The 113,123-nt window shown below is 40.3% G+C and overlaps 9 protein-coding genes and 1 long non-coding RNA gene across 14 annotated transcripts; 5 read left to right on the top strand and 5 right to left on the bottom strand.

Moving 5' to 3' along the window:
• Positions 1-423: 423 nt before the first annotated feature.
• Positions 424-4,272, top strand: tbx6 (T-box transcription factor 6). The gene is made up of 8 exons (XM_004574616.2): positions 424-493; positions 984-1,203; positions 1,513-1,780; positions 1,872-2,015; positions 2,180-2,250; positions 2,335-2,393; positions 2,495-2,774; positions 3,024-4,272. Exons 1-8 carry the CDS (start codon positions 424-426, stop codon positions 4,270-4,272), a joined length of 2,361 nt encoding a protein of 786 aa, XP_004574673.2.
• Positions 4,273-7,859: 3,587 nt separating this feature from the next.
• On the top strand, positions 7,860-13,277 carry prodh2 (proline dehydrogenase 2). The gene is made up of 11 exons (XM_004574617.4): positions 7,860-7,953; positions 8,088-8,453; positions 8,547-8,737; positions 9,694-9,820; positions 10,154-10,225; positions 10,318-10,398; positions 10,924-11,067; positions 11,201-11,367; positions 11,468-11,578; positions 12,126-12,214; positions 12,403-13,277. Exons 2-11 carry the CDS (start codon positions 8,226-8,228, stop codon positions 12,582-12,584), a joined length of 1,392 nt encoding a protein of 463 aa, XP_004574674.3. The 5' UTR covers positions 7,860-7,953; positions 8,088-8,225; the 3' UTR covers positions 12,585-13,277.
• Positions 13,278-13,403: 126 nt separating this feature from the next.
• On the bottom strand, positions 13,404-29,741 carry LOC101478869 (eukaryotic translation initiation factor 3 subunit C). The gene is made up of 23 exons (XM_024803431.2): positions 29,578-29,741; positions 25,382-25,499; positions 25,225-25,290; positions 24,938-25,127; positions 24,720-24,845; positions 24,441-24,495; positions 23,748-23,857; positions 23,499-23,638; positions 23,185-23,338; positions 22,797-22,900; positions 20,195-20,336; positions 19,873-19,998; positions 19,622-19,715; positions 19,235-19,422; positions 18,871-19,095; positions 18,573-18,764; positions 18,007-18,178; positions 17,767-17,926; positions 16,352-16,417; positions 14,517-14,604; positions 14,210-14,375; positions 14,037-14,078; positions 13,404-13,788 (listed from the first exon to the last, which is right to left on the bottom strand). Exons 2-23 carry the CDS (start codon positions 25,477-25,479, stop codon positions 13,712-13,714), a joined length of 2,781 nt encoding a protein of 926 aa, XP_024659199.1. The 5' UTR covers positions 25,480-25,499; positions 29,578-29,741; the 3' UTR covers positions 13,404-13,711.
• On the top strand, positions 28,326-36,452 carry LOC106676664 (uncharacterized). 3 transcript variants are annotated; one of them, XR_013099863.1, is made up of 4 exons: positions 28,326-28,452; positions 30,480-30,650; positions 30,744-30,876; positions 36,347-36,452. It is a non-coding gene; the product is annotated as an uncharacterized LOC106676664 (long non-coding RNA). The 3 variants fall into 3 exon arrangements; XR_013099862.1 differs by lacking the exon at positions 36,347-36,452 and adding an exon at positions 32,427-32,552; XR_001342389.3 differs by lacking the exon at positions 36,347-36,452 and having other exon boundaries at positions 30,744-31,247.
• LOC101463631 (eukaryotic translation initiation factor 3 subunit C) lies at positions 31,438-43,060 on the bottom strand. 2 transcript variants are annotated; one of them, XM_014413681.4, is made up of 23 exons: positions 42,910-43,060; positions 39,595-39,709; positions 39,438-39,503; positions 39,151-39,340; positions 38,933-39,058; positions 38,648-38,702; positions 37,955-38,064; positions 37,678-37,835; positions 37,426-37,561; positions 37,036-37,139; positions 36,697-36,838; positions 36,375-36,500; positions 36,124-36,217; positions 35,736-35,923; positions 35,336-35,596; positions 33,623-33,814; positions 33,071-33,242; positions 32,831-32,990; positions 32,675-32,740; positions 32,448-32,535; positions 32,138-32,303; positions 31,970-32,011; positions 31,438-31,766 (listed from the first exon to the last, which is right to left on the bottom strand). In XM_014413681.4, exons 2-23 carry the CDS (start codon positions 39,687-39,689, stop codon positions 31,690-31,692), a joined length of 2,814 nt encoding a protein of 937 aa, XP_014269167.1. In that variant the 5' UTR covers positions 39,690-39,709; positions 42,910-43,060; the 3' UTR covers positions 31,438-31,689. The 2 variants fall into 2 exon arrangements, with proteins under 2 accessions (XP_014269167.1, XP_014269166.1); XM_014413680.3 differs by having other exon boundaries at positions 43,009-43,047.
• A 643-nt stretch (positions 43,061-43,703) lies between these two features.
• On the bottom strand, positions 43,704-49,900 carry LOC101464131 (uncharacterized). Its single transcript, XM_004574620.5, has 8 exons — positions 49,701-49,900; positions 46,360-49,213; positions 46,143-46,188; positions 45,830-45,979; positions 45,255-45,344; positions 44,995-45,114; positions 44,165-44,236; positions 43,704-43,927 (listed from the first exon to the last, which is right to left on the bottom strand). The coding sequence occupies exons 2-8, from the start codon at positions 49,102-49,104 to the stop codon at positions 43,878-43,880; spliced, it is 3,273 nt and encodes a 1,090-aa protein (XP_004574677.3). The 5' UTR covers positions 49,105-49,213; positions 49,701-49,900; the 3' UTR covers positions 43,704-43,877.
• Positions 49,901-50,793: 893 nt separating this feature from the next.
• si:ch211-180a12.2 (uncharacterized) lies at positions 50,794-68,925 on the bottom strand. The gene is made up of 18 exons (XM_076887865.1): positions 68,683-68,925; positions 66,846-67,166; positions 66,439-66,732; positions 65,936-66,241; positions 65,683-65,793; positions 64,914-65,075; positions 64,325-64,555; positions 64,194-64,244; positions 63,855-64,109; positions 63,435-63,776; positions 63,064-63,336; positions 62,058-62,321; positions 59,859-59,959; positions 51,892-57,687; positions 51,606-51,813; positions 51,401-51,480; positions 51,213-51,310; positions 50,794-51,108 (listed from the first exon to the last, which is right to left on the bottom strand). Exons 1-18 carry the CDS (start codon positions 68,732-68,734, stop codon positions 51,045-51,047), a joined length of 9,009 nt encoding a protein of 3,002 aa, XP_076743980.1. The 5' UTR covers positions 68,735-68,925; the 3' UTR covers positions 50,794-51,044.
• A 4,057-nt stretch (positions 68,926-72,982) lies between these two features.
• LOC101464982 (chymotrypsin-like protease CTRL-1) lies at positions 72,983-81,434 on the top strand. The gene is made up of 6 exons (XM_004574623.4): positions 72,983-73,051; positions 73,616-73,630; positions 73,766-73,928; positions 78,430-78,698; positions 79,322-79,470; positions 79,659-81,434. The coding sequence occupies exons 1-6, from the start codon at positions 73,006-73,008 to the stop codon at positions 79,989-79,991; spliced, it is 975 nt and encodes a 324-aa protein (XP_004574680.2). The 5' UTR covers positions 72,983-73,005; the 3' UTR covers positions 79,992-81,434.
• Positions 81,435-82,694: 1,260 nt separating this feature from the next.
• On the bottom strand, positions 82,695-86,528 carry aldoab (aldolase a, fructose-bisphosphate, b). Its single transcript, XM_024803457.2, has 7 exons — positions 86,383-86,528; positions 84,979-85,097; positions 84,468-84,734; positions 84,212-84,372; positions 83,609-83,867; positions 83,287-83,486; positions 82,695-83,154 (listed from the first exon to the last, which is right to left on the bottom strand). The coding sequence occupies exons 2-7, from the start codon at positions 85,088-85,090 to the stop codon at positions 83,062-83,064; spliced, it is 1,092 nt and encodes a 363-aa protein (XP_024659225.1). The 5' UTR covers positions 85,091-85,097; positions 86,383-86,528; the 3' UTR covers positions 82,695-83,061.
• LOC101466436 (integrin alpha-M) lies at positions 86,394-110,318 on the top strand. Of its 2 annotated transcripts, XM_012915848.4 has the most exons (30): positions 86,394-88,228; positions 90,971-91,073; positions 91,667-91,758; positions 92,106-92,176; positions 92,960-93,074; positions 94,886-95,013; positions 95,141-95,283; positions 95,568-95,718; positions 95,994-96,144; positions 96,368-96,435; positions 96,603-96,723; positions 96,881-97,020; positions 97,716-97,862; positions 97,955-98,167; positions 98,275-98,408; positions 99,336-99,484; positions 99,589-99,740; positions 99,862-99,987; positions 101,377-101,450; positions 104,661-104,802; positions 104,890-104,988; positions 105,100-105,179; positions 105,264-105,350; positions 105,456-105,525; positions 105,625-105,726; positions 106,131-106,211; positions 106,296-106,406; positions 106,565-106,678; positions 106,805-106,915; positions 107,060-110,318. In XM_012915848.4, exons 1-30 carry the CDS (start codon positions 88,168-88,170, stop codon positions 107,123-107,125), a joined length of 3,402 nt encoding a protein of 1,133 aa, XP_012771302.3. In that variant the 5' UTR covers positions 86,394-88,167; the 3' UTR covers positions 107,126-110,318. The 2 variants fall into 2 exon arrangements, with proteins under 2 accessions (XP_012771302.3, XP_076743583.1); XM_076887468.1 differs by lacking the exon at positions 90,971-91,073 and having other exon boundaries at positions 86,394-86,741.
• Positions 110,319-113,123: the final 2,805 nt, after the last annotated feature.

Raw genomic sequence — 113,123 nt, 5'->3', positions numbered from 1 at the left:
AAGTAAATCACAATCAGTGTTTTCAGATATTGAGATAAACCCTGATTTCCTCCAATGTGATGAGTGTTGTTTGTTTTCTTTGTTGGAACAGAAATGAGAATTGAGGGTAAAGGGAGGAGAGACAGGGAGGCAAATAAAACTCTATGTGAAAATGGGCCCATTTGGCCATAGGTGTGAAGTCCCACTCACCTATTTAAGAGAGCTCGTCAGCCCTGTGGGCTCTGACGGAAAAAGGACAGCCGATGGTTAAGAGCGCGAGTCAGAAGTTGAGTGAAAAACTCTCTAGTTGCAGCTACTTTTTTGTTATAGAAAGCAGAGAAAAATCTGTACGAGGAACAGGAGAGAGCAAAAGGAGCTGAAGAAATGTTAATTTGGATCCGGTGAAGAGGACGAATAAAGAGACAAAGACAGACAAGAAGGACTATGCTGAGCATGGAGATGTTCCCTGGTTTGACTCTGGGACCACAAAGGATTGGAGACTGCTTTTACAGAGGTGAGAGGGACTGAATGCATTCATGTTTAAGCAATAAACATAAACAGATGTCTTATTTTATACTGTTGATTGTACATTAAGGAATAAATGTTTTCATAAATCAGAACCTTTTTAATTTCTCACTTTTTAGGTCCTTAGAAAATGACAAAACAAATATATTAATGCCCTACAGCAAAGACAAAGGCATGATGGGGCCTTTAATGCAGCAGCCAAACCAGAAATACTACATTAAAAAACGTTTGCACTGAAAGTTCCAGTTAAGTGCTGAAGACACAATTTACTCTTTAAACCTTTTTTTGTACACCTGAAAATACATGAAAGTGGTTTTTAGATCAGATGGAAAAGACTGAATGAAACTTAGTGATTCAGTAGTTTGTACAAGTAATTAAATATATTTAATTTAAGTATACATTTAAAATATGGCTCCATATTTGCTTCACTTTCACCAGTTAAATAAAGTTTTTTTCCTTGGATTTGTTCTTTCCCACAGAGCGGGAGGCACCTGTGCATATACCGCTGTTCCCTCCGGCATGCGAAGCAGCCGCCAAAGCTCTGCCTCCAAGGCTGCTGGCTCCTCCTCCTGCTCCCGTCTCCAATGAGGCTGCAACCACAACCCCGAAAGATGAGGTGAAGATGGAGCTGGAGAACTCGTCTTTATGGAAGCAATTCAGCTCGGTGGGGACAGAGATGATCATCACAAAGAAGGGCAGGTGAGAGATTACATCTGTATTACTCCCCTTATCCCCTAGCCCTTATTTGTGGGGTGTAGCAATTTATCCCAGACAAACCCCAAAGTCATATCATGACCCATCTTGGGGAAATAAATTTACTTTTCATTAAGTCGTGGCCTCCTAAATGGGTCGTAGCAGTCTACCATCTCTTCTAACTTTATACTCCTCTGTTTTTAATGTTTTCATCCCATCTTGCCTTCATCAGTTTTAGTTCTTCCCTAATTCCTTCTCATTTACTGTTTTCTGTGACCTTTGGTGTCCTGAACCTATTTCATTTTGTTTTTTTAGACGGATGTTTCCTGGTTTGAAGTTGAAGCTGTCGGGCCTGAATCCATCACTCCGTTATATCCTCCTCCTGGATATTGTTCCCGTTGACAACTCCCGTTATCGTTTCCAAGGTGGCGGGTGGCAAGCTGTTGGAGCTGCAGAGGCGAGGCTACCAGACCGGGTGTTCATCCACCCAGATTCTCCTGCCACAGGTGCCCACTGGCAGAGCCGCACCATGTCATTTCACTACGCCAAGCTCACAAACAACACCCTGGACACACAGGGACATGTACGTACTGCACATGAACAGGCCTAGTGGAGATACAGCACATAACCTTCAGTGGTGCATGTTGAGTTAAGCCTTTTTCTTCTATTCAAAGATCATCCTACACTCTCTGCATCGATACCAGCCCAGAATTCATGTGATAGAAGCCCGGGATGTACTGAGGTGGGGTGGAGGGCAGCACTCCTTTGTTTTCCCCGAGACCCAGTTTATCACCGTCACCGCCTACCAGAACAGCAAGGTACCGTTATTTTCTGCTCTGACTGCGAGTTTTGTGTTACCAAGCAACAGACTCACAGAGACACTCATTCATTTGATATATAAGAGATTCTTTGCAACATTAAGAACATGATTTCAAACAACAGATGTAATGTAATATTAAATGTGTTTTGTGTTTATTTTCAGATCACTGAGCTTAAGATCAACTCCAACCCTTTTGCTAAAGGCTTCCGTGAAGACGGCATGAACAGCAAAAAGTAATTCCCAACACAAGCAGCAAAAACTCACAGTCTACATTCATCTGTTGTTGTGCAGGATCTAAATGCCTTTTTTCTTTATAGACAAAGAGATGCGAGACAGAAACGCAAAATTGCCGTCTTGACAGAAACTTTAGATATAGGTAAGGGGGAAAACCAGATTTATGGCACGTTAAGTAACTTAATTTAAAAATGAATGTAATGTATTTCTCATTTTGAAACATTTCCACTTGTCTGCCATCAGTGAACTGTGATCCATGCGACTCCACTGAGCTCCTGCAGCAGGCCCCAGTAACCGGTGCAGACCTGCAGGCCCTCGCTCTGGCCTCTCTGCCTGCACTGCCCGAAACCTCCTGTGGGTTCAGACCAGGGGACACCTCCTATCAGGACACTTTGGTCCCGGAGCAGTCACTGGACCTCGGCCAGGAGTTTATGGCATCCCAGATGTCTGACATCAGCATCACATTGGCCAGTGGCATACAAGAGCTGCCAGGAAGCGAGAGGGCAAATAGTATGATTGAAAGGTAGGAGGCAGAGGAATGTAATTGATATTAGCATGATTCACATTGATAGACTATACAAAGAATAATGTTTTATATTTTTAGTTTATATTCTTCTTTACATAACCTAACCTAGCAATGTCAAAATTTCTGGTTCAGTCTTACTGCTAGGAGATGTGTGGTTTACACACATCTCTAATGGCTGATTATTATTATTTTCAGAAATTACGACACTAAATTGATTCAAGCTCTCATTTCCTTTCTCCTCCACAGATCAGACACAATGGCTGAGGCAGCCTACACCTCCAGCTTCCCTGCTGCTCAAGCCAGCTCCTCCTCTTTCCCCTCTGCTCCGCTCCCTCAGTCATCCTCCTCCTTCCCCTCCCATCCTGCCTCTGACCCCTCGGACAGATCTGATCCTCAGCCCTCCATCCCTCCTATCACCTATCCCTCCCTTCTGTCATCTTCCCCCGCACTCTCTTCCACCTCCAACACTCCCTCGCTGCAGCAGACCTCCTTCACCTTCCCCACTCCGCCCCCTTCCAGCTCCACCTCCCCACAACCACTCCTTTCGTCATCATCCTCCCCTTCCTCTTCCTCAAACAACTACCATGCAGTCCCAGACACCATCAGCCCCCACACTTCTACTGATGCCTCTTTTCATGCCCCGTCGTCCACCACATGTCCGTCAGATCTCCAGGACCAAGTAGCTGTTCATTCTCTGCTCACCCAGCCTGGCCAGCAGCTACAGGCCGGACCTCTCGCCACTGATTCACCCAGTGATCAAAGCTCTGCAGCGTTTATGTATCAAAATATTGTGCCAACAAATCCCAGCCCCACTCTGAGCACTGCTCAGCCTTTCCCCTGTCAAAACCAACCACCAGCTCCAGTTCTGTCTTGCTCCTTACCCATGCATGCTTCTTCCACATCTTTTGCTCCTCCATCTATTCCCCCACAGATGCAAAATCTGCCTTTTTCCCATGTATCTCCCAGCCCGGCCCACCCTGCCCTCCACCTCCCAAATCTGACCCACCAAGCTCAAGCTCCTTCACTTGCTCCAGCTACTGCATTTCCTCCCTCTTCTTTCCCTTACCCACCATCCACCCTTCCTCATCCTCCTTTTCAACCCTCCTCTTGCTTGGCTGTTGCTTCTTCTTTCCAGCAGTCCGTCACCCCTGCTGCCACACTGCCGCCACTAGCACACAATCCTTGTACATCATCTTCTACGCCCTCATATCCTGCTGTTGAAATTGGTGCAGTGCCTCCCTTCAATCCTGCACCACCTTATCGTCCAGAGATGGTACGGCACCACCCATCTCTTCTCCCACAGCTGGATCCATCACTTCCCCCTTCTGCCCCTAACCCAGCCCTCTACCCCACCTTTAAATCCTACCCTCTCCGGCTATGTCAGGACCCTCACCCCTCCCTCTCAATCCCATTCAGGCACTTGTACAGGCAACAACATGGCCACTCACTCTCACAGGGGTCCTACCTGGAAATGAGCACAAGACCAATGTTTTGAAATATGGTATTTTTATATGGATGAACTTTTAAGGGGAGTCAATGATGTGTAGAATTAGCTTAAGCCCAGTGTTTGTGTGTCTGTGTCTTCTCAGCAGTTCAGCTGACAGACTGATGAAACTGGGCCTCGTTTGTATATACTTGTTGAAGATTTTCTTTTCTATATTCATTCCAGTGTGAAAAATAAAATATTGTTTTTTCAAGCTTTTGTGACTCAATCCTTTTCAACTGAAATATTTTGCTGACAAAGACTGTAATATTTGTATGTAGCTTGAAGGATTTGTCAGATATCCAGCTGAGACTTTGGGGAGTTACTGAGAAGATATGACTAGTTTAAGTAAAGACTGGAAACTAGAGATACAATGTAAAAAATAAAAAATCGAGCACTCTTGAGTGAATTTCTGCCTTAAATCATCTTCTTAAATTTGACTGTTGGACTGGTTGGAAAATCTATGCATATTAGCCCCAAACAATCAGTGTAACCTACCACTCTCATTAACATTGAATGAAAACATAGACTGTATAAAAAGGATGGACGCTGCCACCATGATGTCACTTATGGTGTGTTCCTCAAAAAGTCAAAAATTCCGACTTCCTAGTCAGAAATGTCTTTTGTGGAATCCTGCCTCAACTCAGAAAGTCGGAGCACGCTGACATACCCCGAGTTAGCAATCGAAGATGTCAGCACTGTTGCCAGGTTTTGTACCGTATTTTCACAACCATAAGGCGCACTTAAAAGTCTTAGATTTTCTTCAAAAAGTGCGGCGCGCCCTATAGCGCGGTGCGCCCTATGTGTTGTAAGGAGGACGTAGTAGAGAACACCATGAGAACGTTAAAGGGTGAAGTGTGGGCGTTGATCGTATATACCGGGACAATCGCACATACCTGTATAAAAGAACAGGTATGTGCATTATGCAGGACATCGTTGTTTTAACAACCCTGAAAATGGCAAAGAGACACGCTTACGAAGCACAGTTTAAACTGAAGGCCATCAGGTACGCGGAGGAACATGGAAATCGAGCAGCGGCGAGAGAATTTAAGATTAACGAATCGATGGTTCGCAAATGGAGGAAGCTGGAAAACAAGCTCCGGCAGGTCAAGAAAACGCAGCTGAGTTTCCGCGGACATAAGGCGAGGTGGCCCGAGTTGGAGGAAAGACTCGAGCGGTGGATCATCGAGCAAAGAGCAAGCGGGAGAAGCGTTTTGACGGTCACCATTCGGCTAAAAGCAGTTTCACTAGCTGAAGAGATGAACATTGAATATTTCCAAGGAGGTCCGTCTTGGTGCTTTCGTTTTATGAAACGGTGCCATTTTTCCATCCGGACCAGGACTACGGTAGCGCAGCAACTTCCAGCAGATTATAAGGAAAAGCTGGCCATCTTCCGCTCCTACTGCAGCAAACACATCGGCGACAAAAACATCCAGCCCAGCCACATCACAAACATGGATGAGGTCCCGCTCACTTTTGACATCCCGGTGAGTCACACTGTGGAGAAGAAGGGGACCAGCACGGTAGCGATACGCACAACGGGGTATGAAAAGTCTTCTTTTACTGTTGTGCTTGGCTGCCATGCTAATGGACAGAAACTGCCGCCTATGGTGATTTTTAAGCGAAAGACTTTGCCTAAAGAGAAGTTTCCAGCAGAAATCATCATTAAGGCAAATGAAAAGGGCTGGATGGATGAGGAAATGATGAAAGAGTGGCTGAGGGAGGTGTATGTAAGGAGACCAGGTGGTTTTTTCCACGCAGTTTCACTAAGAGTGGAAGGCAGCGCCGGGGGTGTTACGCCACAATTTGCCAATGGATTGTAGATGCTTGGGCTAACATGTCTGCTGGCACTGTTGTTCGAGCTTTCGCAAAAGCCGGCATCGTTTCCGAGGAGCCGCACGGCACGGAAAGTGACTCTGACAGTGAAGACAGTGAACCTGGCATGTTTGATGGAGATTTAGCGCAGCTGTTCAATTCAGGCACAGAGGATGAGGACTTCCATGGGCTTGATTGATGATAAAAATGTGAGTACCAAACTTTGTTTTGCTCCTGCTTTATTTTTAAATATGCACACTTGTATGCTTGTGTGTTGTTGATGATGACGATTACCGGCAATAGAAATGTGAGTAAGGTACCGAATTCAGGTTTGCTCCCGCTTTATTTTTAAATACGCATACGGTACTTGCATGCGCCCTATGGTCCAGTGCGCCTTATGTGTGTGTTAAATACAGTAAGGGCACACATAACTGAGACTGCGCCTTTTAGCACAGTGCGCCTTATGGTCGTGAAAATACGGTAGTTGCAAAACAAGCCCAAATCATCACCCCTCCACCACTGTGTTTGACAGTTGGTAGGAGGTGTTTGTGCTGATATGCCTGCGCTTGGATTTCTCTAAACATTGCCAGATATCTCCACTTTGGTCTTATCCACAAGAAGTCTTGTCGTTTGTTCAGATGCAACTTTGCAAACCTAAGCCATGTTCATTTTAGAGAACCTGGAAACCCGTCCAAACAAGCCATACTTTTTCAGTCTTTTGCTGAGTGTACTGTCATGAACTTTCCAGACTGATGGGCACTAACAATCGTATCATTGTATTGTGTTAACACACACTTGAATATCCCAGAACTAAACTATCAAACCTTCTGCGTTTACAGAGTTGCTCACACTTGCCGACAACCAGCTTCAGAACTGCACTGAAAGCTTTATTTTTCTCACATAAGTGTACCTCCTAATTGCTGTTACGCAAATTACAAGGAAGACTAAACAGGAAACATCTGATTTTCCATATTCAGACATGGGTCAGGATTGAATGTCTAATAAGCTCCACCCCATTCATTCAATCAAATGTGAAATACTATTTTGTAAATAGATGGTTTATATTTTAAAGCTTTTAGAATTTAATTTTACTTCTTTCCATTGAGTTTTACTCAGAAAATGACTCTATCTTATAATTTGTTATGCAAAAGTTTTAGCTTTGATGATGAGTTTGACACCCCTGATCTAGAAGATTAGAAGCAGTTAAAGCTCTGTCACTGATCTCTGCCACAGTGCAGACAAAGACAGCATCAGTCATTTTGTGGACAGCTATGAGTACATTTATGGCTGGGAGAGCAGAGATTGTGGGGGATTAACAGGATTTTTAGACTAACAAGTCAAAGGTACTTGACGAGGACGTCAGCAGGCAGCAGTTAATCATTTCCTCTCTCGGCTGCTTTTCGTGGCTTTTGGGGAAACAGATGTTTGAGCTCAACCCTTCTCTAGATATAATGGAGCTTTCAGCATTTGTTAAGTGTACAATTTTCTCTCCTGTTCATTACTGTAACATCACATGGGCCACAAACTACACAGCTCATTTGATCAACTATTTGACTGAATTTGATCCACATTAATGGGACTCTTCAGACAAATCTATTTTAAAACTTCTAGGAAACAAAAAAGTCTACAATACAAAAAGACTAGATTCAACATGATTATATATCTTATACATGATATCTATACACAGGTGAGCTTTTCTTGTCCATTCGTTTGATTTCATTCTAAGGGTCAACCTGATGTTTACTCAAATTTCCAAGTTGTCATTTATTAACCAGCGAGTTAACCAAATATGATAAATTCTACCGGCTCACACTTGGACTGTCAAAGCTTTGGCTTTTCATTGTTTAGCTCTTCCGAGTGCCACTGTTAGGATGGACGGTAAGGTGTTTGTTTATACAGTTTTATTACTGCAATGGATAGTAACAGACGCTGCTTCTGATTCATCATGATTGTGACTGACCGTTCTTGGAGTAAGGCCGACTAACTGTACAGACACTTTCTTCTTTCAACAGGGAATAACTCTTCCTGAGACGATCACTGAGAGTCTGTATTTTATTTAACACACTGCTGCATTTGAGAGGAAACAAAGAAAAGAAAAAGCTTTATCTACAAGCTGCATCAGTCACGCACTGCACACTTCTCCCGGGACCATGCTGTGCTCCTATTTACGTCCCTCTCTCCCTCACATTTTGCCGCTGAGGCTCCTGAGTTCTGCGGCCTCCAGGGTGGCAGCGGTGAAACAGCATGAACTGCTCTCAGACACTCTGGCCTTTGAGGACCCCCGTGCCTTCAAGGTGAAGAGTCTGGGTGAGCTGCTTCGTGCTCTGGGCGTTTTCCGCCTCTGCTCCTTCCCAGCGCTGGTTAATAACTGTGGAAAGGTGAGACTGCGGTTTGTCAGAAAAGCTTCAAAATATACAAATTGACATCTGGCATTCAATCCATTCACTACTTTCCTCTTCTGCTAATTTCAGTTGATGTCGGTGGCACGCACGCTCCTGGGGAAAAGGGGGTTTTCCTTGCTGCTGAGGCCCACTGTGTATGCCCAGTTTGTGGCTGGAGAAAATGAGGCTGAAATCTCACAGTCCATGCAGAAGATGAGCCTGCAGGGAATGAGACCCATGCTGGCCGTGCCGATCGAGGAGGACCTCGGAGAAAGCACCGGGTATGACTGAGTCTAAGAAGTCGCTGAAAGGCTGCTTCAAAAGACACTTTTTAATTTTCACTCAATGTTCCTAGTACTTGGAAGTTTCGCAGCTGCTGGGCAGATTTTAGCCTTCACTACACTTTAGATCAATGCATGTGGACGTTTAGGTTTTTGGGACACTTATTAACTTAACTTAATTGAACAATGATGTGATTTTGAAATACAAGAACAAATAAATACATTTCTAATTTTGCTAGAGACAGAAACGCTCATTTAACTGCACACAACCATGAAAGAAACACATCACAAATCACAAATGTGAGAAAAATCTGATGCAGATGTTTTTTGCTTAAAGAGCAGTTGAGTGGGAGAGATTGCTCCCCTCAAAGCCAGCCTTACAAACTCAATAGCTCACTTGTGCAGCTACAAACAATGTCTTTAATATTTGTCTTGCACCTATCAAATATTAAAGACATGAAATAAAATAAAATGTTTGTGGTATTTATTTATTTTGATAAAAAATAGGCAAAGAAAAGAGTGTCAAATATTCATATATGTTCTGAATTTGGTCAACAGGAATCCAATACACACTGAGAGTCTGATAGAAGCTGTGTTTCCTCTGTGGAAGCTGAGACTGCTCGTAGATTGATGGATTTTTATCTTGAAATCTTGAAATTTCTTAAAATCTCTTCTCAACAGGTTTGCATTAATTTGTACATAATTTCAGACATTTCATACGTTTTTTTGTTTATGTATGTTTCTATGAATTGTGGCTTGTAGACTGTCTGAAGTCTGCAGTATAGGTCCCAGCCCACCTCCTGCCTCTGCATCTCAAGCGTATGAGGACAAAAGTTAAAGGACCTCACACTCAGCTCCAACCCACGACACACACAACTGTGCACAGCTGTTACACCTGAGTGTGAAGTCCACTCTTCGCGGTTCTCATGTTACGGTTTATGGTTTATCGCCTGCAGTGAGAAAAGATACGACAACAACATGGACACCATGCTGGAGTGTGTGCGAATGTCCCACAGCAACGCTTGGAGCAAAGACCCGATGATGCAGCTGAAGATCACAGCGCTGCTCAGCCCAGAGCTGTGTGTAAGGCTTCCAAATCAGAGTCCCCAGTCCTTAATATTATTATTTTTTAGAACAGATGCTCGAGGAGACTTTAAACTTTTTTTTTTTGAGTGGGTGGGTAGGTGGAGGCATTTCTGAGTATTCTGGATGTATGGGAACTGGGGTGTTAACATCAGAGGCTTCAAATGTGTGGGAAAAAAGATAAGGACACACATTTCAGAGTTTGGTGTATCCACAGCTGTTCCAGGTTGTTCTTGAATGTGCAAACCCAGCTCCCCCTACCTATCTGCCTTACCTGTTTTTATTCAGTTTTGACACTGTTTATTTCCTGAAAATGTACGTGTTGTATTAAAGGTAAAACTCACAAACATCATCAGGCAACAGCCATACGATCTGAATCTCCTCATCAGATCAATGGATGGTGAGGTGAGTCCACAATTCAACAAGTGATCCAGTTTCTTAGGTGTCACCTTTCAGTTCCCATATAAAGAAGTTTTGCCTAAAATCGTCTCTTTCAGCCAATCAGCTTCCCCGGTTTAGATGAAAAGGAAGCTGCCCACTTACGATCTGGCCTACTGAGACTCAACAAGATAGCCGAGGTAGGGGAGAGACAATCGAACACTTAACAAATGCTCCCATAGATGGGACCTGTTATGCTCACACACTTTTATTCTGAGATTTACCAAGAGTATTCACAGTTTTAACAAATAAAAACAATTTTAAATATGTAATTCATGCAAATATTGGCATTTAGACGGTCTATTAATGCTTGTCTCTGTAATGCCCTCTGCCTAGAAGCCCACTTTGTTCCGATTGGCTGCCCCTCTCCTGACTTAACCAGAACTTGCTGGTTGTAAACTCCACCTCCTCAGTCAGGGCCAAAACTGTAGCTCTGACTGTGCCTGAAGTGATTATAAATGGGAGACCATTTCAAAGTGATGTCAGTTCGGCACAAGTATACAAAAAATAGTTGGGGATTATATTATTTTAAAATCATGCACGACTGTAATTGAATATTTATTAAAGAAAACAGAGAGAAGCACAATACGCCCACTTTGACACATGAAGCAAATTTAATAAGTGTAGATGCAAATTTTGAATGAAATGAATAAAACTTTTTTTAGGCAAGTGTGAACAAAGTCAGAGTCCTGGTTGATGCTGAGTACACCTACATGAACCCCGCCCTCTCTCTTGTCGCCATGGCAATGATGAAGAAATTTAACAAAGATGGTACCTGGATCTGGAACACATATCAATGTTACCTGAAGGTAACTATCTTTATCTTTATTTCTCTTCTCATATTATCATCAAATATCAGACACTTTATGTCACTTGCACTGAGACAGTTAATGGTTTTAATTATAATTCTTTGTGTCTGTGGTTAAATTCTGTGGTTATCAGGACTCCAGGTCTCTCCTCTTAGATGCGCTGTCTCTATCCAAGAATGAGGGTTTCTGTTTGGGTGTCAAGCTGGTGAGAGGAGCCTACATGGACAAAGAGAGAAAACTAGCGATGAAAGAGGGTCACCAGGACCCCATCCATCAGAGCTGGGAGGACACCAATGACAGGTTGGTTAGACAGAAGGAAAATGTCCTGAGTGCAACAGTCAACTATCATTTTTGTTTATCTTGATTCGACTCTTGATACATTTCACGTCTTCTTGAACAGTTATAACGGATGCCTTGATTTGATGCTGGACGTCATATCCCAGGAACCTGAGCGGTACAGGATCATAGTGGCCACTCACAACGAGGAGTCAGTGAGACGAGCCGTGAAACGGTGAGAATCCACAACGACGTAATCGAGGTGGTATGTGTGCAACATATGCATAATGGAAGTGCAGTTATAGGTGAGCCAATGTAAAATCCATACTAGAATGATAAAGTTGACAAATCAGCAAATGTTTTCATAACTACTTTAAATATAAAAATACAACAAACTGTTAATGTTACTGGATTGTTGTTTAGCTTTGACAGGCAATATCTGGCAAGTTTTTCACGGGCTTAACTCAGATACTCAACTCTGCTGCTCAACCACCAAATGCTTTCCAACAATAAGATTGTTTTTCCAAGTAGCATTGTTACATCCAAGAAATAATCACAAACAATTACTTTTTTTGCAGAATTTATGATACTTTCAACTGTCTTGCAGAGCAAATACAATAAGGATAAAATGAAGCTTAGGGGTGTTCCTTTGGTCTTATGTGATAGAGGTTTATAGATGTTTATTGGTGAGAAAGGTACAACCCTCAAATGTATTTATGACCCCTAAAGGTTGGGAATCACTGCCATTTAATATATATAAATGTTGTGCACATGCTCATCAGAATGGAGGAGTTGGGGATAGACAGAGATGGAGGCTCAGTGTGTTTCGGTCAGCTGCTGGGCATGTGTGACCACGTCTCCCTTACACTGGGTGAGCTGATTTTCGTCACATCACAGCTTGACTGATGCACTTAACATAACTATTAAATGACTGTCCACGCTTTCATCACCAAAACTGATAAACCTATGCACAATCACTGCCTGAGTGGGTTGAGAAAGGAAGCTATGGTTTTGACTTGTCTGACAATCACACCATCCCATCTCTCCTCTCCCTTCCAGCTAAGGAGGGTTACTCAGTGTACAAGTCAGTGCCCTATGGCTCAGTGGATGAAACGCTGCCCTACCTGGTGCGCAGAGCTCAGGAGAACCGCACGGTGTTGCAGGGAATCCGGAAAGAAAGAGACCTACTGAGGAAAGAGCTCAATCGGAGACTCCGGCTGAGTTTAAAGGGAGCCAGCTAACAATCAACCAACACTGAACTCTGCAGTTTCATATTAACGTTTGCAACCAGGAGGTGGTGTGGAAAAGATCTTAGTGGGGAGCACTGTTGTTTAATACACTTTCATAGGTGTAATATCCAGAAAGCTCCTGAAAACTACTACTGGGCCTGTTATTTAGCAACAGAAGGTAAACTGAATTAAGCATAAAACATTTAATTAACAATGATGATTAAGGGAGTGGCACTCCAATTTCGTTGTACTCTGTACAATGACAATAAAGTCTATTCTATCATGTTAATGTGTGTGGGCGAACTGAATAAAGATCGGATCATGAGAGAACACTGTATTTGATGGACAGGGTATCAAAAGATTGCTTTTGTGTACTTTAATGTATGAAATGCTTATGAAATGTAATTAAACAAAAGAACATGATGCTCAGAAATGAGGATTTATAAAACTAGACCGAAGAAACGGATTCAAACTTCTCTACAGAGTAAGCTGCTATTGCAAGATTATTGGGGAATTTAATAAACAACTTTCCACTGCTTCGCCAGAATGTGATTCAAGTTGCTGTGAAGCATCGACTAATCAGTAATAAATGTCAGTGGTAGTGACACAGTGACTGTCCCATGGTTTGTATTTACCCAAAATTACCGAAGCACTAAGGCTTGTATGTATGCCACAAAAGAAGTAACACTTTGTAATTAACCCTCGACCCTGATAAACATAGACGTTAATGATTTTGAATGTGTGGGGAGGACTCAGTTTTCCACACATTTTTTAAAAATTTTGTTCCACGCTTTAGTGTCTTTGTGCTGAATTAAAAAACAAAAAACCAAGCACCAAAACACACTTTATTTATTTGATAAATATTAGTCAATAACACATTTTTATCCCTTAACTGTACTGCCACACTGTAACGTCAGTAATTTCTGTTAGAAATAATAAAACTTCATATTTATTGGAAGTGGAATATTACATTCTGCAGTTGCTGAGACAAAGCAGCACTAGCAGACATTGGAGTAGCAGCAAAACAGTTTTATTGAGGGAGCACGGCCAAGAGCCAAGCACACAAACATGGGGTGTTGATCTTGTTTTGAAATGAAGACCAGCTCTACTGGAAAAACTGAAATCCACAAACTTCAAGCTCAATAATTTCCTTGATTTTGATTCCTGTAACCGCCTCTCTGGTAACCCGACTGCTTCTGCTGGTAAGATTTCTGATCTGCGGTTGTACAAAGACAACAATCATCTCATTAGTGTTCACACAAATTCATTAAATCACAACAAAAGAAGAAAAAAAACAAACAAACCTCAAAATAAATCAAAACACAAAGGTGTTACACTGAAGGACTTTGCATGTTTTCTAGCAATTGCAATTGGACGAATTTAAAATAGCATCTATTGCTGAAAACATAACCCAACCTCATTAACATATGAAACAGGAAACAACCTCAGTGAAATTTAACATACCTCTCTGGTAGGATTGCTTCTGTTGGTAGCCACCTTTCTGATCTGTAATACAAATAAAAGCTCATTATCATCTAATAGCAAGATTAGCCTATGATAACAAAAGTACACAAAGAAATGGTTCAGAAAGGTTAAAAATAAGTTCCCAAAGTACTGTGAGAACAAGATGAACTTACCCCTGTTGAAGTAACCTCCATAGACGCCCTGTTTGAGGTCAAAGACGCGCTCGTTGTTCTCCACCAAGTTGCCCAGTTTCTCTGCCAACTGCAGAGCCATGTTCTGCAGAGACGTTGGCTCAGTGCGGTGCATCACTACCGTCTGTGTGGGCTGGTCGAGTGACGCCTATTTTGAAGAGAAAAGAGGGGGACCCACGTTAAGGGCAGATAGAAAGTAATCACAAATATAAACACTCAAATATAAAAGCCCCCATGAGACTGCTGTGTCTATATTTTCAGTCCACAGAACAGAAACGTCGAGTCCTACCATCAGCTCCTCGTTGATGATCATCTTGCTGATTATGCTGTGGACTGTGGGCATCTCCAATTCAAACATCTCAGACAGCGTAGCCATGCTGAAGGACAGACAAGCGTAGTAAAATTAAGGTTTGGCAGAACAGTGACCGATCATCTTTGGTCTGTGGGGAAGCTGCAGTGGTCTACAGAAATCTGTGGTTTAGTAAAGACTGATGAAACTAATACAGTGGGGCAAAAAAGTATTTAGTCAGCCACCGATTGTGCAAGTTCCCCCACCTAAAATGATGACAGAGGTCAGTAATTTGCACCAGAGGTACACTTCAACTGTGAGAGACAGAATGTGAAGAAAAAAAAAAATCCATGAATCCACATGGTAGGATTTGTAAAGAATTTATTCGTAAATTAGGGTGGAAAATAAGTATTTGGTCACCTCAAACAAGGAAAATCTCTGGCTCTCACAGACCTGTAACGTCTTCTGTAAGAAGCTTTTCTGTCCCCCACTCGTTACCTGTATGAATGGCACCTGTTTGAACTCATCATCTGTATAAAAGACACCTGTCCACAGCCTCAAACAGTCAGACTCCAAACTCCGCCATGGCCAAGACCAAAGAGCTTTCGAAGGACACCAGGAAAAGTATTGTAGACCTGCACCAGACTGGGAAGAGTGAATCTACAATAGGCAAGCAGCTTGGTGTGAAAAAATCAACTGTGGGAGCAATCATCAGAAAATGGAAGACATACAAGACCACTGATAATCTCCCTCGATCTGGGGCTCCACGCAAGATCTCATCCCGTGGGGTCAAAATGATCATGAGAACGGTGAGCAAAGATCCCAGAACCACACGGGGGGACCTGGTGAATGACCTGCAGAGAGCTGGGACCAAAGTAACAAAGGTCACCATCAGTAACACACTACAACGGCAGGGAATCAAATCCCGCAGTGCCAGACGTGTTCCGCTGCTGAAGCCAGTGCATGTCCAGGCCCGTCTGAAGTTTGCCAGAGAGCACATGGATGATACAGCAGAGGATTGGGAGAATGTCATGTGGTCAGATGAAACCAAAGTAGAACTTTTTGGTATAAACTCAACTCGTGGTGTTTGGAGGAAGAAGAATACTGAGTTGCATCCCAAGAACACCATACCTACTGTGAAGCATGGGGGTGGAAACATCATGCTATGGGGCTGTTTTTCTGCCAAGGGGACAGGACGACTGATCCGTGTTAAGGACAGAATGAATGGGGCCATGTATCGTGAGATTTTGAGCCAAAACCTCCTTCCATCAGTGAGAACTTTGAAGATGAAACGAGGCTGGGTCTTCCAACATGACAATGATCCAAAACACACCGCCCGGGCAACAAAGGAGTGGCTCCGTAAGAAGCATTTGAAAGTCCTGGAGTGGCCTAGCCAGTCTCCAGACCTCAACCCCATAGAAAATCTGTGGCGGGAGTTGAAAGTCCGTGTTGCTCGGCGACAGCCCCAAAACATCACTGCTCTCGAGAAGATCTGCATGGAGGAATGGGCCAAAATACCAGCTGTGTGTGCAAACCTGGTAAAGACCTATAGTAAACGTTTGACCTCTGTTATTGCCAACAAAGGTTATGTTACAAAGTATTGAGTTGTATTTTTGTTATTGACCAAATACTTATTTTCCACCCTGATTTACGAATAAATTCTTTACAAATCCTACCATGTGAATTCATGGATTTTTTTTTCACATTCTGTCTCTCACAGTTGAAGTGTACCTCTGGTGCAAATTACTGACCTCTGTCATCATTTTAGGTGGGGGAACTTGCACAATCGGTGGCTGACTAAATACTTTTTTGCCCCACTGTACATCTGTGCTCACCTGATGGAGTCGTATACACTGCTGTAGGTGAACAGATAGGTCCTCAGTGACTCTTCTTGGATTTTCCTATAGAGATTGAAAATGTGATGTCACTCAGGGGTAAAACCGCAAAGAATTCTGGGAACTCGTGGCAAGAGGTACTAGCGCACGCAGGCTTTCAATTGAAATCAGTTACACAGCGATAAAAAGAAACACAAAAAATGTCAAGAAGCTGTTATATTATTAACTGCAATAGCCGGTCGCATGACAGCCACGGGAAGCCGACGGGTAAAGAGATCGGTTGTTATCGGATTATGTCGTTGAAGAGAAATTGTTCGAGTCCTGTTTCCGAAGTAACAAAGAGGCAACGGGTGGCCTGGATTGCAGCCATTCAAAGACAAAATATAACGTCCCAGAACCCTCCAGCTCACAGGTTAGTCTGCTCCAAGCATTTCCACAAAGGTCAGTCTGCTGTTGTAGTTAATGCGTCATTTTTCTTAACATAATTGGTGATATAGGTTACAAGAAGGTCTGGTGCTGAACAGAAATTGTCGCGCTATGCTCCTTTATTTATTGTGCATAAATAGTGAATTGTCCTGACACAATATTGTGTTTCTCTTCTGTTATTACCATGGTACATTGACAAAAACATATACTTTTATTCACAGGATAAAACAGTTGTTTTGTATCACTAATTGCCCAGTGCGATTACAGCATACAGTATTATTGTCACTGCTACATTTCTGTGATGGGTACCAGAAATTATTTCTACTACTAATTAATTACCATTGAGCTCAAAGGTCCTATTAATAAACGGTTAACGAATGTGTATCTATGAGGACGATTTGTGAGACTGGTAAACTTATATGTACGATGGTCTTTACTTTCTACACGGTGCATTTCAAGGTCCTGTACCCATCCGTCGGTAAACTGTACCTGGGCTTGTTGCAGTGACCTGAAGTTACTAAACTTCACGAGTGTATGCACTCACTCAAAGAACCGTATAATTATAAATATGAGCGTGGTGAAGTTGGGCAGCACGCTAACGTATTTTGTCCCTCTGTGTGCTCGTAAGGATCTAACACTTTCACTGGTTTGATTTTTTTCCTCGTATCTTTTCTTTGACTTTTCATTAAGTCTGTCTTTGTACGGACCGGCATTGTTCTCCTTCGTTTTGTACATACCTTTTTGTGGGGCAAAGAAAAAGCAAGAATTTATTGGAACCGAAGAATGAACGTTTTGCGGTGCTGCAAATGCTTGCATTTGATGCAGGTACTTGGATTGTTTTGCCACGAGTTACCGGCATGCAATGCGCGAAAGTCACGTGGTCTGTCAATCTCTATTAAAAAAACAAAAAACAAAACATAAGGACGTCTAAGTGGGATTATCACACTGGTGAATGAACCAAGTGATGAACAGGGGCAGTGTATGCTAACCTGACGAGCATCTCGCGTACTCTCTGTGCCTCGGGGAACAGGTCCCAAACCTTACTGTTCATCTTCTCATTGATGATGAAAGAGTGGCAGGTACGCCAGTCTCCCATCTTCATGGCTTTGCTGGCTGCCACCACGTGCTCCCTCATGCTCTCTGGGGGTCCTGGAGGACAAATAAAGCTGTGGTTATCCTCTGTGGATGAAACTTCCTGCTACAACGAGCTCTCGTGATGCGTTTCGTACCTAGCAGGGGCTGTCTCTCCCCGACCCTGAGCTGGTGGTGGAACTGCTTGCTGATCATCCGGCGGCGGGCATCAAACTCATGGGCGGCCATGTAGGGTATTTCCAGCAGCATGGCTGACACCAGGTACACACACTCCAGCAGCTCCAGGTTGATGTGCATGTGGAACGGCACCTATTAGGGAGGATAAACGTCACGATGCATGTGTGTATCATCTAATGGATGTCTGACACATCAGTGTTTTAAAAATAAAGACCCAAACATTTGTCGTTTCATTACAGCCTTGATTTCACACTATTGTGGACACAGGCAGCTGGAGACGCCATGGAATAGTTGGCACATTAATGTGAGGTCAAGGCCCATTTAGGGAAAAAACAAAAAAGTAACTAGTCACCAAGTGCACATGAACAATTGTATGAAATCTTCTGGAAATCTGTCCTGCAGCTGTGAGAGAGGGGCCCAAAAATTCACTCACTCACAGAGTAAATCCAGGTTACAAGCAGGTCAACACTGACAGAGAAACCAACATGTTAGTTAGAGTTAACTGCTCTGGTCAGACAGCACTTACTTGTCTTCGCTTTTCAATCTTCTCCTGCTCTGCATTCCTCTCCTGCATGTTCCTCATGAGCAGACCTTGACCCAGCAGCTCCTTGGCACGGCCAGAGGACTGAATGTCCAGCAGTGCATTGTGGGCATCTTTAATCATGCCCTGCCTAAATGCACAAATGCCAAGTTGGACCATTGTTCTGTTGTACAGGATCTGGTAGGAGGAGGGGAAAACGGTTAAAACAGGCGATCTGTATATACAACTAATAGTTAGAGTCAGAACACGTTCATATGAAGAAATAATGATTACGAGTGCCTACCTGTACAGGTGGGTCAGCGTGTTGGATGTTGTCCTGCAGGTGACTCATCAGCATCAGGTCACGTGCCTGGTACCAGCGTGAGTGCAGAGCATGGTGATATATGTGGCAGAGGATAGCACAGGTACGGATACGGTCGGTGCGATCCTTGGCGTAGATGAACTTGCAGAGGCGGTCCATGATCACAGCGCTGTCCTCTCCCTCGCTCTCCTCCTGGTCCTGCTCGGACTACACAACAGAAAATCACTTCAGCACACCATTTTACACCTTATGCATAACATTTCATTAAACATCATAAAAATAGCATCATGATGCAGATGTTTGTCAAGAAAAGAAAGTTCTGATTCTGCACAGTGCCGTCTCTCACCTTGGTCTCTCCCTGCAGGCCCAGGCTGCGTCTGTGAGCTTTGTAGTCAAACTTGTAGTAGGTGTGCATGATTCTGCGCAGGTAGACACGGCAAATTTCTTCTGTGGAGCCTTTGTTCTCCATGTAGGTGAGCAGCCGGTCAACGATGCCACAAACCCTGCCCTCATCTTTGAGATTGTCAACGTATTCTGAAGGAAGATTTTAAAAAAAAGAGAGGAAAGAATAAGCAAAATACATCCATGTGAGCAGCAAATACAGCAATACAAATTTCAAGGGTGATGTAAATCCCACATTTTAGATTGCAACCCGTTAATCCACATTTACAGTCCTAACACATTCACCCTCACAGCAGTTAATAATCGTCACTCAGGTTTTGGCACCACTCACCCTGAGAGTGGGGATCAGTGTTCTGCATGATCTTTGTAAATTCTTCATCCATCCTTTCTACCAGGGTTAAGATGCATCCGCGCACCCTGAAAGGCTAACAAATACACACAAAGAAATGAATACCAGCCCATAGTTCACAAGACAGTTGATACAAATGCAGACAGTTCAACAGCTATGTGAGTGTTTTATTAGTCTAAACTGCTTTCTTTCTTTAAGTCCACAGATTGCTTGGGGTGGATGAGTGGGATCACCTGATCGGAGACGGCCAGATTCTCGCTGTCCTCTGCGATGTTCTCTCCAATGAAGATGTTGTTGTGCTCAAAGAGAATGTCCAGCAGCTCATCTATACAATCCAGACACTTTTTCCACATGTCAGGCTAAAAAAGGAGACAAGCCAGAAGAACCATAACTCAGGAACTCATTCTTTTCAATCCAAAATGTTAAACAGCACAAATAATTTTTGTGATGACTTGCAATTTTAAGATATTTCATGTAACATGAAACACTACAGTAAATCACAGGAACCCTTTTGGTTTTGTTGATACTGTAAGAATTAAAAGCAGTGTCACTCACTTTCATGAAGGCTGCCAGGTTGGGGTTGTAGTCGTACAAGGAGGCAATAATGTTGAACTTGATCTTGACCAGGATACCTTGGCCCAAGTTATTCTCTGCAGCGATGGCTGCCAGAGCATGAAATAGCTCAATTTGAGCCGCCCTGTCAGTGAGGGAGGAGAAAAAAGAAAAAAAGGAGTCAGGATTTGTTCAGGAGAAGAATTTCTCTGAAATTCATATACTGGACATACTTCCACATGACACGCCTGGTTTTATCAACAGTCGTGTGAATACGTAACTTTTTTAAAATATATATTTTTAAGCTTTAGGCTACGTTCACACTGCAGGCGAAAGCGCATCAAATCCGATTTTTTTGACCCTATGCGACCCATATCCGATCATGGTATGACAGTGTGAACGGCACAAATCCGATATTTTCAAATCCGATCTGGGTCACTTTCGTATGTGGTACTGAATCCGATACATATCCGATGTTTCAGAAAGCGACTGCTGTGTGAACGGTCAAGTCGCATTAAATCCGTCTTTTACGTCACTGACACAAGACAGACGCCAATTATCAGCACCGGAGAAGACATCGCGAACGCTTCCTGGCCATCCGGTGAAACTGCTGGGAAGACAACGTTGGAGAAACGTTAACATTTTATTTGTACTGTATAACCTGCAGATTCTGACAGAAATCTGTAACTATCCTTTGAAGCACCGCTCCTCTAAAACAGCAATAAGGATAACTATTACGTTATCTACATTATTATGTAAATAACAAAATAACTTAAAGCAAAAATTGGTTAACATGAAGTCCGAAGTCTTTATATTAAGGCCATCAGTCAAACAATACTGTTTTCTCTGGGTCTAAACAGAGCGCGTTGTGTGTGACGTCTTCTTTTGCGCATGCGGGCCGCTTTGAGCGTTCACACTAGAGTGCGTTTGCTGTCGCATTTTATTTGTAGTGTGAACGAGCAGACAAAAAAATTGGATTTGATCAAAAAATCGGAACTGAGCATTAAGACCTGCAGTGTGAACGTAGTCTTAGTGATAAATGCAGTCGTACCTGTCTGTAGGGCTGGGCCATATTATACCGTTCACGGTAATACCAGTATAATGTTAGGCAACGATAGGAAAATGAAATATCGCGATAGAATATGAGTAAAACGCGCATGCGCAGTGCCTTTGTTTTCATACGCACATGGCCGATTGTTGAGTGAAACAGATGAACCAGAATTGGTTTGTAAAAATGGTGAAACTTCCGTGATGTGGAACTGGTTTGGTGTTTGTCCGTCAGATACACGACAAAGCACATTTTTTTGCAGAACATGCAAGCGGCCGTCGTTATTGTTGTATTTGTTGGACTAAGATGCTCTTAAATCTGGGAGTAATCTGGGTCCTAAACTCCGTGGACTTCAGTTCAAACGAACACTGCAGCATCACTGAGCGTTAAAAACTGTCTAAATTCTTTCATCCTTAATAAAACGATCAGCATTGCTGCTTTACCAGGTGTAACTATGAAGTTTAACTTCCAGGCATCCATGAAAACAAAATGTATTACATTTAACAGAGTTAGAAGTTAGCAGGAAGCTAGCGGAAGTTAGCTCGCTAGTTTCGCTAGTTACCTAAGCATGATATAGCATGTTCTGACTGAGAGATTTCTGAAAAAATTCAAACGTACAGCTCTGCTATCACTTCCAACATAAATGAAGACAGGAAACTAAACAGCAGTGACGTTTGTAGGGTTACTGAAGTTGGGCTAGCTGGTATATAATGATGTGCTACGTAATCGCTAGCGACACAGCTATGTTAGCATAACATAAACAGTGAAGCTGGAGGAGGAACACTAACACTTTTCCACCTATAAAAGTTAACGTTAAAGTTCCTGATAGTTAGAGACAAATGCAATCGCATGGCAGGGTGCTGTAAACGGACCAAACTTCAGTCAGGAGAACAACTGAGATAATCCATCCACAATACGAGGTTAGTCATTAATGTGTATGAATGTGAGAGTGAATGAATAGTGGTATTGTAAAGCGCTTTGGGTGCCTTGAAAAGCGCTATATAAATCTAATCCATTATTATTATTATTATTAATATACTGCAACAACATGGGAATAGAGCAGCTGCCAGAGAATTCAACATTAATGAATCAATGGTACAGAAGTGGAGTAAGCAAGAAGAATGAGTTTAATAAAGTTTGATTTATCTGACTGCTTTGTTTCGCTTAATGTGCCTTATAATCCCGTGCACCTTATGGTCCGAAAAATACGTACTGCATACTGCAGTTTAATGTTGCAAAGCACCTCTTTTTAACTTCAGTGGATATTATATATGGTTATGCTCAGGATATGTCAGCCCATTTCTACTGGAAATGCCTTTTGGTTAAACTTTCAGCAAGGAATTTGCATTTGCACTGTTACATTTTTATAAAGCTTTAATGTACATAAAAACCAGCTTCTTATTTAAGTGAAAATAAATGGAAGGTTGTCTTTTTGCGCTAGTAATGTTGTGGAGTTGTATTTTGTCTCGCATCAATTATATCGTCGGTTATATCGTTATCGCAAATTTTCAAATATATATCGTGATAAATATTTTTGGCCATATCGCCCTGGTCTACCTGTCTGTTCCCTTTTTGCCTCTTGCTTGCAGGATCTCATTCAGCTTCTTCACCACCACCGCTGTGTTGATCTCGGTGCCTTTAGCAAACATTTTGGGTTTCTCCTGAATGGTCGCAATGGGGGAAAAAACAAACAAACTTAAAATTAAAAATACAAACAACGTGTTGAATAAACTCTTAGAGGCAAGTTTTTCTTTTTACAGTCATTGATTTTGTTAAATTAGCCAGACAATTGCATGTTGATTTTATCACTGTCATTACTATAAATGAACACGTCGGCACTGAAACACAAACAAGCTAAACTAAAATAAGAAGCAGCACCGGTGCATCTATTCTTGTCCGGCCGGCATCAAGTCCAAACAGTTTTATATTACCATCTGTTCTTTACCTTAACCAGAGGTACTCCTCCCTTAACCTTCTCCCAGCCTCCCCCGGCCTCCTCGCCTCCTTCCTCCTCAGCCTCCTCCTCAATTCGTTCTTTCTGTTTGAGTTTCTTCTTCCTCTCCTCCTTCCTGACTCCAGGCTTTTCAGTGTCCTGGGACCTGAGGACAGACGCAGTGTTTGGTAACAACACATTCACTCTACATGACTCTCTCTGCGGTAAAATTTGACTTAAAATCTAAAAAGTGTTTCAAAAGTTTTCTGAAGTATTTAGAACTTGCATACATTTTTTTGTGCAACACAAAATAGAGAAAAACTCACTTCTTGAGGAAGAGCATAGACATGGATGAGGTCTTTCCTTCTTCCTTATCAGAGGTTTCACCGCTGCTGCCTGACTGGTCTGAGCCCCAGTCTTCATCATCATCATCGTCATCATCTTCATCAGAGGAAGAAGACTCATCCTTAGAGGGAAAAACTCTAAATCTTAGCTCAAGTAACTGTACAAGTATTGTGTCTTTCCCACCAGATCTTCCGCTTTTCTTGCTGTAGTTTAGTTAAATGACCTCTTACCCCAGATCCCTTGGCAGACTTTAGAAACTTGGTGGCTTCTGAAGGCGCCTCAGGCTTTTTCTTCAAGAAGGACTTTGATGACACCTCTCCTTCACTGTCAGAGGACGAGCCTTGTGGACCAAAAAGACAAATCAGACGATGCTGGCTCCTTTCCCCTCAGCACCAACACACATTGATCATCTCATCATTTGCAGCTAATCTTTGTACAGCACGTGAAAATGTGACTGACTGAAGCACAGAATGAAGTAATGAAAGGGGGCAAAAAACTCTTAAACTGAGTTTTTAAGTAATAATGTACAAAGTAAACTTCATAATTTATGTAAAACATTCTAAACTTCATTAGTTATAACTGATTAATCTGCTGCTGGAGTTTCTTCTGAGTAGATTAAAAACAGTCAAAAGTTTCAACCGAACAAACTTTTAAAATCAGCTTAGTTTTTGCAGTTAAACTTCAGATTCTGTATAATATATGTATAATGTATAATATATCATGGAGCTGGACCTTCAACAGTCCTTTTTAATAAGCCCATTTTCACTGGCAGCCTACAGGTTGATGTACAAGAATGATTGATCACTCATGATGAGACTTGACACGTGCACTACACATAGACACATTTCACCTATGCCCCTATTGAATCCTATGCTTTCCGGGTTGAATCCTTTACACATAACCTGTATAAACAACCAGCTCACCAGAGTCCTCTGGCTCCTTCTCCTCCTCCTCCTCATCTGCAGACTCCTGTGGATTCTAGCAGGGAGAGAGAGACAAGACATTCTGATAACTGCTTTTTTTAAGGCTGAAATTCGTATAAATTCTAATACACCAGATTAAATAACACCAGAAGGAAGCTGCTCAGCACATTGACAGTCTTTTGACCACAGAACAGATCTGATGAGACCTAAGTTTACACCCCCCCAGAGATTCATACAATGCATAGAAAATAAACATGAAGATTTAGTCTTTGACTTTACCTCCTTGTATGCTGCTATTTCTGACTCAAAGTCTCTGTTGTACTTGCGGATCTTCTGACGCAGGGTGCTGAGAGCTTTTGCATTGTTCTTGTTCATCTTCTTCTTCCCCTCTTTATCCTCCCAAAGCTGTAAAAATAATGTTAAGTATTTGATTAGGACAAATACAATGACAATTAAATCATTAAATTGCAGTTTAATTTTTTGTCCAAGCTACTAACCTGGTTCAAGTAGTCCTCCAAGTCAGCCAGAAGGCGGATATAGAAGGGAGGAACACCCTCTTTATCCACTATATTCTTGCTTTTAAGGAAGGCTCGACAAAGCTGCTCAAACTCCTCCAGACACTTGGACATGTCTCGAATCTTCATAGCGTTGCGGATAGTCTTTATGAGGTTCGTCAACTCTTCAAACCTAAGATTCAAGAATAAATTTAGTCAAAAGAAAGAAAAAAGGGGCAAAATTTTGTATAGACTTTAAAGTTGTGACCTTTTAAAAATACCACACCAACCTTTTATCTTTGGCGCTGCGCACCACTCTTTTTGTGTCCTCCTCATCGTCGCTAAGAAGCAGCGACCTGTGAAAACCAAGTGCACAAGTCAGATCTTTACAGGAAGAACAATGTATGTGATGAGTTTGTGATGAGATTTATTCCAAGTTTCACTTACTGCTTGAAAGTGGCTCCGGGTGCCTTAGGGGTGATCTCATCGGCAGATGAGGACTCCTCTGACTCACTGTCAGACCCAGTGGCAAAAAATCGAGACATTGCTGAAGGATGCTGCCAATCTGTACAGAAAGTAATGAGTGGTATTACAAAGATGCAGCTCCAGAGTCTACATATGTTCTATCAGCACACATTCAGCTGACAAAGATAATCACTGTGCATCTAGGGCTGGGCCATATTATACCGTTCACGATAATACCGGTACAATGTTAGGCAACGATAAGAAAATGAAATATCACAATAGAATATGGGTAAAACGCGCATGCGCAGTGCCTTTGTTTTCATACAGACATGGCCAAAAAAGCACGGCGGCAACAGAGAATGATTAGGGGGAAAGTGGATTGTTGGGTGAAACGGATGAACCAGAATTGGTTTGTGAAAATGGTGCAGCTTCAGTGATGTGGAACTGGTTTGGTGTTTGTCTGACAGATACACACAAAGAACATTTTTTTTTGTAGAACATGCAAGTGGGCCGTTGTTATTCCCGTATTTGTCAGACTAAGGTGCTCGTAAATCTGGGAGTAATCTGGGTCCTAAACTCTGTGGACTTCAGGTCCAGCATCACTGAGAGTTAAAAACTGTCTAAATTCTTTCAACTTTAATAAAACGATCAGCATTGCTGCTTTACCAGGTGTAATTATGAAGTTTAACTTCCAGGCATCCATGAAAACAGAATTTATTACATTTAACGGAGTTAGAAGTTAGCAGTAAGTTATGGGAAGTTAGCTCGCTAGTTTTGCTAGTTACCTAAGCATGATATTGCATGTTCTGACTGAGAGATTTCTGAAAAAATTCAAACGTACAGCTCTGCTATCACTTCCAACATAAACGAAGACAGGAAACTAAACAGCAGTGACGTTTGTAGGGTTACTGAAGTTGGGCTAGGCAGTATGCTATGCTATGTTAGCATAACATAAACAGTGAAGCTGGAGGATGAACTCTAACACTTTTCCACTCGATAAAAGTTAACGTGAAGGTTCCTGATGGTTAGAGACATCTGCTATCGAATGGCAGGATGCTGTAAACGGACCAAACTTCAGTCAGGAGAACAACTGAGATAATCCATCCACAATACGAGGTTAGTCATTAATATACTGCAGCAACATGGGAATAGAGTAGCTGTGATAGAATACAGCATTAATGAATCAATGGTACAGAAGTGGAGGAAGCAAGAAGAATGAGTTTAATAAAGTTTGATTTATCTGACTGCTTTGTTTCGCTTTAATGTGCCTTATAATCCTGTGCACCTTATAGTCTGAAAAATACATATTTTACTTTTTTATTTGGCACACTGCAGTATAATGTTGCAAAGCACCTCTTTTTAACTTCAGTGGTTATTATACATGGTTATGCTCAGGATATGTCAGCCCATTTCTACTGGAAATGCCTTTTGGTTAAACTTTCAGCAAGGAATTTGCATTTGCACTGTTAAATTTGTATATAGCTTTAATGCACATAAAAAAACAGCTGCTTGTTTAAGTGAAAATAAATGGATGGGGTTTTTTTTGCGCTAGTAAAGTTGTGGAGTTGTATTTTGTCTCCCAGAAATTATACAGTCAGTTATGTCGTTATCGCAAATTTTCAAATATATATCGTGATATAAATTTTTGGCCATATCACCCTGCTCTATGTGCATCTATTTTAAAAAAAAAAGAAAAAAAGAAGAAGCTGATGCTTTAAGTCCCTTAATCACAAAGGGGGTCACCACACTGTAGTTTGGGAGATTAAAAAAAGAAAGAAGAAAAAGACTGTATTCCCTTCCTTATGCATCCTGAAAGGGATTTGTGTCCATTCTTATTAGTGATCAGGGATCTTTTGTTCATTAAACTTGAACCACACATAATCTGCTACAGGGTTTCCCAACCTTGGCACATATTTCACATTAGAAAAAAGAAAATCACACGGTACCACACAAAAGTGTCACAAAAAGCACATTGGTAATTTTCCCCCACGCGCCAGGTATAGTGTTTGTCCCCTGTGTGATATGACCAAAATCTCTTATCCCAATATAAGACGTCCCGATAATTATATAAATCACAAAAACTTAACATTTTCCGTAAATTCTGTGAATCTCGGGCAGCTCGACTCATGTGAAGTGTTTCTAGCTGGGCGTCGTGTACCTGGAGGGGAGTGTTTTAACTAATGCATGAAACTATACATTTTTAGACATAAGTTGTAACGGCCGCTGTTTTCTTTGTGAGTATTTATTACACAGCGTTCTGCGGATAAAAGCCTATTCTAATGTTTAACTCTAAGGTTTATTCTTTAGCACCTGAACTGCTCTTTTTGGCTTCTCATCCATAAATGCTCTCCAAACCTTTTCACGTGATTCAGTTTATTTTCAAAAGTCTCAAATGGATCTTTAGCTTTATTGTGAAAGGTTTATGTGGAACTAAACCAGCAGACGCAATGGTTTTACCGTCGTTGTTGCTAACGACAAGGCATAAAAACAGGCGCTTGTCCATCCATAGTATGGTTATATTAAATATATGAGAAAGATAGAACTTTAATAAATTAATATAGCCACTACAGTGACCATCAAAACGATGAAAAAAATATTGCCGTAAACAGTTCATTTTGCGACACCACGAAACAAACGATAGCGTAAAATGAAACGATAGAAGTTTTTATATCGTCATCCGATATATATCATTGAATCAAACAGCCCTAGTCCCCAGTATACATTTTTTTGCTTTCTTCTACCACTACTCATGCTAGGGCCTTCATCCGGGTTGGGATTTTCTCCAAGACCCAGGTCAGACTGACTACTTTTTCTTTTAAAACATAGGGCCGATGTCCTGCAGGTTTTAGATGTGTCATTGATCCAACACAGCTGATTTAAATAGCTAAATTACCTCCTCAACATGTCTTTAAATTCTCCAGAGCCCTATTAATGGACTAATCATTTGATTCAGGTGTGTTGACCCAGGTACTAATCAGGTGGAACCAGACGATCTTCCACGGCACACCAGTTGGGAAACACTGGTCTACTATGCAACTCCACATTTGAAAATGGTAAATCCATTCAATATACTCAAACACATAAATAAAAATTTCTGGCTCCATATAGAGCATAGGTGTCAAACTCTGGCCCGCAGCCTAATTACATTTGGCCCACGAAGCCATACCAAATTACTACTAGAGCTGGCTTACTGGTATTATACAGCTAATATATATATTGTTTAGTATTAAGCTTTGCTTGTTCCATATTCAGTTTTTCAGAAAAACTTGTCTGAGTCCATAAGAAAAGATTCATTCTTATATCTGGAGTAAGATTTTTTTTTCCCCCAATAAATATTAATGTTAGCCCGCGACTTTGTTCCAGTTTTGAATTTTGGCCCACTGTGTAGTTGAGCTTGACACCCCTGATATAGAGGGTGTTTTATTACTTGGACGGCGTTAAACACCCGCCAAGAATAAAATGGTAATGATGATGATGATGATGATAATAATAATAATAATAATAATAAACCTGGGACAAATAATACTGTAGGTTCCACTAAAAGTTGCTAACGTGATGGCCTATAACAGTGCTAAAGCCTTTAATTTCACCCCAGCTGCTATCTGGTTGGCCAGTATTAGATAGTTATTGATGCAGCAACCGGCAAACAAGGAACCGGCGTTTCTCCAAAAGTTGATTCTGCTCATCTGGACGTAGCGTTTTCGATGGGAGAAACGTTTCATCACTCATCCAACTGACTTCTTCAGTCTCCAATGTTTCTCTTTTCTTTTGCAACTGTAGTGTGTATGATGTTTTAATTATTTTCCAGAAAAAAAAAAAAAAAAAAAAACGTCCACCGGCCTTAGTGCTGACGCTTACATGCGTCTATACCGCAGACTATTTGGCTAATGCCAGCATACAGGCTAAACAGACTGGATTAGAGTGAACAAAGCAAATGAAAACCAAATTGCAGTATAGGTTACACGCCGTGCCCAAAATGCTTTACGCCAAATAACAGCAGCTAACAAGGGTACAAGTTAACTGTATCATATCAGATAACGGAACACAAACGTGCCGCGGGGTTGTTGCTAAGCTAACACCCTAACAAGAAAGCATGGGGTCTCCTCGTTTGTGCAGCCGGTAAATAAGCATCGCTTAGTCACACACTCTTATCTTAAATCTTACTGAGCCAAACTCACCTACGACCGGGTGAAAGTGATGTTTCGTTTAAGCTGTTTTAAAATCCAGTTTTGCTGTATGAGCAGGCACAGAAAAGGCGTGCGGCACAACTGTTACTCGCGTGAGGACAGGAAGTGTGCTGACGTCATCACGCAAAAGGAGGACCCGGCCTTCACGGTCTACCTGGGCCGGGTCCTTCGAAGGCCGGAAGTGCGAGGCTGTGAAATTGGATAGTCTAGCCTTCAGATTTACGTCACCGCTGTCTCGGTTAGTGATGGTAAATTCGATTCTTCTTACTGAATAGAGTTTGAATGAGTCATTTGAGTCACTGAGTCAGTTGACCAGAGTGCAAAAAATTTACATTTTCACTCAAACTTAATTTGTTTCTCTTTTCATGTATATCCTACTGCTAAGATGGGTGATTGAAAAAGAAAAACAACTATTTTTATAATGCAAAAAATATTTTTTTTTGGCGTTTGTAAACTCAATCTCCTCAGTCAGGGTCAAAACTGTAGCTCTGACTGTGCCTGAGGTGATTATAAAAGGGAGACCATACCAAAGTGATGTCAGTTTGTATAGAAGTATAGAAAACATAGTTAGGGATTACATTATTTTAAAAACAGGCACAACTGTAATTGAATATTTATGGAGAAAACGGAGAGAAGCACAATAAGCCAACTTTGACTACATGAAGCAAATTTAATGAGTGTAGATGCAATTTTTTATTTTTAAATAAAAAGTGATTCTTTTTAACAAAGATGGTCTCTGGATCTGGAACACATATCAATGTTACCTGAAGGCAACTATCTCTATTTCTCTTCTCATTTTATCATCAAATATCAGACACTTTGTTACTTTCACTGGCAGTTAATGGTTTTAATTATAATTCTTTGTGTCTGTGGTTAAATTCTGTGGTTATCAGGACTCCAGGTCTCTCCTCTTAGACGCGCTGTCTCTATCCAAGAATGAGTGTTTCTGTTTGGGTGTCAAGCTGGTGAGAGGAGCCTACATGGACAAAGAGAGAAAACTAGCGATGAAAGAGGGTCACCAGGACCCCATCCATCAGAGCTGGGAGGACACCAATGACAGGCTGGTAAGACAGAACGAAAACCTCCGGAGTATAACAATCGCCAATCATTTTTGATCTTGATTCGACTCTTGATACATTTCACGTCTGCTTGAACAGTTATAACGGATGCCTTGATGTGATGCTGGATGTCATGTCGCAGGAACCTGAGCGGTACAGGTTCATAGTGGCCACTCACAACGAGGAGTCAGTGAGACGAGCTGTGACACGCTGAGACAGCAACGTAATCGAGGTGGTATTTGATGTACAGAAAATCAAAAGATTGCTTTCATATACTTTAATGTGTGAAATGCTTATCAAATTTCACAAAAAAGGAAAACATGATGCTCAGAATTTTCTGTAACCTACAGGTGAGGATTTATAAAACTAGACTTAAGCAACAGATCCAAACTTCTCTACAGACTAAGCTGCTTTTGCAAGATTTTTGTTTAAAGCATAATCGAAATGCTTTTTTTCCGGTTTTTATATAATAAATATAATTTCACACACACACACACACACACACAGTCCTCTTTATAGAGCCTCTGTAGCTTTAGTTAGCAGACAGACTGCATGTCTTTTCTTGTGAATTAAAGTATTGTACTTGTCCAAAGCATTGTACAAAATGCAATGACTTATATGTAGGCAACAAAAGATGTACCACTTTTTAATTCACCCTCAATCCACTGATAAGCATCTTAAAGCAGGTGGACTGAGACTGATTTTAATGATATGCTTTTAGTTTTCCATACATGTACTGAATTTATATTATCACTGCAAAAAAAACCCCAAACAAAAATCAAACAAAACACAACACTGTTTAATATTTATTTATTAATCTGTTAAAATAATAAAACTCCAGATTTATTCCAAGAAATTGACAGAAATGTAATATCACATTCTGCTGTTGCTGACACAAAGCAATGCTAACTGACATAGAAACAGCAGCAAAACAGTTTCATTGAGGGAGCACGGCCAAGAGCCAAACTCACAAAATGAGGTACTGATGTTGTCTTGGAATGAAGACCAGCTCTGCTGTAAAAACTGAAATCCACAAACTTCAAGCTCAGTAATTTCCTTGATTTTGATTCCTGTAACCGCCTCTCTGGTAACCCGACTGCTTCTGCTGGTAAGATTTCCCATCTGCGGTTGTACAAAGACAACAATCATCTCATTAGTGTTCACACAAATTCACTAAACTACAAGAAAAGAAGAAAAAAACAAACCACAAAGGTGTAATACTGATGGATGAATTTAAAATAGCATCTACTGCTGAAAAGAGAACCCAACCCACATCTACCTCATTGACATAAAACAGGAAACGACCTCAGTGAAATTTAACATACCTCTCTGGTAGGATTGCTTCTGTTGGTAGCCACCTTTCTGATCTGTATGACAAATGAAAGCTAATTATCATCTAATAGCAAAAGTTGGAAAATAAATGGTTCAGAAAGGTTAGAAATAAGTTCCAGATTTAACGATCCCTAAGTACTGTGAGAACATGATGAACTTACCCCTGTTGAAGTAACCGCCATAGATGCCCTGTTTCAGGTCAGATACGCGCTCGTTGTTCTCCACCAAGTTGCCCAGTTTCTCTGCCAGCTTCAGAGCCATGTTCTGCAGAGACGTTGGCTCAGTGCGGTGCATCATCACCGTCTGTGTGGGCTGGTCGAGTGACGCCTGTTGGGAAGAGAAAAATGGGGGGATCCAAATTAAAGGCATATAAAAAGTAATCACAAATATAAACACTCTCAAATATAAAAGCCCCCATGAGACTGCTGTGTCTATATTTTCAGTCCACAGAACAGAAACGTCGAGTCCTACCATCAGCTCCTCGTTGATGATCATCTTGCTGATTATGCTGTGGACTGTGGGCATCTCCAATTCAAACATCTCAGACAGCGTAGCCATGCTGAAGGACAGACAAGCGTAGTAAAATTAAGGTTTGGCAGAACAGTGACCGATCATCTTTGGTCTGTGGGGAAGCTGCAGTGGTCTACAGAAATCTGTGGTTTAGTAAAGACTGATGAAACTAATACATCTGTGCTCACCTGATGGAGTCGTATACACTGCTGTAGGTGAACAGATAGGTCCTCAGTGACTCTTCTTGGATTTTCCTATTAAAAAAACAAAACATAAGGACGTCTAAGTGGGATTATCACACTGGTGAATGAACCAAGTGATGAACAGGGGCAGTGTATGCTAACCTGACGAGCATCTCGCGTACTTTCTGGATCTCAGGGAACAGGTCCCAAACCTTACTGTTCATCTTCTCATTGATGATGAAAGAGTGGCAGGTACGCCAGTCTCCCATCTTCATGGCTTTGCTGGCTGCCACCACGTGCTCCCTCATGCTCTCTGGGGGTCCTGGAGGACAAATAAAGCTGTGGTTATCCTCTGTGGATGAAACTTCCTGCTACAACGAGCTCTCGTGATGCGTTTCGTACCTAGCAGGGGCTGTCTCTCCCCGACCCTGAGCTGGTGGTGGAACTGCTTGCTGATCATCCGGCGGCGGGCATCAAACTCATGGGCGGCCATGTAGGGTATTTCCAGCAGCATGGCTGACACCAGGTACACACACTCCAGCAGCTCCAGGTTGATGTGCATGTGGAACGGCACCTATTAGGGAGGATAAACGTCACGATGCATGTGTGTATCATCTAATGGATGTCTGACACATCAGTGTTTTAAAAATAAAGACCCAAACATTTGTCGTTTCATTACAGCCTTGATTTCACACTATTGTGGACACACCATGGAATAGTTGGCACATTAATGTGAGGTCAAGGCCCATTTAGGGAAAAAACAAAAAAGTAACTAGTCACCAAGTGCACATGAACAATTGTATGAAATCTTCTGGAAATCTGTCCTGCAGCTGTGAGAAAGGGGCCCAAAAATTCACTCACTCACAGAGTAAATCCAGGTTACAAGCAGGTCAACACTGACAGAGAAACCAACATGTTAGTTAGAGTTAACTGCTCTGGTCAGACAGCACTTACTTGTCTTCGCTTTTCAATCTTCTCCTGCTCTGCATTCCTCTCCTGCATGTTCCTCATGAGCAGACCTTGACCCAGCAGCTCCTTGGCACGGCCAGAGGACTGAATGTCCAGCAGTGCATTGTGGGCATCTTTAATCATGCCCTGCCTAAATGCACAAATGCCAAGTTGGACCATTGTTCTGTTGTACAGGATCTGGTAGGAGGAGGGGAAAACGGTTAAAACAGGCGATCTGTATATACAACTAATAGTTAGAGTCAGAACACGTTCATATTATCTAAATAACTCTCAAATGTTTGAAGTTTTTCAGTCCGGCTTTAAGCCGTTTCATAACACAGAGACAGCTCTCATAAAGGTTATGAACGATATTCTGGTAGCGACGGACTGCGGTAAACACGTAGTGCTTATACTTCTAGATATGACTGCTGCATTCGACACAGTGGATCACGACCTGCTGATCTCTCGATTACAGCATTGTGTGGGCATTTCTGTCTTGGCACTCCTGTGGATAAAATCATATTTCTCAAACAGGAGCTTCTGTGTTAAGTTGGGTTCATCATCGTCCTCTGTGGCCCCTCTGCCATGGGGTGTACCACAGGGATCTATTCTTGGGCCATTACCGTTTTCGTTGTATCTCCTGGCACTGGGTGCAATCTTTCGTAAACACAAAGTCTCATTTCATCTATATGCTGATGATTGCCAGCTTTATTTTTCTTTCAGTCGTTCTGATAGCTCCACAATTAGACTCCTGCTTGATTGCCTTAGCGATTTTAAGTCATGGATGGCTCTAAACTTTTTTAAATTTTAATGAACGTAAAACGGAAGCAATTCTGTTTGGCCCGAATCGTTCCTCTGATATCCCTGATGTTGACCTTGCTGCTCTGACCCCTCACCTGAAGAGCTCGATTACCAATCGTGGGTTAAAAATCGACTCTGCACTTACTTTTGATGGCCACGGGAATGGGGTGGTGAAATCATCATTCTATCAACTCAGGGGTCTGTCGAAGGTTAAACCTTTTCTTTCAAGGCGTGACTTGGAGACTGTTATCCATGCGTTTATAACCTAATAATAGGGGTTGGACTGGGCACTCTGACACGCCTGCAGGTAGTACAGAATGCTGCGGCATGGTTTTATCTGGTAGAAGGAAATTTGAGCACATTACTCTGGTTTGGGGTTCCCTTCACTGGCTTCCAATTGAATTTAGGATTCATTTTAAATTTCTTTTATTGGTTTTTAAATCCTTAAATGGTCTGGCACCTGCATATGTCTCATTTGCTGAAGCCCTATGTCCCCACTCGTTCGCTCCGGTCAGCTGAGCAGCCGTTACTCCAAGTCCCCAAATCACGGCTGAAACTGAGAGGAGACCGAGCGTCTCTATCGTGGCTCCAAAGCGTTGGAATAATCTTCCTCAAAGATTATTATTATATTATATTATTATTATTATATTAATAATCAACATCAGTGCTGGTTTTTAAATCCAGATTAAAAATGCATTTTTATTCGCTGGCTTTTGACTCAGTGGTTAACTGACTTGTATTTACTTATACTTATTGTTTTTGCTATGTTTATTATTTTATCGTATTTATTATTCTTATTGTATCTCTTATATTTCTATTGTTCAGCACTTTGGTCAGCCTTGTGTGTTTTTAAAGTGCTATATAAATAAACTATGATGATGACGATGATATGAAGAAATAATGATTACGAGTGCCTACCTGTACAGGTGGGTCAGCGTGTTGGATGTTGTCCTGCAGGTGACTCATCAGCATCAGGTCACGTGCCTGGTACCAGCGTGAGTGCAGAGCATGGTGATATATGTGGCAGAGGATAGCACAGGTACGGATACGGTCGGTGCGATCCTTGGCGTAGATGAACTTGCAGAGGCGGTCCATGATCACAGCGCTGTCCTCTCCCTCGCTCTCCTCCTTGTTCTCCTCCTTGTTCTCCTCCTTGTTCTCCTCCTGGTCCTGCTCGGACTACACAACAGAAAAACACTTCAGCACACCATTTTACACCTTATGCATAACATTTCATTAAACATCATAAAAATAGCATCATGATGCAGATGTTTGTCAAGAAAAGAAAGTTCTGATTCTGCACAGTGCCGTCTCTCACCTTGGTCTCTCCCTGCAGGCCCAGGCTGCGTCTGTGAGCTTTGTAGTCAAACTTGTAGTAGGTGTGCATGATTCTGCGCAGGTAGACACGGCAAATTTCTTCTGTGGAGCCTTTGTTCTCCATGTAGGTGAGCAGCCGGTCAACGATGCCACAAACCCTGCCCTCATCTTTGAGATTGTCAACGTATTCTGAAGGAAGATTTAAAAAAAAAAGAGAGGAAAGAATAAGCAAAATACATCCATGTGAGCAGCAAATACAGCAATACAAATTTCAAGGGTGATGTAAATCCCACATTTTAGATTGCAACCCGTTAATCCACATTTACAGTCCTAACACATTCACCCTCACAGCAGTTAATAATCGTCACTCAGGTTTTGGCACCACTCACCCTGAGAGTGGGGATCAGTGTTCTGCATGATCTTTGTAAATTCTTCATCCATCCTTTCTACCAGGGTTAAGATGCATCCGCGCACCCTGAAAGGCTAACAAATACACACAAAGAAATGAATACCAGCCCATAGTTCACAAGACAGTTGATACAAATGCAGACAGTTCAACAGCTATGTGAGTGTTTTATTAGTCTAAACTGCTTTCTTTCTTTAAGTCCACAGATTGCTTGGGGTGGATGAGTGGGATCACCTGATCGGAGACGGCCAGATTCTCGCTGTCCTCTGCGATGTTCTCTCCAATGAAGATGTTGTTGTGCTCAAAGAGAATGTCCAGCAGCTCATCTATACAATCCAGACACTTTTTCCACATGTCAGGCTAAAAAAGGAGACAAGCCAGAAGAACCATAACTCAGGAACTCATTCTTTTCAATCCAAAATGTTAAACAGCACAAATAATTTTTGTGATGACTTGCAATTTTAAGATATTTCATGTAACATGAAACACTACAGTAAATCACAGGAACCCTTTTGGTTTTGTTGATACTGTAAGAATTAAAAGCAGTGTCACTCACTTTCATGAAGGCTGCCAGGTTGGGGTTGTAGTCGTACAAGGAGGCAATAATGTTGAACTTGATCTTGACCAGGATACCTTGGCCCAAGTTATTCTCTGCAGCGATGGCTGCCAGAGCATGAAATAGCTCAATTTGAGCCGCCCTGTCAGTGAGGGAGGAGAAAAAAGAAAAAAAGGAGTCAGGATTTGTTCAGGAGAAGAATTTCTCTGAAATTCATATACTGGACATACTTCCACATGACACACCTGGTTTTACATTGACTGGATATCAACAGTCGTGTGAATACGTAACTTTTTTTAAATATATATTTTTAAGCTTTAGTGATAAATGCAGTCGTACCTGTCTGTTCCCTTTTTGCCTCTTGCTTGCAGGATCTCATTCAGCTTCTTCACCACCACCGCTGTGTTGATCTCGGTGCCTTTAGCAAACATTTTGGGTTTCTCCTGAATGGTCGCAATGGGGGAAAAAACAAACAAACTTAAAATTAAAAATACAAACAACGTGTTGAATAAACTCTTAGAGGCAAGTTTTTCTTTTTACAGTCATTGATTTTGTTAAATTAGCCAGACAATTGCATGTTGATTTTATCACTGTCATTACTATAAATGAACACGTCGGCACTGAAACACAAACAAGCTAAACTAAAATAAGAAACAGCACCAGTGCATCTATTCTTCTGTCCGGCCGGCATCAAGTCCAAACAGTTTTATGTTACCATCTGTTCTTTACCTTAACCAGAGGTACTCCTCTGTTAACCTTCTCCCAGCCTCCTTCCTCCTCAGCCTCCTCCTCAATTTGTTCTTTCTGTTTGGGCTTCTTCTTCCTCTCCTCCTTCCTGACTCCAGGCTTTTCAGTGTCCTGGGACCTGAGGACAGACGCAGTGTTTGGTAACAACACATTCACTCTACATGACTCTCTCTGCGGTAAAATTTGACTTAAAATCTAAAAAAGTGTCTGAACAGATATTCAAAGTATTTAGACCTTTTAACTTTGAGGAAGGTCACAAGACGCTTCCTCTTTAAGGCATTTTCTTCTTCCTTATCAGAGGTTTCACTCCTGCTGTCTGAGTCGCTTGGGCTCCAGTCTCCATCATCATCATCATCATCATCATCATCTTCATCAGAAGAAGAGGACTTATCCTTTTGAGAGAAGGGAAAAACTCAAAATCTTAGCTCAGGCATCCTCTCAAATAAACTGTGCAAGTATTTTGTCTTTCCCACCAGATCTTTTGCTGTAGTTTAGTTAAATGACCTCTTACCTCAGATTCCTTGGCAGTCTGAGAACGGTCGGTGGCTTCTGAAGGCGCCTCAGGCTTTTTCTTCAAGAAGGACTTTGATGACACCTCTCCTTCACTGTCAGAGGACGAGCCTTGTGGACCAAAAAGACAAATCAGACGATGCTGGCTCCTTTCCCCTCAGCACCAACACACATTGATCATCTCATCATTTGCAGCTAATCTTTGTACAGCACGTGAAAATGTGACTGACTGAAGCACAGAATGAAGTAATGAAAGGGGGCAAAAAACTCTTAAACTGAGTTTTTAAGTAATAATGTACAAAGTAAACTTCATAATTTACATAAAACATTCTAAACTTCATTAGTTATAACTGATTAATCTGCTGCTGGAGTTTCTTCTGAGTAGATTAAAAACAGTCAAAAGTTTCAACCGAACAAACTTTTAAAATCAGCTTAGTTTTTGCAGTTAAACTTCAGATTCTGTATAATATATGTATAATGTATAATATATCATGGAGCTGGACCTTCAACAGTCCTTTTTAATAAGCCCATTTTCACTGGCAGCCTACAGGTTGATGTACAAGAATGATTGATCACTCATGATGAGACTTGACACGTGCACTACACATAGACACATTTCACCTATGCCCCTATTGAATCCTATGCTTTCCGGGTTGAATCCTTTACACATAACCTGTATAAACAACCAGCTCACCAGAGTCCTCTGGCTCCTTCTCCTCCTCCTCCTCATCTGCAGACTCCTGTGGATTCTAGCAGGGAGAGAGAGACAAGACATTCTGATAACTGCTTTTTTTAAGGCTGAAATTCGTATAAATTCTAATACACCAGATTAAATAACACCAGAAGGAAGCTGCTCAGCACATTGACAGTCTTTTGACCACAGAACAGATCTGATGAGACCTAAGTTTACACCCCCCCCCCCCAAGAGATTCATACAATGCATAGAAAATAAACATGAAGATTTAGTCTTTGACTTTACCTCCTTGTATGCTGCTATTTCTGACTCAAAGTCTCTGTTGTACTTGCGGATCTTCTGACGCAGGGTGCTGAGAGCTTTTGCATTGTTCTTGTTCATCTTCTTCTTCCCCTCTTTATCCTCCCAAAGCTGTAAAAATAATGTTAAGTATTTGATTAGGACAAACACAATGACAATTAAATCATTAAATTGCAGTTTAATTTTTTGTCCAAGCTACTAACCTGGTTCAAGTAGTCCTCCAAGTCAGCCAGAAGGCGGATATAGAAGGGAGGAATACCCTCTTTATCCACTATATTCTTGCTTTTAAGGAAGGCTCGACAAAGCTGCTCAAACTCCTCCAGACACTTGGACATGTCTCGAATCTTCATAGCGTTGCGGATAGTCTTTATGAGGTTCGTCAACTCTTCAAACCTAAGATTCAAGAATAAATTTAGTCAAAAGAAAGAAAAAAGGGGCAAAATTTTGTATAGACTTTAAAGTTGTGACCTTTTAAAAATACCACACCAACCTTTTATCTTTGGCGCTGCGCACCACTCTTTTTGTGTCCTCCTCATCGTCGCTAAGAAGCAGCGACCTGTGAAAACCAAGTGCACAAGTCAGATCTTTACAGGAAGAACAATGTATGTGATGAGTTTGTGATGAGATTTATTCCAAGTTTCACTTACTGCTTGAAAGTGGCTCCGGGTGCTTTATCAGTGATCTCATCGTCAGATGAGGACTCCTCTGACTCACTGTCAGACCTGGCAAAGAATCGAGACATTGCTGAAGGATGCTGTCAATCTGTAGAGAAATACAAAGTAATGAGTGGTATTACAGAGATGCAGCTCCAGATTCTACGTGTGGTATACCAGCACATATTCAGCTGACAAAGATATTCACTGTCAAACAGATGTATGCCAAACTTGTTTTTCAGGAGCCACTACCAACAAACCAGCAAATACACACTGAATATTTCGTCCTTGACATTTGTGAGGTTACCTTAAACACAAAGTCTTCTTACTCTTCAACAATAAAACATTAACTGTCTTGAGTTTACCTGGTGATATTCTCATGCACGAGGCGATATTCTCACGAGGCGACTGCGAAAACGGCAAATAAACGTCACCACGCAGATGTTGTTTACAGGACAAGAATCAATGATCTGGGGAATCATGTCTTCATTGTTGTTCCCCTCGTACATTTTATTATTCCAATTTCAGCATTTTCGCCCCACAAATAAAGCATGCAGTTTCCTTTGTGTGCACTCAAATGGAGTCGAGCCAACTAGCATCACCTGTGGCCAAGTGCCATAGCCTACAGTCAGATCAACTTCTGACACATCTGCACCTGCCTCTATTACCATGTTTGAATTATAATTTTATGCACAATATAATTGTAACTTTCACTGTATTTTGTTCTTGTGGATCTCGCAAATAAACCTTTAAACTAAATAAAATGGTACCAAAATTAAATTAGCACTCCTATTGTTCATAATGATTTTAATATTTTTTTTCCATAACAAAGAAATATGTCTCCAGCAAACATTACACATTAATCCTTGACTGGTGTTGCAACATCACATCCTCTTATCATAGTCTCATAGTGTTTTCTCTGAAAAACATTTGAAATGATGGGATAACTGATTAGCACAGCTAGCGAGAACTGTTTGGTTAATTTAACAAACATTTGTGAGGAGATAGGACATACAGTAAATGTACAGCAGTTAGACAATAATTAGTAAGCAATAGAGTCAGTGTGATTAAGTAGACCTTGTGAAAGTGAGTAACTCTTGTGTGCCAGTTGGTGTGTCATGTGTTTTGGAGTTTTTAGGTGAGTTCATTTTAAAAAGTCAACTTTCTAAGTTAAGAATATTCATAAGTTAATTTCCCCAAATTACATATGACCTCTATTTTGTAGCTGGATCCACTGACGTATCACATAGTAGCTGGAGCAGTCTCAAATGGAGAACAGCTCACTGCTGCCACCTGTGGCCAACTGCCATAGCCTACAACCAGATTACATCTGTAATCGCTCTCTGCACAAGAAAAGTCAACACACACTGTGCGGTACCACTCTCCACAGCAGGTGCATTCAATCTGAAAGAAAAACTATGTTGTCAGAGTAATTTATCTAAAGTCAGGTTGCTGAATGAAGTTACTGCAGATAAGGCTTTTCCTTAGCTGTGGATCGCTCAATGTGTTCTGCATCCTCAGCTTCTTCTGTGCTCCTAGGTGTAAGCCCTCAACTTTCTTAGTGTTCAAGTTGAACATTGTACATTTAGTCATTGGTGTTGAAGTAATCAAACAGTCTGCCTTTAAATCCAGGGTGTCATCCAAATTGAAACACTTGGCTTTGAGGTTCACTGTACCAAAGCTTTGACGGTTTAAAGAATCGGAGAGCCCGCCCACCACAGGCAGACCTGAAAGATCTTTAGTCTCACAGCTGCCACTGCCAGAAGCGTCATCATGGGATTCAACCTCCTTGCCACTATGGTCCTTGGCATCTGTGTCACATTATGCTTTGATAGATCGGGACGACTTCAGAATTGTTGTCTTTAGGGCTGGTGGTTAGATTACTGACTTCAGGTGTGGAGGGCTTGTCTGAAGACCTCGGGCGGATGTTGCACGAGCTTGTTTCTGACAAAGTTATGGTGCCATTGGGCCTGGAGGTATTGTGGTGACTGTCATTTGGGTTCACCTCTGATAAAGTTATTGTTCCATTTGGCTTGGAAACACTTTGGTGACCGTCACATGAGCTCATTTCTGTCAGTTATTGTGCTATTAGGCTTTGAAGCAATTTGGCTACTTTCACTCTGGACCGTTTCCAACAAAGTTATTGTGTCACTCTTCTTGGAAGGTGGTTGAGAATCAAAAGTGTTGTTCTTGAGGTCTTCCCCTAATACAGTGCTGCCACTGCATTTATGCAGAGGATGCAAATGGAGCACATTGCCTTACAGATGAGCAATTTTGATGTGGGATGTTTCAGTGGTGCCAAAAGCTGCCGGACCTGAAGTTCCTGTCCCAGCTTTGGTGCAGCTTACAATAAATGGAGAAAGATCAGGTGTCTTATTCTGAGAGTAGGAAACTGAAGCAGTAGTATTTAAATCATTAGACATGCTCAGATTAGCGGCCTGCATGACATTAAATGTCCCATTCCCAGAGTTTGATGCTTTTGCTGGTTTATCGGTAGCGGCTCCTGAAAAGCAAGTTTGCCACACATCTGTTTGACCATCACCAGTCAATCTGAAACACTGGTGTTGTGCCAAAAACTGATTGCCTGCCAAAAACTGATTTCCAATGTTTCCGTGTATTTTTTATGTGTAATATAGTTAGGTATGTTGCTAAAAAGACTTTGGTGAACAGGTATTACAAAGGAGTTATATATAAAATTTAAAAAAATACCCGTTTCTCAAGTATCATTATAACTGTGTTATTGTACTTACATTATAATCAATCAAGTCCCTTTTGTCCACTTAAAATATGTTTACAGAACTATTGTTGTATTTGTTGCAATCTCAGCTGTCCTCTTGGCCAGATTACTCTTAAAAGAGGCATTTTTAAAGTCAACAAGAATTTTTTTTAACTGCGAAAATACAGGATTTATAAAAGTCATTGCCAAAAACTGATTGCGGCTTCTACCTTGTTAGAGGAATGTTGTTTGTCGCTCAAGATGACTTGATATCATTCATGAGTGATACATTTGATATATGTTTCACATATTATAGACCAACAAGTTATTTATAGCAGTTTAAATATAGGCAGTTTTTAAACTTAAATGTTTTAATTATTTTCCAGAAAAACGTCCACCGGCCTTATAGTGCTGACACTTAAATGCGTCTATACCGCAGAATATTAGCCTAATGCTAGCAAACAGACTGGATTACAGTCGACAAAAGAAATGAAAACCAAGTTGCAGTTGGGCTTACACGCCTTACCCAGAATGCTTTCACGGCAAATAAACGAAAATACAAAAAAGTCGCACACTTAGTGAATTAAACTCACCTACAACCTAGTAAAAGTTATTCCGCGGTGTTTAGTTTGAGCTGTTTAAAAATCCAGTTTTCTTGTCGAAGGAAAAGAAAATGCGTGCAGCACTCTTACCGGGCAATTTCGTCAGAACAGGAAGTACTCTGATGATCAACAACGTGAATAGTCCGCAGCACTGAAGGCTCTCCGCTCACAGCGCCACTCAGCGGCTGAAACAGTGCATTTAAAAATCCCATTCTGTTGTTCTCACGGGAGTTTGGAGAAAAAAAACGAATCGTTGGTCTCCACTTTTTCCTTAGCTGGTTCACCACTGCTTCCGAGGAAAGGGATTACACCAGCAAAACTGGACAAAAGTAACAGTGAAAGCATTACATACGGGTAAAGTTTTAACAACTCTACCTTTATATAATATTGTATTGGAAAACCTTGCTTTTAAGTCGCAGTGCATGGTAAATATTTGCCTACACTGTATTCTTGTATTTATGGAGATATACCAGTGTGTTGAATAACCTGAGATAAAGATATCCAAAGTCACAGGGTTTCACTGGAAATTCAATATTTTTAACAATAGAATATTAATCTATTATACAATATTTAATTTCAGTGGTGGAATGCCAGTAGCTATGCGTGTTGAATATGCTGATGTTTTATTTATACCCGGCAGCTTGACAATGAGTATCAGTATTTGAGTACAGTAATTCTAAATCGCAAAGACTGAAATTTCCAAATACTGAAAAAAAGGTGTTCAAATGTGTCCTCCCAGCAGAGCACTCTCCAAAGTGTTAGACCAACCAAATGAAAGACCAACACATATTATTAAATTTATTAGAGTTGAAAATAAACAGTGTAATGTTAAACACACAAACAGACAAAATCTCATCCTCACTGCAAAATAGAAAAAAACAAAAAACATTTCTACTTTAGTGAGTAAATTATTTTACGTAATTATTAACATTTAAAAACAGCAGATATGCTTTAAAGTATTAACACCGGGATTTCACTGGGACATCTTGTTTAGTGTATTTCAGCAACTCTAGAAGAGAAAAAGAGGAAAACTTAATTATGTTCTTACAATAAAAGATTGCTTGTGTAACATAAATAACATAACCAAAAAGGAAAAAAAAAAAAAAGAGGATCACTTGATAATACTGAGTATATGATATGATTTGATTGAGTAAAGTCCAAATTCTTCAAGTTGTAATGTCTCCTGACTTCTTAATAATTTCTACAATTTAGACCCATATAACCACAGTAACAGGCCATCTGATACCTTCTTTCAGCCTTGTGTTTTCTTCTGATATCAGTTTAAGTTGTTCTTCAAGCTCAGCACATTTTGCGCAACCTGAAAAACAGTTTGCATCATTAATTAAAGAGGACAAATGGGAAATTGTAACGCCCACAATTTACAGTCTATGCTAATTATTTTCACCATTGTCTTTAAATAGCAATTGATATACTGGGACATTGTATGAATACATAGGACTTAACAATCTTGTGTTAGTTGTTGTTGTCGTTTAATGTTCACAATTGTATGACATGAAATTAAAATCCAATTAACACATAATAATAACAACACAGAGTAAAAGTAACCTTCAGACAACATGAACACGTGATTTTAATAAACACAAAACAACCAAATTGGTTCTGAGTACCAACAGTCCACTAGAAATTACACAGCTGAGACTTGTCTCCTCAGCACTCTCAACTTACTGTGGATTTGGGTTTTAGGTAGTGGTGCTTTATTGCTGATTCCAGGCTGTTTCAGGGGCCTGGCTCTGTTGGGAGCATTACACGCTTTTGAGGGTTCACTCATACATGCTGGCACTGCAGCCTCTTAAAGCATGAAAGCACCACAGGAGTTCACTACAGGTTACTGCGCTCGTGAAGCTGTTCAGCAGCATAAATCACATCAAACTTTGGCCAACTGCCCAACAGTTAGTGGAAAAAGCCAACAAACCCTTTGGCATATCAGGAAATCTGCACTGATTAGTTTATCTTTAGAAAACACAGTGAAGTACTGTTCTATACCTGTGACTTAGATAAAGTTCAAACCATGTCACAAGTTTCAAGTGCAGAAATTCCAGTAAATTTGCAACATACCTTCTCCTTGAGCTTTGGCAGGCAAAGCTCTCTTACTGGGCTGCTTGAGGATTGTCGCTTTGTTTGTAGCATCACTGGCAGATACTGGAGCTCCGACACTATTGCATGGATCAGAAGCATCTGCAAAGGGTGGAAAAAAGAAAAATCTACATGACTGTACACTTACACTTAGGTTTCAAGCTTCATGCAAATACCAAAAATACCAAACAAAGCTGTTAAAAAGGCTGCAATACTAGAGCATGATTTTCTTATTTATTTACCCATTTTCTTCCTCTTTGACACTAGCAAACTGTCAGCTCTGGTTAGAGGGTGCTTCTTTGCTTGTGAAGTCTTGGTCACAGGGTTAGTTGCTATGTAGACAAAAAGGAGAAACCGTTACAGAAAAATAAATGAACACATCTTTCACAAAAATCAGATACATTTCCACAGTAATTTCCTTCTCTATAAAAAGCCTGAAAGACCACAGAAGACAACTAAAGCAGATGATCACAGAATTATTTCCATGGTTAAAAACAAAACAACTTCACAACATCTACCAAAGTCCACAACACGCTGGAGGAAGTAGAGGATCATTGTCAAGACCTCCAGTCAAGAGAAGCCATTTATAAATGGAAATACAGAGAGTTTACAATGAGGTGTAAAACCACTAGTTACACTCAAGAACAAGAAGGCAATATTAAACCAGAAAACACATAGAAGTTTGGCATCAGCTGCATTTTTATCAATTTTTTCCCCCCTCGAGTATCAGAAGAAAGGCAACTTTACTGTGTATCTGAAGTGAGGGCAAATTGAAACTTTCTAATGTACAGATACAGTTTGACAAATGTGTGAGTACCTGTAGGTCCACAGAGCTTGTCGGTACTTGAAGAAATTGCTGTATTGCTTCTTGTTAAAGGTGGCCTAAGACACATAGTAGCTCTCTGGATCCCTGATGGGATTCCACTAAACTGCGATCTTTGTGAGCCACAAGCGGGCAGCTTGGATCCTGGTATTGGTACAAAGGGGAAGACAGAGATGCCCCGGACGCACCGTGCGAACACACAGATACAGTACATAGTTACACTGAGGTTATTAAACACATGATTATGGGAATAACAAAACTGGGACCTATGCAAACCTATCTAAAAACAAAGGTATACACTTCCTACCTGTTGCTGTAGCACGCAGGTTGTAGCAGGATGTTACTCCTGTGGTCTTAAATACACACACACGAAAAGAGGACGTTAACGACAGACTGTCAAGTACATGGATGTACAGCTTTTAATCAGTACAAAATAAAATGGAACAAATAATAACTAATAGGTTCAACCTGTGTTCATTTTCTCAGATGGTAATATCAACATTTTGCAAACATTTAAGTCCTACCCCCTGGGGTGCATCAGGGGCAGTGGCAGCAGTGTTTCTTGAAGCTTCAGCTTGGGTTCTTTGTCTTTTCGTAGGTAAGTTGGATGCCACTGTATTCAACCTGGCTGGAATTGAGGAATGTGACTTTGATTTCATCAGCTGAGCTCCAGCTTTTGGGGGAGGGCAAAGGGATTTAGCAGCTGGCTGTTTCAAGATTGTTTTACGGTCACAGACAAGGTTTGATGGGTCTGATGGCACCTGATCAGCTGGCTTCCTGGGACCATCTGTGTACAGCTTCTTCTGTACTGCTAGGTGTAAGCCCTCAACTTGCTCAGTGTTCAAGTTGAACATTGTACATTTAGTCATTGGTGTTGAAGTAATCAAACAGTCTGCCTTTAAATCCAGGGTGTCATCCAAATTGAAACACTTGGCTTTGAGGTTCACTGTACCAAAGCTTTGACGGTTTAAAGAATCGGAGAGCCCGCCCACCACAGGCAGACCTGAAAGATCTTTAGTCTCACAGCTACCACTGCCAGAAGCGTCATCATGGGTTTCAACCTCCTTGCCACTATGGTCCTTAGCATCTGTCGTAACATTATGCTTTGATAGATCAGGGGCAATGTCAATATTGTTGTCTTTAGGGCTGGTGGTTAGATTACTGACTTCAGGTGTGGAGGGCTTGTCTGAAGACCCCGGGCGGATGTTGCATGAGCTTGTTTCTGACAAAGTTATGGTGCCATTGGGCCTGGAGGTATTGTGGTGATCGTCACTCGGGTTCACCTCTGATAAAGTTATTGTTCCATTTGGCTTGGAAGCACTTTGGTGACCGTCACATGAGCTCATTTCTGTCAGAGTTTTTGTGCTATTAGGCTTTGAAGAAATTTGGCTACTTTCACTCTGGACCGTTTCCAACAAAGTTATTGTGTCGCTCTTCTTGGAAGGTGGTTGAGAATCAAAGGTGTTGTTCTTGAGGTCTTCCCCTAATACTGTGCTGCCACTGCTTTTATGCAGAGAATGCTTTTCAAAGGTGGCGTTCTGCACAGCAAATGGAGCACATTCCTTTAAAGATGAGCAATTTTGATTTGTGATGGGGGATGTTTCAGTGGTGCCAAAACCTGCCTGACCTGAAGTCCCATCTTTGGTGCAGCTTACATTAAATGGAGGAAGATCAAGTGTCTTATTCTGAAAGTGGGAAACTGAAGCAGTAGTATTTAAATCATTAGACACGCTCAGATCAGCGGCCTGCACGACATTAAATGTTCCATTCCCGGAGTTTGATGCTTTTGGGTTTGGCTGTGTCGCATAGTTTTTCAACTCATCGTTTACTTTGTGACAAGATTCCACAAGTTCTGAGGGGGCGTCCTTTTGACTACTACTACACTCCCTATTCGATGTAGACCTTACACTCTGAGCTGACGTGTCATTGGACGAGGTTGTGTCATGTGTAACATTAGCTGGTTGACTGCTGAATGTATCATCAGGTGATGTTGAGCTCATCTTCATATTTTGTCCACTGGGCTCGTTGGCTGACTTTGCTTCATGGCTGGCAATCAGGTCTTTAATGATAGCTTCAGGTTTATCAGAAAACTCCACAGGCTCTTCCCGGATCTCTGAGGTAACTTTTTGATTAGCACTGCACTCCACATTAGAGTCTGCAGGTATGTCACTAGAAGATATTATTTCTCGAGTAACATTAGCAGGATTTTTCCCAAGTGTATCCCCTGCCGATGCTTGACTCGTCTCTATATTACATTCACTGGGCTCTGATGAAGACTTGCTATTTTCCAAAACACTTCCCATAGTAATATCCAAAGAGGTTTTTGCTGTGCTTTCCCCCACACACTTGTCGGATTGTACACTTGTACTTAGCAATTTTTCGCCCGAGATGACATCTGAACTGCTAGGCTGTGCCGCGATTTTTCCACTTTCCATTCCATTAAAAGACCTGTCGCGTTTCAAATCAAGCGGAGGAAGAGCCTGAGTCACATCCATGGAGGTGGTCTGTTCTCCTGATGATAATGGTGAATCACGTGTAACATCAAGGAGAGTAATTTCTGGCAAGAATTTGTCAAGTATCAGCCAGGGGACCGGAGCATGCTTGTTCTGAGAGGCATCAATCATTTTGACATCTGGGTCTGTAATCTCTGTTGTTGCCATATGTTGTGAAAGATCAGGAGGATGAATTTCAGGAATATTTATTTTAGGGCTTGTGCTTGCAGAAGTTGCAGGTGCGCTGTCAGGAGCAGGGGAGTCATTTCTAGTAAGCTGTATGGTAGAATCACACATAGAATCAAATAGGGTCACTTCTGGCAAGCATTCGTCACCTAGGAAGGACACAGGACCATCCATATCACTGAATAATTGCCCAGAATAGCTACTAGGGGGATCTGAGTTTAACTGTTGGACAGAACCTTTTGTTGATTTTTGACAATCTGCTGTGGCTGCACCAAAGGAGAAAAGAGAAAGTGTCTGACGACGATTATTTTCATGTGTTGAACTTTCTGGAGATTTGTTGCCGATATTTAAGTATTTTAAAATTGGTGTCAGAGCAGACTGGAAAGAAATCCGTGACTTTGGCTTGCTGCCTGTTGGAGCAGGGGTTGAAAAGGTGCAGGTGTCAGAAAGAGGCTTGTTTTCTTCATGGGGCCATTTGAGTTTAGAAGTCCCAGCTTTAACAGTGCCCCCGGGTGGAATGTTTTCACAGCACTCATCGGCATCTGGATTTTCCCGAATGTATAAGCCTCGCCCAGTTGGTTTGTTGGCCATGGATGGTGATGCTTCTTCTCGCACAGAATAAATGAAGGGCTTCTTATTTAAAACAGAGGGCAATACTCAGACTCCACACATATTATCAGCTGTCTCAGACTCCCTGTGCCTAAAATAAGAAAACAGAGCTTGACTTCATTGGCTTATGTAGGCAACTGAATGAAAATGTCTCACTGCTGAATTATTTTACAGCTATTTTATTTATACAAACTAGATATTAAAACAGCAAAATCAAAATGCAATTTAGCACCGACAGTAACGGACGACCATGTAATCTCAACTTGTGCTGAGTTTCTAATGTTACACCCCCCAAAGGGAAAAAAAAAAAAACCCATGTCAATTTATTTTAAACCAGTAAAACTAGAGATTAGGTAACGCATACAGCAACAGCATAGCTTAGGAACACAGATTTGGTTTGTAACGTAGAGTTACGGCGGTTTTAGGTTGGAAAACGTTGCTTTCCGATTGTTTACTATGTCATATTTACGATAAATAGTTATTTCATTCATGTAATGCTCGGAACACGAGATCATCTTGAACGAGCATAGCTAAAACCTTGTAACGTTTGTTAGAAGAACGGAACCAGCTCTGCTTACCTGTAAACACGAACTTCTTAGCGGATGTTTATAGATGTGAAACTGTTTTAGTCTCAACGAGATTCTGGTTTGATAAGACAAACACGGATACTACAAAATAAATATCAGCATAAACTCTGAAACGTTTATCTTGTTAACCAACGAAGCGCCTGTCTAGTTCAAAATGTCAGTTTCCTTCACGCTCATTGGATGGTTTACACCAATCATAACGCAAGGATTCTTCTTCTGTGTTTAATCGTGAATTAGCGTTCATGCACAGACGATAGCGTTACAGTGCCATCTAACGTTGTTTTGAAAACATTTCGTGACCTTTAAAGTGTGCTTAAGTGGGCTGGGCCAGTGAAACGCTCCTTTCAATCAGTGTGTAAATAAGGTTGACTACACATGTAATCCATCTTAATGTAAAAAAGGAATGCAATTTCAACAGTATGTCTCAGTTTTTCTACATCATAGAAAAAAATGCACCTATAGCAAATGAAAGAAATGTGCCAGTATGACTATTTGGGCTTAAACGAGAAGAAATACATATGTAAAATTATAGAAAAAGCTCACTGGCACCACTGTAAAAAGACAAATAACAAAAAACAACCCCCCCCCCCCCCCCCAAAAAAAAAAAAAACCCCAGAAATGTCTGAATGATTATATAATAGCATTTAACTGCTTCTGTCATTTAATTCCTTTTTAACCATGCACACACTGTAAAAACACATACATTTTTATAGTATAAGGAACTTCCCTGTCATTTAAACGATTAAATGTGTCACCTGATTACTTTAGTGTACTGCGGGTGAAGCTCTTTATCAGTAGGAAAAGTTGTACAAAAGTTGTCAATGCAGTGGGCTGCATTGAAGTCTTTGTCGTGGCGATTTTGGCTTCCAGACATTATGATTGATACCACTGCTCCAGGAGGTTTAAAACAGTATTCATTATAACATTGTGCGCAGCTCTCTGATCTGTTTCTTTTTAGATTCCCCTTTAGTTTTCTACACCGTGCATGATAGGTATGTCAATTCAAACTGTTCTACCATGTTTGAATAGACATTTAGGAAAAGAAATAGAGTAGGGGTTAGAAATGAGTTTATTAGGGTGGCAACTCAGGTTGAACAGTTTGGAGAAGAAATGTTTTCGTGACTGCTCATACAAGGGAACTCGTGTTTCTTTGTTTTGTTTTGTTTTTTTAAATTGAGATTAATTGTATCAACACTGTTTTCATGCAAGAAAGTTTATCTTTATTTTACAAATTACATTGAACAAGTAGGGGACATAAAGAACAATTTCTCAGTACACAAAATTAAAACCATATGTTTATTACATTCAGGTATTTGCACACAGCCATTGAGCTTCTCACTCCTTTGGTGTTTTCTTCAGTTTGGTCTTTAGCTCTGCCATCAGGGGATTTCCAAATCCTCTGTGGACACAGAAGAAAAATAAATAAATAAATTTTTAAAAAGTCAGAAACAGGACGTGTCTTTTCTGGTGACTGTTTTTTTCCCCCCCTTTTGCCATCCTTACCCGGGATGTTTTGGTGGCATCCATTTAGGCTTCTTCGGTGCCTCCTCCTCCTCCTGTGGGGGAGCGTCGTTCTTCTCCTCTGGCTTTGTTTCAGGTTCCTGTGGTAATTCCGTCATTTTAATGATACATATATATATCTTAACTTAAGTGGGAAAAAAAACCAGGTATTTAAACACTCTTAGCAGTACCTGTGACACTGTTTCCTGGGTATTTTCGTCTCTCACTGCCCGCTGTGTCTTTTTTAAAACAGGAAATCCAGCACCGAGCCCTAAGAAAAGCAAACGTGTGAAATTATTTGGAAGTTGTGAAAATAACAGGATATAAAGACCAGAGAAAGTCTTAATAGACTATCAAGACTAAGATATTGGGATTCATGTATCATGAGTGACCTACCAGGGAGTTTTATTCCAATACCTATGCCTCCTAAAGGCACACCTCCAGTGAGTTTGACCGGCAAACGTGAAGATGGTGTAGGTGTGGGTGTGGGTTCCTCCGAGGGCATATGAAGCAGGGAGCGGGGATTTTTAGGTGGCCTTACACGAGGGTTCTTAACAGCAATTCGTGACCTTTGCACAGCAAAGTCCAGCACAGGGCCATCCACCTGTAATGCCCCAAAAGTCTGTTATGAACATTGTTTGATTTTAATCAAAAAATTTTTTATGCCATATAGAAACAATACCTTATTCTCATATTCGATTGTTGGCTCTTCTGCTACCTGGGCCTCGTTTAGCACAGGAAATAAGGATGAATGTGCAGGCTGTGGTCTATTCAGTGTGTCCTTCTCAGGTTCACTTTGTGAGTCACTTTCAGATTCTTCAGACTCAGCGGGTTTGAGTTCATCTGAAGAATCAGACGCGGTTACCTCAAGATGCTCCTCCTCAGCTTCTACCTTCTTGTCATGCGAAGGAGAGCTCTGTGTTGTCATTGTTGTTACATCTGCTTCTTCAACATCCTCATACGCTTTCCGTGATCCACTTTCAGTCTCTAATGTTTCAGCTCTTTCTTCTGCTTTTTCTTGAGATTCCTGGTTCAGATGTGATTGAGCTTCTATATCAGCGACCGATTCTTTCTCTGTCTCGGCTGATTCCTCTGTCAGTAAGTCCTGAGTTTGAGGCTGTCCGATAACTCCAAAGATGTCTGTGGACACGCTAGCCACCAGCTCATGGATCCCCTGGAGTGAGTCAGTGCTCGTTGATTTCAGCAGCTGAGTCTCACTACTCTGAATACACGATTCACTGAGAAACTGGTCCAAAAATCCAGACTCCACAGTTGATGAAGACATTTCTGTGTCACTTACTGCCTCAGATTCCCTACAAATGGCCTCTGCTAGTGACACTTTCTCATTCTCTGTTGATATTTCACCCTCATTTAAAGTGTCTGTTTTGGCGTCCAATAGCTGCCCTGGCTTGGGCTCTTCTTGTCTAATCTCATCAGTGTCCTCTGACATCACTGCCTCAATCCACAAGTCAAGGATTTCTTCATCAATTACGTCTTGATGTCCACTGACTGAACTGCCTTTTTCCTCTGATGACGTCACTGGCAAATCCTCTGGTCTGGGCTCGTCAGCTGTTTCAGCTACTATTATTTGTGTCTCACTTATCTCAAGTGCTCTGTGTGGCGACTGATTGTTTATCTCCTGAGTCTCAGAGTGTTGAGATATTTCCAATTCTGCATTCAGAGGAATCTCTTTGTCTCCTCTTTCTGTGATTAGCTCACCTGCAGTTTCTTTAGTTATCTGTAAATCCATTTCATTTAAGGTCTGGATTCCATTTTCTGCTTCCTCCTCTTCATCTTCACAACCCCTTCCTTCTTTTTCAATGGCTTTATCTTGCATTTCAACAGAGGTATCATCAACGGATATAGGCTCAGTTTCAGCTAAGGGTCTCACAAACCCATATTCACTCGTGTCTTCTTGTAAACTTAACGGTCTGCTGATGCTTTGATCCAACTTTATGGCTGCTAATGACTCCTGAATGACGAATCCAACCACTTCTGCTGCTGCAACCGCTTCTCTTGTTTCACCTCCTGTAGATCCTCTGCCACCATCATGCAGCCCTTCTGATCTCCTTTCAGTCTCGTCCACTAAACCAACATGTGTTCCAGTCACCTCTGTCTTCATTGAACTTGTCAGTAATTTTCCTTCTTCTTTGTCAAGTCCCGATTCTTGAATTACTCCTTCAACAAGCTTGCTCTCTGCCTCTAGTTCAAGGTCCGGTGTGCCTTCGTACTCCTCCACAAACAAACCAAAGCTCGTCTCAGTCTCTTCTTTGCTTTCTTGTTTGTCTTCCATGGACTCCTTCAGCAGTAAATGGTCAGCTCCAGTCCTGCAGTCACTGTTTTCAAGGCTCTCCTGATCTCCGCTCTCCACCTCTTCTGGTAATTGAGTTGCCGGGATTTCCTCACAATCTCCTGCTTCCAGGAACCTTTGTGTTGTATTTTCATCGGCCCTCCGAAGCTCATTGTTATATTTGGAAACTTCCTCTTGAATTTCCTCACACGTTGGAGTATTTAGTTCCTGCAGCACGGCACACTGGCCTTCACTGATCCCCAGGAGAGTGTTTTTAAATTCTTCGTCTGTTTCCTGCGTCGTTTCGCCTTTGGGCTTTACTGTAACTGAGGTGCTTGAATCTATAATTTCGTTGTAAAATTCTCCGGTGTAGGATTCACTGGAGACGCTCTCCTCTTTTTCTTGGTCTTGATCAATGAGTCTCTCTTCTGAAATATCTGTTACTGTCACACCGGCCTGCCTAGTTTTGGTCTGCACTCCTGGGACTCTCATATCCTCCTCGTATTCATCTGTGAATCCAGCTGTGTGCAGCTGTGAAGCGGTCTTCAGTGCAGCTTCTTTACCGGATAAATCATATTCAGTTAAAAGATTTTCTCCTTCAGTGTCTTCTGCTTCTGTTCCGATGTTCTCGTCCAGATCTGGCACTTCTGCTGTCTCGTTGACGGCAGGCCGCTCTGTCTCAACCCACTTCTCTTTCTCACCTTCATCGTTTCCACTGCTATGAGTCATTGCATAAGATTTTGTGATAACAGTGAGCATAACCACTGATGTATCTGGCTGGTCTCCAAAAGCTGAGAGCTGATTTTCAGCTTGACTTGTTTTCTCCTCTGACTTGATTACATTTTGAGAGTCCAGTTGTAGCATAATATCACAGGCTTCTGATTCTAAACCTTGATCATCTTCATGCTGCATTTTATCATCTTCCTTTAACTCAGTTTCTTTAATGTTATCTGTCATTGGATGATCTTCCAGTGTCATTACATCATTTTTCTGTACCTCTGCCTCCTCTTCTGGACTTACATCTGTACCTATGCACACTTTCACCTCAGTGTCGGTTTTATCATTGTCGTCTGCTGCCTCAACAGTTTCTGGCTCTAAATCTTGTTCATCTTCATGCTGCAGTTTATCATCTTCTTCCTCTAATTGAGTTTCTTTGCTTTCATCCTCTCTTGGATGTTCATCCAGTGTCGCTGTATCAGTTTTCTGTAACTCAGCCTCTGTTTCCTGCTTGTGATCATCCAGTACTGGACTTATATCTGTAGTTTTGCACAGTTGGACCTCAGTGCCCTCTGCTCCTAACTGCTGTTCATCTTCATAGTCTGTTTTATCATCTTCTTCTGGTGCTTCAGTGTCTTCTACTTCTAAATCTTGTTCATCTTCATGCTGCATTTTATCATCTTCTTCCTCTAACTGGGTTTCTTTGGTTTCATCCTCTCTTGGATGTTCATCCAGTGTCACTGCATCATTCTTCTGTACTTCAGACTCTATTTCCTGCAGGCGATGGTTATCATCATCATCGGGACTTAAACTTGTGCTAATGCACACTTTTATCTCAGTGTCTTCTGCTTCGAAATCTGCATGATCTGTTTTTTCATCTTCTTCCTTTAAGTTGTCTTCTTTGAACATTTCATCTTCTATTGGATGATCTTCCTCTAATTGAGTTTCTTTGCTTTCATCCTCTCTTGGATGTTCATCCAGTGTCGCTGTATCAGTTTTCTGTAACTCAGCCTCTGTTTCCTGCTTGTGATCATCCAGTACTGGACTTATATCTGTAGTTTTGCACAGTTGGACCTCAGTGCCCTCTGCTCCTAACTGCTGTTCATCTTCATAGTCTGTTTTTTCATCTTCTTCTGGTGCTTCAGTGTCTTCTGCTTCCAAATGTTGTTCATCTTCATGCTGCAGTTTATCATCTTCTTCCTCTAACTGGGTTTCTTTGGTTTCATCCTCTCTTGGATGTTCATCCAGTGTCACTGCATCATTCTTCTGTACTTCAGACTCCATTTCCTGCAGGTGATCATTATCATAATCATTTAGGCTTAAACTTGTGCTAATGCACACTTTTATCTCAGTGTCTTCTGCTTCCAAATCTTGTTCATCTTCATGCTGGATTTGATCATCTTCTTCTAATTGAGTTTCTTCAGTAATTTTATCCTCTCTTGGATGATCATCCAGTGTCACTGCATCATTCTTCTGTACTTCAGACTCTATTTCCTGCAGGCGATGGTTATCATCATCATCGGGACTTAAACTTGTGCTAATGCACACTTTTATCTCAGTGTCTTCTGCTTCGAAATCTGCATGATCTGTTTTTTCATCTTCTTCCTTTAAGTTGTCTTCTTTGAACATTTCCTCTTCTATTGGATGATCTTCCTCTAATTGAGTTTCTTTGCTTTCATCCTCTCTTGGATGTTCATCCAGTGTCGCTGTATCAGTTTTCTGTAACTCAGCCTCTGTTTCCTGCTTGTGATCATCCAGTACTGGACTTATATCTGTAGTTTTGCACAGTTGGACCTCAGTGCCCTCTGCTCCTAACTGCTGTTCATCTTCATAGTCTGTTTTTTCATCTTCTTCTGGTACTTCAGTGTCTTCTGCTTCCAAATGTTGTTCATCTTCATGCTGCAGTTTATCATCTTCTTCCTCTAACTGGGTTTCTTTGGTTTCATCCTCTCTTGGATGTTCATCCAGTGTCACTGCATCATTCTTCTGTACTTCAGACTCCATTTCCTGCAGATGATCATTATCATAATCATTTAGGCTTAAACTTGTGCTAATGCACACTTTTATCTCAGTGTCTTCTGCTTCCAAATCTTGTTCATCTTCATGCTGGATTTGATCATCTTCTTCTAATTGAGTTTCTTCAGTAATTTTATCCTCTTTTGGATGATCATCCAGTGTCACTGCATCATTCTTCTGTATCTCTGCCTCTCCTTCGTACGTATGAGCCTGATCTTCTGGACTTATATCTTTGATACTTCGATACACGTTTATCTCTGGGTCTGCTTCTAAATCTCGCTCTTCTTCATGATGAAGTGTATCATCTTCTTCATTTATTTGGGTGTCTTTGATAATTTGGTCCTCTCTTGGATGATGATCTGGTGTCACCGTATCAATCTTTTGTACTTCTCCTTCTCCTTCGTGCACGTAATCCTCCTCTTTTGGACTTTTTGTCATGCATACTTTGAACGCGTTGTTTTCTGCTACCAAATTGTCATCATCACAGTGCATGTTGTTATATTCCTCTCTTACTTCAGTGGCTTCTGCTTCTGAATCTTCTTCCTTTTCATGATCTGCTTTAGCATTTTCTTCCTTCAGCTGGGTTTCTTTAACAAGTTCCTCCCTTCCTGAATGATCATCCAATAACACTGCATCATGCTCCTTTACCTCTCCCTTTCCTTTCTGCATGTGATCCATATCATCTGGACTTATACCTGCAGCTATGCATGCTTTTACCTCAGTGTTTTCTGCTTTTAACTCTCGCTCATCTTCACTGCGCAGTTTATCATCATTTTCTTCTTTTCTCAAAATGTCTTCTGCTTCAAGGTCTTCCTTCTCTTTATCATGGGTTTGATCCTTTTCTCCTTTTACTTGGGTTTCTTTTATTTTTTCCTCCTTTGTTGGATGATCACCGGGCAACCCTAATCTCACTGTTGCATTCTCAGCATCAGTTTCCTCCTCAGTTGTTTCTTGGCATGTTGCAACCTCGGACAAATTTTGTGGTCCAGAAGCGGCATGTTCATGTTCATCATTTCCAGGCCCTGCAAGTCCTGCACAAGTGGGCATTTTTTCGATCTCCATCGTGTGTCGTTCGTCTTCTTTTGCTCTTGAATCATTTGAATGATCATTTCCTGTCTTGTCACGCTGTTCCTCTCTCTTGCCCTCACCATCCTCTTTGCTCTCGTCGACTTTTCTCAGCTGGGTTTTGTACTGCATGTTTTCTTCATCAACCCCTAAGTCGATTTCTGTGGTGCAAAGTTCCCATTTGACAACGGGGCGAGACGAGCTCAGCAGAGAGGATGTTGCGACAAGCTGCTCCTCCTCGACACCTTCTCTGCTACTGTCACCCTCTGTTGAGTCAGAGGGAGGGTGCTTGATTTCAGCTGCAGATTCCTGATTTGTGTTTGGGTCATTGTTGACAGTGTCAGCGGGCTGTGGCCTGATGAATCTGTTTACAGCTCCAGTTATGTAGTACTAAGAAAAAAAGGAAGGAAAAAGAAATTTGCATTATGTAACACTTTAATTTGCAGCATCAATAAAATCCAACAAAAGACAAAAGTGTGAATATATTTGTTTTCCCCGCATTGATTTATTTTCAGTCATTCCAGGTAGTTTGTATAGCCCATGTTTTTTTTGGTTTGTTTTTTTTAAAGATGCACAAGTAGCATTTAAAGACTCTTAGTGTCACTGCATTCAAGGCTATTTACACAACAGTTTCTTTCCAGCTTTGCAGAAACTTCGTGGAAGTCTTTTCCTGTTTCAGCACCACAATACTCCCATGCACAAAACACAGCCATGAACAGGAAGAACCTGACCGGCCTCCATGGAATCCTGACTTCATTGATTATAAGTTACATTAGCTGCTAATGTATTAAAGTAAAAAGAAAAATTCAATGTAATAGACTTTAACCCTGTCAGTGCCCACCCCCCAAAAACAAACAAACAAACAAACAAACAAACAAACAAACAAACAAACAAACAAACAAACAAACAAACAAACAAACAAACAAACAAACAAACAAACAAACAAACAAACAAACAAACAAACAAACAAACAAACAAACAAACGAAAGAATTGCATAAAAATGAGAATAAGAATTATTTGTATTATTTTTGTTTCATTTGTTAAGATGTCCAACAAACACTCCTGTTAAAAAAAGAAAATAAAAATCATGGTCCATTCTTTACAGGATTGACCAAAACACAAACATTTTATAAATACAACATGGCAAACATAAAGCATTTAGTTTACGCTGAGAAACATCTGCATTTATTTCAACTTATGTCTTTTTGAGGATCTCATGATATTTTCTTTGTTTAGCTGTTTCTTTTATCTCCAACTTCCCCATATTTGTCTGTTGTAGCTGGTGCACACTGTTCACCAACTACTTGCTGGTGAACACACTTCACCAGCAAGTAGTTGTATTAAGATTTGTTTGTGGGCATCATGTCCTTTATTGGACACAGAAGTGCACACAATAGACTCAGAAGTGGGAAGAAGGAGTGTGAGTAAGCAGACTCAAACCCAAGCACCTAGAAAGGAGACTCAAGCCCCCAGAATATGGGTCACCTGTTCAAACTGGTGAAACAGGCTTTAAAACATCAGAATCTGTTTATTTTCATTGTATATCACCAAGTGTCACAATGGCTATCGAGACCAGCTGTCAGGCGACTAAACTGTGACAATCACTACCTGCCACGTCTGAAAAGCAGGTTGATGAGAGAAGCGAGAGCGGTTTAAAAGCAGATGTGAGTCCAAAATAAAGAGATGAAAGGAGCTGAATTTTTTTTGTAGATGTCATGCGAACTGTTATTAGTTGATGTGGGTTCATCACTACCAGAAATGTGAAATAATTAAACATCCAATCCAATTATATTTTAATCTAACCTAAAAAACAGAGTTTCATGAAGTGCTGTATGAAGCAGCAAAGCATGGCACAGCAATAAAACAATAAAAACAGTGATGAAGACAAAGTAAGAACACAGCACTATCATTCTGGGTTAAAAGCCAAGTAGTTTAAATTAGTTTCAACGTGTGTTTTAAAAAAACAGGCAACCAGCGGGAAATCCTAACATGGACAGACAGATAATTCCAAAGTCTATGGCTGTGATAGATGAAAATAAAAAACCCAAACAAACAAAATCCCCAAACAGGAAATCAGTGCACCCTAAGCAGAAGTGAACAACAATAACAGCAGGACTCTGAAATTTAAACCCAGTAAATGGTACACCTGCGTTTCCTGTTTGTAAGACTGTCTCCTGTGTAATAACAGTCTCAAACAGTCATTGCGCTCCGGGATGCACTGTGAGGAATCTCACTAATGCGGCAACTGCAAGGAGCGCACATATTACAAGGATCAGTTCTCAGAAACCTGTCCAGGTTCAAATAAGCATGGAGAAGACTTCTTTGTCTTGGACGTGAACATGCCAGTGATTCACAGACATCCCCTCTCTCTCTCCCTCTCCCCGAGAAAGGGAGGGGGTAAGCAGAGACATTGCGTAGGCGGATATGCGTGGAGAGAGAGAGACCCACTGACACACAGGAAGAGAGACTATTTACATCCACGTTTGACGGACTTAAAAGTTTAAAACACAAATCTTTCGTTTCGTTACAGGTTTGGATTGAAATGATGACGGCTTCTCACCCAGACTGTCCACAAAGTTCTCTCCATGCGGGACACGGGACTTTCAGGGTCCATCCTTACGCTTCCTCCTTGGTCACTCTCTGACCATCTGACGTGACGTTCTCGTTATTAAAAAAAAAATCATGGACAAACCAAAGCACTGTGTCACTTTAGTTTCCCCCCCCCCTAAGCGGTCTTTGCAACCAGGCAGAAAGTCAACAGAAAGTTGCAGCCAAGCGCGTCCAGGATGGAAACACATCAGCTGTTAGTGGCCGTTCACTTCCTCCCCCTAGAACTGACATATGTCCGGGGTATGATAATGAGGAAGAGACAGATTAACACACACATTCACACGTTAGCATAAGAAGACGCGTTGCAGACTTTGCGGATGTGAATAATGAGCATAGCCACAGGAAAAAAAAAGTTCGTAAAACTCTGTGACAGATACCGAAGCGCTGCTCTGAAACGGCGCTGCCAGGATCCACCTGAGAACACGCATTCATGATTAAATGACTGAGACCGCCACATATATAAGCACATGTTTATTGTTTGCATGAATACATTAATGAAATGGAACACAGAGGATACTTTTTGACTGAATTAGACACCATTCAAAGAGACCCATAAACCAAGACAGAGTCATTATTTTCACAAGTTACAAAAATAAATCATAAGGCATATGCACGAGCAATAAAATATTTCTGAAGATAGCTTCTTGATTTTATGAATCTTCTTTTTGTGCATCATAAATGGGTGACTTCACCAGCCAGTTGTTGCTGAGTGCTGCATATGAAGGATAATAATACAATGCCTTTTATGGGTACATAGAGAGCTGTGCAAAGTCTCAGAAATAGCTCCAGCTGATGCGATATGAGTCAGCTGATCGCCGCAAGTCTTAAAAAACAAACAAACAAAAAAAAAAAACCCCAACAAAAAAACATCTGGGGGCGTGAAGGTGGCCTGTTCCAAACCACCAACCCCCTCCCCCCGCTCATGACACACTGTAGAGTCAGGTCAACTGAGCACGAATGAGTCACATTGGCATTAGAAAAGAGCATGTCCCAAATTTGGTTTCATCTGATTTTAGCTTCTTAAAAATACCTTATTTCCAGTGACGTCATTGACCAATTGGACGTGACTCACCTCTAAGTTCCATTATTAAGCAGATATCTCTTAGTGAAAATGTTTTTAGCCCTTCGTACTGTCACCATCGAATCAAATGCTCACAAAGTCACAATTATTCTCACTTTTCATTTGGTTTGTAACTCTGGGGCAAATTTTAGGGCTCTGTTATTTTTTATATAGAACGATTTCTAATGGTAGTTAAGCAGCTGTTGATGTTTTTATATGTAGGAAATAATATGCAATTTCTACAACATGGAAGAGGTGGAAGTAAGATAACCGTTATTTTTACAATCAAAGAACTGAAACGGTGCGCTGCAGTATCTACGGGGAGGCTGTTAACATATTTGCAGCAGAAGTAGCTGCTCTATGAACTGAAAGGCAGAAGCTGCAAGCTAAAGAACTAAGAAGTTATATATTTATTGGGCTCAGCCGCACAACACCTCCTCGCAGCACTGCGGAGGCGGTGCTGCTGTGGTCAAGAGTGGAGAGTAAAAAAACAGAAAAGAAAAGCCCAGCGTCAAAGCAGAAGTGCCTTTTAAAACGAGAAGTAATTTCCGATACGTCGGTTGACCAACAACAGATATCTCCTTTGCATGAGGCTTGCTGCAGTAACCTTTTCTAATAACTCATTATCACGAGAGCCTTGAAAGACTAGAATATTTAGCTTTTATTTCAAAACGCTGATTAAAGCTAATCAATTACTGTTGTAACATTATTTGTAAAAAAAATATTAATATTTGTAAAAATAAGCAGGAAGGAAAAAATAAAAGGATGTCAGAGTAAGAATAGACTAAGAATATAAATAAATGCATGATCACATCATAAACTGTGTCAGTAATAGTTCATATTTCCTGAGGGGATAAATATTAGATACATCATAATAGAAATAGACTGATGCAGGACTTTCATGCAGTGGATGAATTCTCCTCATTGGGCTCTGGAAGAGGAAAAGAGCAAAACATGAGAAAAACTCTCCCCTACTCCATGTGATCGAATTAGCCTCTTCCTGTACGGATAGATAACAGCAAGTACTCGATAAGTGATTCTCTGGCCTTACTGAGGTTACTTCAACAGGAGAAGGGCTTAAGTGTTCACCTGTCCATGTCCGGTAAACAGGAAGCTTGAGAGCAGGGTGCGTGATCTCCACGCAGACTCTCAGACGTGCCCTCTCGTTTTCTTTGAGAACCCTGCTCAAGTTGACCTTATTGATGTGCAGCGCGCTCGGGTCGTCCTCTCCGTCCTTCTCGCCGTCTGACGTCGAGTCCTCATCCCTGTCTATGGTGTTATTCTCCTCATCCACGTTTTCGTCGATGTACTGTATTCCTTCGATGTCAGGGTCTGTGACTGCCGCTTTTGTTTCTGAAAAGTGATGAAAGTTCAAAAAACACATACAGAGCTGTATATTTTTGCTTTCTTACGATCACCCTCGCTTGTAAAATGAAAGTGGACATTTTAATGCACACCAAAGAAAGATTTACTTCAGTGTTTATTTTCCTTTAAAAATAATCCTAGGGGATAGCGTTCCACGTTTAGTCTACCAGACCATAGACAGTAGAAAGCATTCAGACTTTCAGCTTTCCAGGTGTATGTAAACTGCATTCTATCCGACGGCCAGCAGATGGCGACAGTTGCATGGCAAAAAGAATAAAATTGAGTCTGTTTCGTATATTTTGGTCACAATATGGAGGATTATCTATGATATGAAAAGCTCATTGTCTAATGAGCTGTCAGTCCCAGATCATTAGCCAGTGTGGGTGTAGTTTTAAACTCAAAACCATCAGAAACCAGTGGGTTCCATCTGTATTTTATACCATCTTTGACTCTAAGAAAGGTTACAACTGAATTTGTCCTATCTATCTATCTATCTATCTATCTATCTATCTATCTATCTATCTATCTATCTATCTATCTATCTATCTATCTATCTATCTATCTATCTATCTATCTATCTATCTATCTATCTATCTATCTATCTATCTATCTATCTATCTATCTATCTATCTATCTATCTATCTATCTATCTATCTATCTATCTATCTATCTATCTATCTATCTATCTATCTATCTCCTTTTACGTGTAGATATTTATGTATCTCAGTACTTATTGCATATCCATTTGTTTGTCTCTTCAGCGGTTCGTTTGTCTGACTCGGTTGGCTTGTGGACATCTCCAGGGCACACACGCTTTTCATTTCTCTTTGTCCATCATCTCCGATCTCCTCCGTCTCATTGGACACCAGTAGCAAGAGCGTGGGTCCTCCTGCTGACCACTGTAACTTGGCCTTTGGGTGACCTCCCTTCAACAAGAGGGAGAACACACCAATGCCTTCGCTGCTCCAGCAGACTGAGATTGATGGAGGAATGGATGGAGCGACTGAGGAACAAGGGATACAGATAGTTACCGTTGGAACATCCTTGAGACTTTAATCGTGCAGTTTAAAAAGCAGGTAAAAGTGCGTCAGTCAGTCCTACCAATGTCAGCATTTCTCCAGTGTTTCTCAACAGGATCCTGTAGGGAACAGTGTCTCACTCTACAAATAATCCCTCCTCTTTTGTCGATTTTCTCCTGATTTGTTGCCCTTCTCTTCAGAGTGGCTGTCGCCCTGTAGCGTCTGGGTTCAGTCTGTATGGGGCCCCATATCTCTCCTCCCTCTATCACCTCCTCCTCTCCATCATCTTGCTCTCCCTCCCTGAATCTAAGCCAAGTCACTGAAATGTTCGGAGGGTAGAAATCTGTGATTTCACATCCTAGAGTTTGATCTTGGGAAATGGTGGAGCTGACAATTTCAGACACGCACGGCCTCCTGATGAATCCTGTTTGGGATCAAAATAAAAAAATAATCTTTGATTTTTCAACATTTCCCCCATTCCCTCCTCATCCCTCATCCTTACCTCTGGTCTCCCGGGTGATGGGCTGCTTCAGGGCAATGTGGTGGACGCTAACCCACACTTTAGTTGCTCCTTTCTCCAGTTCAGCGCGGGGAAGTTTACACTGGCTGTAGGCTGAAAAGAATCCCTCCGAATTGGGCCGAGGGGAGGACGATGCCTGGGACGCCACGGGGCTGAGCTCACCGCCCTGGCAGAACCAGCGGAAAGTGATGACGTCTGGATGGAAATGGGATGCTCGGACTGTCAGGCTGATGACATCTGGAAGATGGAAATGTCATCAATGGTAGCCTCCTGCAAACAGGTTAACTTTAAATATGCATATTTAAAGTCTTCTTGAATTACCCGAGTCTCTTTGTGTTTCTGCCAGCTGTATTTCTGACACCTCAGGAGGAGCTGGGCAACAAAACATACAAGTGATTCAGCTGCAGGACTTACAAAAATAAACTGAATAATAGAAAAAAACATGTTCTTACACAGAACAGTGAACTTCTCTGACACCCTCTCCTCCACGATCTTGTCCTTGCCTATGTAGGACACCTGGCACTTAAACACAGCACCCTTGTGGATTGAAATCTTGGGGATGAAGGTGAGCGAGGAGATCAGCTGTTGAGTGCCGTTTTTGGAGGAGTGCAGCGGCCCCTGAGTGTGCAGCTTGTAGTAACCCATTTCACCTCTGGAGGGCAGCAGAGGACCTTTCTCTGACACTGGGGAGGTGAGAGTTAGACCATAGGGTAGATGGATGGTGATTAGGGGGTTACAGAGGCAGTTAAAGTTAGCTTTGGAAGTCCCTGTGAGTGTCAGGTGGTCAATTGTTAGATCAACGTGTTAAAGAGGGGGAAACAGAGGACGTTAAAGGGTGTTTGCGAGAAAAATCCAACATGTGTAGCACCAACACTTGCATTTCATTTCCCCAGTTCCCTAAACAACCAGCTTCCATCACCAAAAATTGCTTTAAAGATTGATTCTGCTGTGCTTTAAATATGTGTAAATTAATTCCTTCATTCAAACAATAAGTGTAACAGCTGGAGCACAGAAAAAAAAGGAGAATGCGACGCATCCTACCTGCGAGGGAGTTGTCAAAAATAGGGGTGTCATTGAGAAACCATGCGGTCTGCACCTGGTCCACCCTCCTGCCTTCAATGCTCAGTGACACCCTCCCCTTTTGACCTACTATCACTCGGGGAGGGAGGATGATCCCTGACACGCTGAGAGATTTCTGTTTCTCTGAGCAGGGTCACAAGCAATTATAAAATAAGAGACACTGAGAGAGAGAGAGAGAGATAAGGTGATATATTCACATACAAATATGCCTTTAAATTCCTTATCTACAGCTCCACACTTGGAGTAAGGTGAATAATGCCATAGTGAACATCAGTGGATTAAAATGTCTTCATGCAAGCACAATCATTCGCGTAAGGAAATCCCAGAAATTTGGATGAGTGGTGAAAACACAGCATTCAGATGAAGAGATTCAACTCTTTGGTGTCGGTGGACCTTTTTTTGATAAAGATCAGAATTCAAAAGGGGGCGCTGTTGTGTTGTAATGCTTTTAGCTTTTCTGTAAGGATGAAGCTTACTTGGAAACTACAGTGGGAGAAAATGACAAACGTGAAGTCACGCTCTTATTATTCAGAACTTTTTCAAGGCTTTTCTCGAGTATGTGTATTTTCCGAGACTAAAAAAACTGCAACTTCCTCCTCTCTAAAGGTTTTGTACAAATTTAGTTCCTCCTTAGTCACAAAGGACAAAAATAGACTTTGCCTTATTTCTTCAATCCCTCGAGTATCACAAATCTCCTGCTGCAGTTACTGCGTGGTGAGCTCTGACTCACCATCTCTTCTCCTCCAAGAAAAGCCAAAGCAAAGCAGGAAGACCAGCACTATAGAGATGCACATCATAGCCACGGCTGCTTTGGCCGAGTTATTCAGCACTGGGGCCTCATCTAAGAGGAAGCAGAGAGAGATATTTATCAGATGATTCAAAGAAGGACCGGCAGTAAGAAAATAATCCAAGCAATTTTTAGTCAAAGCATTGTGTTACTTCATTATGATCTTGTGAATTGCACATTCAAAACTGGGTCATACTCTGAGGATCCAGCTTGTCCAGGTATGCTGAGCTACTGACGGGATTCACTAAACCAGGCTGGTTCATGGCACACTCCACCTTGCCACGCTGTGCCCTCTGCTCGGGGCTTAAAGTATAGTAGCGTCTGGTTCTGTAACTCCCATCTGGTTTCTGCTCAGTGACAGGCAGGTCAGGGAGGGTTGTGCCATTTTGATACCAGGACACAGACACTTCCTCTGGGTAGAAACTCTCCACGTCACAGTAAAGAGTAAGAGGAGAGTTTTTGGAGGTTGTCGGCAGGACAGAAAGCCTAAGAGTGGAAGGACCTGAAGAAGGGTAAAGAAAGTATTTTTAAAAAAAGCTTGTGGTTTGTCACAGGCTTCATCAGATTAAAGGTTTTAAAGAACAGAAGTGACGTTATGGAGTGATAGAGGATGTAATATTAGAAGTACTGTGAGAAATACTGACAGGCCATGAGGCATTAAGGCCACTAATATGGAAACAGTGACTCTCAGTGACTCACGGGTGATACTGAGCTGAAAATCCAGCTCTTGATAGTTTCCACTGTGTGAGACTTTGCAGCCAAAGGTCACATTCTGGTCCTCGTGGGAAGGATAGAAGGTCAGGTTCCCCACAGCCCTGTAGTACCCATCTGGGGTCAGTTCAACTTCAACCTGGTAAGGAGGTTGAATCACTTCTCCCGCTCTGGTCCAGGAAAAAGAGACAGGAGGAGGGTAGAAACCGTCTGCATGGCATTTAAGCTGGGTCTTAGTGTCCAGCACCACCCACTGATGAGGAACTGAGAGAGTGGGAGATGCTGAAGGGGATGGGGGGAGAAGAAGAAATTAAATTGAGCTTAATTTTTAGATTCAGATGTGATCATAGGTGAGAAAAAGGAATCAAAACCACGAGAACGGAAACAAGACGTACCGATGATACTAAATGTAACGTTGCTGTAGTGCAGAATAGTAAAGTTGTAGCTGATGGTGCATTCATACATCCCCTGCAGGTCAAGACTGGCTTTGAGGACGACCAGCGAGAAGTCCCCATTGACGAAGTCAGCGTTGTCCCAGCTGAAGCCTTCCTTTATTTGGGTTGCTGCTTTTCCAAACGAGGCGATTTCAGAGCCATTTTTTATCCAGCTGACTGCGATCAGAGACTGGTTTATGTTGTCCCCCTCAGCAAAGAGCGTCACGTTGCAGGGGAGGGTTGCGTTTGTATTTGGACTGGCCTGAATTTCACTCGAAGACACTGAAAGTAGAGAGAGATGGACGGAAAAAACAAAACGGGAATCATTAAGGCTCCTTACTTCAACACATGAGGGCTTGTAAGATGCAATGTGCCCTTTTTTGTATGGTTGGGTCTGCATTTCAGGAACCCCCACACCACCACCAAAAAAAACTATGTTACAGACAATACTATGTTATGATCAAAAGTTGTTACATATTCAGTAAATGTTTCCAGTGCACTTGGTAAGAAGTGCCATGACTTCTTGAGTTATTGGGTTGTTTTTTTGTTTAACTCTTGTCCTGTAACATTTGTGAAACAACTTTTTCTTTAGAAAGAAGAAATATCACAATCTTCCTCTTACAACTGGAAAGGTTGCCGCGAAACTGACTGACAAACCAGTTACATGACCTCATGGCATTTTCCTGTTTTTGCTGATGCAAAACAGAACCATTTGAGTTCTTTTAAAAACGAAAATAACCCAGGGCACAAACATGCACCTTGTACATATATTGTTTAGTGGAAGATACAAAATTGTCTTTCTAATGTGTTTGACTTAATTATGTAATAAATGTCATTAGAAAGCACCGAGAACAAAGTAAAACCGTAAAAGCAAATAGCTGTCTAAGGCTGGACAAATAACACTTGTCCAGTTTGTTGACTTAAATTAAATGAACAGTGAATACATTCTCTCTTTTCATCCCTGAGAGTAAATCAGTAATCTGACTACACTTTATTGATTCAGTGCAAATACAAGGCCTTTAAGACAGGCCCGGCCATCCAATCAGCTTAATTAGTAACTAGTACAATAAACACTTCTTGGCAGGTGTAACACAAAGCGGTGGAAAAATTTCCATCAGCATGAAGCGCTTATTTACGTTTCTCGCTAAATGACGGGTCGATCAAAGCAGATTAACAAGCAACCTAAGAATGGAGGTCAAACTGTACTGTTGACGCTTTTGACAGGCTATTTTTGAAAAGCACCTCGAATCAGTTAATAGCAAACTTCGTGCTGATGCACCAAAGAGGAAGAGGTTATTTTTCGTTTATACTCACTGATGTCACTTTAAGTTCGACATGGTGGAGAGAGACTTATATTGCATTACCAGGTTTATATTACATATTTTCTAGAAGTTAAGCTGTGATGCATTGTGTCTGATGGGCTGTTAATACTGTGCCACTTCCACTTATTAAGCGGCTGAACTTCACCAGACATTATAAACCCAACAGCCGCATTAGGCAGCACTGGCCACACTGGCCTATAAAGAAAACAACAAAAGCTACATGAATATTAAAAATCACTCACGTCTCACTTCACATACTGTCATATCGCACTGTTACATACACTGTAACTTAATCCAGGAATCAACACAACATAAAGGTCAGGTGGATGCTCACAATGTCTAACACTTAAGGTCTTTAATATGCACCATCCATACTAAAAGATTCACTTATAGCCCACCTGAGGTAGCCCACCTCATACCTTGTCATCAGCCAGAGTAAGATCAGTGCCGCCTCTGTAAACATCCATAATACTCACCATGCTTTATCAGAGTCAGGAGGACAGCATAGGCGAGGACTTTACACTGCATGGCTGGGCTTGTCTTGAGACCGACTTCTTATCATCAGGTCCTTTTCCCTGTCTTATATAGAGCTACGAGGTGACAGTGGGCGGGATTGTCCTGCAAGTCGGTGAAATAAGAAATATCGTTCCTGGACCTCGGGAGTGAAAGGAGGCCCTTGATATGTGTACGTTCCTCCAGAAGCAAGCAAGGCCTGGAGAGCAACAGGGTGGAAACGGGAGAGAGGAAAAAAGGAGGGAGATGTGCAGGGACGCACAAATGGGGAAACTGGTCACTTAAAATTCAGACGGGCCTCAGGCCAAGGTTTCGGGGCTACTTTACATTGGTGCAGTGTTGCCACGAACAAACAGAGTGAGTAATCCCACTGAGTTTATGTGGGCAAACACTCAGGCGAGACTACAACTCTTTTCTGTCTGTGGGAGGGTTCGGGTGCCGATGCATTTTGCGGAGAAAAGGAGGTTCTTTTATGCCCCTCTGTACAAGCCCCCCTGTCTCTTCAGTCAGCTCCTCTGATAATATTTAACCAGAACAAGCGCTTGATGTCTGAAGAGAACAAAAGGTGTTATCTAGTCAATCCCCCCTCTTAACAGTCATTAACTTGATTAGGAGTTTAAATTGTTTGACTTTGCACTTTAATTGGTCTTAACACGCACATCAGTCAAGGGTTAATTTCTGATCCAGAGGGGATGTGCGTCACTGAGCTGAAGTAGTCAGTCAGTATTTTTCTGCTGTACTTTGCATGAGGAGGAAACAAAAGCAAGAACTGAAAGTGTGATTAATGTGACCCAAATCCTTGTTCGTCTTGAACCTGTGCTCACATGCAGCTCTTTGTGACTGAACTTTGTGTTTTCTCTTCTTGACATGCTCGCTGCTTTCATCAGGCTGGAAGATTGAGTGAAGAGGAGGGGCATGTGAATCTGGGCCAGCTGATCGAAGGAATGAAGTTATTTAACTATTGTGAACATTTTGCTTTTGTCTCATTGATGCTCTTATTCAATATGTGACCATGACGTCAGCAAAAACCTTTGAAGCTGAAGTATGAGGAAAATAAGTTTATGATTTGAATACAAGGTAGAAATAAAAAAAGATGTCAGCTTTATAAAGGCCTTTATGGTTTGTGTGTGATTATTAAAACAACACACATTCCCAGCTTGTCAGAACTTCTATAATTAAGAATCATTATCAAGACATACTCAGTGATTTGTTTGTTTCTGGGTATCTCAGCAACCATTTCTTCTGTTTCAAGAAAACAGCCCGAAGCTTCCAATATACCCTCTGCAGTGGTCGCTTCGCTCAGAGCCTCGCTGTCGTCACACAGATGCTGTCATCCAAGGTGTAAGAAGCCGCTGCAGTATTGTCCTAAACGATAGGTGTCGCCATTTAGTCAATAGTGGAGAAAACGTGCTAACAGGGAGCATAAGAAGTTAAAACCAGGAGCCAAGACTTTGTTAAGTGTCAAGTGTTGTTTTGCAAATTTCTTTCCACAAACTCAAGCTCCTAAACATATACAACATCTCACTCTGTGTATTTGTACATCTCTGAGCTTCTGTGCAGGATTATTCTTAAAATGGTGGTAATAACTGGCATGATCTGAGCTTAAAAAGGCAATATTTGCCTGTCAGTTTGTTGTAGCTTAATAATATCCTAGATTAATAAAGTTATTCAGTTATTCAGAAAGGTGTTTAGAAATGCATTGGTGGTGGCGTTTAGGAAAGACTACTGAGTGTTTTAGGCCTGAAACTGGTGTTGCAACTTCCATTGTGGGAGGTCACAGGGTGAAAGTGCAGCAGTATAAAGAAACAGGTGTGCTGCATTTTTAACCCAGGACAAAATTAGAGCACTGCTTCCGAATGCACACAGCAAGTGTTTTTTTTTTCCATTAGATCTATTCTCTTCCTGTCAATTTGAAGGAGGAATGCATAGGAGGAAATGACGGTACTGAACGTGCCAATAATAGTCATTACATGCTGTCACAGCAACATCTCCAGTGTTAAATTAACACTTTTGACAGTGTTATATGTTTAAAAGTAACCTAGTCAGTTTTGAAGATTAACAAAGACTAACACTGAGCAGTGCTGATTTTCTAACACTGGACTATTTCTAACATTTTGAGTTATTTTCCAGTGTTAGAAAATCAGCACTGCTCAGTGTTAGCCATTGTTAATCTTCAAAACTGACTAGGTTACTTTTAAACATATAACACTGTCAAAAGTGTTAATTTAACACTCAACAGTGTTGTATTTAACACCCAGAGGTATGGAACCATATAGACACTCTCTAGTGTTAATTTAACACTGGAGATTTTGCTGTGAATGTGTGGTTACATTTCTAGCAAACTGTATGACAGGTTATGGCGTAAGCTAAGGCGTAGGGTTTCAGATAGGTTTGTGGATAGGTTGACAAAATTTACATTACCTAGACCAAAACAGGCCACTGTGGACTTGTGGACATATGAAAACTATAACCAGTTAACCTCAGTGGTGTGTACAGAAAGTCTTAACTACAGACACCGACCCCTTGTTGATGTCTTCCATTTATTTGCCCTGCAAATTATAGTCTTTGTTTTCCTGCTCTCACTCAGGCTTATGCAGACATGACTGCTGTGTTTAAGTAACCCACAAGAACTTAGATGTAACAATTTCTTGATTGAAAGTTGTACATTTGTTTTGTGGATAAAGCTCATAAGGTAATTACATTTTATATTTGTGGTTGTGTGGGTGCAGAGAAGTCCTCAGCAAGAAAATACTGTATGTGACTCTAGTTCTTTTTGCACATCACCTAATCAAGTTCACCGCTACTAGCAAGACTGAAGTCTGTTGTGCCCATCTTGTGACATGTACCCTGTGCAGCATGAAGATAAAATATGAGTACATAGGATGGTGAGTAACCACCCACAACATGGGAATCACTCTGCTTCACTTTCATGACAGGCTTTATACATTCATTTTTTAAAGTGATGTGGTTTTAATAGTCAGCCCAGTCTTATTCCATACCCACATCAACACCATGCACCATTACATTATTAAGTAGCCTAGTGGAAGTCCAACTGGATTGTTTGTTCACCATCTTGCCTTACATAAAAAACTGTATACATTTTGTTTTTATTAACATAGGTAACATCCGACATCCTGAGCAATAATATAAACCTGCCCAGGTTAGGGCAGACGAACCAAGTGACGGCTGGACATCAGCTGTTCCCACCTGAGGAACTGGTATGGGTGCAGGAAATGGCTGGACCTTAGTCGCCCTGGGAACAGGAACAGGTGGACAGGTATGCTCGGGGATGATCACAGGAAGACGAACAGTCTTCACAGCCACAGGTTGGGAGGCATGAACAGTCTTGTTGACGACTGGTCAAACATTACAAAAAGTTTCTATAGATGAAGGCGGGACAGCACAAACAGTTTCTGGGAAAGCTGGCTCAAAAACATTGGAGAACAGATTCAAACCGACACAACTGTGGAACACAAAACTCAACCTGATATGAAGCACTCAGATCAAATAGCCAGCTTAAAAATAGAGGATGCCTTCTAAAATGTCCTTAACATTTCAAACAGTATCAATTATTAATCATGGCAAAAGCGACTGAAACCAAGTGAAAGCATGTGGGCTGGGAAGCCATTTCAGCATTATATTATCATGTTATGGTCACGTCATTCTGTCATGTGATTAGAACTTACTGATTACTGAGCAGACAGGGCACACATACAAGGTGGGAATGACAATGGTGTGACAAAGAACAGAGGGAAACTGAGGACTTAAATAGACATGATTAAGAGACACAGCTGGGGAAGAGAAGGCACAGGTGAACAGAACCAATTAATGAGCAAGAAAGAAGCAAAACTGAAAAACAACCCACACAGGAGAAGAGACTATCAAACTATAACAGGCAACACTGAGACTGAGGCTAACACACGTGAACCTGACAGGCCAAAGTAAACACAAAGACAAAACATGGAAGAAACACAGAAACACAGACTTGGCATCGGGATCGTAGGAGGGCTGGAAAAAGAATAGCAAAGAATATGATGAATGCAAAATCAGAATAAAAACCCAAGCAAAGCAAAGGTAAAGTTTAAACTGAAAACTATAACAAAGTCAAATGGAAACTATCAAACAGAAAACAGTCCCAAATATAAAACGCAGGGTACAAAACCCAGAATCGTGACACTTAAGTTATGCTGGAATGTTGACAAACCGGTTAGAATAGGCAGTGAAAGAAAACTATCACAATGACACCTCTGCCTATTGTAAATACAACTTTACTGTGAGTGAACAGGATGGCAGCCTGGATCCTCTTGGTGTGTGCGCTCATCACTCTGCAAGGTGAGCCCTAATCTTTAACAGCTTTTTTGGTTTTGTTAGAGCTATTTTGTACAATGTTTGAGAATCCGGGTAATGATGGTTTTGTATTGAAGTGTATTGTGTAAAAAATGTAAGAGAAAGTAAAGCAAAACAAACCCTCTGCTGTCAGTATGAACTTTATGAAAACAGGAATTACAGCAATACTGCTTCACTAAACAGACGTACTGTTGGTTATCAGCGATGCTTAAACTATTTTTGTTAACCTTTTGCTTAGTAACTTAGTAACAACAAGTCTTCACTGTGTCAGAACAAACCACAATGTAACATCACAATGCAGAAAGTTTTTCATGTATTCGACAGAAATACAGTGCGGCCTGCATCAAGTCAAATTTGTTGACTTGAAATAATGAGAGTAAAATGTGATCCACTTAGCTGTATTTACAGTTACGGAAAAGTTAAGGAAAAAAAGGTAAAGTAAGGGAAAAAAGCTGTAACTCTAGTGTCCCCATGTGGCTGTTGTTACACACTTATGGCAACATTCACAAAGGTTATAATTTCTAGTAACTTCTTCTCTTATTCTTACAGGCTCAAAGGCTCAGGGTGAGCACATCACATTTCATATATACCATACAACTGTGTAAATACTCTGAATGTTCATATTCCAGTGTGACTAAAATCAAGCATGAGAAATTTTATTGCATATCACCTGACACCCAGCTGTCTTTGCTCTGTCAGATTGTGGGGTGGCACCTCTCAATACAAGAATAGTGGGTGGTCAGAATGCCCCAGCTGGGTCATGGCCCTGGCAGGTGAGCGTACACTATCAATCATCTCACATCTGTGGAGGCACCCTCATCAGTGACCAGTGGGTGCTCACAGCAGCTCACTGCATTATAACGTAAGATATACTCTTTGTTTCATTCTGTATTGCACGTTTTTACCGGAAGCCTATGTGGGAACATTGTGTTCAAATTCAGTATTTTAGAGACCAAAAAAAAAGCCGTCAGATTATTTATGTTGCCCAGCAGACCTCAAAGAAAACAAACATCAGTGAGAGACTCAAAAAACAAGTGAAGCATGTGAATTAAAAGTTGAGTAAAATATCCTGCTAGACGTGTTCACAGAGCAGTTTTAATAAAGTTAGCTGATACAAATCAATACTTGTTGGTTACAGATAACGAGCATAACTAACATACAAGTTCAACCAGTTCACTATTGCGCAGAAGGTGTTTCTTCAGTGAATAATGGTGATTCCAGCTCATCAGAACAAATATTTATGTTAATAAACTATTAAAAGAACGGCTGTACAAAATCAAATTAACATATTTACGTCTGGCCTTCAGTGCTATTTGTACCTCTAAATGTTGAAATGAGTTATTTCCTGTATGTTATCTTGAATACAATGTTGCTAAGTGGTACTCGTCTTCTGGTGCTTAAACTGTTGAACAGGCAAGCAAACAATAGTAATGTACTGATGCGAAAAACCCCCCAATTTGTGCTTTACATAGGATCTACTTTCTTTCTACAAACTTGCTGCCACAAACCATAAATGTGCAGAAGGAAGTGTGTCTAAGTGTGACTACAGGCTTGTTCCTGAGACAGAATGATAAGGTGTCAACACTGATAGCAGTGTTAGCTGGCGGTACCTTTTATAGATGTTATCAGTAAAAAAATTTTGTCAAGAAGTGGCTCTTTCCTTTACATCTAATCCTCAAACCTGGTGATGTTTCACTGCTTTGCTTTGACATCTGATTGATAAACAAGAATTTCACGCTTAAGATGTTTTCCTCGTAACTTGAACTTTTGCTTGTTGCACAATAGTCAACCTGTGTGATAACAATTTTGTACCATGACAGGCGTCTGCCAACGGATGAAGAAATATCCTCTTAGCATGTCTTCCTGTCGTGTCATACACAGTACATTTAAAGGTCACACATTCAGACTAGTCACCCTGACTTTAGTGAAAATAACATGCTAAGTTAAACCTGATGCTGTGAGGGTGAATTGACCTAATTAATCCAGTTCAGTAGCTTGTTGAAGCATGTATATGTACAGAATACTTTATGGCCGACTGCAAGGTGCTGTGGTCCTGTGGGTGTTAAAATCGTCACGCCTACACCACATGATCGACTGGTGGTTAGAAGTGTGTGTGCTGACATGCTGCGTTTGTTTTTTACCATACATGGCAGTGTACATTATGGACACATTTTCTCCATTTTTATCTTATCGATTCAAAGGAAACTGTTGCAAACATGAACAATGTTTCCATGCTTTGTTTTGTTTCTTTCTTAGAGAGAAGACGCTTTCTCCTGGCAGCTCTTTCTTCTTTCTTCAGTCTTTTTTTAATTGTACCGTGATGAGCTCTAACATTTAGCACGCTACCCGGGCCTCTATACCCTGAGATCGAACCCCTTTTTTAAAGTGAACATTTGCTGGGACATCCAATCCTGGATAGATTGTGCCATCGTGTGAATGCACACCTGAATGCTCCAGACCGGCAAACTGCCAGAACATCAGAACTCCTGATGATCAGATAAGCACCTATTGCTACTGATCCTTGTAATTCCTATCCAGTCAGTGGGATGTGCTAAGTTTTACAGGACTGCGCAGAGTCCTGTAAAAAACGCTCTTTTTCCTGGGTGGACTTTGCTGTTATGTAAATACTGCTGGGTATTATGAGGCAGGAACTCACACGATCTATTTCAGTTCCTTCACGCTGTAAGTTCTGTCACAGTGTTTGATACAATGCACATACAAAAGTCATGTGGTAAAGGAAGTGAGTCTTGGTACATAAGTAGGTCAAATGCAAGGCTTTCACTCACTCACACAAGATTGTGTCATGTGTAAAATAAGTTAAATTTTTTCTTTAGACTTTTTAAACTTATTTTTTTTTGCATTTCTGTGCAATTTGCGTAATTTGATCCAACAAAGCCTCTACATTACATTTATAAAAGTGCCCTACTTTCCCTTAACATGAACCCAAGTGGGAAATCAGTTTTGACTTTTGTCTTCTGGGTGAACGTCTTGTGTCTGGCCCATTCATCCAGCAAAACCTGCACTACACTGGTCTTTTTGCTCTCTCGAAGGATTTCCTAGTCTTTCTGCCAGAAGGCAAATATCCAGGTCAACACCTAACTGAAACTTAGTGGTGGTGGCTCATTTTACTGCCTAATTAGCAACATATCTGCTTAATTAGCAGTCAGATCAGTCACCAGGAATTAATTTTGACTCAAACAGGTTCACGCAATACACTGTTTGTAATGACCCAAATAAAGGTCTCCTAATTCCTTATTTATATGCTTCAAGTCTTTCCAGTCTTGGTGATACATGAGCATACTGCAAGATAAGGGCTTTTAATTGTATGTTTTATTGCTTATTCTTACTTATGTAAAAGCATTTTTGGCTTTACTTGAAAGTCAGAGAGAAGCAGGGAAGCAGAAGGATATGCTGAAAAGTTATGCCACAGTGGGGAAGTGAGTCGTGAATGGTATCTGCTTCCATGTGATAGAAATGATTATACAATAGAGCCAATTTATTTATTTGGAGAACTGAAATTTACAGATTTACTACCATGTCTATGACAGTTTCTTACAGCCAGTATTGTGGTTGTTACTCAAAAAAGTAATCTATTAGACATTACTCATTACTTTTTAAAAAAAGCTAATGCATTACACTACTTAACTACTCCCTTGAAAAAAAAATTGTCACACTACTTGTTACATTCCTTCTGCATCGCTGCATAACAAGACCTGATATACATTTTCACATAATAACCAATATATACCTTAGGCTACATTATGCAGATAACTGAGCAACTTGGGTAACACAACTAAACACATAATTATAACTGTAACCCGATTAGTCAGTTCAGTGCAGTAATGTGCTACATTAATGTATTACAGAATGTGACCACAGTATGTTTTGCACAGCTGTAATGACGCTGTAATAAGTGGGATGCATTACTTTTTAACCTTTTACTTTGTAACTTTGCTTTGTTGTAACACACTTTGATAACACACTGTCTCATAAATGAAGCGTTTCTTCATTTTAAACTTGCATGATACATCTACAGTCTAAAGATAGCTCAATGCACTCTACATAGATCTCATACATAGACTTCTATAAATATAAGTCTCATGTTCAAACCAAGACGTGGCCAAGTATAGACAGTAAATAATTTAAATAACAAGTTACTGTCCCTGTGTGGGCTGGTTTTAATTATACAGTTGCAAGAAAACCAAATTTGAAAGGGATCATGCAAAGATCATGTTGTGTTGTGTTTGGATCTTTCAATTTGGGCCAAAATTGAACACTGGCACTCGAGGCCTGGAGTTCAACACCTGTGCTCTATACACAGCTGTGAAACTAGTGAAGGAGAAAAATGAGAATTAAACAGAAAAACAAAAGACAAAAACACTGAGATCTGTAGATTAACAATAAACCTGATGTGGGAAACTGGAGGATACAGGAGGCCGAAGAAATAAATAGAAACACAATAGAACCACTATATTTAACAAGGAACAAGGAAAACATGTTTACTCATATCAATTCTTACTATCCACAAAAAACTACGTTGGGCCCTATGTACCAGTGTATACATGCAAAGAAAGTACTTTTTGCACAAAATTACCACCCATATAAGCTACTTTTCTGTGTCATAACTCTGTATTAATGTGTTTGTTAGATAATTTAACTCAGTAGTGGTTATGGAAGGTCTGTGGCAGTTCTATTTGTTTGCACAACACGTACAAGTTCAGTTGGGGAAATATTGATGGTTTATATGCATAGTTAAAAGTTTTGATTACATAGGTAGAAAGTTTTTTTCACAGTTAGCTTCTGACCCTGTGGTTTGTGAAGTTAGTATAAGTCAGGGTGACCCATAAACACACTGTTTATCTAGTTCATCACTTGGGTTTGATTGACTTTGATTGGGCACAAGCTTCTGTCGTCACACCTTGTTTTGTTTTTTTTTTGTAAATTCGCACACGTTTCTATCGGGCAGCATGGAGTTGCGGTGTTGCCGCTGTCACCATTCACCGAGAAGGTCAAGGGTTCAAATCAGGTTCAAGCCTTTCTGTGTGGAGTCTGCCTCATCTGCCTCCGTCTGTGTGGCACCTGGGTCTACTCTCAGCTCAAAAACATGCATGAAGTTAGATTAATTGGTCATTATAATTTGGCCGTACATGTGAATGGTTGTCCTGCCCACAGCGTTCCCTGCCTTTTACCCCATGACAGCTGGATTAGGCTCATGTGACTCTGAATTGGATGAGATAATGGATGTATGTTTGCACTAGTGGTTAAATACAATAAAAACCAATTGCCAACAAAATAGGTCATGACAGGTTTGAGAAAATATTCTAAATCCATGGACTGATTTCATTATTATTCATTTAATACAGAAACTCACTGAGTGCATGGACGCTCTACTTTGGGAGAGAGACTCAGGCTGGGCCTAACACTCATGAGGTGAAACAGAGTGTGTCGCAGGTCTTTGTCCACCCTAACTACAACAATTCTTACTTGAACAACGACATTGCCTTGATGAAGCTCAGCAGCCCTGTCAACTTCACTGACTACATCAGACCTATCTGCCTGGCAAGTAGCTCCAGTCAGTTCTACAACTCCACATCCTGCTGGGCCACTGGCTGGGGCAAACTCAGAGAGAATGGTGAGATTTTTATTTAATCTGTGTAGCTGGTGGAGGTGGAAGCATCATATCAGGTTTTTTCTAGTCTCGCTTTGCCACTTAAATTCGTATTTGCATGTCAACTGTCAGGGGCTGGGTCTGTGACCTAGTGTGTTTCTTATTGTCAAGCTTGTTTTGTCATGTCTCTCAATGTTTTCTGTTTTATTTTGAAAAGCCAGGATTTTTCATGTTCAATGTGTTTTGTTCGACTTCCCCCGTGGTGTCATTATGTCTATTACAGTCAGCTGTTTCTCCATGTGTTTCCACTTCCCCTGAAATGGCCCTCAAAGTGGCCCGCATGCGCAAAAGAAGACGTCACACACAACGCGTTCTTTGTTACTTCCTTTAAAAGTTGTTGCTATTAAAGTTTTTCACCCTGCAAGGTGCGCAGTTCACATATTCGCATAATACTTTTTGGTGCCTGAACTGCTAGACAGATGCACAAACTGTTTGTTGCTGACGGGAATGTCAGTTTTTTGTGGGGGTTTAGATATTGAATAATCATATCATCATTCGTGTTATCGTTTGCACATATCCATTGAAAATACTTTTGAATTCGTAAGACTGGACGAGAGTGGACTCATTTCATGTTTTGCCTTTCACAGAGACTTTGCCAGCTAATGCACCCCTCCAAGAAGTTCAGATTCCTGTTATTGGAAACAAACAGTGCAGCTGCAATTATATCCCAGCAAAAGATGCGAACATCACTCAGCAAATGATTTGTGCGGGGCAACAGAACAAAGGAGCATGCCAGGTTAAAACAAAAGCACATTGTTGTAATATGTATTCTCCCTTACAGAAAAACCCGTTTATTTATTTATTTATTTATTTATTTATTTTTGCAATTTCAGCCCTATAATGTAAATATAAACTTTTTTAGTTTTGAGAATATGCTGTTTCAGTCCCCTTCTTAATGTTTGTGTTTTATCCTACTCTTTTCAGGGGGACTCAGGTGGACCCTTGCAGTGCAAACAGGGTTCCAAGTGGATCCAGGCTGGTATTACCAGTTTTGGAATACCTTGCGCCCAGGCAGGTTTCCCTGAGGTCTACGCTCGAGTGTCTGAATTCCAGACTTGGATCACAAATCAAGTAGCAGGGGCCAATGTGGGCTTTGTGAGCTTTACTTCTAGTGGCACCGACACAGACAGCAGCTTTGTGTGTCGCAGCAACAACTCCACTGGCAGCACTAACTCTGGAAATTCAGCCACGTTTGCACCTGAGCTTGGATTTTTTATCTTCTCAGTGAAAATGTTGCTAGACTGCATTTTAGTTTAACACTAAAAATATCTCCTCTTCTGCTCTTTTTGTCTTTAAAGGTGTCTTTAAAGGTACAGTGCATAAACTAGCACCCACTCATATGTATTTCTGACTGAATGAAAAAAGTTTATGACGATGCATGAATTTGTTAGATGTAATGGCACACTAATCGATGTATATTTATTGCAACAAAGTGTTTTTCTATCATATAATCTCAAAAAATATTTACATAAATTGCTAATTGTTTTTTAAAGTATTTTGATTTTAAAAAACATTATAGTCAACTATAACATAACTGCACTGTAGCTCGGGTGGATCAGCTTTTCTTTTCTTTCACTACACTCACTACATCAATATTTTTTCTTTTGTTAATTACTTTATGAATCAATTTGTGTTTTCAGCCAAACTAGAGTGCCTTGGATATGGAAACAAGCTAAAATTAAAGGTTCTAATTCTGATTTGCTGGTGTTACTGAACATTATGTACAAGACTGGAAGAGGTATGCAGAAGATATATGAACATATAAATATGCTCAGTTGTGTATGTTTGGACGTAACGTACAACATCTACTAGATTTTTGGTTTTGGCTTTTTTTCTTCCTGTTATAGATTTTTAATTCAGAGGCTGCTCATGTCATTTTTAAACCTTCCCAGAACTCTGAAATATGAGTTTTATTTTAGTGATCTGAGTATTTGAGGAGACAGGGAAATTGTGGGTGGGAACATTTGGGGAAGCAATTTTTAAGAGAGGTTCTGCATTGATACACTGATGGATGTGGTCGCGATGACTTCTGTCTCGGGCTTGTGAGCTGTCACCAGTTATGCTCTTTGAAACCGTACTTTATGGTCAAAGGCTTGATCTGAAACTGCAACTGATGCACCCAATGACATTTTCTTTGTCCAAGAGAACGGCTGACACCTTTAAATTTGACATGTAGCTCTTCCTGTTACGCCATGCTCCAATCTAATCAGAGAAAATGGAAATTTTAGATCAAGAAAACAATATTTTAAACTCAGGCTTCTTAAATAAACCTGGATGTATCAAGGATCGTTAAAGTGGCTTATCTCCTGTTATGTTTGATGTATGTCCTGTTACATTATTAGATACTCATCAGATACTCATAGTGCCAAATCACAACAACAATTGCCTCGTGGCACTTTATGTTGTAAGGTAAAGACCCTGCAATACTACAAAGAAAACATAGTAAACCCCAACAATCATACTGACTCCCTATGAGCCAGCGCCTTGGCGACAGTGGGAATAAAAAAACTTCCTTTATCAGGAATAAACCTCCAGGAGAACCAGGCTGAGTGAGGGGTGACGGGTAGGGAGATGAGAGGAGGACAGGACAAAGACATGCTGTGGAAGAGAGCCAGAGTTTAATAATAACTTATAATTAAATTTAGAGAGGTGTATAAAACATAGTGATTGAAAAAGGTGACTGAAGAAGAAACACTCATGGGAATCCCGCAGCAGCCTGTTGCAGCATAACTAAGGGAGGATTCAGGATCACCTTATCCAACCATAAGTATGTGCTTTTATCAAAAAGGAATGTTTTAAGCCTAATCTTAAAAGCAGAGAGGGGGTCTGAAGGCTCTGCCTCCCATTCTACTTTTAAAGGTCATGAAGATAAGATGTGAGGAGCAGGATTTTAAATTCAATTCAGGATTTAACAGGGAGCCAATGAAGGGAAGCCAGTATAGGAGAAAGATGATGTCTCTTTGTAGTCCCCGTCAGTACTCGTGCTGGAGCATTTGGGATCAACAACTCCAAGATGTTTGTAACCTGCACTAAAGCTGCTTCTTTACTGTGACGAGCTCTGAAACCTGACTGAAAATCTTCAAATAAACCATTGCTCTGCAGATGATCAGTTGTTTTAAAATTACTGAAGAATTTCTAATACAAAAGTACATAGCCAGATAATACAGACAATTTGATCATGTTTAAAATTCAAACATGAATTAATGATAGAACTTATTTGAGCAGCTGCTCTATGACAACCCCCATTAATGTTTAAATAGCTGGGACTCTCCACCATTTGGTTTCAGAACTGAAAAAGATTCTTTGATGAGAGGTGAAACCTCTTCATGGACCCAAAGGAGTCCAGTAGGTTTCTATCAAAGCTCCTTGGACTATCATGACCTGGATTAGTGAAAACCTACAAAGACAAACTCCTGTTCAAGCCTTTTATATATGAGGGGCAGCCAGTCAGAAGACAGCTGAGGATTAAATTGGGCCTCCAAAGCCCCAGTATAAAATGTATTATTTTATTTATTTGTTATTTAGGATTTATTCCATCTCCTGCAGTTGAAGTTGGTTATTATGTACTTTTTCAAAGTACTACTGAATTTCCTGACTATAAGGGAAAGGTTTCTGCGTTGACTGTTTTTCTTAATGTTTCTACTTTTTATGTGCAAACAGTTCAACTTGTAACAAAGAATCAATCCTCTAGGGATCCGAAACAGTTAGAACAGAGGTTTTAGAATAACAGTAACAAGGACATATTTTACTTCTGTTTGGTAATTTGCTACCTTACAGTCCCATCAGCAAACTTCATTTGCTAATAAAAATAAAGCTAGATCAGTAAACCGCGTAAGCCTAGTTCTGCTTGAAGTACAATTATTATGGCAACTGACAGTGTTAGTTTAATGGGAACTTAAATGTTGAGCAGTGAGAAGTAAAACACAAAGTAAAACCAGAAAAAGGAAGGAAAGCATCACGCTACGGTAAATACTTTATTCCATGGTAACAGTATAAATCATATACTGAACTTACTGGAAGCAGACCAAGGAAAATAGTACAAGTTGTGTAAAAACAGTGTGGGAATCTTCACCTGAAAAAAGGTGTTTAAAAATAAAAGCTAAGGGAATGGAGGAAGAACGTGTTTTAGTCTTCTAGCTGCAGCAACCACTCAAAGCTTTTTTCTTTCTTTCTCTTTTGCTTCCTACTGAGATGTAAAAGTGCTGCTGTTTCTGTTGTAGCGTTTAATAGTAGAGTGTGAATTTCATAGGTGGTGCCTTAAGGGACGTGTCCTTTTCCGTGATGATGTAATAATGGAGTGGTAGGGGTGGAAAAACGGTGGTTATGCTTAATAAGCATGATTAGCCACAAACAGTGACTCTCCACCAGCAGCGCTGGCTCCAGAGGAAACATATTTGCCCACACTGGCCTGGCTGTTAGCCTGTAAGATAGAAAATATGATATTATTTAATGCACAAGAGGACTCTAGAGCATGAGTTTGATGTTAATAATAATAATACAACTCTTTCATATAGCTTTATATTTTAGTTACACAGTTCATATTCAGACATACCAGAGCTCTCTTTACAAACTCTTCTTGGCATGCCTTTCCGTTCTCCTTCTTCCCACCCCAGGCTTTCAGGGCAGAGGCCTGCAGTGCACGGCCATATGAGAAGGTGAGTGCCCAGGGCTTGTGCAGGGGGCACAGGTTCATGGCGTTCAGGTTGACAGAGGCCTCCTCCTCACTCTGACCACCAGACAGGAAGGTAATACCTGCAAAGCAGGTAGAGTTTAGCAACCCAGATTGCAGATCTAATGCAGATTAGTCATAAAAGATTATGTCTAAAAAAGTGTAAAAGTGTGCATATCAGCAAGCGTGTGATGTACTTTCTTACCAGGAACTGCAGGGGGAACGGTGCGGCGCAGGGCAGTAACAGTTGCCATGGCAATCTCCTGGTTGGTGTACTTGTGTGAGCAAGAGTGTCCAGCGGTAACCATGTTGGGTTTGAGCAGGGTACCCTCCAGGTAGACGTGGTGGTCGGACAGGGCCTTGTAGACGGCAGCCAGGACCTTCTCAGTGATGTACTGACAACGCTTCAGGTCATGGTCACCATCAGGAAGAATCTCAGGCTCAACAATGGGGACAATACCGTGCTAGGAAAGGCAAGGACACAAAGACAGGGTAAAATAGGAGCTCATATTAAGAAGACAAGACCTGAAATCCAAAAGTGAAGACTTTAAAAATTTAATGTTATGCTGCCTTGATAATACTATGACATAGCATTAATTTGGAGAAAAGTTTTTTGAGCTTGTTGGCACATTATGAGGTTTCCTCATTGTGTGTTTTTACCCATGCAGGAAGTATGCGTGTGGCATGATCATATCAAATGCACAAGCAAAAACAGCAAAAATATTTTAATGTTTTTTTTTTTAAATAGACCCAATAATAGATCTTGTAAAATTCAGTTAAACTGGGTTATCTGTCTGTTGTGTCTTACCATCTGGCAGATGCTGGCATAGCGAGCCAGGACATTGGCATTCTCTATGATAGCCAGTCTTGAGGGCGTGGTGGGGGTGATCTTCAGAACACAACGCCACTTGGCGAAGTCAGCACCATCCTTCTTGTACTGGGCGCAACGCTCATAAAGCCCATCGAGACCTGTTAGGAAGGACAAACATACACAATACGTTAGATAAAGATATTAAAAGATAATTATGTAATACGGATGATGTCTGGATCTTTTCTGTGCTCACCCTGGGTGGTTGTCTCGCCATTGGTTCCTGCCAGGGGGACAACACCTTTGTCGACCTTGATACCCACCACCATGCCTCTTTCTTTGAGGTATTGAGGGAAAGGCTTGCCATCATCGGTCTTCTGGTACATGGTCTCGTGGAAGAGGATAACGCCACCAATACAGGGATTGATGCGGTCGTCAGCAGTGAAGAGGAGCTGGCGGTACAGCCTCCTGTTCTCCTCAGTGTTCTCAGCATTGATGCTCTGGAAGCGCTTGGCCACACTGCCTGGAGGTTATAGAAACAGATAAAATCAGATTGACTATAAAAACATAGTATATTATTAGGTGTTGGAAGCCACAGTCTGTCTGCACGTTTGCAGAAATGTTTCAGTTCAGGTCTGAGAAAACACACACAGTGAAACCAGTTTCAACTGTAGCCTAACTGCAATCCTTTAAGCCATAGTTTTTGGCAACTGTTGAGTTGACTGTCCCAAAGAACTGATTGTTAGTATATAGGTTCATTTTCTTACCAGTTGACTCATCTGCAGCAAGGATTCCTTTGCCTGGAGCCACAATCTTCAGAGCAATATCATTGAGCTCCTTCTTTTGCTCAGGAGTGAGGAAAGGGTATGCGTGAGGCATCCTGACTCTTGATATAAATAGAGGGAAGACAAAAATTTGAGAAATTAATAATGAACATGACACAGGGGTTATACATTTTTACAGTGCGCCAAGGCGAAAGGTTATACTGCACTGCATATCTGCTTTTGAGTGTAACAGTTTCAGGGTATATGTGTGGGAAACTGCTAGATGAAAGGAGCACAGAACATCGGGTTGATTGTGTGAAGGAAGTGGTAAAAAAAAACAAAAACGTCTGGCTCATGGTTTTATGTTTTCCTGTCAGACTATCTTTTGCTAAAATAACCCAGACCAGCTTGTGTCCTACATGCGACAGCAGCTGTTTAAGCTTTAACTGCTGCAGCAGCTTGTGCGCTGGTTTCACACTATTCCCCAGGCACAATATGTAACCTCACAGAGGATCCAGTGTCAGAGAACTACCACAAATCCCCCTCCACCACCATCACATGCCCCACCCTCCATGCATCTGACCACCCTTAAAAAATCGTGTGCACGTCCGTGACCTATTCCATTTTCTAGCCTCTTATCCCTGACCTTTCCATTCCCCTCCACAGCCCCCCTTCCCTCACCATTCCTCTTGACTGGCCTCTATCGCATACCTCCTCCAACTGTCACCCTGTTGCCACTATCAATACGTTAGACTAAATATACCCAGTGTACCCAGTATACTGCTTGCATGAGGCAGTGAGTGCACTGTAGCTCATGTAGCATGAATGGGCTGCATAAAAGAAAATGTGCAGCGTTCCACCCGGCTGTTGATGAGGCATGCCACATTGCAGAAGGCAGTCTAGATGAATTTATCTAGTAAAGCAAGAAATTAGTCAGACTATTGAGTCACCACTGACCAACGATTCAATGGAAACTTTGCATCAGATAAAGGTAGGTGACTGAAGTTTACCAAAAATGATCAGCTTTGTTTAATATCAAGGGAGAATCGTTCTCACAGTTCATCACAATCATTATTTAATGTTGTTATACTATAGAAAGTGATGAGATATTTTCATCTGTCTAGCATCTGGTTCATTGACGTTGAAGTAACAAAAAAAAAAAAGACGCACACTTGCATTTAACCAACAGACATGAACCTGCGGGTTACACTGATATAGTTCGAGTCATGTTAACCACACAGTTGTGAAAGCTACAAGAAGATGCATAACACTGTTTTTATTTTATCTCTGGTATACAGGTCATAAGCCTCTCATTATGCCAAGGCTTTATAACATAACATTCAATAGCTAACCAACAAATCCACTTCAAATGCTGTTTTCTTCATGGGCATGAATTCAATCTTTTACCTTTGAGGTTGCGAGGAGAGCTGAGAGAAGAGAGAAGAAGGGAGAAGATCCGGCCTTCGTCTGCGACACCCCTGCAAGCCTGCTGGCCCTTGTATTTATCCTCCCATTGTGACCCCTCACATTTCAGCTGCCCAACTATAAAAAGAACAGGATGCAACCAGAGATGGCTTGTGACATTCAGCAGGACTGGGGCTGGAGTAACGTGCTAGCAAGCAGCCACTCAAAGGGCAAAGAGTGTTTCAGTGAACGGCACAAAATGCGATGGAATAACAGGCAGTTAGGGTTTAGGTGAAGTCCACATAGAAGGGGTTGAGTAGACGATATTATCCAGAAATGTGCAGGGAAGAATGGCCTACTATGTAAGTGTTTCTTACACTCTCCTTAAACGAAATTATGCATCTTCCAAGCACATCCTTTACATTCTGTCTTATATTAAACATTTTATTTAGCTGCAGTTATTGTAAAACATGCTGCCTCACCAAAGAAGAACATCTAATATCTGGAGGTCATTTGAAATAGTATGTGAAGGAAGATAAATTTGGGGGTGATAGGTTTGTAGCTTGAACCCATCTGCTGGAACGTTGAAGACAATATAATTACACTGCAAGCAAGACGCAAGTAGGCAAACTTCTTCATGGTACTCGTGCACGGGAGAGAACCAGACAAACGCCGTTCCTTCGCTTGACCCCAGTAGGATCAAAACCTCTACCAATCTACAACTAATTACAAAACTCTAAGCATATATAAGTAAATATTTCTAAGCATAAATGACAATCAACAATACAAATCTAACAGGGGGTATATGTAGAATGCACTAAATGTGTGTGTCTGCGTGCACACAGACACACAGAAACAGAGTGAGAGTGAGAGAGGGTTGAGCATGTTGCAACATTGCCAACCTGCCCTTAGAAATCCAAACCAGACGCAGCAACACAGCACACTGATCCTGACCTTTTCTCGACCTTTCTTGATCGTCTGTGCTCTGCAGGAAGAGGTCAACCGCCAAGCTAGGGAAAGGTTGCAGGTTCATATTTTCGGGGCACATTGCACTTTGCATCTGTTTCTGTGTCTCTCACTCAGCTCATGGGAAAGCACAAAACAGACATGAAAAGACATAAAATTTTGCAACTCGGATGTTCTCACAGTTTCAGACTTTGGGTTTTGTAGTGCACGCTACACTTTTTTAGTGGCACACACTTACCGTAAAAGAGGCCAACTTCCTGACAGGAGGGCTTGCGGGCTGAACAATGCAACAGGAATAGATGTGTTAAGTAGAAATCTGAAGAAGCAAATTCAACTTGCTAGTCAACTACAGGGAAAGTAATAGTCATAATGTTAGATGCTCAACATTCCCTTTTCTTATTTACAATTTAATGTGATAAACAAAAAGAATTTGATCGGACTGACCTCAAATTTTCAGCAAAAAATTTATCTTAGACCTGCTAATGAGGCAGATGGTTTTATTTAAATGTTAACATTTTAATTATATTTAAAATAATTTCATCTGGTTGTCCACATGTCAATAAACTTTACTGTTATACTATTGTTTAAGAAAATTAGAGCTTAAACTAAATTAGTTGGCCACCCACCACCACAATCTCTCTTATATAACACAGCGCTGCCGCTATTGAAACTCCTCCTTCATCGAGTTCCTCTAAAGATGCCTCGGCTTTGATCAGTCACCTGATTATTTCTGCTTTTTGGCTCCTTCTTACATGCTTTCAGCAGAAGTGGCACATTGCTCAGCAGTGAAAATTAAAAATAAAACCAAATATCACAGTTAAAATGATTTTCCATGGGAGTAACACAATGAACTGGCTAATTAGTGCTACAATATTCTTGTCAGGTAAGGCAGTTTGTGCCTTTTATCTTTCATTGTCTAGTTATGCCTTCATTTTAAGTAAAATATTATGGAGCAGTATGTCTGTTGTGCTCATTTCCTTTTTTTTTCTCTGTGAATCAAACTTACTGAGACGTGTGATCAGCCCAGTTAGTTTCAGAGAGTAAAAATAGCTTAATGAGTACAATATTTTTATTGCATTTCACCTCTAGCATGCACTGAGTGAAAAAACCCTTTCATAAATAATTTTGCAAAATTTAATTCTTGATTATTAATCCATAATAAATATGTAAATGCTAAATCACAAATAATTCTATGCTAATGCAATCATCACATATTTGAGGCCTGTTTCCAGTGTCACATTGTACTTTTTGATCCTGTGATGAATAATTTAACTAACACTGTGTTGACAAGAAAAAAACTTGAGGACATGGCATTGTAATAAAATGTTTTAATAAATTTACTTTTCAGGGGGTTATGAAACCATTTAATGTTTCTTCTTTATATTCATCACTATTTACATTAGATTCTCATTGAAGGCATCAAAATTATAAATGAGCACATATGGAATCAAAAACATGTTTTATAGTTTAGATTCTTCAAAAATCGCCACCCTTTACTTTGATTACTGCTTTGCACACTCTTGGCATTCTCTTGATGAGCTTCATGAGGTCGTCACCTGAAATGGTTTTCCAACATTCTTGGAGGAGTTCCCAGAGATGCTGCACACTTGTTGGCCCTTTTGCCTTCACTCTGCGGTCCATCTCATTCCAAACCATCTCAACTGGGTTTAGGTCAGGTGACTGTGGAGGACAGGCCATCTGGCGCGGCACTCCATCAATCTCTTTCTTGGTCAAATAGCCCTTACAAAGCTGGAGGTGTGTTTGGGGTCATTGTCCTGTTTACAAACAAATGATGGTCCAACTAAATGCAAACTGAATAGGATGGCATGTCGCTACAGAATGCTTTGGTAGCCATGCTGGTTTAGTGTGCCTTAAATTTTGAATGAATCCCCAACAGTGTCACCAGCAAAGCCTCTCCCATACCATCACACCCCCTGTTTCACAGTGGAAGCCATGCATGTAGAGACCATCCGTTTACACTCACCAAAGACTCAGCAGGTGGAACCAAAGTTCTCAAATTTGGACTCATCAGACCAAAGCACAGCTTTCCACTGGTCCAATGTCCAATCCTAGTCTTTCTTGGCTCAAAAAATCTCTTCTCCTTGTTTCTTTTCCTTAGTCGTGGTTTCTTAGCAGATATTTGACCATAAAGGCCTGATTCTCACACTCCTCTGAACATGTCTGTGAAGGTTCTCAGTCATCCATGTCATTGTAGTCAAAGGAGCTTGCAAAGAAAAGCGTCTGGACTTCTTTAAGTTGCTTGAAGACGTTTCACCTCTCATCCGAGAAGCTTCTTCAGTTCTAACGTCAAATGGTGGAGAGTCCCAGATATAAACCTAGTGGGAGTAACCCCCCACAGAGGGACAAAAGGACCCCCTGATGATCCTCTAATCGCCTGAGCCAAGGTGTGAAACTGGGTGTGGGTCCCAATCAGCCAGGGTTTCGGGTGAGCTCATTGTGAAACCTGGCCCCACCTTATCATGTGAATTCCTGAGGTCAGATGGCCCAGGATGTGAGTGGGCGTTAAGGCGTCTGGGGAGGGAACTCAAAACTGGATTATAGATGGCAGAGAGTTGGTGTCGTAAACCACCGCCTCTGTTCAAAGATGGTCGCTCACAGTGGACATAGATGGCTTCTTTCACTCCTCTTTCAAACCATCTGTCCTCTCTGTCCAAAATGTGAACATTGGCATCCTCGAAAGAGTGACCTTTATCCTTAAGATGCAGATGGACTGCTGAGTCTTGTCCTGTGGAGGTGGCTCTTCTATGTTGTGCCATGCGCTTGTGACCACCTCCACAGGACAAGACTCAGCAGTCCAACTGTCTTCAGTTCTTGAAGTAATGATGGACTGTCAATTCTCTTTACTTAGCTGATTGGTTGTTGCCATAATATAAATTCTAGCAGTTGTCAAATACGACTGTCAGCTGTGTATCAACCTGACTCCTGCACAACACACTGACTGATGGTCCCAATCTCATCAAGCAGGCAAGAATTTACCCAAATGAAACCTGACAAGGCACAGCTGTGAAGTGAAAACCATTTCAGCTGACCACATTATGAAGCTCATTAAGGGAAGGCCAAGGGTTTGCAGCGCTGTCAGCAAAGCAAAGGGTGGCTGCTTTCAGGAATGTAAAATATAATACATATTTAGAGTTATTTATATTTTTTTCTTTGCTATATAATTCAATATATCATTTATATATTTGATGTCTTTAGTATGTCTTTACAATGTTGAAAGTACTAAAAATAAAGAAAAACTATTAAATAAGATGTGTCCAAACTTTTGACTGTATATATGGAATTTAAGACATAAAATTGACTCCAAATTGAAGTCTTGGGTGTGTTTTACAAGACAATAATTGCTCTGAGTTCTTAGAATTTAAAAATATCGAGCTTATCTGCTCTCTAGTTGTAATAAAAGATCACCCACTGAGGCAGACCTCAGTTCAAACTGCTACACTCCAACAAAAATAAAGAGAAACACAGACTCTATACAATTTTCTGTATGTGGTATTCAACAGAGGTGCTATAATCACATTAGAGTACCTCTATTACTATATAAGTAATAGATTAAAGTTGTTTATAGTAAAACAAATGGTTTTTTTTTTGCTTCTTTAATTCTCAGTGTTAAATCCTGCACTTTCTTTCAATATTGATCCTGGGGCTTGGAAGACCCTGAGTAGCTCTGCTCCTGGTTTTGGGTACAAGGTGATTCAAAGAAAATCAGAGTAAGTCACAAGGGCGATCGTGGCTCAAGAGTTGGGAGTTCGCCTTGTAATCGGAAGGTTGCCGGTTCGAGCCCCGGCTTGGACAGTCTCGGTCGTTGTGTCCTTGGGCAAGACACTTCACCCGTTGCCTACTGGTGGTGGTCAGAGGGCCCGGTGGCGCCAGTGTCCGGCAGCCTCGCCTCTGTCAGTGCGCCCCAGGGTGGCTGTGGCTACAATGTAGCTTGCCATCACCAGTGTGTGAATGTGTGCGTGAATGGGTGGATGACTGGATATGTAAAGCGCTTTGGGGTCCTTAGGGACTAGTAAAGCGCTATATAAATACAGGCCATTTACAAGACACATTGATAAAGTGTGTGTATGTTAGTGTATCACACGTACACACACATACATGTTTGTTAAATCTATGCTTGCAATTGGACTATTTGCTTTTTAAGAATATTGCTATTTATTACTAATTTTCTTCTAGCAAACATCATAATAGGTTAGTAATAAATGAACAAACATGCAATATTTCTTAACAGAAAAGATATGTAGTGTATTTAACCACAGTTTGCTCTCTAGACTTACATTGTGGTCTGGATTTATCTCCACAGTTTGATCGTCAGTGCCCCACTTGAACACGAGAATGGGGGAATATATAGCTGCACCACTTCTCCTCCAAAATGTCAAGATATAAAACTAGAAGGTAGGTAACCATTAATTTGTAAATGTCTTAAAACCTCAACAGCAACTATTTTACCTTTGCAAAAATTCTGCTCAGACCCTGGCACAGAAACCTGGTTTGATATCTTTGTATTGAGCCTTCAAAACTGAGATCAACTTACTTTTTAAATTTTTACAGCTATGAAATGAAGTTATAGTGAAAGTGAATTCTGTGTTGCATTCCTTTCTGTTGTAAATGTGCCGTGTAAATTGATCATGTAAAAAGGGAAGTGTATTAATTGAGGTGCTTTGTAGTCTTCGGCTTCACTGTTTCTTCCAATATCAAGGAGTTTTTTGTGTTTTAACAAATATTGCATTCTTTAAATACAGCCCCAGATTTGACAGCTAATGTGTCCCTTGGTATGTCAATGGCAAGTGATCCCTCTGGAGAAAACACTGTGGTGAGTTGCTAGCTCCAGACCTTATGTTAAGTACTTTTTAAAATCACTGATGATCCAACTCAACTGTCTTATGTATGTAAAATGTCTTGTGTTAAAAATTGCATTGTGAAAAATCACTGAACCTCCCAGTGGTTCTCCACAGAATCAGCTAATTTTAAAAAAACAACAACACATCTTACATATTAGCTTAATGTTACTGGGTGACTGTGGTCCCATCTGCACCAGAATGCATGCCACATATACTTGGGCAAGATACTAACCCCAAGCTGCACTCTGATGCATCTGTCAGAGTATACATGCATGTAAATGTCAGATAGAAAGCACTTACATGGGAAAAGGATAGAAAAAAATCATTTGTTTGAGTGGGTGTGAATGAGTGAGGTTGTATAAGACAAGTGCTACATAAGACCCAGACCTTCTACGATTTACTGGTACAGATAATGTTCAGTGTGGTGTAGATAAAGAGGAAAAGCAGGTCTCTCTGAATGTAGAAAGATGACAAAGGAATAGAAGTGAGGTTTGTATTTTGAGTGAGCTCTGTAGCCTGGATTGAGTACCACACCTCCAGAGTTCCCACAGGTTTAACCCGTCACATATTCACACGCATGTTCCTGAAAGAGAGCAGAATCAGAAATTCTTTTAAAAAAACAAAAACATTAGCTGATACTGAAGATTTATGTGGGAATTTATTTTTTTCAGATCTGATTGATTTTTATATGGAATAAAGGAAACAGGGACAGGAAATAATCAGCCTAATCAGAACTTGTCTTTGTCTGTTTTTAGGTGTGTTGTCCATCCATCCCAAAGCACTGCAAAAGTATCACCATGTACAACGGTGTGTGCTTTCAGATTGACAGTTCTAATTCATTTGGACCACCGATACCATCTTCTCTTGACGGTAATAGTAAACAGAGTTTGTGAAAATGTACCTACAATGAATAATGTTTTTGAGAAAAAAAAGATTTTAAATGATGATTCCATTTATTAAGGAAAAAATGTCAATGAGTGTGTCACGTGGCTGTGGAGAAATTTTGGCCCTGTGGTGGCCCACTAGAGGGCTCCACTCACACCCAAGTAGGGAGGACAGGTTTTGTCGAGTTGTGTGGCGCGACGTGTTCAGTTAATGTGTTGTGATGAATAAAATCGGAGTGGAAAGTTAGAGCTTCTGTTTTGTCTTTACTATACCTCCACAGCACACTTTTTTTTTTTGAGAAGTGTTTTAATTCAGCCCGCCGGTGGGTTTTAGACTGTGAATGCCCTTTTTAATGTCATGTTAATCTGCGTTAGGTCCAGACTTTGACTAGGCAACTTCAAAACCTTTATTCTCTCAACTTGAGTTCAACTTGCTGGTTGTTTTAGATCATTCTCCTGTTGCATGACCCAAATGTGCTTGAGCTTGTGACATGATCATTTTGGATTTTCTGGTCGAGAACATAATTCATAGATCCATCAATTACGCCAAATCATTAGGAAGCAGCAAAATCAGCCCTAGACACACTGCAATCACCATGTTTGATTGTTGGTGTGATGCTTTTTTAATGAAATGCTGTGTTGGTTTTTCTCCAGATTTAACTGGACTCAAACAATTAAAAAAGTTCAGGTTTTGTTTCAGTCTACAGAATATTTCCCCAGAATCTCCAAGATATTTTTTGGCAAATGTGAGACGAGTCTTTGTGCTTTTTTGGTGATTTTTCTCCTCAAACTCTCTATTTGTATGCCATTTTTACCCAGTCTCTTTTCTATTGTTGAATCGTGAACTCTGACCTTAACTGGGACAAGTGAGGCCTGCAGTTCTTTAGATGCTGGTCTGGGTATGGCTGTGACCTTCTTGATGAATTGCCGATGTGCTCTTGGAGTAATTTTGGTAGGCTGGCCACTCCTGAGAAGGTTCACCTGTTCCATGGTTTGCTTGAGTCCAGAAAACGTAGAAATGACTTACAAATGTCAAAGATATATTTCACATCTCTTCTTGAGTTTCTCTAGATCGTGGCATGATGCTTTTTGAGATCTTTAGCATGCTTCAGTTTGTCATGCAGGTTCTACTTACTGTAAGTTATTTCTTGATTGAACAGGTCTAGTAGTCTGTACTAATTGTTTTGAGTCATGTTATACAAACATTTTTAACTCACAAGACGTTTGTGTAAGAAACTGAGATGTTTTGTCTTGCTTCTAAGTGACAGAGTCGATTCTGTTCATCTGGATGTTTAGAAGGTTGGAAAATCCTGTACTCACCTGAGACTGAGAAAGACACTTGGATGAGTGATGAAACCCACTGTAAACACTGCATCCACATGAGCACAATCAACCTTCTGGGATTTCAAATAATTTAAGCTTTTCTGTATTTTCTTAAAGAAATAAAAATAAATGTAAACAATAAGACTAAGAATAATTGTGGTTGGAGATCCTATACATTAACTTTTGTAAAACCCTGATAAGCATTTTTGGACCAAACTCATTTAATCCCTTAATCTTCTTGTCTCTCTTGTTAAACTAACATAGACAACAGCGACTGAGCTATGCCACTAAATAGACAAACATACGTACTTTAGTGATTAACTAGCAAATGCATACTACATAGATTGTCTTTGTGTTATTCATAATGCCTTTACTGAGGTGCAAAATTCTTTTGCTTTGCTTTTTATATGAGTGAAAAAATATAAAAATCACCCCATAAAACTAAATCTAATTTTGAATCCATTTCTTTGACAGACTGTGAAACACAAGCCGACCTTGCCTTTCTGTTGGATGGTTCAGGCAGCGTATCTGGTCCTGATTTTCGAACAATGAAGAAGTTTGTGAGAGATCTAATTGTATCATTTCTCTCAAGTGACACACAGGTGAGACACTGTTGTCCCTCTGCTACTTAAATAACAGCAAATCATGACATAGATTACATCTTTGTTTGCATTTAACACCATAAAATATAATCTAACACATGTTTCACATATTTTTTCTTTCTTTCAGTTTTCTGTTTCCCAGTTCTCCAGTGCACCACAGATTCATTTTAACTTTCAAAAATTTAACTTAACTGAAATGGAAGATAAAATCAATAGAATTCAGCAACACATGGGACAGACTTTCACGGCTAAGGCCATCAAAGAAGTTGTGTAAGTGATGCAAAGATATTACTGAAGCATTGCATTTTTCAGTGAATCTGACCACAGTAACTACTGTGCATGTTCAGTATTATGTTGTGGACAAGATGGCACAAACCAAGGCCAATTTGAAATACATGCAGATCTAATGCTGCATCTGCAAAGTACAAAAATATCTGTATTTTGGAAAAATTATGAAAAATATGAATGACACTGAAATATGTATGACCACAAGGTGCACTTTTAAAAATACTTTGTGTTGAAATTTCATTTTATTATTATTTTTTATTTGATAGGGAAAAAGTTTTCAGCCCACAGCAAGGCTCCAGACCAAATGTGAAGAAGGTCTTGATTGTAATTACTGATGGAGCATCTAATGACCGTGAGAACCTGGAAGGTGCAGTAGAGCAAGCAAAAAATAAATCAATTGCTCGATTTGTTATTGGGGTAAGCACTTCAGTTATTTAAACTTGTAGAATATTGAGTTTCGTATTGATTGATGATGCTGTCACTTGTCAGACATGCTGTGAATTAGTTCTGCCATTCAGTCAACAAGAAATAACTGTTATTGTTGATTTGAGTTCTTTTCAGTGTTAGAGAGTATAATATCTGTGTGTAGATTTCATTTTAAATCAGGTGAGATTTAAGGACTGTATTTTACCAAAGTCAGCAAATGATCTTGAATAGTATGAAAACTTAATCATAGTTTTTCCAATCTCCAGGTCGGGGATGCATTTGATAAACCTGAGGCAAAACAAGAACTGCACAGCATTGCATCATCTCCCTCAGAAAAACATGTGTTTGAAGTGAAGGAATTCAGCGCACTTGAAGAAATAAGACAGAATCTACAGGACAAAATTTTTCCCATTGAAGGTACAAATATACATTCAACATTAAAGCTTTGTTAAAATTCCTGTCACATTGTATTCTTTTTATTGCATGTTACAAATTTTGTCTCATTTTAAGTTAAACAGCTTGTTGCTTTATGAAAAGAGCAATAAATACTCAGCACATTTATAATAAACAACAAAAAGTCATTTGAATTCTTTACTTTAAGAATAATTAAAATTTTGTCTTGTTTATTTTTCTGTCACAGAAAGCAGTGGAGAGTCACTGAAAATGGAAATGTCTCAAGAGGGATTTAGTACAGTTTATGCACCTGAGGTAATTAAAACTACATGAAACTCATCAGACAGTCTAGTCTGATGAGAAAGAGAGATTCACATGTGCCACCTTTTGTAACTTGAAGGCAACCAGATAATTGAACACAGTCCAGATTTTAAATAAAAAAAATTATTGTATATTAAATGTATTTTCTGTGTACACTGTAGGGAATTCAGATGTCTATTGTTGGTGCAAACCAGTGGAGGGGAGGCTACGTGCAATACACAACAGGAGGCCAGAAGGTGAAAACATATGAGGATGTGTCTTTTGAGCCTGACAGTTATCTTGGTAAGAATATTTAACAGTCTAACTCATACACATGTGATCATGTATATACACAGCTCTGCTGTAATTCTTTTACACAAACAAGTGGATCAGTTTGCACATGAAAAAAATTTAAAAGGAGAAATAAGTTGTCTTTCCTTTTTTGATTACCAAATTCTAGGTTACTCCATGGCAATTGCTAGAACCCAAAGTGGTTCTCTGACAGTTCTTGGTGCTCCAAGATATAAACACAGAGGAGTTGTGGTCTCTGTTAACAGAGACAACTTTGAAAACCAAACGATTGAGCCGTTGGCATCACAGGTATGAATTTACAGCAAGACAGATCTGAATGACCTTGTAAAAAGAAAAATTACCATCATAATGCGGCTACCCCTTCGGCGCCAGCTGTGGGCTCAATGCTGGAGCCGAACAAAAACTCCCTGATAACGACTGTGTTGAGTCTGTTCCTTCCCATTCCATGCAAGGCCACCTGGGTTGGCTGGAAGACTGTTTACTTAGCCTGGCAGGGCGAAGGAAACTGTCTCAGCTGAACTATGGACATGCACACACATACATATACTGATACTGATAAGCACTCACTGACACATCACCCTCCCTATCCAACACCACCTCCAACGCTTACCTCCCCTCTGATGTGGACATCGGGTCAGCTGGAGGCGCAGTCAAAAGATTGCAGCGGTCCCAGATCAGATGTACACACTGGAACACTTTCCCATGTTGCTTGTCTGTGTTTATTGTGTTATGGTGTGTTGATACCTGTGCATTCCTGTATTATCCTTTTGTGTTACACATTTCGATGTTTCTTTTTCCTCGCTACCTAGCCTGACCTGTCTCCCCAATGTGATGTTTGTGTATTGTATGTACGGTCGGCAAGGTCTGTCATCTCGGTTGTGGGCAAAAGACCTGCAACTGACAAATAAAGGCTATCTCATCTCATCTAAATTATATATAAATTATTTTTTCAAATAAAAATGTATATTTTTTTGCTTACACAGTATCAGACTGGTGCATATTTCGGGGCAGAGGTGTGTACCATGGACATAAATAATGATGACATCACTGAGCTAATCTTCATATCAGCCCCAATGTACATGGAGCCTGATAGAGAGGGAAGAGTTTATGTTTGCAGATTAACTGGTTTGGTAAATCAAAGTTTTATCCACTTCAATTAAATTAATTATTTTATTTGTCAACTTCCCTAATGATCATATAATATTCACTCTCCTGCTTTCAGTTTGTGGAGTGTAATTTTGATGATCCATTAGTACTAAGAGGACATGCAGCTGTCAAAGGAAGGTTCGGCTCTTCTCTTGCTGTGCTGCCTGATCTAAACTCAGATGGATTCAGGGATTTGGCAGTTGGAGCACCTTTGGAGAATAATGGTGAAGGCAGCATCTACATTTTCCACAGTGAAGGAGGCGAAAGAATCAGTCCTACTTACTCACAGGTACACAGCATCAAAGTACTCACAATGATTATTAAACTTATCTGTGATGTAAAAGTGCATCTATACAACCTGCAGCTTTATTATTTAAAATATGTTCATTCACACAGAGAATTACTGGCTCTGAGGTCCAGTCAGGACTGAAGTTCTTTGGAGTGACAATCAGTCAGTCGGCTTTTGACCAGAGTGGTGATGGACTGCTTGACTTAGCGGTGGGTTCAAAGGGTAAAGTTGTCTTGCTGAGGTAAGTCAAAGATAGTCCAGCCATGTGTTACTGTTGTCACTGGTACTTTTTGTGAAGGTTCAATTGTAATGAATAGAATACTGCTAAAAACTTAGTGTAAATGTAAAATTTTCTAATTATAAAAAAGGCACATTAATGTAATTAGAAATTCTGTTTGCAGAACACAGTTTACTTCAAAATGTACAGGAACATACAGGAAAAAATGCATTTTTTTGCAAAGAAAAAAGGGTGATGCACACATGCAGCTACACATAGAGTTTAGCCGAGCTAAATTGAACAGACAGAAAATCAGCAGTAGCTCACATAACCACTTGTTACTCCCAAGGTATGCATAAGGGCATAGGACTCACCAAAAATGGACAACAGAAGATTGGAAAAACACTCTGATGAGTCTGGTCTCTAACAACAATGGTATCCACAGTCAGCAGATCTCAGTCCAATAGCACCTTTGGGATGTGGTTGAACAGGTCTACAACACCTTATTGAATTTATGCAACTAAGAATTAAAGCAAAGGAGGGTCCATCCAAGTACTACCAAGGTGTCAGTAACAAACTTGGTGGTGATTGTAGATACTTCTTTAGAAAGCATTACAGATTTATAATGAATGCTTCCTTAAATCATTAAATTTCATTTAAAACATATCTGGTTGATGCCATATAATAAGAGAAAATGTTCTTTACTTAGAAAATTAACATCTCTCACTGACCCCAAACTTTTAGTAGCAGAGATATTGATAGAAATAAGTAGACATAGTGGTTTATAAAATGTGCAGTGCGAGTAAATCAAAGAAAAGTGCACACAGTTGTGAAGTCTTGATCAGAACATCTACAATGAAGATTAGCTGTCAGCTTAGTAGTAATTACAAAGGTAATAGTCATTCACATGTCTAGTTCATCATCTCCTTTCCCTATTATGTCCATTTCCAGATCAAGACCCATTGTAGAGGTAAAGTCTGAGGTGTCATTCAGCCCAGACCAAATCTCTACTCAGAATGTAGACTGCTCAAAACCATTGGAGAACAACGTTACAGTCTGCTTTACCATGAGCAGCTTGTCTACGAAAGAGCTACATGCAGGTTTATTATTCTTATCTGTTTCTAAATCACTAAACCATTCATCAGTTTACTTTATGTATGCATGTGCATTTGTAACATTTAAGTCAAACTCTGATCTATTCCAGCTCAAGCAAGGATTGATTATATGTTAACATTGGATACCACTCGCAAACCTTCAAAAAAACGAGCTCACTTCAGTGTGAAAGAACAAGAGCAGTCTGGATCAATTAATGTCACCTTGGGGAAAACGTGTTTAAATGTAACATTTTTTATTGAGGTAAATTCTATTAATAACATCACAATTATCAAATGAACCAACAGATGTTTAAGTCAGTAAAGAAAATATTTTAATTTTAGTCTTGTAGTCCTGCAACACTGACATTGCTCTCTTCTTGCAGGCCTGTCCAGAAGATGCTCTCAGTCCTCTTTCTAATGAGATTAAATTCAGTTTTTATGGTTTGCCTTCTGAGGAAAATCTCACACCAAGTCTTTCCCCGCATGCTCCAACAGCAACTAATTATCCCGTAAGCAATGTGCACTATAAGTGTACAGTTAATACTTTTGCCTTTACTTTTTATGTAAGTCTGGCATTGAGAAGAACCTGTGCATTTGTCAGGTCTTCAAAGAGTAGTGACAAACACTAACTGAAAACACTGAATTAAAAATATTCAAGCCTTTCTAACTAGAGTCCTTGCACCTACAGAGGAACAAGTTGTCGCGAAATCAATCAATGTAGAGCAGTGTCACAAACCATGGAGGCCCCAGAAAAGTGCAATCAAACGATGAGTTTATTAACAGTCCGGAGAAAACATCAACATATGTCTTCTGACCAAAATACATCTTGTGGATACTTATAAACCAGTGGGGTACACGCCCCCCCATGGCGTCAATGACAGATTAAAATAGGTTCCAGACATTAGTCACAGTTAATCGTACATCTTTAATAGCTATAAGCAGACATAGAACTTCTCTTTTCTATAACACCTTCCATACAAGGTAATAAACTTCAAGCCCTCAGGGTCTCTGAGGCTAATTATTGACTCTGATCGTCTGTTACCAAGTAGAATAAAATATATTAAGACACCAAATGAGTTAAGGCCTCAGGCCTGGCACATTCCTAGATTATATGTGTTATATGTATTGTAAGCATGCATGCAATCATCCTTCTATGTTCTAGTTTCCCTCAGCATGTATCACCTGGACAGTCACGCCAGTGAAGCTTAAGACCCTTAATGAACCGAACATCAACTCAAAATAAGCACAGATATGCAATGTGTATAAAATACTTCTAACCGTACTTGTAATAAAAGTTAACATAATGGAAGGATCCTCAAATGGACATCTTCAATAAACAGCTGTAATGCAGTATCAATACTGTGAGAAATATTATTAGATGAAATAATGCTGTAAAGAATGTTATTAATGCAATTATAATGATGCAGATTATATGGCAGCAATAAAAGAATTTCTGTATCTCCACAAAGTGGACCAAGAATATCGTTAGAAAGAATTTTATCTTCAGTACAGAAAGTTTTGGTTAATGTTAGTCCATTTCACAGCAATAAGCATGCAGTTGCTTAGCTTGGTGACATAACCAGCTAACACTACTCACCTAACTTATAAAAGAGAATACATTCATTGTTGCTGTGGAATACATAGTAATACATAGTAAGGTCCATAGGTATTACATTTACTCTTCAGCCTCTGAAACTGTACAAAAATGATCTGTTATTTCTGAACCATTAATGCAGACATTTGTTCAACCCTTTGAATTAAAGCTAAATATCTGCACTTCAGTCACACATTGTTTGATTTAACACTGACTTTAGTGGTGTACAGAGGTATAATTACAATAAAATGAAATTATAATGAGTGAAATGTATAATGTAAATACACCATGCTTTCTTCCACAGTTAAATTTTGAGATCAACTGTGGCACTGACAAGAATTGCAATGATAACCTGAAGGTGGATTTCAACTTCACCAGGTGAGGCCCAGTTACTAAAGTTAAGCTTTACTTGTGTCACAGTCAGGCGACCGTGTGGCTCATGGATTTGAAAGGACCCAGCATGTAGAACACAGGAAGCAGACACGATCAACAAAAAGCCCAATTTAATGCTAATAGCTAAGTTAAAAATTATAACACATTCCTAAGAAAAGACCAAATCCCAAAACACAAGGGAATGGGAAATACAGAAAGAAGAAAAAAATCACACTCAGGGAAACACTGGGGAGGCAAAATACCTAGAGCCAAAACCCAAAAGACAATTATGTCACAAAACTTAAAAGCATTCCAAGAATAATAAAACCAAGACTGGACACCAAAATAAAACCAAAAAAAAAAATCCAAAATGAAAAATATAAGTATTAAAACATCCGCTGAAAATCTAACTCAGACATATTTATGATTAAACTCAAATTCACAAAACCCCCCAGAATTTGACAACTTGTGTGCCTGGAAATGTGCTACTTTTAATTGCTTGTACATGAAGCATAAAAACACTATTCTACTGAAACATTTGAATAAAATTTATAGCCACTCTGTCAAAATTCTCCTTCCTTATGATTAATAAGTCACAACAAAGCTGGAAAGAGAAATAAAGAAACAAAAATAAAAAGAAGAGAAAAACACTAACACAAATAATAAATCTGTTTACGATGGCGTATGAGGGACACAGAAGAAAAAATGTTATTTATTATTTTGAGAAAATTCGAAATGTGGAGATTACAATTGTTGTTTCAAGACAAACTGCCATGGCTACTGTAGGGAGGAGAGAGAAAGCGAGGGAGGAAAGAGGGCGAGAGAGCAAACAAACAGACATGCATAGACATCACTAGAGAAACCGGCAGATACACAACATGAAGACATCACTCACCTAATTGGGGAGGACATACAGAAGCAACACTATGCCAAACAGAACACAAAAGGAAACAGACTAAATGAATAGGAAACTAAGAACAAGAAACAAACGATGAAACAAAGAGGCACAAAGAAGTCCAAAAGTCCTTGAACCAAGAGGAAGAGTGGATTAGTAAAAAATGAAAAGGCAGGTAATGGACAGATGTAAAGATATTGATGGTTCACTAATTCATCTACTCAAGGCATCTTGTAGAGGGTATAGCATCTGTAGCAACAACTGTTACCTGCACATTTAAACTGTTTTTTCCCCAAATAGTATTTCAACTGTTTCTCGAAATTTAGACTTAATTTTTTAATAATGAATAATAGGGGAGACCGGGGATAGTTGTAACGTGGGTCAGTTGTAACACTTCCAATTTCTCCAATCAGGGCTAAGTTTCAAATGATGTGACTCATCCTGTGCATGCCCAACTCAGTTCTGCTATCACATGTGAAAAATCAGCACATTTTGTCAAACACAGACAATTTAACACCAAAAAAAGCAATTTGTATGCCTTAAAGTAAGTTTTTCTACTTTATTTCAATTTCTAATAGCATTATTTGCTTTGCAGTTAAACTCATCAAACTTAAATTATGTTATTTGTATGTCTGTGGGGATATATTCTGTGTAGGTCTTTAGTGCTAATGTTTTAGCCGTTGGCTGTAATGTTAGCTAGTTCATGGCTATAGGAGTCTGGGTCAGTTGTAACAGCAACAGTCTGGGTTAGTTGTAACAATAATGCAGATGTTACAACTTACCACACCATTACTTTAACCCATATTAAACAAGTTGGGGCAACGACATCAGCAGAGAGAGGTTCACTGGTCGCTTTTGTATATGCGGTTAATGCCATTGGCAACACAATTCCTCCACTGTTTGTGTTCCCACACATACATTATGCAGACCACTGTGTCAGAGATGGACCAGTAGGAAGTACTGGTAGTGGAAATAAATCAGGATGGGTGAAAGAAACAGATATCCTCATCTTTCTGAAGCACTTTGCAAACCACACCAAGGTAAGCCATGATAAAAAGTAATGGAATTGCGATGCTGGTGAACAACTACATTTTTTCAGCTTCATTGTTATGTTCAAAATTGGTGCAACAGTTGTAGGTTATAATGCCCACTGAGCCAATGAGGCCAAACTCAAGGAAGACCAACCAAAATTAATGAAATATTCAGTTGCAGAAAATTCCATAATTTGTCTTTTTTGGGGGGTTGGAATATGTTCAAAAGCTAGATTTCTGCATTCTGTCACACACACACGTAGCTACATAAATGGATGTAAGTGCATTCATGTGTTGAATACACAAAGATTACATGTTAATGTTTTGTTAGTACCCTTATTTCATTGTGTTACATTTCACCCCAGGATATGTTACAACTAACCCAGACTATGGGGTTAATTGTAACATTTCACTCTTTGTGTTTGAGGCCATACCATACAATGGGTAATTGTGCTGCAGAGAAAATAGCTGCACTATTTAATAGCCGAGACATGTAAATACTTTGCATTACATTTTGAATCCACTACCTTAAAAGAGCTTCAATTTACAGACAGAAATGTCAAAAATGTTACAACTATCCCCGGTCTCCCCTATATATTTTTTGTAATGTGGCCCTAATACTCTTGCATGTCTATTTGCCTGGAGACTCCATGTGTAAAATCATTTTTCTGCTTGCTACGATGATTAAATAACCAATACTCAGTGCAGTCTGTCTTTCCCCTGTTAGTGGGATGACTGTACAAATGTCAGGTTGAGTTTTTATGCTATTTCATCATGTTGTGGTGCACAATAAAGCATAGCTATTTAAAAGACTGCAATATAATGAAATATAATTGATCAGAGAATTACTCATGATGGCAGAGATTATCTACTAAGAAACCTCCCAAAATTAACTTTTCTCTATTTGAACCCATTTTATATATTTTATTTTCAATTTTACTAGGTCATAAGCTGAAATATTGTACAATTTGATAAACACCATATTGCCTCCTAATGCCGAGTTTTAAGCATTATCCTACCCTGTGTCAGACTGGCAATCTGTCCAGGGTATACTGCTGGCCCTTGCCCAATGTTAGCTGTGATAGCAGTAGAAAGTGAGTGGATGGCTAATCAGTAGATGCTAACATGTTAATGCAATAAGTTAATATACTACATCCCTTAGGATCTGTAAGTTGTTACCATTTTAACATTCAATTGAAAACTACCATAAATTTAGCATTTTGTGCTTTTAGCTCAGCTGTCGTCTTGTTTTCCTCTCCTTTTATTCTCATCTGGCTTCATACTCCACAGATCCTCAGAGGTTAAAGTGGGCATTGATGAGCTTTTGAATGTCACAGTCACAGTGGAGAACAGAGGAGAAAACTCCTACAACAGCCATGTTATTCTCACGTATCCAGCTGGACTCTCCTACAGGAAGTTCACGAGTCAGCAGGTAAGGCATCAGGATCAAGTCTGTATCAGTTCATGACTGATCTGCTGCTCTTCCAAAGCATCTAGAATCTTTTTTTCCTAATAAAAGGGAAGAATTGAGTGCAACTCCTTGGACAGTGAAGATGGTTTATCACGAGGAAGGACAGACTGTACTATTGACAAGCCCATTTTCAAGAGCCAAACTAAGGTTTGTTTTTTAATTTTATTTGTACAAAAAATCTTTTATCAATTTGTTTTTTCTGACTTTTGCACAACTTAAGGACAAAGAGAAGTCACTCATCTCTCTCATTCCATTAAGGCTTCCTTCATTGTCTGCTATGGGATTGACACCAATAGTCAATTTGAGAGGAAGATATTTGTCACTGCAAATGCCACCAGGTACTGTTTCTCTGGTACATGTACTTTTCATTTAAGCAGTAGACCCACAGATACAGTATAAATATGTTCACCTCTCTCTTTCAGTGGAAATCAGGAGCATGCACCTACAAGTGAACTCTACAAAAAGAAATTGATTGATGTAAAATACAGCATTTTTATGACAATTAAAGGGTATGTGTTGTTCTCTTTGTAACAGAAAAGGAAACAAAAAAAATAGAAAGTGACAACTATTCTAATACATGGTATTTAATCAATCTTTAAAATATGTCTGTTTAGCTCCCCCAGCTATAACAATTTCACATTTGGGAAGAATGATTTGCAGAAACCAGTCCAGCAATCAATCACGGTAGAACATGACATGTGTATATATCTGTATTTTGTAAAGGTAATTCTATGATTTAGATCCAACTATTATGCTTAGCTCTTGTTTTCTTTTCTTGTTTAGCTAACAAATGATATCAGAGCACTTCATAATTTCACTGTGTGGATCAAGGTTCCAGTGAAGCTTGGGGGAAAAGACATTTGGGTGCATCCAGCCAAACTACAGGTAATATATATGCAGTAGTGTGCAAAAGTCTTAAGTCACCCTTCATTTCTTTATATTTTGCTATCAAAGATAAATGTAAGTGGTCTTGAATAATAGTTCTTTAGGCTTTCTAAAGGTTTTGCTGTGTTGAATATTAAAGGAGGAGGTCATACCAATATTGACTTTCAAGCCAAAGTCTACACACTGTGTCTTATTTACTATATATCGATGTATGTTTGCATTTTTCAGTAAATTGTTGCAACTATTTTCCATTTTCCCTGCAAAACATAGAGAAATGATGGTGGCTCAAGGCTTGTACACAGTATTGTATGTTGTTTTAGGTATTGACTACAAAAATGGCTCATGCTTAGCAGTGTAATACATGCATGTGGTAACATTGGGACCATAAATCAAATGTATTATAGATTGCAGACTGTAAGAAAGGAAGTTATGAAGAACCACATGTTAAAGACTTTGTTCTTCAGATCCAAAAAAATAAAGTAGTGGTAAGTATTAGTCTAAACATTGTAGATTTAACATTACAATGGATCAACTTTTGTTGCATTTAGTCTTCTTTAAATGATCCACAGGACTGCTCTGTGGCCATGTGTAGAGTGTTTGAGTGCCTGGCATCTATGGAAAGGCAGGAGAAGAGGACGTATGAAATCTCTGGAAACCTCACTTCACAGTGGATAGAGCAGGTAACTGATGGGACGTTTATGTTAAGTGCTACATTAGGGTTTTTTTTTCACGTCACACTTCTTCCTTACTTGGTACTACTAACTCATATATATATATTTTCCAATATATATATATTTTCATTTTCAAATTCAGCTCATCCCTCTTGATTTTTTCTTAGATTGGACTTCAATCTGCTAAATTCCTCTTGACCAGCCAAGTCAGTCTGAAGTACGACCAAAGCAAGTACGTCTACTTTTCAACAGGGTCTGACTACAATTCTCCTGTTCACAAGGTGAGCACTTGTAATATATATAGTATATAATGTTATCTTGATATAATAATAATAATAATAATAATAATAATAATAATAATAATAACAGTTTCCATTTTATTTACAAACTGTCACTTCATCTTTCAGATTGAGGCAGAGGTAGAAGTGTACCCTGAGCCAGATTTTATCAAAGAGATCATTGGAGGATGTCTGGGAGGGTTGATTTTTCTGATTTTACTCACAGTTGTCCTGTATAAGGTGAGATGATGATCACACTTTTTCAATTAATTTTTTCATAAGAAAAGCTATTAGAGAACGTGGACAAATAATTAAATTTTCTTTTCATTAACATAATTTTTATGCACAGTTACTTGAATTTTATGTTTTTCCTTGCACTTCTAGGCTGGATTTTTCAAGAGTAAATATAGCAAGGTAAATACTGAAGAACCGGAAGATGGTCCAGGATAAAAACAAAGGTTCATATTTGTAGATCTCTATCTAATCTTCAAAGAAGGTCTGAAATCCCTCCCCTGCTCGCCCATTTCCTTACAATAGAACTTCCTACCTGGTGGGCAGGACCTGACATAGCAAAATTGGTATGGCCCGGATCTGGCCCACACAGTGTGCTTACAAATGGCCCACATACCGCAAAGAATGACGGCCCTTTGGTGGCCCAGATCTGGTTTGCCAGAGGTGGCCCACACATGGGCCAACACAAGGCCAGTGCTGGCCCAGAACAATTTCAGCTCTGGCCCCAGATGTCAGCCTAATGTGTACCTTAATCAAGCCATGTAATAACAACATGTGCCAGAACATAATAGTGCAAAAGTAACATGACGAAACTCTGTTCGGACAGCGAATGGACTGATTCTTATATAGTGCTTTTCTACTATCAGAGATTACTCAAAGTGCTCTATACGACATGCCACATTCAGCCAATCACACACTTTCTCCAAACTGAGTGCTTCCTAACCACATTATACACATTAAAACTCTTGACAAGCAGACTGGAGGAGCCAGGGATCAAACCACTAACCTTCTGATCAGTTAGTCACCTGCTCTACCGCCTGAGATACAGCCACCCAGTGGTAAACATGAGTAAACCCTCACTAGGTTTTGGATAAAGTTGGCTACCATAGCAGTATAGTATTGCAACATGGCATTTGGGTCTTCTAACTAAAATAGGAAAATAGGAACATAAATAGTGCCATCATTGCCAGACCTGGCCCACATCTGGTTGACATATACCCTGCCATGACACCAGTCAGTCAGAAGTGCCAGCTTGATGCCGGATCTGGGCCAGACCTGTTTTCTATGAGCCTGGGCCACATAAACCAAACCACAATCGGGCCAGATGTGGCATGCTATCACATAAACAGTGCCATCTACGCCAGGGCTGGCCCATATCTGGATGACACCACTTACCATTCCAGAGGTCAGCCAGCAGTGCCGGCTTGACACCAGATCCGGGCCAGACCTGTCTGCTATGTGGGACCTTCGCAATGGGAATATGAAATGAACTGAAGAGATCTGAAAAGTAAATCTGAAATTGTTTATTCTCTTTTTCTGGACCCAAAAAGTAAATAAAATTGTTCAAATTAAACTGTACTTATATTTAACACAAGCACCTGAAGACCACCTGAAGACAGTGTTTTTAGAGGCCACACTATGAAGGGTTGTGAAAAACTATCCTGTATAGCAGACACTTATAGTAGTAAGTGTCTGCTATACAGTCATTTGCTTTCAAGTTAAATTTAATGCACAATGTGGAAAAAGGATACTCAAATAAAATGGTTGAGGTTGAATATAGTGAAGTACCTGAGTAGATGTAGAGTGATTCTGAAACAGTCCTGTAAAGAATTATGGTATGAAAGTTTTTAGAGTGACTGTACTATTTTTTTAAAGGATAATAATAATTGCCCACCATGAAATATCTCTGTATTTATATTTTTACAAACTGTATGTTTGTAGACATTATTATACAGCAAAAAACTTTTCATGTCACCCTGTAATGTATAATGAATGAAATTTTATATATTTTATATGCTTAAAAGCAAAGGTGGAAAGTAACGAATTACATTTACTTGCGTTACTGTAATTGAGTAGTATTTTTTGTGTATTTGTACTTTTTAAAGTCATTTTTCAAGTCGGTAATTTTACTTTTACTTAAGTATATTTTTTAAAAAGTATTGTACTTTGCTACATTTTCAATCACACCTCTTACTGAGTAAATTAAAAGAACAAACAAACAAAAAAAACCCCAACATTGCGCTTCAGAAATACTGCAGATAATGATGGGTAGTAGAACAAATTGGCGTTGGGTCACGATAAAGATGGAGTCTGACATCGGTGGTACGGATCCAGCGAAAAAAGAAACCCCGTTGAATTCTGCTGACCCTGAACTCGAAGAAACGGATGTGAACCCCTGGCCGTATTTAAGGGACCATTTCGGTTTCAAGTGCAAGAAAGGCAACAGCTTTATTATGCAGTGTAAGCTGTGTTTGCCCAGAGAGACCGAGTTAGCAGCTTTTAAAAATTCCACATCAAACCTGCGCAAGCATGTAGAGGTACGTTAAATGAAACTTGTACATTTATTTTAGCAAAAAGGCTGTGCTCAAGTTAATCACATTAAGTTAAGACATAAGCTGTTATTGGGCACGTTGTTGTCCACGCAACTTACATTTTTTTTTTTACTGGATTGGTAAATTGCCAAAAGAAAATGTGTTTACTTACATTTTTCCTGTTTGTTAATAATAATAATTTATTTTAAAAAAATAGTTAAATTAGACAGAAGACAGAAGCGGCTACTTTCTTACTTAACCCACATATGTTCACACTGCAGGCAAAAGAATAACATGTGCTATGTGCAGAGGTGTTTTTTTCTGTTCTCAAACTGATCTCCCTGTTGGAGCTCAGTCTGGGGAGAGTTATTTTTTTCTCCTTATCTTTCCTCATGTGGTGCATTTTCCATTGTTATACCTCTCTGACCTGTCTTCCCCATGTGATGTTTGTGTAATGTATGTATGGTCAGAAGGGTAAGATGGCGCTGGCAAAGGTCGGCAGCCTTAACCCAATTTCCTTCGGGGTCAACCTTCAGGATCAATAATGTTTTATTGAATTGAATTGAAATGCACCTCAAAATTAACAGAGCAGGGCTATGTTTAAAAAACTTAAAACACAGTTTTATAGCAGCTGCCGTACAGCTCAATTCAGTACTTGTTCTCTTATTTGACAGTTTAGGACACATTCTCATGTAAAAGAATTATATGGTTTTGACAGTTTGGTTGGTTGGTTTGGTGACCATTATCCATTTTGATGTATAGACTTGCACTTTAACTGCCACTGCACTTTAATTTGTAAAGTTTTTCTTTTAATTAAAAAACAACTACTTTGAGATTTATCCCATTGTCTTTTTTGCACTACTCAGAAGAGGCTGTCCTCCTGCTGACAAAAAAGTAACTATGTAACTTTTACTCTGAGTACATTTTAAATGAGCTACTTTTTAATTTTACTTGAGTAAATTTTTAGACAGGTAATTTCACTTGTACTTGAGTAAAATTTCAACAAAGTAATAGTACTTTTACTTGAGTAAAATATTTTAGTACTCTTTCCACCTCTGCTTAACTGCTGTAGATGTGCAAAGTGCCAATAACAATGTGAATGCCGTTGTTCAATAAATTGTAAAATGTGTAATATTTATAAAAGATAAAGTTTTTGCTTCATCATTATCATTCATTATATGTAGTATGTGAATAAAATTCATTTCATTTTTCATACATAACTAATCATCCAGTGTAGAAAAACAACATATTGTTGAATCCATAACTAGTTATATATTCTCTCTCTTTTTGTGATTAAAAGCTTAGGACTCTAAACATTACAAGTTTATCTTTCAGAACCATCAACACAACATTACGGATTTATATTGTTAATTAACAGAGCAGGGGTCTCCAACCTTTTTTGTTCTGTGAGTTACTTTTACACAAAAAAGCATTAGAGAGCTACTCATCCTTAGCAAAATTTATTTATATAGCCAATTTCTAAAAGCAAGTGAATGCTCATTTTCTATATCTATCTATCTATCTATCTATCTATCTATCTATCTATCTATCTATCTATCTATCTATCTATCTATCTATCTATCTATCTATCTATCTATCTATCTATCTATCTATCTATCTAAAAACATGTTAACCAAGAGCACATATTGTGTGTAAGAACTGCCATTCACAAATATCTGAATGTTGTACTCATTGTACTTCAAAATGGTGGAAATGAACATATGGAGAACATGCACAAAAAATAAACAGCATAGTTATGCTGTACTGTACTCCTGAGCAACACTTCAGAAAATGTGTAAAACTCAAATAATCAAATAAATTTCAACAGCATGTGATCCAAAATATTTGGAGGACTTGAACTTCTCTAAATCCACAATTTATCAAAACAAATTAACAACAAACAGTGCAGATTTCTGAGCTCATAAATCCACCATCTTTTATTAATGCTAATGAGCTGCACAGTTTCTGTCAGTGGCACTGCATAGGTTCAACCTGAGAGCTTTATGCAGAAATGTTTCCACTGAGGTTCACGTCAATGAAGGCATTTAAATGTTTATCTGTTTCAGTACTTTAGGAAAGTCTGGGTTCGCTTTGCAATGTTCAATAAATCCCAAGTTGATTTTTTTCTTTTTTTCCAAAGAGTACCACTTCACTGCATTGTAAATGTCAACTCCCTTGGTGGTGGTTTTCAGTGACAGTAACGTCAAAACCTCAGTCCACAGACTCATCCCACTCAACTGAATACAAGGAGCACCTGTTCATGTCCAAATCCAGCTGTCTCTCCACATCTGCTGACAGTGCTTATACCCTCTGTGCTAAAGTGTTGGAGGAAATGGCAGCAAATAAAAGGCAAGGTTTTATTGCTTTTGAATCCCAAATGGAGACAAAGCAAAAAAAACAAACAAACCAGGAGTAAAGCAAGTGAATGAGACAAGGGGAAACCAAGATAAATACTAGAAGTGATGAAAGAGGAAATATTTGGGGAATTCAGCTGTAACTAATACTACAAAATTAGACAAGGGAAGTGAAAGTAAATACAATGAACAAGAGACAAAGACTACCAAACAAACCCCAACTAGAATTAACTAAATGCAGCAACAAATACTCTAAGGCAAGGCGCATAAATGAATTATTTTTAGATGGAGTTTGTTTAGATCAGGGGTGCCCAATCCCGGTCCTCGAGAGCTACCATCCTGCAGCTTTTAGATGCATCCTTGTTCCCACACACCCGAATCAAATGAATGGCTTGTTATCAGGCCTTTGCCAAACATGATGGCATGCTGAAGAGGTAATCAAACCATTTGATTCAGCTGTGTTGGAGTAGGGATGCATCTAAAAGCTGCAGGATAGTAGCTCTTGAGGACTGGGATTGGGCAGCCCTGGTTTAGATCTTAAACTAGAAGATAACGTGAAACAGCAATCCCCATTTTTTAATTTAAAGTAGATCCATCTGAAAACAAAAGTCAGTAACTGAGTAAAGCCAATGTCTCAGCAAAATATGTGGCTTCAAGTCTGCGAACAGAAATTAAAGTTTTATTTTTCTATTTTATTTGTGAATCCAGTTATTTCATATGATTGTATAAAATAATGCAATAACCAATCTTTTTACAAGAGCTTTGTAAATATCAACACTTCACTGAGTTCTTTTGATTCCTCAGAGGCATCCGATGGAAGACAAAACACTGCTCAGTAGACCATTTAATACTTTATTACTTCTAGAAGGGAGATGCGTCCTGCATTACACGTTGCCATATATGGGATGATTGCTGTGCTTGGGCAACTGTCATAACATAAAAATCACAAATCACAGACCATTACTAAAGCTAATTCTCAGATCTCCCATTACTTTCAGCTGCCTTCCGGGACGGGCGATTCTCTGCACTCTTTTCCTCTTCTTTCTTCAACGTTAGGGGTTAGACTACCCTTCGGTTCATTGCATAGATCAGGGGATTTATTTTGCCCCTTGGCCGGGATCCATGTTTCTTTTGGGGTCACAGCAGTGTCCCCCTTTCTTGGTCAGACCCTCCTTGGTCTGCCTCTGGATTTCCGCCAACCACTTCGTGGTTATTGCTGTGGTTCTGGGATCCTCTCGAGGTGACTAGCAGGAGCCCAAACGGCATGACCCTTGACCCCAATTGCTGTCTTGGCAGTCTTGGTGTCTGCTGCGAAGGATATCTTCGTGACCTCATCTGGTGTCTGCTCCTAGCTCTGTAAAAGACGGAAAAACCAAACACTTCTCTGCCTAGCCTAGATAATCTAATGTTATTATCCACTGTTCTTCTAGTGATTCAAAATTGGTTTAGAATATCATATAATAATTAGTCTAATTATTATCTATGTGTGTAAGCGTGTTTGCAGTTACCCCTCTGCAATTTAAGTCATTTCCTACAATATATCAGTCCGGA

Source organism: Maylandia zebra, linkage group LG8, assembly GCF_041146795.1.
Source record: "Maylandia zebra isolate NMK-2024a linkage group LG8, Mzebra_GT3a, whole genome shotgun sequence".
NCBI lineage: Eukaryota > Metazoa > Chordata > Actinopteri > Cichliformes > Cichlidae > Maylandia > Maylandia zebra.
The sequence above is the reverse complement of the archived record's forward strand: the minus strand, read 5'-3'. Positions and strand labels throughout refer to the sequence as shown.

Excerpts from the sequence above, each read along its gene's own strand:
- LOC101463631 (XM_014413681.4), bottom strand. The coding sequence starts at position 39,689 with ATGTCTCGATTCTTTGCCAGGTCTGACAGTGAGTCAGAGGAGTCCTCA. Across the intron at positions 39,059-39,150 it reads TGGAGGACTACTTGAACCAG|CTTTGGGAGGATAAAGAGGG; the intron begins GTTAGTAGCTTG and ends TTATTTTTACAG. Across the intron at positions 36,501-36,696 it reads ACCTGGCAGCCTTCATGAAA|CCTGACATGTGGAAAAAGTG; the intron begins GTGAGTGACACT and ends CTCCTTTTTTAG.
- LOC101464131 (XM_004574620.5), bottom strand. The coding sequence starts at position 49,104 with ATGGCCAACAAACCAACTGGGCGAGGCTTATACATTCGGGAAAATCCA. Across the intron at positions 45,345-45,829 it reads CAAGCTCTGTGGACCTACAG|CAACTAACCCTGTGACCAAG; the intron begins GTACTCACACAT and ends TTGTCTACATAG. Across the intron at positions 44,237-44,994 it reads TGCCAAAGCTCAAGGAGAAG|GTTGCGCAAAATGTGCTGAG; the intron begins GTATGTTGCAAA and ends ACTGTTTTTCAG.
- LOC101478869 (XM_024803431.2), bottom strand. The coding sequence starts at position 25,479 with ATGTCTCGATTTTTTGCCACTGGGTCTGACAGTGAGTCAGAGGAGTCC. Across the intron at positions 17,927-18,006 it reads GGAGAGACAGCCCCTGCTAG|GACCCCCAGAGAGCATGAGG; the intron begins GTACGAAACGCA and ends TTTGTCCTCCAG. Across the intron at positions 14,079-14,209 it reads TGGAGGTTACTTCAACAGGG|ATCAGAAAGGTGGCTACCAA; the intron begins GTAAGTTCATCT and ends TTTGTATTACAG.
- LOC101466436 (XM_012915848.4), top strand. The coding sequence starts at position 88,168 with ATGATTTTCCATGGGAGTAACACAATGAACTGGCTAATTAGTGCTACA. Across the intron at positions 93,075-94,885 it reads GATACCATCTTCTCTTGACG|ACTGTGAAACACAAGCCGAC; the intron begins GTAATAGTAAAC and ends TTTCTTTGACAG. Across the intron at positions 104,989-105,099 it reads TTTTCAAGAGCCAAACTAAG|GCTTCCTTCATTGTCTGCTA; the intron begins GTTTGTTTTTTA and ends CATTCCATTAAG.
- LOC101464982 (XM_004574623.4), top strand. The coding sequence starts at position 73,006 with ATGGCAGCCTGGATCCTCTTGGTGTGTGCGCTCATCACTCTGCAAG. Across the intron at positions 73,929-78,429 it reads GCAGCTCACTGCATTATAAC|AAACTCACTGAGTGCATGGA; the intron begins GTAAGATATACT and ends CATTTAATACAG. Across the intron at positions 78,699-79,321 it reads GGGCAAACTCAGAGAGAATG|AGACTTTGCCAGCTAATGCA; the intron begins GTGAGATTTTTA and ends TGCCTTTCACAG.
- aldoab (XM_024803457.2), bottom strand. The coding sequence starts at position 85,090 with ATGCCTCACGCATACCCTTTCCTCACTCCTGAGCAAAAGAAGGAGCTC. Across the intron at positions 84,735-84,978 it reads TGCTGCAGATGAGTCAACTG|GCAGTGTGGCCAAGCGCTTC; the intron begins GTAAGAAAATGA and ends TATAACCTCCAG. Across the intron at positions 83,868-84,211 it reads ATGCCAGCATCTGCCAGATG|CACGGTATTGTCCCCATTGT; the intron begins GTAAGACACAAC and ends TGCCTTTCCTAG.
- si:ch211-180a12.2 (XM_076887865.1), bottom strand. The coding sequence starts at position 68,734 with ATGCAGTGTAAAGTCCTCGCCTATGCTGTCCTCCTGACTCTGATAAAG. Across the intron at positions 63,777-63,854 it reads CATCACCCGGGAGACCAGAG|GATTCATCAGGAGGCCGTGC; the intron begins GTAAGGATGAGG and ends GATCCCAAACAG. Across the intron at positions 62,322-63,063 it reads AACAAATGGATATGCAATAA|AAACAAAAGCGGCAGTCACA; the intron begins GTACTGAGATAC and ends ATCACTTTTCAG.
- tbx6 (XM_004574616.2), top strand. The coding sequence starts at position 424 with ATGCTGAGCATGGAGATGTTCCCTGGTTTGACTCTGGGACCACAAAGG. Across the intron at positions 2,394-2,494 it reads GACAGAAACTTTAGATATAG|TGAACTGTGATCCATGCGAC; the intron begins GTAAGGGGGAAA and ends GTCTGCCATCAG. Across the intron at positions 2,775-3,023 it reads GCAAATAGTATGATTGAAAG|ATCAGACACAATGGCTGAGG; the intron begins GTAGGAGGCAGA and ends TCTCCTCCACAG.
- prodh2 (XM_004574617.4), top strand. The coding sequence starts at position 8,226 with ATGCTGTGCTCCTATTTACGTCCCTCTCTCCCTCACATTTTGCCGCTG. Across the intron at positions 8,454-8,546 it reads TGGTTAATAACTGTGGAAAG|TTGATGTCGGTGGCACGCAC; the intron begins GTGAGACTGCGG and ends TGCTAATTTCAG. Across the intron at positions 8,738-9,693 it reads GACCTCGGAGAAAGCACCGG|TGAGAAAAGATACGACAACA; the intron begins GTATGACTGAGT and ends TATCGCCTGCAG.